General features: G+C 41.6%; 2 protein-coding genes and 1 long non-coding RNA gene across 3 annotated transcripts; 1 reads left to right on the top strand and 2 right to left on the bottom strand.

The window, feature by feature from the left end:
• Positions 1 to 48,215: 48,215 nt before the first annotated feature.
• On the bottom strand, positions 48,216 to 101,862 carry fmn2b (formin 2b). The gene is made up of 19 exons (XM_047376106.1): positions 100,044 to 101,862; positions 95,694 to 95,932; positions 91,870 to 92,048; positions 90,444 to 90,594; positions 87,859 to 87,911; positions 81,931 to 82,982; positions 76,412 to 76,556; positions 75,231 to 75,318; positions 65,240 to 65,301; positions 64,209 to 64,300; positions 63,825 to 63,954; positions 63,106 to 63,252; positions 58,756 to 58,815; positions 56,542 to 56,662; positions 56,088 to 56,180; positions 55,288 to 55,339; positions 54,924 to 55,073; positions 51,542 to 51,623; positions 48,216 to 48,474 (listed from the first exon to the last, which is right to left on the bottom strand). The coding sequence occupies exons 1-19, from the start codon at positions 101,624 to 101,626 to the stop codon at positions 48,448 to 48,450; spliced, it is 4,506 nt and encodes a 1,501-aa protein (XP_047232062.1). The 5' UTR covers positions 101,627 to 101,862; the 3' UTR covers positions 48,216 to 48,447.
• A 21,340-nt stretch (positions 101,863 to 123,202) lies between these two features.
• Positions 123,203 to 138,555, top strand: LOC124875445 (monocarboxylate transporter 12-B-like). Its single transcript, XM_047377615.1, has 7 exons — positions 123,203 to 123,428; positions 129,875 to 129,978; positions 130,059 to 130,202; positions 130,527 to 130,790; positions 132,838 to 133,222; positions 134,016 to 134,275; positions 138,216 to 138,555. Exons 1-7 carry the CDS (start codon positions 123,313 to 123,315, stop codon positions 138,467 to 138,469), a joined length of 1,527 nt encoding a protein of 508 aa, XP_047233571.1. The 5' UTR covers positions 123,203 to 123,312; the 3' UTR covers positions 138,470 to 138,555.
• On the bottom strand, positions 133,077 to 138,638 carry LOC124875446. Its single transcript, XR_007040034.1, has 3 exons — positions 138,545 to 138,638; positions 138,253 to 138,331; positions 133,077 to 133,208 (listed from the first exon to the last, which is right to left on the bottom strand). It is a non-coding gene; the product is annotated as an uncharacterized LOC124875446 (long non-coding RNA).
• Between the last annotated feature and the right edge of the window lie 5,541 nt (positions 138,639 to 144,179).

Here is a 144,179-nt window from a genome sequence, read left to right as displayed (position 1 = left end):
TATTGAGTGCATAACTGTACATGATTATTTGAAGGTTGACGTTTTTTTGTATTAAAAACACTTTTCTTTTATTGGTCGGATGAAATATGCTAATTTTGTGAGATAGGAATTTTGGGTTTTCATGAGCTGTATGCCAAAATCATCTGTATTAAGACAATAAAAGACCTGAAATATTTCAGTTAGTGTGCAATGAATCTAAAATATATGAATGTTAAATTTTCATCATTACATTATGGAAAATAATGAACTTTATCACAATATGCTAATATTTTGAGAAGGACCTGTATAGTGTAAAGGTGTGACTAACTACAAAATCTGCTGTAAACCTCACATTAATTATTTTCAGACTAAATTATTCAGAATAATCTCCGTTCTTAGTAAAGCAAAACATTTTGTCAATTATAAAGCACTACACTTTATCAACTGTTTATTGATTTTACCATGTCTAAATTACTGTGTAAAAGTTTGAAGTAACACCTACAGGACTTCACTCCAATCGTTATGCACACTCTAGAAAAGAGCCATTAGGTTGGTTATCATGATCACACTAATCAATTATTCACTAACTTTTGCCTGCTAAAATTGTCTGACCTAGTAGAATTTCAAACAGCGCATTTAATGTATAAAGACAGAAACAAACCGCTACCAGATAACTTATAAATATATTTTGTTAAGAGAGATGGGAGTATACAGGGAAAACCTTAATTTCAAAGCCTCATGTGCTCAAACAAACATGGAAAGAAGGTCTATTTTCAGTCAGTGGTGTGAAGGTCTGTGGTTGGCTTGTGTCTGGGTGGGCTGGGTGGTCGTCCCCAGGATACCTCAGGAGTCGCAGGTGGACTTTAGTTTAGGGGTAGAGGGGCCTGGTGGGGTGGATGGGATGCGCCTGAACTGGCTCTATGGTGTTGATGTAGGAGATCTAGGTGCCTGTTATGGTGTTTTGCTCTTTCCGTCCCGATTGGTTCGGTAGGGTCTTTGGGGTTCTGTTCTCCCCTGGCACTGGGAGGTGCATATGGGGATTGGTGGGGGGGCATGGTGGGACGGTAGTAGTGTTGTACTGCAGCGCAGGTGGGGAGGGTCTGAATGCTCTTTGGGTGCATGTTTTATATAGATGTGAATAGGTACCTATGTACAACCAACTCTCAAGGACATGTATAGTGGTTGGAATGTCATCTCGGTTTAGATAAGTATGGGCAGTTTTACTGGTCAGTTGCATAATTAGGTTTGAATATGTATCTCTTATGATTTGTGTATATGTATGCTAATATACTGTATAGAGAGAAAGATACTTTGAATGTTTTTGTGTGTGCGTGTTCTTGTACTTGTTGCTGAGTGAGAACCATTTTTGGTATGTTTGTGTGTGTGTGTGTGAATTTGTTATAATGTGAAATTACATTTGCCCATTAGTAGTGTGTAAAGAAAATTACTATGCAACTTCATATAGTATTGTAATACCTTGTAGATCTCAAATTGTAAATTTAGTCCTAAGTGTTGAGTATTTTATGAATGTAGTTCTACTTTCACACTTAAGTGTAAATGCAAGTTATCAAAATTCTTAAGGATAATGACTCTTACACTCTTATTCTCCTGGTTATTTAGGACAGCTTCAGAACTCTCTTAGCCGTTCAGGAGTTGCCACTAGGGGGCTGAGATGGCACAGGGAAGACATAGACTTGTGCAAATATTCCAGGAAGGATAAAATGATTTCAAAATGTTAATTACTGTAAAAATATTTACGTGAAAATAAATTGATGAAAAAACTTACATTTGAGATAAAGTTTATGTCTTCATTAATGCAAGATCCTGGGTCCCCTCTGTCAGAGTGTTTTTTGCTTTGTGTTTTTTGCCTGCTGCTTACTCTGTTTAGCCTCTAGATGCCGCCAAAGCTGCCGGTGCCAGAGGGTGACAGGTGCAACCTGTTAACCGCTCATCAGGAGGTGGTTAAAGAGGCTGGGCAGTCAGCACTCCAGTGCCTGAATGTTTTGCCAATGTGGTAACTCCTTGCCGGCCAAACTACTGACTTACTCTGTTTCCCGAATGTGTAGTTTCTGACTTCTCGTTGTGCTCCTTCCCAGGTTATTTCCAAGCCCTGGCTCCAGTTCCTGCGAATCTACCAGACCAAGTACTAGAAACCTGAAAGACCTTCTTGATCAAGAAATAGCTGACTGCCCCCGGGTTCTCAATCCCTGGACCAGTCTCTAACAAATCCTGCCAACCCTCCAACAATCCTCACTGGCACCTGCATCATTAGGCACGCTCAAGGTGAAGCATCTGAGTTGATTGAATTACTGGACCATCTCAAACTGACACAGTGTTCAGGCTGCTCACCTAGAAGTTCCACTCTGGACCAAGCAGCAGCTCCTAACCTTCCTCTCCAGGCTCCTCAAGCTGGACTCCTCTCCACTTCCTAGTGACAACCCCAGTTCCGGTTCCAGATCCATTAACCTTACCTTCAAAATAAACTTGTTAAATCTTTCTCTGTCTCCTGAGTGTTCCTCTGCATGTGGGTCAAAGCTGTTAATAAAACGATGACTGAACACTCAGGCCAATCTGACCCAGCAGAGGCTCTCAGGAGAACCCTCGCAGATCACTCTCACCAAATCCAGTCACAAGGAACCACCCTCCAGACGGTCGTAGAACAACAGAGACATACAAACCAGCAGTTGGAGAAAATGGCCTCTCTTTTCCAGCATGTTTCGAATACCCGGACCTTCCAGGCTCCAGAGGGCGCAACCGCAAACTCAGTCTCCACAGCTAGTCTGGTCTCACAAAAAGCTTCCACATTCTCGTGACATCAATTCCCCTAATCCGGAAAAATTATCCGGTGAGGTTAGTAATTGTAAAGGTTTCCTTTTACAATGCTCTTTAGTGTTTAATCGCTCCCCGCAGTCTTACCCTCATGATGATGTAAAGATTTAATTTATCTTAGGGTTACTTACAGGAAAAGCGCTTTGTTGGGCGGAGGCCAGATTTTCAGATTACAACCATTTTGGCTGCACTTATGATGAGTTTGTGCAGGAATTTACCCAGACTTTTGCTCAGGATACAGACCAGACTAGTGTGGCTCGTCGTCTTTGGGTCCTAAAACAGAAGAATAGGCCAGTTGCTGATTTCGCAATTGATTTTTAAACTTTAGCAGCAGCATCTAACTGGAACACTAGTGCCCTAAAAACTGCATTTTTTCAGACTTTAGACAAGCCGCTAAAAGATGAGCTCGTTTTAATCAATTAACCAAGTAACCTTAATGATCTAATTACCTTAGCAACCAGAATAGACAACCGCATGAGAGAATGAAGGAGATCACAAACCGGGTAAGCTGTTGTGAGATCACAAGTCCCCTTACAAGAGTCGCCTCCACCTTTCAAAATAAGTCAAGTCCAAACCAGAACCTGTATCTATGCAACTAGGGAGAACTCACCTGACCTCAGAAGAACAGCAGCATCGCGAGGAATCTAATCATTGTCTCTATTGTGGTTCACCAGGCCATTTTGTTGCCATCTGTCCCATCCGGCCAAAAGAGAGGGTCTGCCATCTGTACAGGGCAGATGGGTGTACCAATCACAACTCCATTAAACACCTCGACTTACCTTGCCTGCCACCCTGTTTTTTAATCAGGGCCATCTCAGTCTCTCGGTCCTCATAGAATCAGGATGTGAACAGGATCTGATTGATCAAAACTTAGTTGAACAGGCCTGAATTAAAACCGAGCCCCTCTACAGACCTCTCCAAGTACTAGCCCTTGATGGTAAAACCATTCAAAGAATCACCCACAGAACCAAACCTCTAAAATTAGTCATCTCAGGCAATCACTGTGAAAACATCGCCTTTAACGTTTTTCCCATCTCACAAAGTTCTCTAGTATTTGGTTTCCCATGGCTGCACCACCACAACCCCCATCTGAACTGGGCTGAGTGTAGAGTTAAATCTTACTAAATGCTTATTTTCTTCTCTCCAGTCTGCAGTTTTCCCACACCCACCTTTAGAAGGGGCTGAAGAAAATGAACCCCCGGATTTATCTCAAGTCCCTGAGGATTACCACAACTTAAGGCAAGTTTTCAGTAAGTCCAAAGCCCTGTCTCTTCCACCTCACCGTCCGTATGACTTTGCCATTGAGCTGCTTCCTGGAGCCCCACTTCCATCAAGCCGTCTGTATAACATATCCCGTCCAGAATGTCAATCCCTGGAGAAATACATCTCAGAGTCCATCGCCGGTGGAATAATCTGCCCATCATCATCTCCCTCAGGCACTGGGCTTTTCTTTGTGGGGAAGAAGGATGGCATGCTCCAACACTGCATTGATTATAGAAGTTTGAACCAGATCACTGTCAAAAACAAGTATCCTCCTTCATTGTTGACTTAAACTTTTGAACCAGTACAGGGCTCCACCATCTTTTCTAAACTTGACCTACGAAATGCCTACCATCTCATACGAATTCATCAAGAAGATGAGTGGAAGACTGCGTTCAAAACACTTCTTGGTCACTTCAAATATCTAGTCGTGCCTTTTGGTCTCTGTAACGCCCCAGCAATTTTCCAGGCCCTCGTGAATGATGTCCTGCGGAACTTCCTAAATGTTTTTGTCTTCGTCTACCTGGATGATATTCTGATTTATTCAAAGACCCTTTCAGAACACCGAAATCATGTCAAGTTAGTCCTCCAAAGACTGCTGGAGAACAGACTTTATGTTAAAGCAGAAAAGTTTCATCAGTCCTCTGTGACTTTCTTGGGCTACATTCTAGAGGGTGGGCAGGTTTGCTCGGAACCGGAGAAGATCAAAGCAGTACTTGACTGGCCAGTACCGGACTTCCGTAAACAACTCCAATGTTTTTTTAGGTTTTGCCAATTTTTACAGACGTATTATAAAGAACCTCAGTCAAGTAGCTGCAAGTAGCTACAAAATAAACTTGTTAAACATTTCTTCGTCTCCTGAGTGTTCCACTACATGTGGGTCAAAGCTGTTAATAAAATGATGACATCCTCTATTCTTAAGATTGTAGCACTGTCCTCCCCAGGAATGTGCTGCAGCACCTCGGAAACTGCGCTCAGAAACTTGCATTGTATTTCTGAGAAGTTTAGCAAATACAGGCCCTGGTGCTTGCACTGTGACCAACAACTGGTCTATGACACCACCACCTCATTGATGCTGAGCCATTACCATGCCAAGCATGATATTGTCCCATTACCATGCCAAGCATGATACTGTCCCATTACCATGCCAAGCATGATATTGTCCCATTTGGGGGTACATTGGCAAAAAAGCAGTTATGGTACAGCAACTCTCTGTCATTCAATTAAAACATTACTGTGTGCACAAAATGTCACTAATTGTATGATTTTTCCCAGAGATGGTGAGATCCTGAATCAGCACAATTTAATAATTATCATTAGGTTGTATTAGGAAAAGAAAACAAAAACAAATTATAACCAAAGGCCTATAAATTGTAAAATATGAAAAAAAAAAAAGCAGAAATAGAGAAAATAATAAAAGGGTTAATAATAAGGACTTCTCTAAATTTTAACTAAAAGGTTAAAACTAACAGTTTTCTAATGGGGACAAAGGAGATCTGGGATTTTTCCCGCCTTGGAACAGGAGCGAGGTGGCGCGGTTGATGCCATGCTGCGCACGGGTGAACAGTACTTCACCAGTGGGGGGTAGAGTCCCCTCCCTGTATGGTTGAGTGAGGCTCCCCTAACCAGTCAGTTAGGGAGAAGGCGATTTAGGGTGCCAGAAAGCTCTAAACTCTTGTGGAGACGTCTGCAGGTTTTAAAGGAATATCCCCCCCTCATTACCAGTAACTAAGGGATGTGGCAAGGCTGTCAGTATGGGACAGCAGTTCAGTTCTAAAGGATTACCTCCTCCTCCCCAGGGAGAAACATTCGATTTTATGGTAAAAAAAAATATGGTCCACAAAGCACTAAGTGCATAAATGAATGAGTTAAATAATTGAACTTTCCTGCAGGGGTTTCATACAGTCTTACAGTTTTACAGAGGGTTGAAGAAGCTATAACAGAAAAGGAGGGGAAATTAGAGGGACAAAAGAAAATGGATCCAAAAGATTACCAGGCTATGAAAAAATATAAGGCATGCTTAAAATGTTGGAAAGAGGCAGCTGAGCGACCCCAAAAGAAAAAAACCTCTAAATTGATGCCAGGGAATCAGGATGACAGTAAAGACATGGGTGGGCGACAAAATAAAAGCTCTATCTCTGTACCTGTTCTTACCAACTTAGGTCCTACTGATGCAAACATACACAAAATAACCCCACCCCCTTATAATCCAGCTGTAAAGTCTTACAATTCTGTTAATTCTTCTCTTGTTTCTCACGCTCTTTATCCTGATCTACGAGCTTTGACGACAACTGTGGTGGACCATGATCTAGACTCATATGTTTGATGAAGCAGGGGTCTGGGAGACCCTTGTTTGTGATGCGATCATAAAAGGAATGCTTCCACATTCAGCACAACATCTTAAGGGGGCATATGTTTGCTGGACTGATCATCCTCGCCTTGCCGATGTTTGCAAACATGCCAAACATGCTCAACTCATGTTTGAAAAACGGCAGCGGAGTAAAAAGGAAGCATCTGACAAAGAACTGCATCTAGCCACGATTATGATGTACCAAAATGTGGGAAGGAATAGGGATGGAGGATATCGACAAAAGTGAGGCGAGGTCCGGGAAGACGTTTTTGTGATCCCGACACATGTTTCAAGTGTGGCAGAAGGGGACATTGGAGGGAGCAATGTCCCTGCCCAGCTGAGGCTGCATCTTACCAGGCTGATTGACTCACCGAGGCAGAGGAGGGCAAGCGCAACCCACCACAGTGTCAGCCGTCTTGTCAAAGCGGTACCACATCACACCTCGTTGACACATATCCAACTGCTCCACACTCTTTTTCTAGCTATCCTATTTCTCAGTTAGACACACACACATATATATATATATAGACGTTCAATCCACTTTTCCTTCTCTTCCTATTTCACGCAACGAAGAGCTACTTTACAATGACTGTGATGACTTGACTAAAGTGCATCAAGCTATTGCTGTTTTGGAAAAGAAGTTTGAGATAAAATATATACCAACTTATGCTCATTTTACCTCAGAGGCATATAAAGCTTTCCCAATGTTTGATCTTATAGTCTCAGGAAAGAAAATATCATTTATGGTAGACTCAGGAGCAACTTCTTCTGTTGTTAAGGCAAAGGAATTATCAACACCCCCAAAAAGCAGTGGAAACTACGTTTTTTCTATGTCAGCATCAGGGCAGACGACAAGGGAACATGTTATAAAGGGAGTGGTGGCCTAGTGGTTAGAGCAGGAGGTTTGTGTTCTGGAGGGGACACAAGGGGCTGGGTTCGTATCCCACAGATTGCCACTCTGGGTTCCTGAGCAAGACCCTTAGCCCCATAATGCTCCCCGGGCGCTGCACAACAGCAGCCCACTGCTCCCTATAAGGGATGGATTAAATGCAGAGGGTCTAATTTCCCCTCGGGGATCAATAAAGTATCTATTATTATTATTAAAGCCCATCGCATGTGTAACTGAGGGGTTTACTTTCAAACATTGTTTCCTCTTATCATCATTGTGTCCTGTAAATTTGATGGGTAGAGATTTGATGTCCAAGCTAGGGATCATTCTAATGTACACCCCAGAGGGGGTAAGGGTCTCAGAGACTAAATGTACATCCTTCAATCAAACGAGGTGTGAAACCTTTGACAGGTGGGCGGGACTTCCGGTGGCTGGGACATCCTAGGGCGGGACTTCCGGTGGTGGGCCTTCCGGTGACGTAACCGGATATCGTCATTAATTGGATGTTGTCATTAACCGGATGTTGTCATTACAAGGAAGCGAATCTTTCTAATTGTATGTTTTTAGATGTTTTTTACATCTAAAAACAAAACATGTAGTTTATCCACTTTAAAAGATCACTCAGGTTAATGCAGGCACATCACACGAAATTCTGATAAAACGAGAGAACCTGACAGAATTGTAAATTCATTTTGTTTTAACACAGGGGTTATTTAGATGGATGTTTTTACATCTAAAAAACAAGGAGACAAAAAGTAGATACAGAACCTTTCTTCCTCTGCTCAAATGTTTGAGTAATCTAATCTGCACCAGTAACTTGTAGAGATGATCTAAAACAGAGAAATAAATGAACTGAAAAAATAAAAAATAAAGGTTATAAAATCCTCAGTCACTGTTTATTGAATTAAGGCATCGCAGCTGTTTCTTGTGTATTGTCTCAGACAGTCTTCACACCAACTGTAGTCAAAGTAATTAAGACGACCGTGCTCCTTCCTGGCCCAAAGTGTCGAGTATTGTCTGACAATTCCCATCCCCTGTTTATTGAATTAACACATCTGTGCTGTTGCTGAGGTGTGGCCAAGGGGCGTAACTATGCGCGCTGAAGGTAGCGTAGTCAGTCATCCTGGTTCTATTGAGAGATACAACGCAATCTTTACTGGGAGATTGGCTTCAAATCTGGTAGCTAAAAGTTTATTTTTAACCAGTCAGTCAGTCATTTTCTACCGCTTATTCCATAGTGGGTCACGGGGTAGCTGGTGCCTATCTCCAGCAGTCTATGGGCAAGAGACGGGGTACACCCTGGACAGGTCGCCAGTCCATCACAGGGCAACACACAAACAACCATGCACACACTCCTTCATACACCTAAGGGCAATTTAGAGCTACCAATTAACCTAACAGGCATGTCTTTGGACTGTGGGAGGAAGCCAGAGTACCCAGTGAGAACCCACACATGCACAGGGAGAACATGCAAACTCCATGCAGAAAGACCCCTGATTGGGAATTGAACCCAGGACCTTCTTGCTGCAAGGCAACAGTGCTACCAACTGCGCCACCGTGCAGCCCATTTTTAACCAATTACACTGAAATATTTTTAGAACACTTGTAAGCAGAAGCTGAAAAAAAAATGTCGGAACATATTTCAGGAAACAAAGAAGGTGAACATTCTGCTTCTATCGAAAGATACAACACAATCTTCAGTAGTAAGTATTCATCTTTAAGAATTCTTTAAGTGCTTGTGAATGCTCGTTGGATAATAATAATGTTTAACTTATATTCTTTAGAACCCACGAGTGATGAGCTGGATGGTATCGTTTTTACACAGTCTGACTATGGTAATTATTAACTGCAACAACATCTGGTTTAGTCAACTGGTGAATGCTATTTTGTGATTTAAAAAATAAATGAGATAAATTTTACTTACAGATTTAACAAGAGACGTATTCCTGAACGTTGGAGAGGTCAGCGTTTGTAACCGTCTGCCTCCAAAAAAATCAAAGTTGAGACGGAAACTTGTCTTTAAAAAAGACAATCCGATCCCAGCTAAACATGAAATAGAGGGTGAAGCCATTCATGCGCCACAGTCCCCTGACCGTGCGCCGGAAAAATTAACAACTCTGGAAGAGTAAGTCAAAAAAATAAATAAAATAAAATAAAATAAAATATATATATATATATATATAAATATATTTCTAAGCATATGTTTTCACAGGTCTATGTGATATTGCAGACTTGTTTTAACCCGTGATAAAATATTTTACAGATATATCGAATGATTTAATACAGAACCCAAGCCTGGATAACATTCAGCAGAACTGTAGCAGTTCAGTGCAGGAAGAGTTGGAACCGCCCGGAACCGTTCAAATACCCCATGTAAGTTATAGTTATATTCAAATCTTCACAGAAACAAGATTTTTTTTTTTTTTTCAAAAGACCTGCATTGTAAGGTAACTTTATTTTGTTTCACAGAATATCTTAAATTCAGGAAAAGACGGCGACTCTGTGCTCTTTATACCAGGGCAAGGCTTGTTAAAGGTTTATTGAATGGTAAGTTTAATTCTTCTTATACTCATTTACCTACTGAATTAATTCGCATATTTCATTAATTTATTTTTTTTCTTTATCTTTCCAGAGGCAACGTTGATGGTGGAGCAGATTTCATCAAGACCTGGACAGCAACAGCACAGACAGAGAGTTCCCCTATCCTTACGTGACCGTTGTAATAAAGCATCAAGCTTAACGCTTCTGGCTGCATGTCAGACATTGTTACTGAAACATTGCGCTGATATCAAGGTAATTTAAACTGATCCCTGGGTCTTCTTCTTCTGATACTCATGTTAATATGGAAAGCCAGATCACACATGCGCTGAATGAGATAAGGAATGTTGTTGCTCAACTTAGTGAAATTCCCGTTAATGCAGAAGTAGCAGATAACATCGGGTTAAATGCATCTCCTGCTAACAGTGAAAATGTAATAAATCAAAATCTGCACGGTGACTTTTAACGCTCATTAGAACAGGCTGTTGAAGATTTAAATAGAACACCGTCTCCATCCAGCATTCAGCAAAATGAATCAGCTGACTTACAAATTCCTTCAACGTCACATGCCGCTGATCATACTGGGCAGCATGGCGGCAATTTCAATCCAGAGGTTGCAGTCAACCCTGATCAGATTGAGGGAGATCATCCTGCGACTGTTGAACGTGAACGTTTTAATAACATTGAAATAAGGAGACCTTTTACCATCCCGCTTCCCTGCCCTGGTCATGTTCCTGATTTTGCTACAATCTATATAAACATCATGCATATTCTCACTGAATTAGCCGATACTGCAAGATCTTTAGCCAGACGTAATGATGTTGTGCAGCTAGAATTACTCGGGGAAAATCTGAACCGTAACGTCACGTTTACCATTAACGATGATGGGAATATGATTCTGCCTGCTTTTGAGGATTTTCTGGAAGAGTTAGTACCTGGAATTTGTTCTACAGGTAATTAATGACCCTGCAGGAGGGTTGAAACGTAAGGTTAAAGGAACGTTAGACTGTGAACTGATTAATAAGAAAAACGTCACCTGTATATTGTAGATAATACCGGTAATCAGTTATGCTTTGCCATCAGTCTTGCACACGTCTCTGACTCTAACCTTACTGATAATCAGGCTTTAGAGCTGGGGAGGGAGTGGCAACACAGGGCTGGTTTAGATGATCAGACAGCAGTAACTTTCAGCGACATTGGTAAATTTGAAAACATTCTAAAGAGAAAAATTGTAGTGTTTCACAGAACCGTTACAGACTCTGCAGCTGTGTAAATTTGAGACCAGTTTCCCTGATCGATCAAACCCTCTCTTTCTGCTGTTATTTCAAGGTCACTACTATGGGATAAAAAATCTCAAGGGTTTTATAGGATTGAGATACATCTGTGCATATTGTTACGGGAGCTATGAAAAGCCAGACATACACCATTGTGAAGGCTATTGTCCAGTGTGTCACTCATACCAGTGTATGCGTGAAATTAACGAACCTGTCGCCTGTGCAGGTTGTCACAGAATCTGTCGTAATTCTTCATGTTTCAGTAGACACAGGGAACCCCGCAAAAGACCTAGTGCTGACAGGCCCATGAGTGACTGAGTTGGTAAAACTGTGCAAGGTGTGCAAAAGGATATACGTTATTCCAATCAGCAAGCACGATAATGTAAAATGCCGTATTTGTGGTGAGAATATACCTCCTGATTTAGATGTGACGTGCGATGGTCATCTGTGTTACATTCAAACCGCCCAAGCCTGTAATCAGTTAGATGATAAACTGGTTTTTTATGATTTTGAATGCTTCATCGATGAGAACAGTGTGCACATCCCCTATCTGGTCTGTGTTAAAACGCTGAAAGGTGTGGAATGGCATGCTTATGGATTGAATTGCACCCAAAAACTTCTTCTCCATTTCAGGAGACCGATGTACAGAGGCTTTACCTTAATGGCACACAACGCACGTGGGTATGACAGCTACCTGATTCTCACAGCTATGCTGCAGTTAGGCATTAAACCTCATCTCATCATGCAGGAAAGTAAAGTTCTCTGTTTAACCGATCCTGATTACAGGTTAAAATACATTGATAGCCTGTCCTTCATGTGTATGAAGCTTAGTGCGATGCCGAAAGCATTAGGTTTTAGTGATAAGACCAAAGGTTTTTTCCCCCACCTATTCTCCTCTGAACAACGTCTCCAGTATGTGGGGTCTTTTCCTCCTCCATCCTCCTACGCTGTAGAACGCATGAGCCTTCAAGAACAACATGTGTTTAGCAGCTGGTACAGAGAAGCGAGCGAAGGGGTCTTAGACTTTGAGAAGAAAGCTCTTCGTTATTGTAAAAATGATGTGGACATTCTATTTCAAGGTTGTGTTAAATTCAGGGATGAGTTCTTTAAGGAGACAAGTGTGGATCCGCTTAAAAGCGTCACTATAGCCTCAGCCTGCGTGAAGGTTTTTGTAACCAATTTCCTTCCTCCTAAAACCATGGCCATCCCCTCACCTCTGGACTACAGGCGTAGCAGTAAGACGTTTTCCAGCACGTCCATTCAATGGCTTGGCTGGATTTCAGACAGCAGAAAAATTGACATCGAATATGCATTAAACATGGGGGAAAAGAAAATTGGTCCATATTCTGTGGATGGGTATGCAGAGATTAACGGTGTCAAAGTTGCGTTTGAATTTTACGGCTGTTTTTTCCACGGCTGTAAAAAGTGTTACATGCCTCATGACAAGTGTCCTTTGAGAGGGGTAGCATTTGAACAGTTTTATGCAGCCACCGTTGAGAGAAGCTAGGTACTCCAAACTGTGTACGATCTTCGTCTCGAGGTCATCTGGGAGCATGAGTGGACTGAAATTAAAAAAATCAATCAGACCCAGGGGTGATCAGATTTCTTGAGAAAATTAATGCACCCGGACCGCTATCACCCCGAGATGCTCTGTATGGTGGACGCACCTGCCCTATGAGGTTGAGGCACACAGCGGGGCCAGGTGAAACTGTACACTATGTGGATTACACATCTCTGTACCCCTATGTAAATGCTAGCTGCGTCTTTCCCCTTAGGCAACCCCACCATCATTTACAAAAAAATTTATGACCCCAGCAGCTACTTTGGCCTCATCAGAGCTGTGTTCTACCCCCCACGAGGTCTCTTTTTCCCTGTTTTGCCTTACAGAACATCCCAAGGTAAACTTGTGTTCACTCTCTGCCGCACATGTGCTGAAATAAATAACCAGTCAGGTCCCTGCAGGCATAATGATGAGGACAGAGCTCTGACAGGTGTGTGGGTGAGTGTAGAGTTTTGTAAAGCGTTGCAGTGTGGATATCGCCTTGCCAAAATCACTGAAGTTTGGCATTTTGAGAAGACCAGTGACACAATCTTTAAAGGTTACATTCATTGCTTTTTAAAGGGTAAGCAGGAGGCTTTAGGCTACCCTTCTGAAGCGGTGGATGAAGAGAGCAGGTCAAAGTATGTAGCAGACTACAAACCCCACCAGGGTATCCAATTAGACGCAGACAAAATCGAGGTGAATCCTGCCAAAAGACAGGTAGCACAACTGTGCTTAAACAGCTTTTGGGGAAAGTTTGCGCAGTGAAGTGATCTGTCTCAGACGACACTACCACCCGATGGATTACATTTTCACCATAAACCGTTATAAGAAAATGAAACATGTAGCCTATTTCTTTTATTCAATAAAATATTTATTGATTATATTTTCAAGTCTAGCTTAGTTCTCTACTTCACACACTAACATATGATATCATTACACAAATATTAAATCAAAAGAAAAAACAAACAATGAAAAAAAGAAATTACAATTTAAATTCCATAACAATCCAGAAACATCTCCAAAGAGCATGTTCCGTGAATATAAAATGTACAACTTTGATTAATGACACATTTCTGATATTTTTTTACAAAGTTAGATACCATTAAATCATTCTTAATTACATCTCCGGTGTATTTTGACAACACTTGCTGCATTGATAATCCGCACGCTCTATGACATAGATAAAAAATGCAATGGTGACCGCACACAGTGGACATAGTGTTTTGAAGCTGATTATTATGATACAATATTTTTGAGGATCTGTCTTCTAAAAATGTTACGATGCTTGACGGGTAGAACTCAAAATCCGGAGAGAATCCATAAGAGTCAAAAAAGCTGGATTGACCATTCTCATCCACAGTCAGAGCTAACCAGTGTTCTCCAGGCATGTGTGAAGGATGTGTGTTCACAATAAAGTAGGCCGGCCCTGGGAATGTGTCAGCGAGCAGCGGGAGCTGGTCGCACGGCCACACACCGCAAAACAAATCTCCCAGCAGATGATGCAGCAGGTTCTCAATTTCATGATTATTCATGTCTGATTGGATTAATAATAATCCACCAGCACACGCCTCTTTGAATCAATCTCTAAAATAGAGTCATAACAAGCGTAGATGATCAGCGTGGTGGTAAGAGTTAACGGGTTTCTGAAACGCATTTCCAATCTTAAATTCCCACTGGAAACTGGAGATAGAGCATCTGTGTCCTCACCCGGGTTAAGATTAAATGTGAATAGAGAGTATCCTTGATTAAATTCCTGACGTGTTATACTCAGCGGAAGATCTTTTAGATGTCGTCCTGTAGCCGTAAACAAGTTGTAATACTCTCTCACTGAATGACCTTGGTTAAAATTGGGCTGGAAGGCCTTAGCTGGAATTTGTCTACCATCCTTGCATAAGGCTAAATATTCCATATCAAAATGATTAAAGTCAAACGGATTGAGATCGCGTGTTCCTGTAAAAGTGTCATGATCCAGTAAAGCAATCACCACATACTTGGGAAAGATGCCTAAGAAAAGATTATCTTGGTTGCATACCCTTGAATTTTCAAGGATGGAATATGTTTTTATATTCACACATGAATGTAAAAACATATTCCATTGGTTACAAAAACCTTCATGTAAGCTGAGGCTATCGTGACGCATTTAAGCGGATCCACACTTGTCTCCTTAAAGAACTCATCCCTGAATTTAACACAACCTTGATAAAGAATGTCCACATCATTTTTACAATAACGAAGAGCTTCCTTCTCAAAGTCAAAGACCCCTTTGTGAAAACCCACAGAGGTTTTATTTCCAAGGAGACGAGTTTCCTCCTTGTCGATTCAGTTGACTAACGGTTGAGAAGTTTACCGTTTTTTTTCTTGAGTTGATCACGGACGCGTGATCCCCTTCCCTCGTTTTTCTTCAGACCTGACCCATCCTCGACCGGTGGAGAGAATAAATCAACGTCAAAGTAATTTCATTCTTTTTATATTAAATTGGATAGGTACATTTAGAAGTCTGGGCAGGCATAGTTAAGGTGATTTAGAATCACCAGTAGTTAATCCAAGGTATCAACTTATTGCATGTAATACTGATTGAGGTGTATTATGCTGAGCTGTGTTTTGATTTGCTGTGCAAGCGCTGCTGAATCGTGCGTGTTCATGTTTTTGTCCAGCTGATCCCAAATCAGCCAAGAGTTAGAAGTTGGACTTTTAAAAGTTTTTCATTCAAAGCAACTGCGGTCTGGGCCTCGCCTGACCATTCCTGTGTTCCAGTTTTATTACTGGAGTTTTTCCACTGAGTTCCCGCCTCAGAGGTTTATGACTCTTTATTCGAGATTTGGGGCGATCAGCTGATAGTGGCTAAAGGGGCGTGGTTAAGAAATTTTGTTTTTTCAAATTATGATTTTAAATTATAATTCTTGATAAATATTAATTAATCAATAATCATAATCCTTACATGTATGTATTTGAGAAGTTCATTGGGGAGGTTTGCACTGTTAAAATCTCCGAGTATTATGAAGAAAGAGTCCGTGTACTTTTTCTCCACGTCTGTAATCAGTTCAGCCCCATCTACGCCCTGTCAGGCTCAGCCCCATCGACGTCTTGTCAGGCTCAGCCCCATCGATGCCTGGTCAGGCACAGCCCCATCAGCCTCATCTACGCCTTGTCAAGCTCAGCCCCATCTACGCCTTGTCAGGCTCACCCCCATCTACGCCTCGTCAGGCACAGCCCCATCTACGCCTTGTCAGGCTCAGCCCCATCTACGTCTTATCAGGCACAGGCCCATCTACACCTTGTCAGGCACAGCCTCATCTACGCCTTGTCAGGCACAGCCTCATCTACGCCTTGTCAGGCTCAGCCCCAACTAAGCCTTGTCAGGCACAGCCCCATCTACGCCTTGTCAAGCTCAGCCCCATCTACGTCTTGTCAGGCTCAGCCCCATCTACGTCTTGTCATGTCTTATCAGGCACAGCCTCATCTACGTCTTGCCAGGCTCAGCCCCTTCTACGTCTTGTCAGGTCCTGTCAGGCACAGCCTCATCTATGTCTTGTCAAGCTCAGCCCCATCTACGTCTTGCCAGGCTCAGCCCCTTCTACGTCTTGTCAGGTCTTGTCAGGCACAGCCCCATCTACGCCTTGTCAAGCTCAGCCCCATCTACGTCTTGTCAGGCTCAGCCCCATCTACGTCTTGTCATGTCTTGTCAGGCACAGCCTCATCTACGTCTTGCCAGGCTCAGCCCCTTCTACGTCTTGTCAGGTCTTGTCAGGCACAGCCTCATCTATGTCTTGTCAGGCACAGCCCCATCAATGGTGGTCAGGCACACTAACCTATTCCTTCTCTCTAGGCTCAAATCATTCCTTCTTCACGCCCGTTATTCGAATCTTTATAAACCTCAATAATGTCCCTTCCTTGCTCATTTCCGTCTCTAAATCTAAGATGTTCATTCAAGCACCTGTCATTCTCAGCATTCTTCACGTCTTCCACTGGAGTTCGAGCGCCAAAGAAATAAACATTCACTAATAAACTGTTGGGATTATGAATCTGAGAATCTCGTCTCGTCTCGTCTTGTCGTCTTCCGCTTATCCGGGACCGGGTCGCGGGGGCAACAGACTCAGCAGAGACGCCCAGATGTCCCTCTCCCCAGACACCTCCTCCAGCTCCTCCGGGTGGAGCCCAAGGCGTTCCCAGGCCAGCCGAGAGACATAGTCCCTCCAGCATGTCCTGGGCCATTCCCTGGGCCTCCTCCCGGTGGGACGTGCCTGGAACACCTCCCGAGGAAGGCGTCCAGGAGGCATCCGGTATAGATGCCCGAGCCACCTCAACTGGCTCCTCTCGATGTGGGGGAGCAGTGGCTCTACTCGGAGCCCCTCCCGGATGGCTGAGCTCCTCACCCTATCTCTAAGGGAGTGCCCGGCCACCCTACGGAGGAAACTCATTTCAGCCGCTTGTATCCGGGATCTCATTCTTTCGGTCATGACCCAAAGTTCATGGCCATAGGTGAGGGTAGGAACGTAGACCGACCGGTAAATTGAGAGATTTGCTTTTCGGCTCAGCTCTCTCTTCACCACAACAGACCGGCACAGTGCCCCCATTACTGCGGCAGCCGTACCGATCCGTCTGTCAATCTCCCGCTCCATTTTTCCCCCACTCATGAACAAGACCCCGAGATACTTAAACTCCTCCACTTGAGGCAGGAACTCCCCTCCAACCTGAAGAGGACAAGCCACCCTTTTCCGGTCGAGTACCATGGCCTCGGACTTGGAGGAGTTTATCTTCATCCCAGCCCCTTCACACTCGGCTGCAAATCGCCCCAGCGCATGCTGTAGGTCTTGGCTAGAGGGGGCCAGCAGGACCACGTCATCTGCAAAAAGAAGAGACGAAATCCACTGGTCCCCAAACCAGACCCCCTCCGGCCCTTGGCTGCGCCTAGAAATCCTGTCCATAAAAGTTATGAACAGGACCGGTGACAAAGGGCAGCCCTGCCGGAGTCCAACATGCACCGGGAACAAGTCCGACTTAGTGACGGCAATGCGGACCAAACTCCTGCTCCGCTCGTACAGAGACCAGATGGCCCCCGATTCCATACTCCTGGAGCACCCCCCACAGGGCATCATGAGGGACACAGTCGAATGCCTTCTCCAGGTCCACAAAACACATGTGAACTGGTTGGGCAAACTCCCATGAACCCTCGAGCACCCTGTAGAGGGTATAGAGCTGGTCCAGTGTTCCACGTCCGGTACGAAAACCACACTTCTCCTCCTGAAGCCGAGGTTCGACTATCAGCCGGACTCTCCTCTCCAATACCCTGGCGTAGGCCTTACCAGGGAGGCTGAGGAGTGTGATCCCCCTGTAGTTGGAACACAAGAAGGGGGACCACCACCCCAGTCTGCCAGTCCAGAGGCACTGTCCCCGACCGCCACGCAATGTTGAAGAGGCGTGTCAACTATGACAGCCCAACAACATCCAGAGATCTGAGGTACTCAGGGCGGATCTCATCCACCTCCGAAGCCTTGCCACCACGGAGCTTTTTAACCACCTCGGTGACTTCAGCCTGGGTGATGAAAGAGTCCAACCCCGAGTCCCCAGCCTGTGTTTCCACCACAGATTGCGTGATGGCAGGATTGAGGAGATCCTCGAAGTACTCCTTCCACCGCCCGATAATGTCCTCAGCCGAGGTCAGCAGCTTCCCACCCCCATTATAAACAGTGTTGGCGAAGCACTACTCTTCCGCCTCCTGAGGCGCTGGATGGTTTGCCAGAATCGCTTCGAGGCCAACCGGTAGTCCTTCTCCATGGCCTCACCGAACTCCTCCCAGGCACGGGTTTTTGCCTCTGCCACAGCCCGGGCCGCAGCACACTTGGCTTCACGGTACCCTTCAGCCGCCTCAGGAGTCCCACAAGCCAACCACAGCCGATAGGACTCCTTCTTCAGCTCGACAGCATCCCTTACTGCCAGCGTCCACCACCGGGTTCTGGGATTGCCGCCGCGACAGGCACCGCAGACCTTACGGCCGCAGCTATGGGCAGCAGCATCGACAATAGATGCGGAGAACATGGTCCACTCGGACTCTGTGTCTCCAACATTCCCCGGGATCTGGTCAAAGCTCTCCCGGAGGTGGGAGTTGAATGCATCCCTGGCCGAGGGCTCCACCAGGCGTTCCCAGCAGAACCTCACTATGCGCTTGGGCCTGCCAAGTCTGTCCGGCTTTCTCCTCCTCCAGCGGATCCAACTCACCACCAGGTGGTGATCAGTGGACAGCTTAGCCCCTCTCTTCACCCGAGTGTCCAAAACACGTGGCCGAAGGTCTGATGATACGACAACAAAGTCGATCATCGACCTCCTGCCTAGGGTGTCCTGGTGCCAAGTGCACTGATGGACACCCTTATGTTTGAACATGGTGTTCATTATGGACAATCGGTGACTAGCACAGAAGTCCAATAACAAAACACCACTCGGATTCAGATCGTGGAGGCCATTCCTCCCGATCACGCCTCTCCAGGTGTCACTGTCCTTTCCCACATGGGCGTTTAAGTCCCCCAGCAGAATAATGGAGTCCCTGGGAGGGGCACTATCCAGCACCCCCGACAGGGACACCAAGAAGGCTGAGTATTCCGCACTACCGCTCGGCCCGTAGGCCGAGACGACAGTCAGAGACCTATCCCCAAACCGAAGGCGCAGGGATACGACCCTCTCATCCACTGGGGTAAACCCCAACACCAGACGGCTGAGCTAGGGGGCAACAAGCAAACCCACACCAGCCCGCCGCCTCTCCCCGTGGGCCACTCCAGAGTAGAAGAGTGTAATGGAAATTCTTTTATTATAGTGTTCCAAAGTGTATGACCTTTAGGTTACCTCACTCCTCAGAACATCTGTATTAGAGGAGGAAGCTGTAAAAGCCATTATCAGAAGTTTAATGGTTAAAACCCATCATTTAGGGTGATGCCTCAGGAAGAGCCGATGGTTTGTTCCTAGATAACTTTGTCACCTCTGAACCCGAGGAGGGTCTAGGCCATAAAACACAGACTCTTTGAAGTTGAGATAACACTGTCATGTTTGGTATAAATACTGTGTGTAAATGTTCGTGGCTCTGCTTCACTGACTAACCACAGTGACAGGGTCTTCAAACGCTTAATGCCTTTGAATAAAACTTATAAAGACAAAGTCTGGATTTTCTCTTGTTGTGAGTCAACTTCTCTCACACTTTGATAAGAAAATTCCACTACAATTTTAGCGTCACAAACACGATCTAACGTGCCAGAGGAAACCGCAGGAGGGGACACGGACGCCTGGCCAGCCTGGAGACGTTGTCCTCAGTCCACCTCCATTTTACGGAGGGGAGACCTCGTGCCCGCCTGCGGCTTCTGGCCGATTGGATCCGAACTATTTGTCTTCAAATATATCTGCTCCGTATGATATAATGTATTTTATTTTTATTATACATTAACCATCAGCTCCTAACTAATTAATTAGGTTCCGGAGTTGCGAGAGGGAGGACATCAGCTGAGGGCCAGGTCACTCTGTAAGGATACAGGAGGTTCTTATTGGTAACAATAAGATAAAGCAAAACACAGGGTTTTGCGGGTGGTTTTTTGCAATTTTCTACACCTCATAAAGGAGAAAAGCCAGACGGCAGACGTGCCGCTGAACGGGTAAAGGAAAAACAAATGGGTTCCGGAACCTCAAAGGCATCAGGGGTGCATCCTTCTCCAGACTCTGCGATTTATAAAATAATGAAAGAAAAAAGGTGGGGATGATTGTGTTAAATGTGCTTTAATTTGGGAGGATAAGTTTGGTTTTCCACAAGGTGGAAGTTTGAGTGTAAATCAGTTGAATAAAATAAAACAGTTGATGGATGTTGATTGGGAGAAAATAAAAAAAAATAAAAAAAAGGATTAAAAAAGAAGATTTAGATCAGAGAGAAATATGGGTAAAATGTTGGAATGAATGGATTACGGAGGCTATGCGTAGCGAAAGAAAGTCCGAATTGAAACAGATGGCAGGGGGAAAAGATTTGTCCGGGGACGTGGGAAACAGGTATGACAATGCTGGTCGTGCTGTTGATGACCCCACGTTTCCACCCCCACATAGACCTAGTGATGCTTCACCCTCCTGTCTATATCCATCTTTACAGACAGAGTTGCGGGCCCTCCAGATGGCAGACCTCGATCTAGACTCCCGTCCTCCTCCAGCAGCGGGCCAACCAGCAAATCTGCCCGCAAGTCAACCAAGACAACTCGCCAGTCCGCTTCAGCATCAGCCCGTGAGTCAACCCACACATCCACCTGCAATGCAGGCTGACCTCACCGAACACAGCGGCCCCAGCGGAGCGGAAGGTTGTGATCATGCACCAGCCTACAGATGAGCAGCGACCGGGATCATCAAAGGACCAGAAAAGGACCTTTCCTCTCCTCTCCTGTTAGCTTCATGAGTTTACATGGTTACGAAGTGGAAGACAACGAGGAGAAGATAAAAAAGAGGAAGAAGAGTAAGTTAAACAATGTCCTGATGAGACTGTCGCTGATTTTCTTTACCGGATGGAAGAAGCGTTCAATAAACATTCAGGTATGGAGCGCCCCGCTGACTTTACTGTTTTGCGACCCTGGGAAAAGATGCTGTGTGGATATATTATGGAAGGACTTCTCCCTGAGATCGCAGCACAAACTAAGATTCTTTATGTCGGTTGGAGAAATGGGATGCGTTTTGAGGAGCTGAAAAGACATGCTTTACACAGCGATGATGTCATCAACGACAGGAAGAAGAAAAAGTGGACAAAAGAGAGACTGATTTGCATAACGCTGCCTTCACCCTGTACTGCAGTACAAATCAACGTGGTTCTTTTCCTCGAGGACGAGGCCGGGGACGCCGGGGCAGAGGTCTGGGAAGGGGACAGTGGTCCCGCTCCGATGCTTGCCATAACTGTGGAAAGTTGGGACACTGGAGGAATGAATGGTCCAGAGAAACTGCAGCGGCCTGACAGCGGTAACTGACGGGGGGAGGACGGGACCCTGGATCTGGCTGTCACACGCATTGAGGAGGGGTCTCTTAAGGAGCGTGAGGTTTCACAAACACACACACAGTTGCATGATGATACTGATTCACATAGGTTGCTTACAGAGGCCATACTACACTTAGAAGGTGCCTCCGTAGTTTTACCAGGCACGTATCTCCATACACAGAACCCTGCTTTTAAAAGAATGCCTATGTTTTCTATGATGGTGATGGGTAAAGAAATTTATTTTGTTGTAGATTCAGGAGCGACACACTGTTTTATCAGCTAAATGTATCAAAGAGCAGCCAAAACTGAGTGGTTGATATGTTCATTCTGTCTCTGCTTCGGGTGAAACAGTTAGGGAAAGTTTTTCTGTTCATCTAAAGTGTTGCACTAATGGGTAGAGACTTCATTAAAACAGGCTTAGTTTTACTGCAGATGGTCCTCATACAGTCTCTGACAGTACTTACAGTGGGGTGCAGTTTTTGTCCGCAACTGCTAACTTATGCTTGTGGAAAGTACAAATTCATTGTTTTCACAGCAGCTGCTGGGAAGAGGTTATATTAGTTTTTTCCTTCCCTCTTCTGATTTATGCAGCGTGTTTATTTACACTGTACCTTATATCAGGTCCTGATAAATAAAAAAAACTATGAAAGGCTTGGTTCTGCAGTTTCTTTTTTCTCCCTTTGGGGAAGGAAAGGAAACCTAATCAGTTCTGTGCTGCACAGAAATATTAAAACACTTGTTGTTTTCTAAGATATCACCAGCTAAAACTTTTAAAACTTTTGAGAGTAATTGGTTTTGTTGAACACATTTTCCTTGGCAAAACAAACCTTTAATGAGAATAATTGGGTGATTTTTGAAGGTAAGAAAGATTCTGATTGGACAGTGGTACCACACAAAATTAAACTAATCTTATGTTCCCTAAAAGACTCTGCATAGAAAAGGCCTTCAGAACTGTGGAATTATTTTCCACCACAGTACCAAGTTTTTTAAGTATACTTTTTCTTTATTTTAAAACAGATCTGTGTTTTTGTGTTGTTCTTGTTTTTTTTTAGCATAATGTTTGAAGCTTCTTATGAACTGGGTTAGGAGCAAATATGATCTGAGGTAAATTAGAGGCGGTGAACTAGTGATTTTTAAATCTGATGATTGTCCAAGCAGAAATAATACACTAACAGGTCTGGGGATATTTAGCCAGTCCTCTCTTCAAAGTTAACATCATTGTTCAATGCAGCAATACTCAACCTGTGGTTCCTGGACTCCTGAAGCCTGTAAGCCATAGATTTTGGGTCCATAAAATTATAATACTTAATTAAAGGTAGACCGATTACCTATTAAAACAGATCTAAGCCAATGATGAGTTCCAGTCATTTGGTGGCTTTGAAATGCAATAATACTCAAAATTTCTACTCTGGGGAACACAGATTGGGGTTGAATATTATTGTTTTGGAACCAAGGTTAGGATTTTTATAACGGAATAAAGATAAGTAAAATCCTTCATTTTGGGAAAAAAAAAAAAAAGACAAAAGAAATAAAGGCCCTCTCAACACTAAAGAGGATGGTCGGCTCAAACTCCAGTCTCCTTGTTTGATTTCTTAGGGTTTAAAGATTAAAAGAATACCTAGGAGTATAAAGGTACATAGGGTAATTTCAGATTACTAAGAGATAAAATATTGGAACATTTATCAGCATTTGGATTGTAAAAGAGGGGTTCTAGTAATAAGTTTCTCCCCAACTCTCAAAATTTAAATACCGGTAGCCCAAATTAAAGAAAATGATGTTTGTTCTCCTTTTGAAACACTATGTGGGAAACAGTCCAGTTTGGAGTCAAGCTTTTTATCTTAATTTCTGATTAAGTCAAACACTGCAGTTTTGGTTTTGTTTGGGTATACCAAGGACAGCAGAACCGGTAGGGCGGGTAGGGCCAGGGCCCTACCTACTTTTGGTCATCAAAGATGTAAAATAATTAGAAAAAGTTACACAAATAAAATGGAACTCTTCAATAGATAGGCTTTTTGAACTACAGATCAGACAGCAGCATCATTCTCCAATGAGAGCGATAAATGATTCTATCTAAACATTTATTGGCTCTTTGTGTCATGTGATGTGAACAAAACTTTTCCCACACAAACGTTAGCCAGCTAGCATTGCTTCTGATTGGTATCAGTTTGATATCCTCGTTAGTGTCCATTTTTATTGTTTACGATGAAACGTAAAATAACAGATTTTTTTGGCACAATGCCACCGAAAGTGAAGGGAATTTCGGCTGCAGATATTCCACCTGTGGTTTACTGTAATTTAACCCATGGGGATGCTTCAGCAGATGGGTCTGCAATTTAATCTAGAGCACATGTTAATCTGTCTGCCTTTGTTAATTTGGTCACTATGTTCTGTTGCTGTGAAAGCCGCTCCTCCAGAAAAATATTTGCCCCCTTCCGGCCCGACTGTATAATCCTCCATTGCTCCAGAGCTCCCAGCTTCCACATCTTCTTCTTCTACAAGCCAGGCAGAAGTTCACTGCTTCAGCGACTGTTGCAGGGATCTGACAAAGTCTCACCAACCAGACGACCCAGCAATTCTCTCTGGAACAAGACGGGTACAAGGTGTAACACAGAAAAGCCGGTTTGTTCAACCACAGTGGTTTCAAGATTTCAAGTGGCTATCGCTGTCAAACGTGGGCAAAAATATTCTGCACTCAGTGTCGCCTTTGGACCATTAAAGGACTGGGTTCGGGATTAAGCAAACTAATGAAATTCCAAAACTGGAAAAATGCTCTGTGCTCTTTTCGAAAACATGAAAGCAGCAAATATAGAGAGGCTGTAGTTTATGACAACATGTATTCATCCCAAAAGCAGACTATTTGGTCCCAGCTTGATGCCCAGCTCAAAGTTAAACAACAGCACAGACATGTCATGCTAGTTAAGAAGATAACTTCCATCATGTATCCCATGGGTCAGGGCTTGGCACTAGATAGTAATAATCCAACAAACAGCAACCTTTACAAGATGTTGGAATTACACGCACCGGATTGTCCTGAAATGTACCAGTGGTTGGCAGACAGAAACTATATGAGCCATGACATAATAAATGAACTGATTAATTCAGTTTCTCATTCAATATTGTCCCAGATTATTTCACCTATTCGTGGGGAGTTTTATGCAATATTAGCAGATGAAACTAGAGACATTTCAAACAAAGAGCAGTTAGTGGTTCTTTTCCGCTGGGTTGAGGACAGTTATGTCCTTCACCAGGACTTTATTGGCCTATTCAACTTGCCGCAGGCTGACGTCTCCACCATCCTCACTGCACTAAACTATGTTCTTGTCCGCTGCAACATTTTGCCCAGTATGTGCCGTGGACAGGCATATGATGGGGCGGCAAGTACGTCTCTTTGAATGGAGTTGCAGCAAGCTTCAAACGGGACAATCCGGCAGCTGTTTATGTGCATTGTCTTAATTTATTTTTGCAAGAAACAGGGAAAAAATGTAAAGTTATGAGAGATGCGCTGGATTTTGTGCAAGAAGTTGCACATATTGTGAAACAATCTCCCAAACAGAGCCACAAGTTTCAAGTCTTAAAACATGAAATGGCCCCCGGTAATAGTAACCTGCGCACTCTTTGCCCAACGAGATGGACAGTGCGCACAGGTGCAGTGAAATCTGTCCTTGATAACTACGCTTTACTTTCCACACTGATGACTGAAATAAATGAAGAATCATACAGCGATGCTGGTAGGAAAGCTGGGGGAATTTTGGCTGCGCTGGACAAATTTAGCACATTTTTTGGTCTGCATCTGGCGCTCATGTGTTTTTCTCTGACTGAGCAGCTGTCTAGAACCTTACAAACTGTAAACATATCATTACAGGATGCACAAAAGGCTGTAGCTTTGACAAGGAACTTCATTCAGAGAAAGAGGTCAGATCACGTTTTTGAGGAGTTTTACAAAAACGTTTTGAAACACTCGCAAGGTCTCACAGACGCCCCAGTGTTGCCCCGGCAACAGAAACGCCATGCTAGACTAGGTTCAGGAAGAGAATCTGCACACACATCCCAGAACCCAGTGGATTATTATAGAAAAATATACTTTGAGGTCCTGAATCTACTTGATGGTGAATTGAAGCGCCGTTTTGAACAGAGAGACTTGCATGTCCCAGCTGCTCGGGAGTACATGATTATTTCCACCGCTAAAAAAGAGACTCCATCTTTCCCTTCTCCAATAATGGATCTCTACAAGAGTGATTTTGACGGTGACACTCTCCATGCGCAGCTGGGAATGTTGCCGGACGTGATTCAGACTTCTGGGATTGAGGGAGGCCCAACAATAGCCTCAGTAGCGTCGGCAATGAATGCCACTCCTGTGGCAAAAAATCTACTCCCAGAGGTGCACAAACTGTTATAATTATTCTACACCATCCCTGTGTCCACTACCAGTGCTGAGAGGTGTTTCTCATCCCTTCGTCGTATCAAGACGTATTTAAGATCAACAATGACCCAGAGAAGACTGAATAGCTTGATGTGCACCCACACACACAGCCAGAGACTTTATCCAGCATAATGACACTTCTTCGGAAATATTTAGAACTGGGGTGAGTTTGACTTTTTATTTTGATTTTTATTCTGAGTGTTAATACCCTTTTTGTTAGCTGTAGCCTAATATTACGATCACTGGTGAGAAAAAAACGGCGTGTTTGAACGTGGAACATAAAAATAAATATTCAGTGTCCGACTTTTTATTAATCAGTTGTACGATCAGGGGCAGTACAGCTGTAAGGCTGTGCGGACTGCGTACCTTGCTTTGATAAAAACAAAAATCAATTATTTTAATTATTTGACTTAATGTTCTTCTAAATTTGATCTAAATTATTAATGAAAGACAATAACAAACAGTCTTTTGTGTCAACATTGGCAGTAGCCAGTAGACACACAGTCCTGAACCGTAATTCACTTTTGTCTTCTGCCTACAATTTGATAAAATCCTGCAAGCGCCCCTAATCAGGGGAATGGTGGTGTTTTATGTGTCAGCGTGTGTGTTGGGTGGTGAGGTATACGATGGGCCCGACCAATTTCAAGTGCGTTCCGCGGTCTATGGGGTATACCATAAAAATGTCAACGCCGGCTTAAAATACTTCTTTGCATTTAACCTGAGCAGAGAAATTCTGGAATACAGCTGCGATCAAATTGAGCCAAACAAAAAGAGAATTATAACAATAACTCTCAGGATTGTAGTTATTATTATTACAGAGTTACAGTTCAAAGAATTGGCAAAAGGTTTCAGCATCAGTAAATTTGGATTCATTTAAGTGAAAACTGTTGCTGTGCTTCTAAATAGTTTGAGATCTCTTTGGACTATGTGCACTCATTTTTAAAAGGAACCTGAAGATTGTCATAACAAAATGGATCAATTACAGCATTAAAAGATATGGCTGAGAAAACATATTCTGAAAAGAGATTGTTAAAAATTTCTTTGAATTCTTGAAGCTTCAAATTTGGCCATTTGTCTGTCTTTGATGTTTTGTCTTTGTTTTGTTGGAATTAATGTTTGTTTATATGTTGCATGAAACAATAATCCATGTTTAGAATAATGTTTCTAAATCCCAGATTGATTAAAACTTTGAGTTTTCAGGAGAGTTAAGAAGCAGCTTGTTTCTGAGGTAGGTGCATGTTAACAGTTTTGTAGTTTAAGGTTCACTAAGATGGGTTGGAATGAAGAAACTGTGGGTCCGCCCATAGGCTGCCAATCAAAGGTTAGTTCTGCCTGACTCCGCCCACCTACCAGGTTGGTTCATGCCTTTGTTGTCATGGTAACGCTCAGCACCTCCCTTCCTGAGTTTTAATACTGTTTATGAGACAATAGAATCAAAATGTTTGTAGTGATTGTAGCCTTAAAAACATGTTTTTTTTGGATGTAGGATGACTTTTAGATTTATGTGTTTTACTATTAAAAGGTTAATGAAATAGTTTAAACTAGTTTGAAGAATTAGTTTTACATGCAGAATCATTGGTGATTTATTAGATTGGAAGTTTCCCTGGTGCCATTAAGCTAGCTGACAGTTCAAGATATGCCAAAAGTAAGGAATATATTTTTGATAAAGAATCTCAGTTATGACTTCATACTTGGTGGGAATTATTTATTAGAATTGAATTTGTAGGGTTTATGCATCTGAATTACATTAGATGTCCATTAATCTAATACTCATCTTCATACAAGACAAATTAGGATGATATGTGACTAATTTCTAAGTGAGACATTGATGAACTGAATAACTAAAGTTTGTGTTTTGTTGTTAATGGAACTGAATTGCAGTTAAAAACATCTGGATCTTCTTTATGTTGCTTTCGTTAAATTCATAGTGACACATAGTTATGTCAGAATTCATTTCTTTGGTTCTATGTAATGTGATCTTGGTTACTAGAACATTTTTGTTTAAACTTTTTGCTGGATTGTCGCATGGGTTGGACCCTGCGCCAGGAGAGGGGAATGTCAAAATAAAGTAACATGGGGTTCCAAAAGTTGTAGCACTCATGGGAAAAAGGGTAGCTCATGCCTCCAGTGAGGACTTAGTGACAATGCGAGAAAGACATTGTACTTTGTTTATATAAATGGTGCATAGCTCCCTAAGACCACATTCTGAAAACCTCTCTGAAATTATGGTGTTGGTTCTTTTGTGAAATTTTACATCTCCACAGATTAGACCATTTTTGAAATTATCTTTGGGTATTCTGAAACTATGAAATATTGACCTGTAATCAGACCTTCCTCATCATGTCACCCTTTTGATATTCAGAATATTTAGCTGATGGTCACTGCTAGAATACCAGGTGAAGTCTGAAGATCAATTCTTTGGATTTTGTTGGATGTTTTGATGAAGTTCATGTTGTTAAGCACCTAGGCTTGAGAATGGGACTTTGAATTGAAAATTAGCCAAGTGTTGTGAAGGCTCTGTTTTCACTTATATGAGATTGAGACAAAGGACAGAGGCAAATCTCAGTCTTTTTGAAGTGCTGTGTGGCAGGTCTCCTAATTTGGGCATGGGGATATTGCCAAGATCATTTTCTTCCACATCTTTGTGTGAAGATACGATGTTGTTTTACTGTCAAAACCTGTTCACTGTGTTTTCTCAAGTTTCACAGACGGTGAAGGCTGCATTACCAGAAACAGCCACTTCCACCCTCCAGTCCTTTATTCCTGGTGACTGGATTCTGCTCAGAGAATTTAGGAGAAAACACAGGAAGTCCAGGCGCTGGAAAGGCCCATATCAGATCCTACTAGACACCCAGGAAAGCTGCAGGAAAGCTCCAGCTCCTCCAGCTTCATCTGGCTTCCAGGACACAAGTCATCTTCCAACTGGATCATCCATGGCCTGAAAGGTGTGAGGACAGCGGACCACCACAAGACAAAGAACTGTAAGCTGATCACTGGCGAGTGATTGAAGAGGTGGTTGAAGAACACTGTTCTTACGAGGGCACAATCCCTTGAGCAGTGCAACGTTATTTCAGAATCTACTTAAGGCCATCGCATTGCCTGAAAGTTAGAAATCATAAGGTCATTTGCCTCACTGCACACACACACCACAGTGAGAGACACATAGGAAACATACAGGGAAGACCTCTACACATTTGCACATAACCTTTCTCTGGATGATGGACTGGCGACGTCTGCAACAGAGAGACAGTCTCCTTAATTTCTTAACATTTGGTGGCTACTAGGCGCTCCTTTGCCTGGACAGCAAGGGTCAGCCAAATTCTTTCCTCCCACTTTGACAGCGAAATTGACTCTGAGGAGGAAATCTTGGATGCTTTTATCTAACTTTTATGGTTATTGCTTGATATCTATCATTATGGTATTATTACAAATTTGAAATGTGTTCATTTCCCCCGTTGTTTAGTTGGACTATGGAAGCCTAACTTCCAGCAGGTTAGAGTTCCTGTTTCTAAACATATTTCTAGAGGAGCTTCCTACGACCGCCCACCTGTACCAGACTGGTAACAGGGCAGCTTGAAGCCACTCAGGAGAGGCAGCAGGATTTTTGAGTTTTGTTTATGATTTGTTTTCTTTGAAAAAAAAAACTGTTTACTTTCAGTACCAAAAGAAAGGACATACCACCTCAAGGTCACGATGCAGCTGTATGGAAGATGGTCTGTTCTGATGCTAGTGATTGGTATTGCAAGTATTTTATTACTCTTGTGTTCATTTGGGAAAAGGTACAGCAAAGATAATGTATGGCTAATCTGAGTAATTACGCCAATAATACTCATCAGCTGATTCAAAGAGAGATTCATCACTTTTCTGACTACCATGATCATGCTGATAATGTCTGGTGGCAACTGATGCATCAAACTGTGAGGAAGATAAGAAATGACAGTTGCTATGTTTGTTGTTTGATTTCACGTGCTATTAATGATCAAGCATTTTTAGTACCTGTTCCTATTGATACTACTTTCTTTCCAGATAGGCAACATAACCAGCTGGTGGAGGTTGTTTTTCCTATTGTAAGGCAAAGCAGAAATGTTAGTAGATTTTCTAATGAGACTAATTTAATATGTGCTACTACAGGAATTCTTTATACATTTTGGGGTAATAGGAATCAGTAACATATTCAGATATAGGTACAGATATTTGTATCGCACAGGAGGGAAACACCTTATTTCCTTGGGAAGACAGAAGGTTGCAAAACTATTATATCTGTTTCATGTGCTTTAATCAACAGACATAAATTTGAGTCATGTCCTATCAGAACTGCTGCTTATACTATTTCAGGATCTTTGGTCCCAGAGCCTTTTGTGTTAACTCTTAATCTGACAGCCGTACCGAATGGAAGTCAATTGTATGGCCAGGCAGGTAAATGAACCAGGGCTCTTGTTACTTTTCCTAGTAGAGATGGGTACTCATGTCCTAAGAACATGGTTTGGATGTGTGGACATAGATCATATCTGTATCTGCCTGCTAATTGGTCTGGAGTATGTTATCTAGCTCATTTACTACCTACAGTCACAACTTATAATTCAATCAGCCCATTATTAGAGAGGAAGGTTTCACTGTTCTGACCAAGGAGCAGCAAGCTCTTACAATGATGAGTTTGCAAAGTAGAATGACTTTGGATTATCTGTTAGCTGAGAGGGGTGATGGTTTTGAAGAATTTTCCTTTAGTTGTGATTATCTTGTAATCAGAAGAAAGGAGTTGTAATGGAAATTCTTTTATTAAGTGTTCCAAAGTGTATGACCTATAGGTTACCTCACTCCTCAGAACATCTGTGTTAGAGGAGGAAGCTGTAAAAGCCATTATCAGAAGTTTAATTGTTAAAACCCATCATTTAGGGTGATGTCTCAGGAAGAGCCGATGGTTTGTTCCTAGATAACTTTGTCACCTCTGAACCCGAGGAGGGTCTAGGCTATAAAACACAGACTCTTTAAAGTTGAGATAACACTGTCATGTTTGGTATAAATACTGTGTGTAAATGTGGTTCGTGGCTCTGCTTCACTGACTAACCTCAGTGACAGGGTCTTCAAATGCTTAATGCCTTTGAATAAAACTTATAAAGACAAAGTCCGGATTTTCTCTTGTTGTGAGTCAACTTCTCTCACCCTTTGATAAGAAAATTCTACAAGAGAGTCCAACCCCTCTTAAGGAGATGGGTTCCAGAGCCCACGCTGTGCGTGGAGGCGAGCCCGACTATTTCTAGTCCATATCTCTCGACCTCCCGCACAAGCTCAGGCTCCTTCCCCCCCAGCGAGGTGACATTCCACGTCCCTAGAGCCAGCCTAAGCATCCGGGGATCGGGCCGCTGAGGTCTCCACCTTCGTCCAACACCCAATCCTCTTTGCACTGGTCCATCATGGTTCTCCCTGCAGGTGGTGGTCCCACTGGGTCTCTTTTCGGGCTTGGCCCGGCCGGGTCCCGCGAGGAGCAACCCGGCCACCAGGCGCTCTCCAGCAAGTCCCGACCCCAGGCCTGGCTCCAGGGTGGGACCCCAGCTCCGCCGTACCGGGCGACGTCACATGTCTCGATGTTTTTGTCCTCATGAGGGATTCTTGAACCGCTCTTTGTCTGACCCATCACCTAGAGCCTGTTTGCCACGGGAGACCCTACCAGGGGCATTTAGGCCCCAGACAACATAGCCTCTAGGATCATTTGAGCACTCAAACCCCTCCACCACGTTAAGGTGGCGGTTCAAGGAGGAGTGAATCTGAGAATATTATTTAATATTTAATTTTAATATTTTATCAAATAATATTTTGGTCTGTTAAGGGTTGTCCTGTGAATACCAGCCCAGTAAGGCGATGGTATTAGGACAAAATAGAAAGGTGTGAGATGAGCTCTGACATTATTGAACAGCAAAACTCTGCACATATATGGAATGAATTCACACAATTTCTTAAAATACAAGAATTTATTAACAAAAATAAGTCAACTCAAAGTCAAACATATTTCAATCAACAAACCCTTTACTATGCTAAAACAATCCAACTATCTACCAAGTAAAATTAAAGAATAAGGAAGACTAATGGGCTATGTACAATATAAATAAGTTGATGAGAGATGATTGAGAACCATAACCAAAAGAGTGATGCAACATTACCATGTTATTTATGTTTGAGAACCAAGGATTATCTTGAAGAATCTGGAAATTAAGTTAAGTTAGTCTTGGAACAAACTTCAGCAGACGTTTAGACAACCACTCACAATTCAAGATCAGATAAAATATTATTTTAATAAAATAATGTTTTAAATAATGATCTACTGAATAAAACTAATTCTCAATGGTGTCTCATTAGCTGCCTTTATTTATTAAAATAATATTTAAAGAAATATTATTAAGGGAGTATTTTGGAAAAGAGCCAAATCTTTCTGGAGAAATGGGGCTTGTGGATATATAAATGCCTTATCATTAGTAGCTAAAGCTAAGATATATTTGGGATTTGCTGCTTATAGATTGATTATTATTAGGAGTTTTTAGTTATGCTTTTGAGAGTTAGAAAAATCCTTAAACAGTAGCTTCTAATGTGGTCACACAATGAGTGTTTATTATTCAAGGTTAAAGCTTGCAGGTGTTTTCTGTCTGTATCGTGAGAAGCTGGCAGTGGATTAGGGAGGCATGGTACTCCTCTCACTGAAGATTCCTGAAGACGTGTGGAAAACAATTCTTTAATTAAATGATGAAATGTATCTCTGTTTCTTTGATACTGTTGCTGGGGAGACATCCACAGACAGAATGATTGTGTATGTGTACTGCATAGCAGCGTGGGGTATAAAATGTAATGTGGCGCAACCCCAGTGAGACAACACACAGACGTTTCCAGGTACCAGTGTAAGTGTGTGTCTCCTCTCTGAATTCAGATTGGTTTTAATAAACTTGTGGAAACATACAACTGATCTCTGACTGAGGATTGTCCTTTGGGGTGTCAAATAAAAAGAGTCGGGGAGAGGTGAGGAGTAATGTAAGAGTTAACTGACGGCCAGTAAAGTTTTCCTACCTCAACAATTGGTGCCGTGACCCGGATTTGGCACTAACTAAAGGATAATTAATTGACTACGAGGCGGACGTCGTTCTACAACACCACAGGGTCGACCCAAAACAAAAGGTAAGGAGATCTATATTTATTCTCCATTTGCCTGCTAATACTGTAGGTGGTGTTGTGAAATAGATATCTGTTTTCTCTTAAATTTATAGTCTTGATCAGTTTTGGGTAAAATATTTGTTGGTTGAAATAATGGATTACGGTAAAGAAATGATATATTGCGTAAAAATATTTTTTGATTGACACAAGATAAATTTTAGTCGAGATACTTGAATGTTGAGGCTGTAACATACTTCTCACTGAAGATACTTAAATGTTGACGGTGTTGAAGCAAATAAGTTCCGGATTTGGCAATCCAAACTCAGTCCTGACGAGGACTGGGGTATTTAGGCTGGGGTTAATAAGAGCCTCCCCGAGGGACTGAGGACGCCTCAAAGTGGCCAGGGATAGGACCCAGAGACCCTGAACTGGCAGGTGAGGGAAGACAGTTGAGATACTTAAATGGTGAAACTGTAATAATAAGATTAAGTAAAAGGAATTCCAGGGAGTCAACGGAGGATTGATTCCTAGGTGTCAAAGCGGGTTTGGCATCACAGCGGTCGGACCAGGAGAGATTGAAAAAGTCCCGCTGAGTGGAAGGGTTTAAGGCTCTCTGCGATTGTGTTAAATATGCTTTAATTTGGGAAGATACGTTTGGTTTTTCATAGAGTGGAAGTTTTAGGGTAAATAAGTTAAATAGTTTCAAGAGTTTCAAGTAAAACAGTTGATGGATGGAGATGAGAAAAATAAAAAACATAAGAAAAATATTAAAAACCACAGAGTGCATCAATTAAGGTGTTAAAGAGTTAAAACTTTCCTGCAGGAAGTTTCGTTTGTCTTAAATATTGCGATCAGTCGGAAAAGAAAGGAGTATAGTGCATGTTATGGTGGACAACTGACTGACTGACTGATAATATTTCTGTGTGCAAAATCTGAACCTATACTAAACTTTTTCATCTGCCTCTCTCACACACACACACACACATACACACATGTATGGGATTTGAGTGCAACATCTGCGTTTTTGAGTCTGGACTTTAGAAACCTGCCGTTCTCATGGCTACTCGACCAGATACGGTTCTTCAACACGACCTGAAAGAGAGAGAGCCTGCCTGTCTGCCTGCCTGCTGTAAATCACAGTGTGAGTTTCCACGAGAACGAAACTCAGAAGAAGTCTGGCCCAAACCCACTGAGATGGACAACGATCCATGCTGCTGCAGAGCCAGAAGAGCGATCCACTGGATTTATATTGGAAGCACATCTTATGCGGGCAGAAGAGAAACAGGCCGGAGCAAAGTTCTTTCTCCCTCCTGGAGAAGTTAAAATGGACAAGAAGGATTGAATGTCTCACCAACAGACCTGAAGGGCCTGGGTTGTTTGTGTTTTGGACTGATAGAGGACTGTGTGCCATGACAGTGTGACTCTGGAGCGATTTAGAAACTGATGGGGGTAACGTACAAACACACACACATTTGCATAAATCTTTTCCTATTTTCTGCAATGAAGAACGCTTATTAACCGCTGCTCATGTGACACGCTGGCCTGACGTAGACAGATATAGCAGGTTAAAATATTATTTTAGGGTTAGAAAAGTATCTTCAAAAGGGTGATAATTTAGCTCATTTGATACTTTCCAGTTAATTCTTTTAGAGAAGCAAGTTCTCTTTCATTGTGGAATATTCAGGGTCAATTATTATAGTTATTAAAAGTTATTAAAAGCAGAGGAAGTTACAACATCTCCAAAACTCAGCAGTAACCAAGTGTTTCTATGTTATTCTCAGGACAGATCTCATGAAGGAGCATTTTTAAAACCCAGCACATGCGTAACACCTGATGGGTTTCTCCTTCAGGCATTTTTTTCTGTTGTCAGAGTTTGTATTCCATAAATCTAATGGGTAGAGGCCTCATTAAAACAGGCTTAGTTTTAGTGCAGATGGTCTTCATACAGTCTCTGACACAGTACTTACGGTGGGGTGCAGTTTTTGTCCGCAAGTGCTAACTGACGCTTATGGAAAGTACAAATTCATTGTTTTTCACAGCAGCTGCTGGGAAGAGGTTATAAAATTTTTTTTTTCTTTCCCTCTTCTGATTTTAACACTGTTTATGAGACAATAGATTCAAAATGCTTGTAGTGATTGTTGCCTTAAAAACATGTTTTTTTTGTATAATAATTAAGGATGTAGCATGACATTTAGATTTATGTGTTTTACTATTAAAATGTTAATGAAATAGTTTAAACTGGTTTGAAGAATTAGTTTTGCATACAGAATCATTGGTGATTTATTAGATTGAAAGTTTTCCTTGGTGCCATTAAGCTAACTGACAGTTCAAGACATGCCAAAAGTAAGGAATATATTTTTGATGAAGAATCAGAGTTATGCTTTCATACTTGACAGGAATTATTTATTCGATTAAATTTGTAGAGTGTATGCGTCAATATTACATTAGATTTCCATTAGTCTAATATTTATCTTCATACAAGACAAATCAGGATGATATGTGACTAATTTCTAAGTGAAATATTGATAAACTGTACAAGACTGAAGTTTGTGTTTTGTTGTTAATGGAACTGAGTTACAGTTAAAAACATCTGGATTTTATTTATGTGGCTTTCATTACATTCATAGTGACACATAGTTATGTCAGAATTCATTTCTTTGGTTCTATGTAATGTGATCTTGGTTACTAGAACATTCTTGTTGAAACCTTTTGCTGGATTGTCGCAAGGGTTGGACCCTGCGCCAGAAGGGGGAATGTCAGAATAAAGTAACATGGGGATATTGCCAAGATCAATTTTTTCCATATCTTTGTGTGAAGGTAGGATGGTGTTCCCTCCTGGACTTAAACAGGAACTTTTTTCTGAGGCACATGGAGTAGGATACGTTGGAATTAAACAGATGCTGGAGAATCTGAAGGAGTGGAGGCATCCTTTTATGACAGACATGGTGAAACACTTTGTGAAATGCTTTACAGTGTGTGGGCAATTCAACCCAAAGAAAACTTTGACACCGTTGCAGGGAACATTTCCTTCAATCACAAGGCCAGGAAAGGAAATAATTATTGACTATACAGACATGGTGCAGTCAGTAAGAGGTTTCTGATATCTGCTTGTGTGTGTGGATGCTTTCACAGGATGGCCAGAAGCATGACCAGCAAAAAGGAAGATAGCAAAACTGTGGTGAAATGTCTCATTAACCATTACATTCCCAGACATGTGTTTCCTGAAAAGATAAGGACTGACAATGGAACCCATTTTAAGAACCAGGAGCTGCAACAGGTGGAGTCCAGTTTGGGGCTGAAGCACAGGTGTTCAGTGAACTCAACCACAGGATACACTCCATATGAGCTGGAAACCGGAAAGAGTTTTGCGGGACAACGAGGAGCAGTTCTGACATCTACAGGTGATATACAGAATCTGTCACACAAAGTCTATTTTTCTCAGCTACAGACGGTGGTGGAACCCTACAACAAGGTTCTGGGATCTGAGAGATCTAAAGGAGAGCCAACAACACCCCAGGTCGAGTGGGTGTGGTTGAAGGTCATCAAGCAAAAGTGGGTGGAGCCAAGGTTCACAGGACCGTCCCAGGTGACAGAGAGGACATCCCACGCAGTGAGGCTGAAGGGCAAAGGAGACACGTGGTTTCATTGGAGCCAGTGCGCCAAGGCACCGGAACCAGGGAGACCCCTGGAGGAGATTGGAGAAAACACAGCTTCATCACAAGGGGCAGAATAATCCCCTCAACTGTGTCAGACAACTAGGCAGTCTACCTTAGTTGTTGAAGAAAGAAGACTAACAGACACCAGCGCACAAGATGTCACCTGTATAAGGGACCAACGAACAGCGAGACTGCGCCACCCGGAGGACGAAAGGATGAGAGAAAACAAAAAAATAAAATAAAATAACATTTTCAATTTATGGTTTTTACTTAACAAAAGTTATATTTTATATGTTTTTGCATTTTTACTCTTTTATTATATTCATCTATTGTTGTGCTTACTGTTCAGGGGCCATAAGGATTGTAATGATTGAACCCAGGCATTGTTTGTTTTTAATGAAGAAACGCAATTAATTAATAGGACTGAGAAGACATCCTCCACTTAGAAGGGGTCAAGACATCCCTGCTGAGGATCAGAAGGTTTTAAGCACCCTAGTCTCAGGGTGCTTAAAACCTTCAGAAGCAGGAAATGCAATAGTCCTCAGGCAAAAGGTGAGGCAGAGGCAGCAGGGCCTAAAGCATAGTTAATGTAAAAGAATCCTTTTGTCCCCTCTGGAGTAAGAGGTGTATATTGATATTGGTTTAATTCATTTTTATCTTCTCTCTGAAAGTCTTAATTAAAGTTCACAGGATGATTCAATTTCAGCGAGTTCCATTGCATTGTCGGTTCCAGGCATGCTTAATTACAGTAACTCTGAGTAAAACTATGCACGAGCATTCAGGGATTGACAATGCATTGGAGCAATGGTTCACTGATATGTTTGGAAAATGGAAAGGTTTAGTCATGTCATCAATGATTTCTATAGCTATTTTTGTTGCCATTATTGTTACCTGTGGTTGTTGTTGTGTATCATGCATCAAGGCTCTGATGGTTCGCTTCATCGCTGCCACAATTGAGAAGGGGAGTGCTGAATCTAAACCTCCTACTTATCAGATGTGTGCTTTGATGGACGGACTTCAGGGGCTGGAGCTGGCTGCACCCTATGTGGAGTGATCTCCTAGTGGAGATCAAAAGGGGGAATTGTGGAAATGTAAATGCCTTATCATTAGTAGCTAAAGCTAAGATATATTTGGGATTTGCTGCTTATAGATTGATTATTATTAGGAGTTTTTAGTTATGCTTTTGAGAGTTAGAAAAATCCTTAAACAGTAGCTTCTAATGTGGTCACACAATGAGTGTTTATTATTCAAGGTTAAAGCTTGCAGGTGTTTTCTGTCTGTATTGTGAGAAGCTGGCAGTGGATTAGGGAGGCATGGTACTCCTCTCAATGAAGATTCCTGAAGACGTGTGGGAAACAATTCTTTAATTAAATGATGAAATGTATCTCTGTTTCTTTGATACTGTTGCTGGGGAGACATCCACAGACAGAATGATTGTGTATGTGTACTGCATAGCAGCGTGGGGTATAAAATGTAATGTGGCGCACCCCCAGCGAGACAGCACACAGACGTTTCCAGGTACCAGTGTAAGTGTGTGTCCCCTCTCTGAATTCAGATTGGTTTTAATAAACTTGTGGAAACGTACAACTGATCTCTGACTGAGGATTGTCCTTTGGGGTGTCAAATAAAAAGAGTCGGGGAGAGGTGAGGAGTAATGTAAGAGTTAACTGACGGCCAGTAAAGTTTTCCTACCTCAACAGGCTTAATGGTGTTTCCTTAATTATCAAATTTAGTAAAATTATGTTTAGGGACTATTATTCACTAGCTTGAAAACTAACAACCTTTCTGTTAAATACTCTTTAGTAGCAAGCACGTGTTCTCACCAGTTAGCCGTTGTGCTAACAAAGAAGCTGATAGCTTAGCACCAGAATCAAACATATACCTTTAAAATACCAGGGTTAATAAAAGGGTTAAAAAGAGTGGATGGCGCGTTATGATCAACCTTCTGTTTAAAATCACCCTTCAAATAAAGTTTGTCTTAACTTTAAAAACACACAGACAAAGAACACAAAACTGAACATGTGTGCTGCAGATATTCTGCTAGCACCAAGATAACTGAGTTCAACACAAACAAAACCAAACTTCATAAAATGAAAAATGTTTTCAATCATTTCAATCTAAATCACTTCTATATTATTCTGCTCTGCCCAAACCTAACCTCGTATGAACTGTGCTGAGGAAAAGCTGTCCGGGCGACGATGAAATTTGAAGAGAGCTCTGTGAACAAAGGGTTAGCTTCCAGCTAACCACTGGAGCTGTGGATGAAAGACAGCTCGTTGTGCCCGCCAACCACACTGCACGTTACCGTAACCACGGTGATGCGGCTACTCGTTTGTCCTCCTCTCAGGCAAGGAAAACCTCTTCACTCGGCTTGTAGAGACAGCGTCTCTGCAGGGACTTCTCTGGGACACCGTTTGCTTCTGCAGGCCTCAGAGAGAGAAAGTCAAGCCAGACGTATACCTTAATTCCCATTTTATGAACGAATTCACGAACACTTATTCACTCATACTTAACTTGTGCATATGATCGCGTGATCTTATGACACTCTTGGATCCAGTTGAAGAGTTATGTCTTTTTGCCAGCAAAGAGACATTAGCGCGCTGTTCCCCTCCTATCCCGATGAACACCGGTGTGGAAGAGATCGGCTTGTTGGAGAGGGGGTGCTCTTATTCAGATAGTGGCATCATGGGAACTCCGCTGTTACAGTTTGCTTGGCTGTTGCCAGAAGTAGGTTAATGCAATTTATTTTGAAAGTTCCAGAAAAGTCCGTACCGGAGTTTAATATTGAAATCCATGGCTGGGTCCCAACAAAACTTTTCTAATTGCATCCCTATCTTCTCTTTGTGAGTCTTTCAAGGTTGAAATAAGATTTAAACCAGCCTAGTGCTAGTCTGAGGCTAGGAGAATATCATTAGTGACTTTCAGCCGAGCAGTTTCAGTGCTATGAATGAGCTCTGAAACCTGACTGAAACTCTTCAAACAGATCATTGTTGTGTAAACCTAAAGTTTGAGGTACATATCCATTTACTAAGGATAGATTAATCCTATCTAAAATGGGGCTGGTAATCAGAGGGAACACTTTCTTAAATAATGTGTTTTGATTCTGCCTCATCTGGAGTGAGTTTTTGTTAATTAAATCCTTTTCACTTACCATCATGCTGCCTGCTAGTCTGCATTCTGGGTTCCTACGCTGCACACAGCCTAACAGAATGTTTCCGCCAAACATGGACCTCACGGACTGTAGGCAGGTGAGCGCCAGGGATCGGTGAGTTCAACGTCAGATGGAGGAGGCAATGAGTCATCTGCCCACCGACCTGGAGGTTCTGCCGTCTCCTCTACTGCTGGAGCAGATGGAGCGTGAGGTGGTTCAGCTCCGTTCTCCACCTGGTTACCTGGTTGCTCACAAAGATACGGCAGCAAAGCCGACGTCCTCCTCCCGTCACAAGAAACGTCGGCACGGAGCGCCTGCCTGTGTTTCAGCCAGTAAGGAGGAGTCTCCCACAGCTGCTGCTGCCATGCCTGGAGCGAAAACTCCCAGGCTCGCTGCAGCAAGTAATCTGGCATCTTCGTCTGCCACAGCACAGTCCCCCAGGCTCGCTCGCCGTCTTCGCTTGCTCTGGCCCGGTGTTCTGAGGCAACACCTGACGAGCTGGAGCAGTGTTTAAGGTTTTATGCATGCCAGATATAGGGCTTCAGAAGGACTTCTCTCATGTATTCCTCTCCTGAGCTGATGGAGAAAATCATGCAGATGGAAAGGGATCATGAGACTGCAGTAAGGCAGTTTTACTGCAGTAAGGCAGTTTTACTGCAGTAAGGCAGTTTTACTGCAGTAAGGCAGTTTTACTGCCGTCCATCTTCACCCACACCAAGCCACAAGAGCGGTGCTGCAGGTCAGTCCACGTCATGTCTCCAGAACGGTGCTGCTGCTGCTGCAGAGCAGTCCATGCCAGTTCTACAGCTTGCTGCAGAGTTTCCAGGGGGTTCTGAGAGTGGACTACCTATGAGTCTGGCTTCTGGGCCCACTGACTGTGTTCCAGGCCGAATTGACTCACAGCCTGACTCCTCCTCAGGTCGCAAGAGGGACGCCTCGGCTCAAGCCAATGGGGGTCTCGGCGACGCTTCAGCTTCTGCGCACGCCACTGAGGGTCTCGGCGACGCCTCAGCTTCTGCGCACGCCACTGAGAGTCTCGGCGACGCCTCAGCTCCTGCCCACGCCACTGAGGGTCTCGGCGACGCCTCAGCGTCTGCGCACGCCACTGAAGGTCTCGGCGATGCTTCAGCTTCTGCGTACGCCACTGAGGGTCTTGGCGACGCCTCAGTTACTGCGCACGCCACTGAGGGTCTCGGCAACGCCTCAGCTTCTGCGCACGCCACTGAGGGTCTCGGCGACGCCTCAGCTCCTACCCACGCCACTGAGGGTCTCGGCGATGCCTCAGCTTCAGCTCACGTCACTGAGGGCCCCGCTCAGCTTCAGCTCCTAGTCTGCAGGGGTTCTCTGAGAGTCTGGTCCTTGTCTTGGTTCCTGAATCCTCTGATGAAGGGTTTGAGGATGAACCACCCCCGGACCCTGTTCACATCACCGAGGGCTTCAAGGAGCAGCTTGTCCACATTCTGGCCTCAGAACCCATAGACGAGAGTTTCAAGGAGGAAGCACCGGCAGATCCTGTCTCTGGGGAGTTCAAAGAGCAGCTTTTCCTCGTTCTGGTCTCCGAGGGTTCTCCAGTCTTTGTTCCTGTCTCCGGTGGCCTCGCAGGCTCTGCTTCAGCCTCTGAGGACTCGCCAGGCCATGTTCCGGAGGAGCACGTGGGCGAGCTGCCTCCACGACCAGGTCCTGAGCACCTTCTTGGTTTCCTCTGGGGGGTGCTCATGGAACTCATGCCGGACTCCAAGCCTGACACACCACAGCCTGACACACGATCCAGTTCCCCAGGGTTCCCGCCTGGGTCCAAGTCGGACGCCATGTCCAAGACTTTACGGTCCCTGCCTGGGTCCAAGCCAGACGCTCTGCTTTGTGGGTCTCTCTCGATTCGGCGCAGGCCTCCAGACTGGTTGTCCTCTACGCTGCTCGGTCGACCTCCTGACCAACCTGCAGGTTCCCGTTGCCGGCCGCCATGGTCTCTACGCCTCTGCTGGCCTCCACGTCTCAGTCGCCGGTCTCCACACCTTCGCCGCCAACCGCCCAGGACTCTGTGTTGCAGGTCCTGTTGCCCGCCTGAACTTTGTGCCTGCATGGGACAACCTCCTGGTCGCCCGCCTGAACCCTTGTCCCTGTGTCTGGCCCTCCTACCGAGGCCCCCACCGCGCGTCCTTTTTATACAACTGTAGACTATTTTTCCAGATTAAGTAGGAATCCTCTAGGTGTGTAGAGCGCCATTTTCTCTCCAATTTTCTAACATTGTGCTTTAAAGTACGCAGCTCTGAATTAAACCAGGGAGCCAGCCTCCTATGAATAATTACTTTCTTTTTCAAGGGGGCTGCATTGTCTAATGCACCACACAATGAGAAAGTAACACTATGAACAAGATAATCAATTTGTGAAGGGGAAGAAACTAAATTATTGTCCTCCACTGTGTTTTTCTGTGCAAAAGCTGTCAGTTCTGCACCTGGAAGAAGGACTGCAAGACAAAAGCTGTGTGCTGCACATGTGAGAAATACATCTACAAAGCCCATCTTTCCATTTGCACATACTGTCCTACATGTGCTAAATAGAGTTGATGTTGAAAATTATTCACAAAATTAAGCAACATTTTGTTGTGTTATGCAAGAAGTAATTTTATAATTGACTTCCTAAAAAAATATAAAAAAATAAACTGTTGACAAAAACATTCCAGATTAATGACAGTTTTTTCCCTTTCAATATAATTAATTCAGAAGTAATTACTTCACATTTATATGATAGCAATAATATACCCTTACTGTATAAAGAAAACTGTTATGACAGTTGGTTTGTGGTACGGTAAAAAAATTTTGGATTTAAAATTCAATTAAGCTGCTTTATTTTGGGGCTTTGGTAGGGATGGTCATTTTTGACCTGTAGGACAAGGGGAGTAAACGGAATGTTAAGATTGCACAAGGGTTAATTTGGCGTTAGTTGAAATGCCGAATAAAATATTTGTTTTGTTACATTTTTCAGTTTGGTTAAAAAACGTATGTCTAGAAATCACTTGTCCCATCGTTCAAGTAACTGCTGTTGCTTCAGATGCATTGCAGCAGAAACACATGGACCTGGCTGCAGCCTACAAAATGGATGGTGTTTTGCAGAGACTGGCCCACTGCAGGTCAGAAGAACTTGAGGAATTGCGTAGGAAAGCCACAGAGAAGGTTGCACCTGCGGGCCTGGAGTCCCCTCAAGAAATCCCTGGAAAGACGAGAGAGGAACGTTCTAGCAAAGTTTTAGGCTGATGAAGTTATCGATGACCACATTTTCTATGCCTTGTAGGAGTTCTACAGTGATAAAATCGATTATGTTTTTGTAGACTCCATGACACAAGAGCTCCAGAAAGGCGATAATGCCTAATTGTGCCAAGTAAGCTCTGCCATTTTTACAACATTGTTGACCAAGAAACGTTTCATAGCTGAAGGGTTCTACTGCTCATATTTGCTCTTTTGATCATTCAGTTTCTCATCAATGCTGATCTGATTTTTTCCAGCATGACTGGACTAATTAAAACATATGGTATCCTTCCAGTGTCTGCAACGATTGTGGAGGATTGCATTCTGGACTGTGGCTGAAACAACCTGATTCTCTCTTTAGCCATAGTCTTGAAGAGTTCCTGTTATGCTAAAAAAATATTGTCCTGTTCATGATCCAGTTTTGGCCCTACTTCATGTGGGACTTGGTTGATCCTCTTAGTGCAGTTACTTAAAGTCTATCATAAAAGCTATGTGAGGTAAGAAAGGGAAACTGCCAAAGAAGACGTTTGTTTTCAAATATTAGTTTACACCAACCCTCCTTTACTTCCAACCTGAACAGTGGTTTCATTAGAATATTACATATAAAGAAAATATTGAACACTTTCTTTCATTCCACTTATTCCAAAAACATGTTGGCACATCAACAATGATTGTGCTCTAACCCTCCTAACCTTAAATCAAATCGCTCTAGATGTGTCAGGTTTGAAAAGGCAAAAGAGGACATTTTGAAAGAAATACAACAACAATTTATTCCTTTACATGGTTTCTGCAGCAAAATTTTACAGATGTAATTTATAGACTGTACATATTCTACACCACATGGCTTACAACCACTGAGAGCTTATTAGATGATGAGAAAACAGCTGTATGCATGTTCCAGCATTCATCAACAAACCCATGCACACATCAAGAATAATCCGTGTTATTTAGCCAATTATTGAACATAAACACAAACGATACAGATTACAAGGAGATGTTCCTCCTGTCCATCAACACCGCTGATGGACAGGACTCATAAACTGTGGTTTTGTTTTTTGTCTTGGAGACTAAATCTGATTGGACAGAACAATGCATAATCTCATACAGATCGGTTTAACTCTGCTTTCACAATAAGTCTGACTGTTTTACACTTTGAAGAAATTATTTTTTGGTATAAAAACGCATGATAAAAATTATTTATTTAATGACTATGTTTGAACAGTATGATAACGACTGTTGCTTTTGATGTTTGAACTTTTTTACCACTGTTGGTTCTGAGAGGACATTTACATTTTTAAATATGATGGAACATGTTTAACAGCACAGCTGGAACTAATGAAGTTAAGTAGCCTGTTTGATGAGAGACAGGCTTTATTTTTAGAGCATTGTTTGTGTTAGCTGTGACTTTAATTAACATTGCACTAAAACTATGTCACTTTGAAATATCTGCTCATTGCCCTTAGTTGCTGCCAATCAATACCAGTGACTCTAGTTCTCTTAGATTGACTGGAAAAATGTATTATATTGATCAAAGTGGACCATTCAAAACTCATTTAAACACATTATAACAATGTGTTTAAATGTATTATTGCTCATTTTCCACACTAATCCTCCCACCATAGGTTCATTCAGAAATTCAAATTCTTTTGCAGGATTACAGAAATGATGTGTTCACCTTGTGGCTGTGATACACAAGTCAAAAGCCTGAGTTTGTCATCTTTACATCTATTGTTGAAAAGTAATTTTCACTGTTAGGGTGGTGCAGATTTTGAAAGGAGTTGGAATGCACATGGACCAGAACAGCTTGTGGTAGTTAGTTTGTTGGAAGGAGGTAAAATAAAATTTTCTTATTTGATGTATTATTACCAAAGAAACAAAAACTGAAACCTGTACTCTGAAAATTGTGTTTGTATGCAGCTAACAGTCACTTGGCAGGACTGATGGATTAACACCTACCTGAGCAGAAAAGCAGGTAGGCGACTTTTTCACAGATTCTGAGACTTCCGATTAATGAACAAAAAGGGAAGAAAACAACAAAAGATTCTGCAATAATAACTGGAAAACATTACCTGGGATTAGAATATGTTAGGTTGTGGTTGGGTTGGAAATGTCCACTTTCAATAATCTATAGAATACCTGGGGATGGAGTGGCTTCCTCAGCTGTTTATAGCCTGACTGCCAACTAACTTGTTTCTGTTCTTCTCCACAAGTAGAAGCTGGTACACATTGTTCACCACTAATCTGACTTTCACACCACAACATAAAATCTTCAATTTTACTTTGCTAACACAATTATACTAAGAACCTTTACATTATGTTGTGTCTCCTTTGTTCTTGTGATCTTTGGATCATCATTTGATCGTCACTGTTTGGGGCTCATCGTTTATTATATGGTTTAAACCTGGGAGCAAATCAGGGTCTGTACTACATAGCGAGATTAACTTCAGGTCCAGTTAGGAATTTTAATGATAATGAAGTTGGTTTACTTGTTCACTGGGTCTGTCGCCATTAAAGATCAAGATAATGAAAGCACCCCTTTCAATAATCAAATGGCTGAGAAAGTAAAACAACAAAAATTAATATCTGACATCCTGTCCTTCTATTAGCAGGAAATCTCTGAGATCTTTCAACAAATCTCATCTCAAATTACATAAAACAGCCACTAAGAACTCTTAGGTTGCTTCCTGTCAGAAACTGGAGATTAGAAACTAAATTTATTAAAAGAAATCGGAGTGTCTATGCACCGAGACTCACAAACTGACTGCATATTGTGTCTGCACATAAATGTTCATACCTTTCTTGGATCATTTATGTCTCTAAAACTAACCTCGACTGGTTTTTATGAAACATTTTCAAATCAAAGTAAAAAGAAAATGTATTTTCCTTAAAGGTCTTTCAGAAAAAAATATTAAATACAAATTAAGTAAAAATGAAGTTATGGTAAGAGATGATGTGCTTTAGTGGAGAATGTAGATGTAGGTGTAGTAAAGTGCAAACAAAACGAAATGAGCGTAAAACCAAAAGTGGCAGGAGAAGCAGAGAGAAGTCAGTCGGTCAGTAGTCAGGATTTAAACACCTGAGCAACTCTGAGGTGTTTGCAATAATCATGTCTCAGAACAAAGACCAGTCCATTCCCAACCCAACCACAAAGAGACCTGATTGGTTAAGATCCAGAAAAGTTTTCACCCCTTCCGCAAAAACAAACTGAAGACGTCTACAGATAGCTACAGTGCCTTGTGAAAGTACTCGGCCCACTAGAACTTTTCAACCTCTTGCCACATTTCAGGCTTTAAACATAAAGATATAAAATTCTAATTTTTTGTGAAGAATCAACAACAAGTGGGACACAGTCGTGAAGTGGAATGTAATTTATTGGATGTGTCAAACGTTTTTAACAAATAAAAAACTGAAAGTGGGGCGTCCAATATTATTCGGCCCCCTTGCGTTAATACCTTGTAGCGCCACCATTTGCTGCAATTACAGCTGCAAGTCTCTTGGGGTTTGTTTCTATCAGTTTTGCACATCAAGAGACTGAAATTCTTGCCCATTCTTCCTTGCAAAACAGCTGGAGCTCAGTGAGGTTGGATGGAGAGCGTTCGTGAACAGCAGTCCCACAGATTCTCGATTAGATTCAGGTCTGGACTTTGACTTGGCCATTCCAAAACCTGGATACATTTATTTGTGGACCATTCTATTGTAGATTTGGCTTTATGTTTTGGATTATTGTCTTGTTGGAAGATAAATCTCCATCCCAGTCTCAGGTCTCTTGCAGACTCCAACAGGCTTTCTTCCAGAATGGTCCTGTATTTGGCCCCATCCATCTTCCCATCAATTTTGACCATCGTCCCTGTCCCTGCTGACGAAAAGCAGGCCCAAACCATGATGCTGCCACCACCATGTTTGACAGTGGGGATGGTGTGTTCAGGGTGATGAGCTGTGTTGCTTTTACGTCAAACATATCATTTTGCATTGTGGCCAAACAGTTTGATTTTGGTTTCATCTGACCAGATCACCTTCTTCCACATATTTGGTGTGTCTCCCAGGTGGCTTGTGGCAAACTTTAAACAATACTTTTTATGGATATCTTTCAGAAATTGCTTTCTTCTTGCCACTTTTCCATAAAGGCCCGATTTGTGCAGTGTACGACTGATTGTTGTCCTATGGACAGACTCTCCCACCTCAGCTGTAGATCTCTGCAGTTCATCCAGAGTGATCATGGGCCTCTTGGCTGCATCTCTGATCAGTCTTCTCCTTGTTCGAGATGAAAGTTTAGAGGGACGGCCGGGTCTTGGTAGATTTGCAGTGGTCTGATACTCCTTCCATTTCAATATGATTGTTTGCACAGTTCTCCTTGGGATGTTTAAAGCTTGGGAAATCTTTTTGTATCCAAATCCAGCTTTAAACGTCTCCACAACAGTATCTTGGACCTGCCTGGTGTGTTCCTTGGTCTTCATGATGCTCTCTGCGCTTTGAACAGAACCCTGAGACTATCACAGAGCAGGTGCATTTATACGGAGACTTGATGACACACAGGTGGATTCTATTTATCATCATCAGTCATTTGGGACAACATTGGATCATTCAGAGATCCTCACTGAACTTCTGGAGTGAGTTTGCTGCACTGAAAGTAAAGGGGCCGAATAATATTGCACGCCCCACTTTTCAGTTTTTTATTTGTTAAAAAAGTTTGACACATCCAATAAATTTCATTCCACTTCACGATTGTGTCCCACTTGTTGTTGATTCTTCACAAAAAATTTGAATTTTATATCTTTATGTTTGAAGCCTGAAATGTGGCAAGAGGTTGACCAGTTCAAGGGGGCCGAGTACTTTCGCAAGACACTGTACAAATCTAGAACATAACACAGGTGGTCCTCACTGCCATTACACTGTATCTAATTAGAATAGTGTGTAGTAGTGACACATTATTAGACATACTGTAAAGATGAAAACTACAGACTCATAGGTTGGACTGTGTGTTTAAATCTGAACTGATTTATACTATAGATTGTGTTTGTTGAGCACATAAAAAAATCAGTCAAACACCATAAAACAACAGTGCTTGATGTGACAAAAGTGATTTAAATGCAGAAAAGATTCAAAGAACTTCAAACTCTACATCCAGAGCGGGTTCAGCTTTATATTCCACTGCTTTCCACATTATCTCCTCCTGTTCTATTTGCATGATCTGGCAGGTTATCCATGTTATATCTTCATGCCAAGCTTGGCTTTCTGTGGAAGACACATCGCAGTGATTAACTCAACATCAGTTCACAACTGAAATCATTGCAACAACAGGAACTAAAGAAGGCAAGACTTCCTTTCCTGGTTCTTGATTATCATATTTTGTGTGGTTGTGCTTTCCTAGTGATGAAAGTCTAGCCCTGGAAACAAACTAAACAGGTATGCAATGAGGAACGTAGGGGAGAACACAACATTTCACATAATATCATTGTCTTATTAAAATGGTTTGTCATAATGTCAAGTTATTTAAAAAAAAAAAAACAACCCAACTAAAAAGTATATGATATTTATTTCATACAAAAACAACAGGATGGAGATAGGTAACAGCTCTTTACTTCTTTGTTCTGGATCACATGTGGCAGAAAAAAACAATGAGGAGTTATGATGAGTAAACTTCAGAAATGATGAGAAGATTACACAAAAGGAGATTCTACGGGTTATAACTCCTGTTTCAAAAATTCAATTGCTGTAGATTAGATGTCTAACATGTAAACATCTATGATGAAGATATACAGGTCTTATTACTTAACTGCGTACATATCTTAATTATTTTTAACAAGTTAACTGAAATTTAGAAATTAACCATTGACCTCTATTGTCATGATTGTTAGGTTGTAGTCAGAACAATCATACTAATAAGGCTGTTAAGGTCACTGATCGTCACCTAACCATGCCATGTGAGCTGTTCTAGTCAAATGAGTCCAGGTGTGAATGGCTGTAAAACTGAGCAGCGAGACGGGTCACGCTGTGCTGTATGTGTTGGAAAGATTAAACCTGAGGCCTCCACTTTTGTTTAATGTTGGTTTTTCATGTTTAACAAAGGTGGCTTCTTTCACTCCTTTATAGAGACCGCCTGTCTTCCCTGTCTAAATGTGTCTTCATGGGAGTGTCCCTTGTCCTTGAGATATAAATGACCCGCTGAGACTTGACCCAATAAGCTGGGTGTTTTGTGTTGGGCCGTCCTTTTGTTTAGCTGCTCAGAAAAACAAAACGTAATATTTGGAACAGAAACCTTTGTTTGCAGTTCCAGATAGCAGATGTTTTCTGTAGTTCTTGACATGGTTTGCACACACTGCAGCAGTGATTTTAGACCACTCCTCTATACAGACCTTCTCCAGATCCTTCAGGTTTCGGGGTTGTCGCTGGGCAATAAGGACTTTCAGGTCCCTCCAAAGATTTTCGATTGGGTTCAGGTCTGGAGACTGGCTAGGCCATCCCAGGACCTTGAGATGCTTCTTATGGAGCCACTCCTTAGTTGCCCTGGCTGTGTGCTTCGGGTCATTGTCATGCTGGACGACCCAGCCACGACCCATCTTCAACGCCCTTACTGAGGGAAGGAGGTTGGTTAAGATCTCCTGATACATGGCCCCATCCATCCTCCCCTCATTACGGTGCAGTCGTCCTGTCCCCTTTGCAGAAAAGCATCGCCAAAGAATGATGTTTCCACCTCTATGCTTCATGGTAGGGATGGTGTTCTTGGGGTTGTACTCATCCTTCTTCTACCTCCAAACACGGCGTGTGGAGTTTAGCCCAAAAAGCTCTATTTTTGTCTCATCAGACCACATGAACTTCTCCCATTCCTCTTCTGGATCATCCAGATGGTCACTGGCAAACTTCAGACGGCCCTGGACATGCGCTGGCTTGAGCAGGGGGACCTTGCTTCCGCTGCAGGATTTTAATCCATGACAGCATAGTGTGTTACTAATGGTCTGCTTTGAGACTGTGGTCCCAGCTCTCTTCAGGTCATTCACTAGGCCCTGCTGTGTAGTTCTGGGCTGATCCCTCACCTTCCTCATGATCATTGATGCCCCACGAGGTGAGATCTTCCATGGAGCCCCAGACTGAGGGAGATTGACCGTCATCTTGAACTTTTCCATTTTCTTAGAATTGCACCAACAGTTGTTTTCTTCTCACCAAGCTGCTTGGCTATTTTCCTGTAGCCCATCCCAGCCTCCCAGCCAGGAGAGGTTGGAATTTGTTTGACTGAGTGTGTGGACAGGTGTCTTCTATACAGATAACGAGTTCAAACAGGTTCAGTCAACACAGGTAATGAGTAAAGAAGAGGAGGGCTTCTTAAAGAAGAACTAACAGTTCTGTGAGAGCCGAAATTCTTACTGGTTTGTAGGTGATCAAATACTTATGCAATACAATGATATTCAAAATGAATGTGATTTTCTGGATTTTTGTTTTGGATTCCATCACTCACAGTTGAAGAGTACCTATGATAAAAAAAAAATATATATATATATATATATATATATATATATATATATATATATATATATATATATAGACTTCTACATGCTTTGCAAGTGGGAAAACCTGCAAAAGTGTATCAAATACTTGCTCTCCAAAGTGTACCTGTGTCGGACAATTCGGTTGTGTGAGCGAGCATTTATACTGTAATAAGATGTTTGAAGAATTTTTGTCATGTTTCACAGATGATCATAACACTGAAACAGCTCTACGGAAGATCATTATTGAAAGAATTTGGCATGTAAGGCAAATCTTTCAGTCATCAGGTCCCTCTTTTCTGGACCCATCTCGCAGTTTTTGTCTGTGAGGCAGACATCCTGTACACTTATAAGACTAGGGTTTAAATGTTAATTTTTCAAAAAGTTAATAGTTAGAGTGTCTAAGGTTAGACTGAGCTATCTATGTCGTGGTTAATTGATGTTAAAGGCTTAGGCTGCTAGAGATTTTATTGACCACTTTTCCTCACCCTTCAACTTTTTTCCACTACTCTACATATATGCATTCATGTAATTTGTCTGGTTTGTGCTGAAAATTACTGGATGTCTCTGTTTTTTCCTACAGATGCTACATCAAGGGCCTCATGTACAAAGATTTGCATGAGTTTACTGCAAAAATATGGCACATTTTTAAATCAAGAAAACTGAACGCACAAAAAAATCTGATGCTGGAGGGTGGGTAAGTATGGATTCAAGCAAATTTCTTTTGTACATGTCAATTAATGTGAAACCGAGAGCACCACAGTGTGCTGTTAAATCTGTTGAAAATGTTCATAAACCAGAACATTTTCAAGGAAACTTACAATGCCTGAAGCATGTTTAGGTTTAACACTGTAGGAAGTCTTCTCCTTGGCTTGTCTGAAAGATTCTTCTGCTGCTTTTAACCTGCAAAACACAAATGTTAGAGTGAAAATAAGTACAGTGACTAGCAAAAACAATCCTACCCCTAAACATTTTCACGTTTTTACATTGCAACCATAAAATTTGTTTGTTGGTATTTTTTGTGACAGACCAACACAAAAAAATGCATGACAGTAAGGTGGAAAAATAGTAATACACGGTTTTTCACAAATAAAAAATAGAAAAGTTTGAGTGCATTTGGATTAAAGTTGCTCAATAACAGGAAAGCATGTAACTGCAATAAATAGAGAGAGAGAGAGAGAGAGAGAGAGAGATTTGGGTGGGACTTGAAAGAAATTAATCTATTTGATTAGGGGCTTTGTGATTAGTTAATCTTGCATTCAATTCAATTCAGTTTTATTTATATAGCGCCAATTCACGACACATGTCATCTCAAGGCTGTTCATAAAGGGTCTGGAATGGTGTAGGGTTGTTGGGGAGGTAAGAATAAACTACTGAGTGTTAGTTTGGCCATTTTAGAATGGGCTATGTGTAGGGGTACTAAGTAAAATAATACACTGATAAAGTTTGTCCATCTAGAGCCCACTGGTGGCCATTGTTATACAAAAAACCACAAGGATTGGGGGTACCTCTCTCTGTCAGACTGATTATAACCTTTGGAAAACAGAACGTGTCGCACAGGTAGCAGAAATGGAGGATGTGTTTGCACCTCAACCATAACTGAGCCGGTTTAGGCTAAACCTGACTCCCCCTTACTCCATCCAACATGGAGGGAAGAAGACGGAGGTAAAAATAATTGGAGAGTGTTGTTTCCTGTTGCATTGTGTGGAAGGTGGGTAACTTTAAAATGGGCTAAGTCAGTTCAATCAAATAATACAGATTTCAAGTCAGGTACATACTTTCCAGTTAATCCTAACCATTGAACAGTACAGTCATAGTTAGCTTTTTATTCAAATTGGATAAAAAGTTTTTCTATCTAAGGAAACCCAGCAGATTGCATCCAGTCAGTGACTTGCAGTATTCCCTCCTCCTGGATGAGCATGTAGAGAGAGTGGACAGTCACTGGCGTTGACTTTGTAGCAATCCCTCATACTGAGCATGCATGTAGTGACAGTGGAGAGGAAAACTCCCTTTTAACAGAAAGAAACCTCCAGCAGAACCAGAACCAGACTTTGTCGTGTTTTTGTGTTTGTTTAGTTTTCAGTTACGTGTTTGTATTTTTTGGGGTTTAGTAGTTATGTTTGTTTATTTCCTTCTGTTTCCTAATAGTTTTGTTCTCTCTTCTGTCTCCTAGTTTTAGTAGGTTCTTTCTCCCCTCGCCCATAGTTCCTTTGGTGGTTGCGTTCTCATTTATTTATTACTTAGAATGGTGTTCTCTTGATTATTATTATTATTATTACAGTTCTCTTGCTTCCTTGGGTTCTCTAGTTTAGTATCCCGTTTAGTGTCTCTGTGTTTGTTTATTGTTAGGTTATTTGTTATTGCTGCACTCTTCTAGTTTAATAGTTTATTTGCCCTGTTCTTCCTCCTGTTGTCATTTGTTCCCCTTCAATTATTATTTACTCAGTATTCGTTTCCCTTTTATGTTTGTAGGTCTTCCCAGCCTTATCCCTAGTTTAGTTGCCCGTACTGGTTTCTATTGTTTCAGTTCCTTCTATAGGTTAGCTTGTAGTTATTGTTTGCCACTATACTTAGTTCCACTTATTGTTTACGTTTTGATTTGCATTTATTCTAGTCTTCGCTTTTCTCTGCTCCCTTCCCAGTTAGTTTCAGTCAGTGTTTGTTTGGGTTTGTTTACTTTTTAGTTAGGGTTTCCTTTATGGTGTCTTTTGTTGATTCTTATTTGCCAGGTTCTTATATCTTAGGTTGTTTTAGTTTTCTTAGCTCTGTTTCTCTGAGTTTGTTAATTAGTCCCTGCTCCCGTGGTTTAGTTTTGTATTAGTTTCACCTGTCGTTCAGCCTCCCTGCTTGCCATGTCACACCTGTCCCTAGTTCCGTTGATTACCTGGCTTTGTTCCACATTCATTTTCCTCTGTATATTGGTTGGTTTGTTTTCCTTTGCTGGTTTGTTTGCGTCAACTTCCTTGCGTCACCTTCCCTTCGTCTACGTCAGACCTGGACTCCTGCAAGACTCCCTGTTACACCCTGTCTGCTTTCTGCCTTGCCAGAGATTGGATTTAAATAAATCATTGTTCTGCTCGCCATGCCGTCTCCTCGCCTGTCTCTGCATTTTGGTCCAAATAAACCCTCATCTATGACAGTGTGCCTCTATGTAATATGAAAAATATATAAACCACATTTCCCACCTACTTACATTTATTCACCAGTGAATTCCCACAGATGTTTCTATCATGGGGCACTGTTGAGTGCACATGAGTGCCCCAGCAGTGCAGCCGAATAGCCAGTTGTGTGCAGTAGCTAGGGCAAATAAATAAATACATGACCCATCAGTGTCGCAGAATATCATGGCTTTGGGGCACTGAAAATATCGCCCCTCGCAGGTAAAAAATTAAAAAAAACACTTGCGCGGCGCAATCAATCAGATAGGTGATGGCGAACTTAACAAGCAAGTCGCAGCTTCCACTGAAATCGGTGAGATCCTTAAAATCTACCCGTTGGCAAGAAAGACAGTGGAGGAGAAAATCTCGGTTAAGGAGATGGGACCCGACAAGCCCAACATTACCAGCAGACCATGCAGAAAAATAAGGTCTACAACCGGAGTTTTTGCAAGAGTTGGTTCAAGTGCAAGTCGTGGCTGACCAGTGTGAAATAGCCATTGTACTTTTCTGTTTTCCCAACATTCTTTTTAAAAGTGTCAAATGTGATTTAATGTGGACACAGTCAGGACAAACTGACTAGAAGCATCTCTCCAAACGCATTAAGAAGCACGAACAATCAAAAGTTCATATGGAAAACTGGTTCAAGCTAGCTCAACAGTTTTGACCAAATAAAACATTTTAATGTGGGCTTAAGAATAGTATGTTTAATACCTGCCTTAAGGTTATTTTCAAAAGGTTCTTCTGATCTGACAAACGGGCCTAATTGGAACCCAGATCCATTTATTTACTGTAAATACTGTGGCAATGTACAATGTTACAGTCATGATCCTGTTTGTCTTGGGTTTCAATACATTTTTACAATTTTTACCATCTGAGTAGTGAAAAACTTTCATATGATAAAAAATGGCAACAAAGAAAATAAAATACATAGAAAATTAAAATACATGAACAGGATAAGAGAGAACAAAGAAAGACAGGAATGGAGGTAAAGAATGAAGCACTGAAGAAACAAAGAGTTGTGGCTGTGGAGGAGCAGGTATCTCACCTTTCCTTGAGAATAGTTTTGTTCTCTTTTTTCCACTGGTCCTTGAAATCGGAGGAGAAATCATGCCAGACGGAAAATAAAGTGTTGGGAGAAACCTCCTTTTCTCCTGCTTTGGGCTTCACTGAAAAGAACATTGTGAGCTCCAGGAACCTAAAACAAAGCAAATGCACATTCACAATGTCATTAATTACAAATATAACTACAGTTCCAAGATACGTCTTTTTGACTAAATAAAGATTTTGTATAAAAATAAGATTTATTTTTTTAAATACAAAATACATTGTAACTACAGTAATATGTAGGAAACTAATCCATCAGTGAGTGTTAAACAAAGAAACAAGAAAACAGAAAAGACTGGTCTTACAGTTTGTGAGTGCTGCTGAGTTGAGCTTCTAGGGTCTCCAGTTCACTTTTAGCTAACAAAGGGGAGATAGTTTAATGAAATTAATTAAATTTCATTCAGTTTGTTTATATGTTGTGGTAACACAATAAAAGTCACCTAGGATCACACAAACACATTTGTACCGTCCTTTGAATGAACACAAGCGCGTACTGATCTGATTATGGTATATGCTACTATAATCTTGTATCATATAACTCACTAAGACAAGCCTTTATAGAAGATATGCAGCATCTTGCTGGATATACTGAAGGACCTAAGCTTTTTTCAGAAGTACAGTCTGTTCTGTTCCTTCTTGTAGACGGCTTCACAGTTGCATCTCTACTCCAGTCTGTTGTCCAGTTGAACATCAAGGTATTTATACTCCTCCACCACCTCCACCTCTTCTTCCATGAAATAGTGTTTGACTTATACCCGTTTCTCTTAAAATCTACAGTCATCTCCTTTGTTTTATTTACTTTGAAGATCAGATGATTGTTTCTACAAAATGTTGTTGCTGATGTGTAAAGAGCGCTGGTCCTTCTCACACCTCAGAGAATATACCATACAAACAGAACTTGGTTTCACTGTAAATGAAACATCCTCCCTCTTTATGTCCTTCTTTGCTATTCACCCTGTTATATATGCTTGTAGGAACCATTGAAAGCCTGGCTTCTGCTGAAAGGCTCTTGCAAAAGCACCAATCAGCTAAAAAATGAACAAAGGTCCCTCCTGATAGGACCTAATCCCGTCTGCTTCATAGAGTTACAGCTTTGGTCAATTACCTTGTGCAAGAAACTCCTCCATTTTCTCTTTGAAAGGCTGCAAGTAATTTTCATCTGACACCTTGCAGACCTTCTCCACTTCCGATGTACATGCTAAAAAAGGTCAAACATTAGGGTTATTCAAACAGCATTTATTATTAATAAAATTACATTTTCATGGTGTTCCTCTATTGATGATGTAACATGCTGATATGTTATGCATGTTTCTAACATATCCTGTGAGAACACTTATGCAGTCTAACCAGACATCTGGTTTCCATCACAGCTTCTGATGAGAGAACAGGAAGCCTTAAACACCGTTTCAGATCCTCTGATTATGACTGGACTCTAGCATCTGGATTTATTTGTCTCCTTCTTTATATTTATTATTCAGTATTAACTGAGCTTGGGTTTACTGTCTTATTACTTGTTTTCTTCCATTAAAAGCAATAGTAAGCGTGTGTGTGTGTGTTACCTCTGAGGTCCTTCCGGAGCCGAATCAACTCCTTCTGAAAATCTTCGAACTTCATCTGTGAAACCTGGAACAGGTCGTGAGGCTCAGGAAGAGGAAACACAGATGTCTCCTTCCCAGCATCCTGTTGATCAACACACATTTATACTAAACAGTATAAAAGATTAACAACAAGGAAGAAGAAATGTCAAATAATAATCCAGGATGCACAGATTATGTTACTATTTGATAACACTGTAAGAAATTTTATTTTTTTAACTTAGTTTATAAAGACAAAAATTTGATTAGGGACTGCCACCTTCCAATGTTTTGACAGGAACACAGTGGATGTTGTTTTACAGTCAGTAAGGTCAAAGGTCAGAAAACAAATGGAGTTGGTTTTAGTAAACATGTGATGTCCACAGCTTCATCAGTTTTAACAGGTGGTCTTTTAGTTAGATCAGGATGAGATAATTAATAAATTGGCGATAGAAGTAATAAATCCTGATTATAAAAAAACAGTGGCTATGTTTTTATTGTAAACAAAGTAAAGTTCAGTCTTTTTCCTGCTGCTTTTTGAGTTCAGCAGCTGTTCATCTTATGTTCCTTGCTAGATCAAGAGGAGGTCATCAAAAAATTGGGTTTTGAAGAAAAAAACACACAAAGGTTTTATAGATATTGTAGTGTGTTGAAATGCATCTGATGAGTTTTTCCAGACATTTGTTTTGGATTGGTTATGATCTATGAACTTCTAAAACGTCTTCAAGGTCAAACAGATTAATTATAACATGACCTCTGACCTATAAAGATTAAAGAACTCTCAGAATAGGGAAAAAGCGAACCATAATTAATTTAATAATTTCAGGTGTGACATCCTATTTTTAAACAAGCAAGTCAATTATTCATTTATACAAAACTCCTTTAGAGACAATAAAACCACATATTGTTTATGTCCATTAGTTGTTTCCTGTATTTGCATAAAAGGTGACTATGCTGTTAATCTTTCCAAAATATACAATTAAAGAGCTACAAAGGTAATTTTCTTAGATAAATGGAATCCTGAGTGGGAGAAGATTTTATATACTTATCAGTCTAATGTGTAAAAAAGGATAAAATTTGAAATGAAAGGACAAGGGCAGGGTTCCACATTTATCCAGTTTATCCATCAAGAGCTACAACTCCTATAGCAGCAACAAGAGTTGATGGTTGGAAACGTTGGTCAAAACTGAGAAAGTTAGAAGAAAATAAGGAAAATCTATAACAATGTCGAAACAAATCCAGCACAATCTTTCTTCACTAGACTTTGTCTCCAGATGCTTTTGAAGAAATACAGAATTTCTGTCACATTTTTAATTGAATCTATTTTTTGTTGTTTACATTCATCACTGGATGCATTTATCAACTGCCTAGCCTCTTTTTTCCAGTGCAGCTTTAACATAACATAACCAATGTGGTCATGACCTCCTGTTGATCTAATTAGGAACATCAGGTAAACAGCTGTTGATCTCAGAAAGCAGCAAGATAACGACTGGACTTAATTTAGTTTACTGCAAAAGAATAGCCATTGTTTTCCTAATCATGACCTTATGACCCCAAGTAGGGACACTGGGTGGAAAACATGAAACAACTAAGAAAATTTCCGTGGTATTTTCTTCTATACCCAATGTATCAATGGTCTCATCCTGATTTAACTAAAAGATCACCAGCTGAAACCACCTATGAAGCTGCAGAACAGAGACTTGCATTGCAGGCAGCAGTCATAAATTAATTTTCTTGACACATTGTTTCTATTAACTTTTCTGTTCGCAATGCAGCATCTGCCTGTACGGTATATTCTGTGCACATCCACAAAGCTCAATTAATTGTATTGGGATTTTATGTGTTAAACACAATGTAGTGCATAATTGTGAAGAGAAAATAAAGTACAAATATAAATCAAAGAAATGCGGCATCCATACAGATGCACTACACACCTTTTAAACCTTTTATTTGTAAAACATTTTAATCTGGCATCGTTCCATTTCCTTCCACTTAACAATTGTGTCCTACTTTGTGTTGATCTATCACATCAAATTCCAATAAAATATATTGTGGTGCAGATATGAAGGCTTTTGCAAAGCACTGTAGCCATTAGGTTGTATAAAAGCTTTAAACATTACAGTAACATTAATGCATAATGCATGAGAGAGAAGATGACAGAATAAGCTTAATGAGCTGAATACAAGGAAACAGGTTTACCTCATCAAAGTGTCTGAGGTAGTACGCTACAATGTATGACAGAAGACTTTTTGCACCATCCTACAAGTAGAAAAAACAAAAACAAAAATTAGTGACATTTAGACAAGAGTTGAGAAAACACTACAAATAATACATTTTAGAATATTTTTTAGCTGGCCAGTTCAGACTGACTCAAAACTGTTACTATTTTAAACATATGCGTTAACTGTCAGTTCAGATTTTGGCTTTCAGTGTGGATTGCATTTAGTTTTCCACATAATAAAAATATGCTACTTTAAATAACATTTCTATGTGCAACAACATTCTATAATGGGACTTAGAAACAAGCTGATGTTGAGTCTTTCTTGTGACTTTAGCTGAAAAAGAGGCCCCTGACCCTTTGGGGCCTCTTTTTTATACTACTTTTTCATAGTTTTCAAACTATGAAAGTTTAATCAGGTAAATTCTAAAGGTGGACTTTTTAACATAAAACGTATACCTGGATCAGTGCTTCTGTGTTTCTGTCTTCTCAAACCCTCAGTCAGTCATGCCAGTTATAGACTGTGCTGTCCTGGGACCTGGCAAACCTGTCACCAGGCCTGCCTGTATTTCTTGCCATTTTTGTTTTCAGTCAGGCTGCCATTTTCCTTTATTGAGTGTCCTTAGATTCCTGCTTTTCACAGCAGCACTGCATCAAGTCCTTTACAAAAGCATTTCAGTTTTTGACAACAACAGTTTCCCGCTCCCTATATACAGGTCCTTCTCAAAATATTAGCATATTGTGATGAAGTTCATTATTTTCCATAATGTCATGATGAAAATTTAACATTCATATATTTTAGATTCATTGCACACTAACTGAAATATTTCAGGTCTTTTATTGTCTTAATACGGATGATTTTGGCATACAGCTCATGAAAACCCAAAATTCCTATCTCACAAAATTAGCATATCATTAAAAGGGTCTCTAAACGAGCTATGAACCTAATCATCTGAATCAACGAGTTAACTCTAAACACCTGCAAAAGATTCCTGAGGCCTTTAAAACTCCCAGCCTGGTTCATCACTCAAAACCCCAATCATGGGTAAGACTGCCGACCTGACTGCTGTCCAGAAGGCCACTATTGACACCCTCAAGCAAGAGGGTAAGACACAGAAAGAAATTTCTAAAACGAATAGGCTGTTCCCAGAGTGCTGTATCAAGGCACCTCAGTGGGAAGTCTGTGGGAAGGAAAAAGTGTGGCAGAAAACGCTGCACAACGAGAAGAGGTGACCGGACCCTGAGAAAGATTGTGGAGAAGGGCCGATTCCAGACCTTGGGGGACCTGCGGAAACAGTGGACTGAGTCTGGAGTAGAAACATCCAGAGCCACTGTGCACAGGTGTGTGCAGGAAATGGGCTACAGGTGCCGCATTCCCCAGGTCAAGCCACTTTTGAACCAGAAACAGCGGCAGAAGCGCCTGACCTGGGCTACAGAGAAGCAGCACTGGACTGTTGCTCAGTGTTCCAAAGTACTTTTTTCGGATGAAAGCAAATTCTGCATGTCATTCGGAAATCAAGGTGCCAGAGTCTGGAGGAAGACTGGGGAGAAGGAAATGCCAAAATGCCAGAAGTCCAGTGTCAAGTACCCACAGTCAGTGATGGTCTGGGGTGCCGTGTCAGCTGCTGGTGTTGGTCCACTGTGTTTTATCAAGGGCAGGGTCAATGCAGCTAGCTATCAGGAGATTTTGGAGCACTTCATGCTTCCATCTGCTGAAAAGCTTTATGGAGATGAAGATTTCATTTTTCAGCACGACCTGGCACCTGCTCACAGTGCCAAAACCACTGGTAAATGGTTTACTGACCATGGTATCACTGTGCTCAATTGGCCTGCCAACTCTCCTGACCTGAACCCCATAGAGAATCTGTGGGATATTGTGAAGAGAACGTTGAGAGACTCAAGACCCAATACTCTGGATGAGCTAAAGGCCGCTATCGAAGCATCCTGGGCCTCCATAAGACCTCAGCAGTGCCACAGGCTGATTGCCTCCATGCCACGCCGCATTGAAGCAGTCATTTCTGCAAAAGGATTCCCGACCAAGTATTGAGTGCATAACTGTACATGATTATTTGAAGGTTGACGTTTTTTGTATTAAAAACACTTTTCTTTTATTGGTTGGATGAAATATGCTAATTTTGTGAGATAGGAATTTGGGGTTTTCATGAGCTGTATGCCAAAATCATCCGTATTAAGACAATAAAAGACCTGAAATATTTCAGTTAGTGTGCAATGAATCTAAAATATATGAATGTCAAATTTTCATCATGACATTATGGAAAATAATGAACTTTATCACAATATGCTAATATTTTGAGAAGGACCTGTATATTTCTTGTAATATGAATCCCAGGCCTGGGCCTTTGAGTTGAATGAAGAACTTTACACAATAGGGTGTGTTAATTAGTGTGTATAATCTGCAGTGCTGCCTGAGAGGTGATAATCAGTGCTTTGCACTATCCATATCACACTGTTTCTTTCTGCTCTCAGTGGAGGAGGACGCTTTTTCTCTGTCTCCCACCCCCTCCCATATCTGCCCTGCTTCAGCTCTGTGTCTTGTCTTTGGAGCTTCTTTTTGCATATCTTCCAAATTCTGAGTTATGGATTTGGTCAGCTGGTCTCTCAATGCAATTGATCAAATTTTCTTGAGGAGAAGACAGGGTGAAGGAGAGACCAACTTGTCCGGACTGGACGTTTTTCTCTGGATACACAATGGACTCCTGGAAGTGGAGGATTGTGTGTTTGTCGATAATGTCAGTCGAGGATGTGGAAGATGTGTATATAATTGGATGTTTGATATCAGGATTTCTGCTTTTTGGAGTCAGCGGTTACCTGGCATATCGAGAAATTCGGAGTGTCAGCAGCTGTTCTGGCTATTGTAAGGCTGCCTGGCACGTGTGATGGGATCTTCAGGGCGATCAGCACTCAGACTGAAATGTTACATGAGCTGAATCGCAGACTGGATGTGATCCTTAGGATCGCAGGCAGGTTGCGGTTCCTGGACTCAGGGGTGAAATGGGATAAATCTTGGAGAAAGTTGTTCGCTCGGATCTGGCAGAAAGACCAGGAATTTGTCTATTTGGATTTGCCTTTGAGAAGCACCAGCGAGACTCTCAAGGCTGACGGAAAATTAAGAGTCAGCCTAACCCAAATAATTATTGTTTTTCTGAATCTGGCTCCCCTGCACGGCCTTGATGGCTGGCTATCTTCAACTTCTCCTGGAAGTTATGTAAACATGACGCTGTGCTCCCTCTGCCCCCTCCCTTCCCTGAGGACACCTGTGGACCTCCTCAGAACTTTGTGGCTGGTTGATGAACATTCCAACGAACCATCAAGGACAATGGCCTCTGTGACAGTGCTTCACGGACTTACTTGCACACAATCACTTACGCACACACACATGCTCAAGATAAACATATGCACCCCCTCACACCACCTCCATCGTTCCCAGCATGATGTTGTTTTGTCAACTTGTTGCTTCTTTGTGCTGAGGTTTTTTGCAATCTCAAACTGTATCCTGCTAAGGATAAAGTGTGAAATATGATTTTTTTCCTCTACTTTCCTAATGTGGCCTCTTTTCTCATCTAACAAGGGCAGCGCCTGTGAGTGGGCAGCAAAGCCTCGGTGACCCGTCCCCCCTTGTCTTGTGTCATGATGTATGTTTGGATGGGTTGTACTGGAATTCTAATTTCCCCTCGGGGATCAATAAAGTATCTTTGAATTGAATTGAATTGAATTTACTCTTGTCTCTATTCGATCTTCCAGATTGCTTGCAGGGGTACCTTCAAATCCTTTAAAATTTGCAGTTATTGTTGATTTTTTTCTCTTTGCACTATCCATATCACACTGTTTCAGAATGGAGCATGGCTTATACTGATATATAAACATTTGCAGGTCTAATTATGTCAAATAAGACAGAAGAAAATACACAAAACAGTTAAATGAAAATATATTATTTTCCATCCACCCTCTTACATTCATATGCAGTTACGTCAATCACTGTAAACTAATGGGATTATTCTGAAAGTTTGTTATGCAAATAATAACATAATAGTAATGGTAAAAAATCTTTACTTTTACAAAAGATGAATCAGGATTTGTGACTTTTTGGGTTTTTGCTAAATTGTCCGCATTGTGTCAACAAAAGTTAAGCCATTTATTTACAATCAATATGCTGAAAAACTGGAAGAACTATTGATAAACCTCACTTAAAAACAAAAATAACCAATGTAACAATCGCAAGGTGTTTTAGGACTTTTGCACAAATCAAGAGGCCCAAATGTGATTTTAAATTGGAAGACACACTTTTAACAGAAAATAATTCCTTTACTCACATTGCTTTTGACATCTTTGAGTTTTGGCAAGATGTCAAGACTGAATCCATCAGCTTGACCTCTTGTTCGATTCCCACCATTCATGAAATTACCAAATGCCAGAACCAGGCCTAGAATCTTCTTTACCGAAGCATTGTCCTGCAGAACCTGTCAAAATCCAAAGACAAAAGACAATGAGGCAGTGGAGCAATCTCTTTTCCTGATGTTGTCTAGATGGAAAACCTTTACAATAAACAATATACAGAAACAGCAAGAAAGACAAAAATCACTTGAAAATTTAATTAGGTTATGTATACATTGAATGTAAAAAAGAAGCTAAAGAATTTAAAACTTTTTGTTTAATTTATTTCTGTTATCGTTTCTTTTAATGTTTTTTTAGTGGACTTTATCTTTCCTAATGTTTTCAACAATAAGTTGACAGGAAAGAGCTGGAGAGAGGGGAAAGACATGCAGCAAAGATCGCATGGGCATCGAACCCACAACAGCTGCCTCGTGGCTGGGTAGTGCCTTTTATCATTGCACCACCAGCGCATCCTATTTCTGTTATCTTGTAATTAACCTGATCAGTTACATCTGTTGTGTTTCCTGTTAGTATTTATGTAGTTTTTCATTCCTAAAGCCTATGTTCTTAATCACTCTTGAACAATTTTTATTCAAAGCTTTTGAAAAATAGAAACATGTAATGTGTAACGTGGTTGTTGATATGTGGGTTTACTCACTTTGCATACCCTTAACAGTGTGTTGATTTTCTTTGTGATTGAAGACATGCACTCTGAGAAGCTCGACTGAAAGAGGATGCAGAAGACTCTGCTGGAGAACTCTGGTATCAGAGATAGCTGGTAGAGGAATCTGCAACAAACCAAATATAAAGAAAACATGCATCTTAATAACAATAAAACCTCAGTCAGTCAGTTGTTTAAGGTTTAAAAGATTTTAATATCAGATTCCAGTTTCAGTAGACGTGATAACCAAACACAACCAGCAGCTATCAAGTGCCGGTGAGCCATAGTAAGATCACTTCTTCCTCACACATCTGAGCAGAGAACATGTCCATGGCTCATGTTCAAGGAACAACTAACTTAATAGGTGCGAGAATTACTCACTGTTCAGGTTTATCCAGATGCTTAGCATTCTGTTTGTCTTTAGAGGACTTTATGTGCTTTTCGATTTTGTCAAGTTCCTCCTGTTGCGCTCTCTGTTGGAGAAATACAGGAGAATGATTCTGTTCATAGCATGTAATAATCATTTTAACAGCCAAAACATTTATGTATTATTGTTGTGTTCGTGGATAAAAGCAGCAATAACTATGCAAGAAAATTGTACAGAACAACTAGAAGACCAGTCTCCCAACCTGAAGACCAAATTTTGCTTCATTGTTGATGCCTTTAGAAATGAGAGTACAGTATTATGAAAGCACACCCACATTAAATGTCCAGATGTAGGGTTTTTGGATTTGCTTGCTTTATATATAGAAACACATAGTGGAATCTTATGTGTGGCTTCATATTCTTAAGGTGTAATTTAAATAAATTTAGAACTTTGTAAATGCCTAATCAATTATATTGTTACCCCATAGAACTGAAAAATGTTTACTCTCCTTTTTCCAAGCGGGCATCAGGAAGGTTTGTGTAACCAATCAGCTTTCTGCCCTTTAGGAACGTTGGATGGCATTTATTTAGAGAAATGTTGTTTTGTGAGGAAAATTGCTGAAGGAAAAGCCTAAAGAATGTAAAGAATGTAATATTTCACTGTATCTCTGTACACTATATCAACAAGGGCTCCCACTGGATGTAACAGATGTAGTAAAAGTTAAATAGTCTAACATCAGCTTTATCCTTAGCAGTTGAGGTTTTTGGTCTGCACCAGTGGGACCTAAATTTTTCAAGGCTTTCAACATTTAACAAGTGACTAATACTTTTTCATGATTTTCATTGATTAAAAATCATGCCCAGGGCTGGAAATCCATCCCAGATGTTTTCAGACAAGGTTTACATAAGGAATAGAAAAACAGATCTGGAACTAAAATGCATAAACTGGTTTACAGATAGGATCAATAAGGCTTCAAGAGTTGATCAGTGGTTGACTGGACAAGCCATCATAACCTGAATGCAGGCATTGTCTGTCAGCAACTCACATTTTCATAAAGTGCTTGCAGGGTTTCCATGTCCACTACGTTGTTGTCCAAGTTCAAGACAGCTAGAAAAACAAACAGAAAGGTCAGTGCTCACAGGTCAACCCATTGTAAAAGCTTCATCAGTACAGAACATAAATTGGAAGTATCAGACTTATGAATTGTAATCAGAATAATCACACTAATAGGGCCATTAGGGTCACACACAGGGATATTAAGGCCACTGATGATACCACCATTTGTCAGTGGCTGTACTATAGGTGAAACCTGAGGCCTCCTTTGTAATGTTGGGTTTTGATGCATAATATAGATAGTTTCTTTCCCTTCTCTTCTCTTCATTTTTGAATATAGTTTAAACCGAGTAGCTTCCTGTTTTTGCTGATCAAACTAGTTTCTTTATTATTTTATTACACAGAGAAAAAAACATTAAACAGATTAATAATTATTAATAATTTGAATTTTCACCCTTCCCTCCCATCTGCACAACATAACATCCTTTTCAGCAACAAAGTAAACACATTTAAAAAAATAAAAGTATAAATAATGTTTTTTTTTAAATCAGAAATTACTTATACATGAAAGTACCTTATATTACATATATATATATATATATATATATATATATATATATATATATACATTTTATTTTATTTGAACCCATTTTTCTTATAGTTAGATTTGTGATTCCATTATTGAATGCACACTGTCAAAGCTTTTCATAAAAACCACAAAAGGATTCCATATTTCATAAACATCCATTTCATTTTTAAAATAATATGTTATTCTCTCCATCGCCATACATTGTGTTATTACAGTAATCCAAGCACTGATTGTGGGGAGTTCGATTCTTTTCCAGTTATGAGCTATCATCCTTTAGGCCTGCAGCACTGCAAAATCTATAAACTTAATTTGATGAGATCTCACCTGATAATTTTTAGGGTACAGGTGTAATAATATCATCATTGCATCGAAGCACATGTTTATAGACAAACTTCTTTTAATTTATTCAGCACTTTCTTCCAGAAATTCTTAATTGTATCACATTCCCAAGCACAGTGGAACAAGTTTTCCTCTATCAACTCTAAATTTGAAGTATCAGGTATTTTATTATTATATTTATTCAATCTTACCAGAGTTACATATGTTTGCATTGACCAATTGTCAGTCAGTCATTTTCTACCGCTTATTCCATAGTGGGTCACGGGGAAGCTGGTGCCTATCTCCAGCAGTCTATGGGCGAGAGGCAGGGTACACCCTGGACAGGTCGCCAGTCCATCGCAGGGCAACACACATACAACCATGCACACACTCATTCACACACCTAAGGGCAATTTAGAGTGACCAATTAACCTAACAGTCATGTCTTTGGACTGTGGGAGGAAGCCAGAGTACTCGGTGAGAACCCACGCATGCACGGGGAGAACATGCAAACTCCATGCAGAAAGACCCCTGGATGGGAATCAAACCCAGAACCTTCTTGCTGCAAGGCAACAGTGATACCAACTGTGCCACCGTGCAGCCCTTGACCAATTGTATTGAAGTAATTTTAAGCTGGTATTTATTTATTTATGTTTTTGCACTTTAAGACATACAATTTCCGACTCTTCTTCTGAAATATTAAATTCAGCTCCACTTTTCATAATTCAATTTTGGACACTGACATTTCCGAAGAGCCAGATAAGAGCCACTTATAATATTTTGAAATTAAGCCTCTTTTAAAGCAATTAGTTGTCATCCGTTCCTCTAAAGATGTAAGAGGTGGCAGTTGGACAGATTGTGTCATCGTATTGGGGATATTTCTGACCTACATGCAGAAAGACTCTCAGGAGAGAATAGATCAGTTAAAGAGGTTTATTGTTACAGTGAATTATGATGTACAGGAACTCAGGTCCGGAGGGAAACAGCAACGCGGGGAGACCGGGAGCTCTGCAACAGAAACAGAGGTGAATAGAAAAAGTTGGTGGATGTGGATAAACAATGAGAGGCTTACTTGGTGTTGGAGACTGATCCGCCGGGGGGCGGGGGGGATCGAGAGGTCCTTGGGGAATGAAGACAGTGAGAGATGTCTGGAGAGTGATTTGTGATATTCTTGCCTGCAGCAGAGGTGCAAACCAGAGGGCTCGGATGGTTGCGGTGCTGGGCGGACAGGTAGTGCAGTAAGGAAGAAGCCAGTTGTGGAAGTAGTAATCCAGAGGTCCACAGGAAACTTGGAACGGCAAAGGTGAGTCCACTAATGATCATTTGGAAACCGTGCTGATGTGAGGAAACCCTTGAAGAGGGGAGACACCGGAACGAAGTTTAGTGGAAGAGAGAACACAAAAATGCTCAGGAGAAAGCTCAGGCTTGGCTCAGAGATATCTAAACACTAGAACGAATGCTCAGAATAGCAAGAGGTGGCTTGTTGTTACCAGTGACGGTTAACACTCAGGCAAAGAGTGACTGGCTTCTAGCCTCTTTATCCTGCCAAGTTGATTGCACCTGATGTGCTGCACCTGTGAGGAGGTGCGGCAGGAGGAGGAGTGCTCAGCCAGCAGCCGACTGCAGGAGGCCCTCTGGTGGAGAAGTTGCAGGACAAAACAGACAGAACACAGAACCAACAATCACAGATTGGGGATCCCAATCTGTGACTGCTTTTATCTTAGCGGGGTCTGCACGTACCTGTCAGCCCTCGAAAATGAAGTCCAGAAAGGTAACTGTGGGTTGATGGAATTCAATTCAATTCAGTTTATTTATATAGCGCAAATTCACAACACACGTCGTCTCAAGGCACTTCACAAAAGTCAGGTTCATACATTCCAATTAATCGTAACCATTGAACAGTGCAGTCAGATTCAGTTATTTATTCAAATTGGTTAAAACGTTTTTCTATCTAAGGAAACCCAGCAGATTGCATTGAGTCAGAGACTTGTAGCATTCACTCCTCCTGGATGAGCAAGTAGAGACAGTGGACAGTCACTGGCGTTGACTTTGCAGCAATCCCTTTTACTGAGCATGCATGTAGCGACAGTGGAGAGGAAAAAATCCCTTTTAACAGGAAGAAACCTCCAGCAGAACCAGGCTCAGTGTGAGCGGCCATCTGCCACGACCGACTGGGGGTTAGAGAGAACAGAGCAGAGACACAAAGAGAACAAAGAAGCGCTGATCAAGGAGTACTTTCTATCTACTTTGTCTAACAGGTCACATTTGTCTACTTACTGACAGAACACAGAACCAACAAACCCCACATCCTGACAGATGGATTTTGTGATAAAATTAAATTTCTCAATTTCTTCTTAAAAATTTGAAAAAGTGTTTTCTTAGTATATCTAATTTCAAAACAATTTCTTCAAAAGACATTATTATCCCTAAACAGGGCTAAACTGAGAAATATTATAATTTATATTCGTCCACTTTTTTTTTTTTTTACCACAAATCAAATATCTATCAATATCTGTCATATTTCGAACTATAGGATAATTTGTCTCATATTGTAGTTTCTTTAAATTGGCAGGATACTTGTACAGGTTTAGTGGTAAGTTAGTTGAGCTTGATTCAATATCCATCCAAGATGGAATGTTTTTGAATGAAAAATAAAACATTTTTGTCCTCAGTTGTGTTGCTAAGTAGTACCAATAAAGTTTAGAACATTTCAAACCCCCAGGATCAAAAGGTAAGTATAATAAGGATAAACAAATCCGAGGTTGTCCCAAATAAATCTGCTAATCGTATTTGACATTTTAATAAACATTCCTGCAGGTGGCACCAAATGAATGTTTTAAAATATATACATAAATTTAGGTAATACATTCATCTTTATAAAATGTATTCTTCCAATAAGTGATATTGGGAGAGATGACAATCATTCCTGTCACGGTGTGACATTTTGGACTTTCTTTGAGGTTTTTGGTTTGTGTCTTTTTATTGTTAATTAATTCCTTCGCCTATGTTTAGTCTATGCATTAGTTTCACCTGTTCCTTCTGTCTCCCTGCCTCCTTGTCTCATCTGTTCCATCTTCCTTTGATTACCTGCCCTTTGTATTCCCTTAGTATATTAGTTAGTCTGGTTCATGTGTTGATTGCTGGTTCCTCGTCTCTCAACTCGGGCCTCTACCCTTGACTGCCATGTGTTCCATGTTCCTGCAGAGCTAGGAGATGTAAGTTTTGGACTTTGACTCTGGTTAACTCCTGCAGTGATTTCTGTTACGTTTTGGATACCTCTGAATAAAGCTGAAGATCATTCAACATGCGGCTGCCCAGCTCAGACCTGCACTTTGGTCCGACAACAAATATTAATGCGACAATTCCAGTTCTTTTGAGGTTGCTTCTACTAGTGTCTCATAGTTTGTTAATACAAAATTTTCTAATTGGAGTACTACTATTATTAATATCTAAATAAGTAATCCCAGAAGTAATTTTGAAAGTATTTAAACTTTGTCTTATACTTTAATTGTCCTCAACTTTAAGTAGTGATTGATGAGTGATGATTTCATAGTGTTTACTTTATAACCAAAAAGATGGCTGAATTGCTTTATTAAATCTAAGAAAGATGGAAAGGAGTTATTTGTTTAAGAAATAAGATAACATCATCTGCGATTAAAGCTATTCTATGTTTTTTACTACCAATTTTAATTCCTTGTATGAAAGTACTTGATCTTATTACAATTGCCAGAGGTTTAATTGCTAAAATGAATAAAATTGGCAACAGCGGTGAGCCTTGGGGGCATCCTTTCCTAATTTTCAAGGATTTAGAAATGGTTTCATTAGTTATAACCTCTGCTACAGGATTAGAATATAATTTTCATAGTTTTGTAACCGACTTGAACCACATGCAGGAAATGCTCAGGAGAAACAGGAAACTTTGTAATGAGTTTATTGAATACAGAAATACTGGGCACTCTGGTACATGGAGGGGTAGGCTGTAAAGAAGAAGCGAGCAGTAAGTAGGAGTAAAACTAAGAACGGATTAATGAATAAGCATTTCCTTACAAGGCTGGGTGAGTTCTCCACCAGGAGGAGAGGGATTCAGACTGACCAGAAAGAGCACACAGTGCAGTGAGTACGAAGGCTTCCAAACCAGGAGTGTGCTATAACGAGTGGTAGTACGGTGCCGGAGCTGGATCACTTGAGAGCGGTGGAGGGTGGACAGGTTCTGTGGAATCGGTGTGAGGCAGGAAGCACTTGGCGGCAGCCAGCAAGGTAGTCCTGTAGGACAATAATGACGTGGCTACTGTGAAGCAAAGGTACTCCAAAAATATGCTTTAACAAAGCAAGGCAGCAATCCAGCCTGGGTAGTATCCAAGTAGTCTCGATCACTGAGGACTAACACTCGAGCGGTGAGATGCTGGCTGCCTGCTGCTTAAATACACCGAAGCTCATCAGTGAAGATAGGGAACACCTGTCACCTCCACCAGTACTCCAGCACCTGCTAAAAACCAAGCACATACACACACACACACACTGCTGTGTGGCCACCACGACAATAATAGTTTAATCCAAATCCAAATCTACTACATACTTCAAAAAGACATGGCCATTCTATTCGATCAAACGCCTTTTCCGCATTAAGTTCAAGAATGCCCGCATCTTCCTCATCTTTTTGATTATGTAGGATATGGAGAACTCTTCTTACATTGTGAAATCCCTGTCTGCCTTTTATAAATCCATATTGATTGTCCCCTATAATAGCTGGTAGCACCTTTTCTAATCATTTTGACAAAATGTTACTCAAAATTTTAGAGTCCGTATTTATTAAGCTTAATGGTCACATGTTTTCACATTTTGTATTTGTTTTGCCAGGTTTAGGTAATAGAATAATCAAAGATTCTCTCATTAAGTTAGAAAGGTTCCCATTATAGAAACATTCAATATACAGGTCCTTCTCAAAATATTAGCATATTGTGATAAAGTTCATTATTTTCCATAATGTCATGATGAAAATTTAACATTCATATATTTTAGATTCATTGCACACTAACTGAAATATTTCAGGTCTTTTATTGTCTTAATATGATGATTTTGGCATACAGCTCATGAAAACCCAAAATTCCTATCTCACAAAATTAGCATATCATTAAAAGGGTCTCTAAACGAGCTATGAACCTAATCATCTGAATCAACAAGTTAACTCTAAACACCTGCAAAAGATTCCTGAGGCCTTTAAAACTCCCAGCCTGGTTCATCACTCAAAACCCCAATCATGGGTAAGACTGCCGACCTGACTGCTGTCCAGAAGGCCACTATTGACACCCTCAAGCAAGAGGGTAAGACACAGAAAGAAATTTCCGAACGAATAGGCTGTTCCCAGAGTGCTGTATCAAGGCACCTCAGTGGGAAGTCTGTGGGAAGGAAAAAGTGTGGCAGAAAACGCTGCACAACGAGAAGAGTTGACCGGACCCTGAGGAAGATTGTGGAGAAGGGCCGATTCCAGACCTTGGGGGACCTGCGGAAGCAGTGGACTGAGTCTGGAGTAGAAACATCCGGAGCCACCGTGCACAGGCGTGTGCAGGAAATGGGCTACACTTTTCTTTTATTGGTCGGATGAAATATGCTAATTTTGTGAGATAGGAATTTTGGGTTTTCATGAGCTGTATGCCACAATCATCCGTATTAAGACAATAAAAGACCTGAAATATTTCAGTGTGCAATGAATCTAAAATATATGAATGTTAAATTTTCATCATGACATTATGGAAAATAATGAACTTTATCACAATATGCTAATATTTTGAGAAGGACCTGTACATGTCTTGTGTTGTGTGGAGTTTTATATGCAGTATTATCAGCAGAAACATTTCTGCATTGAGGCGGTGTTCTGCAGGGCGGAGGTTTCACATGCTGAGTGGAGCAGCTTTGGTTTGGTTTGGTATTTACCTGATTGAAACATGACAACACAGACCTCTGCAAAATCATATATGCCCAGACAAGTCCAACTTTATTGTTTGCTTCATTTAACTCAGAAAAAAATCAAACTTCAGAACAGTCTATAGTCACAAAATTAAGCTGACATGCATGTTTACATTACAACCTTAAATTTAATGTATGTTATTCCGATTTTATAGATGAACAAGTATTGCAAACCTTACATCAAGGTGGCTGTCTTTAGACAACAATTACAAACATATCTTTTGGAATACATAGATGGATTACTAATGGATTCATCCAAGTGAACAGAATGGATTTGGTTTCTACTGTGCACCATCACTGACTGTGGGTACTTGACACTGGACTTCTGGCATTTTGGCATTTCCTTCTCCCCAGTCTTCCTCCAGACTCTGGCACCTTGATTTCCGAATGACATGCAGAATTTGCTTTTCATTCCGAAAAAAGTACTTTGGACCACTGAGCAACAGTCCAGTGCTGCTTCTCTGTAGCCCAGGTCAGGCGCTTCTGCCGCTGTTTCTGGTTCAAAAGTGGCTTGACCTGGGGAATGCGGCACCTGTAGCCCATTTCCTGCACACGCCTGTGCCTGGTGGCTCTGGATGTTTCTACTCCAGACTCAGTCCACTGCTTCCGCAGGTCCCCCAAGGTCTGGAATCGGCCCTTCTCCACAATCTTCCTCAGGGTCCGGTCACCTCTTCTCGTTGTGCAGCGTTTTCTGCCACACTTTTTCCTTCCCACAGACTTCCCACTGAGGTGCCTTGATACAGCACTCTGGAAAAAGCCTATTTGTTCAGAAATTTATTTCTGTGTCTTACCCTCTTGCTTGAGGGTGTCAATAGTAGCCTTCTGGACAGCAGTCAGGTCGGCAGTCTTACCCATGATTGGGGTTTTGAGTGATGAACCAGGCTGGGAGTTTTAAAGGCCTCAGGAATCTTTTGCAGGTGTTTAGAGTTAACTCGTTGATTCAGATGATTAGGTTTATAGCTCGTTTAGAGACCCTTTTAATGATATGCTAATTTTGTGAGATAGGAATTTTGAGTTTTCATGAGCTGTATGCCAAAATCATCCGTATTAAGACAATAAAAGACCTGAAATATTTCAGTTAGTTTGCAATGAATCTAAAATATATGAATGTTAAATTTTCATCATGACATTATGGAAAATAATTAACTTTATCACAATATGCTAATAGTTTGAGAAGGACCTGTACATATCTTACATACGCTTTACCAATTTATTTTTTAAATATTTATATATGTCAATAGGGAGACCATTCAGTCCTGCGGATTTACCTGCTTTTAAGGAGTTTATAGCTTCCAAGATTTCCGTAATATTCATTTGTGTATCCAAACTATCTCTGGCATTCTTTCAAATTTGTGGAAAATGTATTTTATCTAGGAATTTTGATTGTAGGTTTGGTAGGACATTATATTCGCTACTATACAATTTTTGAAAGAATTGTTTAAATGCAGCGTTTATCTCTGTTGGATCTACTGTAGTATTCACATTAAACGTCTCTAATTTGGTGATAGACCTTCAGGTTCCTGTTGTTTTATACGCCATGCAAGGAGTCTTCCGAGTTTTTTGCCTTGATCATAATATTGTTGCTTAACCTTTGTAAGTTAGCAGCAGCCTTTTCAGTTGTTATTTCATTATACCACGTTCTAAGTGGTAGTAGTTCTTTCAATATTTCACTTGTATTTTGACCTCCTTGTACGCCGCTCTCTATCGCCTGTATTCTTTTCTGAAGATGTTTTGTCATCTCATGCCTTTCTTTAGTTTTCCTACTTGTGTAACTAATAATTTGCCCTCTTATAAATGCCTTAAAGGCTTCCCGTTGTATTACTGCTGTTGTTTCAAATGTATTCTGGAAAAATCATCCTAAGGATTCTAGAAATCGTTTGTCTTGCATCCATTTTATTTGAAATCTCCATTTATTATAATTTCTATGGCATTATAATGCCCATGCACACACATATATTCACTCATTAACGCACCCATAAATAAATGTTCCAATGTGTCGAAGGTCATACAATCACAGTTTACCAACATATCAATGTGGCCTGTATACTTTAGATGCAGTCTGTATTTAATAAAGTCAATCACACAATTATAATTCCATCTTCAGATATAATTTTTGTAGAGCATATCTGCCCTGGCACATGTAGGCAACCATGTGCTCTATATGGTACTCCTGAAATGCAGATACATGCAACATTAACAAAAGGAACAATAAATTATACTTATACAGGACATTAATCTGACATAGTCAGACTTTTGGTCCACACTGTGGTATAAGAACTGAAGGTCTCCACTAATGTAATTGTGTTTCTCATTAGACCTTTATCCCCATGTACTCAAGAGTTTACTTAAAATGTACTTTTATAATTCAGTCCACTTCCCACTTGTAGTACAGCCACTATCTTAACTGTCCTTAACTTCCCCTTAACACTACCCACAATTCCTTTCTTAATATAATCTTATTTCCTTTTCTGACATACATGAGCATACTTCATTGCAAACTGTCTTCAGATCTTTTTACTACCAATTTGCCTCCCAGTTGTTGGATCATATTGATCTTGGTGATTACAAACAATCTTCATCTCTAGTCTATTTACCTTCCAAAGCTGTAGTACGTTTTAAAGTATTCAGCCAAATCTCCTCACTTTAAATTGCAGAGCAAACCTGACACAAACTTCTTGTTTACTACATCTATGTTTATAAAATTTGCCACCTGAGGCTCAAGTGCCACTTCCCATCTTACTTGTTTTGAGATTGCACCTTGGGAAATGGTGGATTTCCAGATCCCTTTACTGGCTTCCAGAGCAGCAGAAACAAAGACTAAAAGTCCACCCACTGATTAATGCCATATAAACATAAAAGTGTATAAACTTTTATTTATCATATTAAAATAGTAAAACTTGCCGCCTCAATATGGTTACCCTTTTCTTAAAGGTGTCACAACTGCATTAGAAAAAGGTTAGAGAAGACGCCTAAACTGAGCCTTGTCTGAGTAACATGTACCTAGACAATTATAGAGAAATCCTAATTTCATGTGGAGTTGTTGAACCTGATGACTTTGTAAAAATCACCCAAATAAATAAAAAAAGTACAATGCTGGTTGCACTGGACTCACCATGCTGGATGTCTTTCATGTCGAGGTGCAGGGAAGACATTAGGATTCCAACAGCCTGTGAGCGCTTGTTGTTCAGGAGCTTCGCAACCTAAAAACAGATCTATATGTTCATCCAACCAGTAACAATAATTGTCTCTCTCAAGTAAAAACACATGCACAGTTTGGGTAGCAGTATTGTGCATAACCATGTTGAAAAAAATGTGTCACTGACATTAACAACTTAAAAATGTTCCTTTTTAAAAAGACAAATCTGAACAGAACTGAAGGCTAATATAATATTATACTAATTGATCATGACCTAAGGTATATATTTTTCAATTTTATTAAATAGAGAGAAAGAGGTCATCTGGTCACTGTGAATTCAGATTGTTTTATTTATGAACATGAATTAGTTATTCTTTCTGTCATGATATCTGAGAAATTTGGTTTTGTGTTAAGCTTTATTTTGGAGCTATTTGGAGCTAAAATGATTTCTGTTGTTTCTTTTTACTTTTGGACAGCTGAGATGATGCATAAACATAGCTACAAAGCGTGCAACTGGAGGCAGCTAATCAGCATCTCTAAATTCAAATATAACTAAACTCCAACCCCAATCCCAGATTTGTTAAAGAGGCGATGTTGTGGATGCAGAGTAGGAATAAACCAGAGAGAAGGAGGAAGTTCAAATCATCTCTTCCAACGACAGCAAACAAAGTGGATTAATTTATATTGACAAAGGAGGATCAGGAAAGCAGTAAGGTGTTTTTTTTAGTGAGATAAAACTTCAGGATTACATCCAACATCTCTCGTTCTAAATATACAAGCATACAGAGGTTTGAAGAGGAGCTCCAAAAGTACCCTACAGTGAGCTGCCCATTAGAATTTCCACATGGTTCCTCATCCTGTCAGCAGCTGACATGCAGAGGGCTTGGGGGAGGTCTGAGCTATCTGAGTGCTTTTCTAGTTTTATTTGAATAAAATAACCTGACAGATATGTACAGATAAAAATGAGCCTGTATGCTAGATTCTGGAATATATACATTATGGTCAGAATTGATAATCAACATTGTCTTCGAAATATATAAATATGAGGGAAAACCTAATAATTAACTTAAGTGATTTTATTTTTCTGAAAACCTGAATGATTTATTTATTTATTCAATTATTACCAACATTGAAAGTACTTAAAGTGTCACACAGACCTGCTTTGCCTTGGATTTAGTTATGGTGTCAGAGAGTGGCTGCTTCTTTTCTTTTACTGCAGTTTTCGAGAACAGTGCCACAAACTCTTCAAAGTCTACGTCAGGTTCCTCAACCGTCTCCCACACGAGCGAAGAAGGAACGTCCCTGAAAAACACAGGTCTTAAACAGTTTCTAGTAACAAATCTAAACTTTGAGAACTCATTTTCTCAGTCGTTAATAGCTTGAATCATAACAATCCATACATAGACCAAAGGTTTTTCACATCCCTGGCAGACAGCCTTGTTCCTTTGGTTCTTGTAAATGGCAGTAATCTAAATTAAATTGAACAGACTTGAAATTCACACTCAAACTAAATTTCTTATTAATCTTTATTCAGAGAAAACCTATTTCACAGACATTGCATAACAGTTGAAAACTACAAGCATATTTCTAGGGCTGCACAATATTTGGCAAATGTTGTCATTATATCAGCGTGTGCAACATTACTATCACAAAACACTGTTTGGAATACATTAATGGTTGGTTCCCATGTAATATTTACCATGTTGGACAGACTTGTTAGGGAGGTCTTAGCATCCTGGGCATTTGTGCCTATGTGGACTCTAAGGCAGCAAGGAGAATAGAAGACTGCAGTAGATTCCTATACCTGACACAGATGATGGTGCCCCAGATGCTAAAGGTCACAGATGGAAGGTTGGAAGCCGAGAGGAAGGAAAATGGATTTATCACAACTGATATTGTCATCATATGATTTTCTAATACTGTGCAGCCCTGACAGAAGACATAGAAGATGATGTGTGTGGCCTGCTGTCTTGCTTTTGCAAACAGTTTGTAGGGATTTTCTGGAGTTTTGTGGATCCTGTTATCCCCTGCATGGTCTCTGAATTTAGCTCTGGAGTCTGCTGTGCTTCCCCACCATGGTTTTCCTGCTTTAGGAAACCCAGAGGTAAACTCCAGAAACCTGTGTGTGACTGTGACCTTGGGGTCACCAGGTCAATTTAGCATTGTGTAAAGGAGAGGGGTTATTGATTGTGTTTAGGAACCAGCATCACTGCAAACAGCAGCAGGGATTGGTTCCATGTTCCAGTTTGGATATGCTTCTGTTTGAACTGGTCGTTCCCAGCCTGTACTGACCACCCAGATACAAAAAAGATTTATCTTCATAGACTTTCTTGCCAAAACGTTGCCCATAGTATCTGAGGTTTTAATCTAGGGGAATTTTAACATGCGTGTGCATTGCCCTGATAAGTCACCGGCAAAGCATTTTTTTACTTTCATGCAGTTTATGGCAGGTTCCACACACCATCAGGGGCATACTCTCAATCTGGTTTGATCATATCATATTCAGTTTTTAATAGTAGCCTCAGGGATGCAGTTCTCTCTAATCATAAAACAGTTTTATTTAGCATTTCCTCAGTCTTCAGCCAAGCCTTGCTGGATGGTTAGCTCTTCTACTGCTGCTTTGTTTGCATCTGCTTTTACTTGTGAGACTCCCTAAGACTCTGAAACACCTTAAGGTTTTAGGAGCTCCTCTACCACTTGCAGGCCATCTGCATTAAAACTGTGGCTCTAACTATGGCACAGTGGCCCTAAAACTAGAAGTCCTAAAACTACTTCTCATCCCTGGTTAAATGACATCACCAGAGCGGCTCCACGAGGGTGCACAAGAGTGGAGAGGAAGTGGACATGATGCAGGTTTCATTAGGCATCCTAAGAGAAAGTCAAAAATATCATCAGAAAACATCTGAAATCATCTCCTGCTGATGTGATCCCTGCATCCCTCTTTAAATACGTTTCTCCCACAAAACCTGTTGCACTGACATCCCACATCATCAACGTCCTAGAGAGACTCCTGTTGGCCCACCTGAGTAGGCAAACAATAAACTATCAAGACCCCCTTCAGTTTGCTTATCGCTGTTGAAGTTTGTGCTTCAACAAACCCACTGTCATCTTGACAACCCAGCAACACTGTGAGGATCATGTTCTTTGATTTCTCCAGCGCATTTAACACAATCCAACCTGATTTGCTTTGTCAAAAACTCCAGAAGACTCAGGTGGAGGCCTCAACAATATCTTGGATCAAAGACTACCTGACAAACAGACCACAGTTTGTGAGACTGAAGGGTTGTGTGTCTAGCCAGGTAGTCACCAGAACAGGAGCACCACAGGGGACGGTACTCTCACCATTCCTTTTTACTCTGTACACCTCAGACTTCCAGTAAAAGTTCTTGCTCTGCTCTCGGTGGAGGACCCACGCGTTTTCTCTCCCTCCCTCTTGCCTGCTTCTGCATCTGCTTTTGTCTGTATTTTTCTCAGAGCCTCACTTTACGTATCCTCCAAACTTTTAAATTAAGGATTTGGTCAGCTGGTCTCTCAACGCGATTGATCAAATATTTTTCATGGGAAGACAGGGTAAAGGAGAACCCTCTTGCCCAGCCAGTAAATTTTTCTCTGGATACACAATGGATTCCTGGCAACAGTGGAAGATTGTGTGCTTGACTACAATGTCGGTTGAGGATGTAGAAGACATTTATATATTTGGATCTTTGATAACAGGATTTCTGCTTTTTGGAGCCGGCGGTTAACTGACTTATCGAGTGAGTAGCAAAATGTGGGCAGCTGTTCAATGCATCCCAAAGCTGCCTGCGATGCTGGATGGAATCTGCAGAGCGATCAATGCTCAGACTGAATTGTTCAGAGAGCTAAGCCGCAAGCTGGATACGGTTCTTGAACAGAATCGTAGCCTGGAAGAGGCTTTTGGACTCAGAGGTGAAAGGATTTAATGGAGAAGGTTGTTCGCTCCAGAACTGTGGGAAAGTCCCAGAAATTTGGAGATTTGGATTCGCAATTAAGAGATAACAGTAAAAACTCTTAAAGTGGTTGGAAATCCACACAACTGCTTGAACCAGAGCACTTACTGTTTTTTCTAAATCTGGCGCCCCAACGTGGCCTTGGTAACCTCTGCTAAGTGGCTATCGACAAAATATCTCCTGGATGTTATGTAAACATGGCGCTCTTTCCCAGCACCCCCGAACAGCTGTGACCCAGATAAGACTTTGCGGCCGATTGAGAAAACTTCCATCTCTCTCCTCAAGGACAATGGCGCTCTATCTGTGTTGACAGTGTAATTCTTGCAAACACACTCACAGTTATATGTATTCGCACCCTCAAGATTCCACCGCACCCTTGCAAAATCTTTTCTTCTTGTGTGTTGCTTAGCCCTGCACCTAATTGCGTGATTTCCTTACTTTTTCATAGATTTTTTGTTTTGTCAGAAGGATTACCAGCGAAAACGAAATATTATTAGTAATAGAAAATTTGGACTTACACCAATGACCCAGCTTTCTTAATTAGACTACAGTGGACTGTTATTACTTAGTTCAACTTCAGTACCAGTAAAAGCAATATATTATTAGCATCTGAAAATGTGGATTAAAGCTGTTTTGTACCAGTGACTCAGCTTTCCTAGTTAGAATTCAGTGGATTGATGAGACGATCAATATTATCATCTTCTTTTAGCATAAGATGCTTTATTATTAAGAGTGGCTTGGAACCAATTTCTACCAGTAAACTTGGAAGGATTATTTATTATTATTACTCCCAAGGATTATAAGTGTCATTTGATTTGTTTTTCTGTGATTGATTTTCTGTATCATTGTAATGTTTTTCCTCATGTACAGCGCTTTGAGTGCCTTGTTGCTGAAAAGCGCTATATAAATAAACTTGACTTAACTTGACTACAAGACAGACTCCTGTCATCTGCAGAAATACTCGGATGATTCTGCAGTCGTGGGGTGGATCAGAGATGGACAAGAAGCTGAGTACAGGGAGCTGGTGGGCCACTTTGTGGCATGGTGTGGAAACAATCATCTCATCTTGAACGTGAATAAGACAAAGGAGATGATTGTAGATTTTAAGAGAAACAAGAATAGATGAAACACTATTTCCATCATGGGAGAAGAAATGGAGGTGGTGGAGGAGTATAAATACCTCGGTGTTCACCTGGACAACAGACTAGAGTGGAGATGCAACTGTGAAGCTGTCTACAAGAAGGGACAGAGCAGACTGTACTTCTTGAGGAAGCTTAGGTCCTTTGGTGTTTGCAGCTAAATCCTGCATATCTTCTATAAGTCTGTTGTAGAGAGAGTGATCTCTTCTGCCGTCATCTGCTGGGGAAGCAGCATCAGAGCCAGGGAATTAAAAAGCTCAACAAGCTGATAAAGAAGGCTGGCTCTGTTCTGAGGACTTCTCTGGAACCTCTGGAGATCATTATGCAAAGAAGGATTCTTCATAAAATGAAGAACATTATGGAGAACCCTGAGCATCCTCTTCATGAGACTGTCCTACAACAACAGAGTGTCTTCAGTCAGAGGCTTCTTCAGATCTGCTGTAAGACAGACGCTACAGGAGATCCTTCTTGCCCACATCCATCAGCATCTACGACTTGAAGAAACCTGCATAAGATGACCTACAACAGCAATTAATTTCGCTTTGGAATTAATGACGTAATTTTGAATTGAATTGAATTCGGCCAACAGAAATTACCATCAAAAACTAACAAGCTAACACCCAGTGATACATCTACTTAAAACAAGCCTGGTCTTGACCCTTTGGTCTGTGGGAATTACAGACTGTCTCAAACTCCTTTTTCTCTTGAATATTGTGCAGAAATTGAATTGAGTTTTTCCAGTCTGGCTTTCAACATCTCCAGAGCACAGTTCCTTGAAATGTTTTAATGAGATCTTTTGAGCCCCTGATCCTCATGCTTCTTGGTTTGTCTACAGCATTTGATACTGTTGATCAAAGTGTTCTTATTTCTTGTCTTAAGCACTTGGTTGAGTTTATAAGAGTTGCATTGGTTTGGCTTTAGTCATATTTGAGTAACAGGGGTTTCTGTGTGAAAATTCATGCCGCTTCCTCTTTTATTTGGTGTTCCTCAAGAGATATCTTCTTTCTCTCTACCTGCTTCTATTGGGACCTAGTCTAAGGAAACTTGGTACAGCCTTCCATTGATTTACATGCCACCAATATAACCCAACTTTTAATGGGCCCCTCCTGCTGTATGTTGATGACATCAAGGTGTGGATGGCTCAAAAAGTTCTTAATCTCTGAAATATCCAGGATCTGTAGTCAATATGGGTGTTATCATGGACTCAGATTTTTAATTCTTACTGATTAACTCTGTTCTGCAAAACAAAAAAGCCTTTTGAAGATCGTCATATTGAAGTCTGTGTTGTCAGTGCATCATGATTACGTAATTCACCTTATAATGGATGAAGTCCTGTCACTATATCATGTCAACAACTAGTGCAAAATACAGCTGTTTGTCTTTTAACTGGAGCACTCAGATATGAGCTTTTAACACCTATTCTGTTCTCCCTTCACTACTTCCCGGTGCATCAGACAATAGATTTTAAAATACTCTCAACTACAATCAAGTCCAATTTGACCTGTTTACATTTTAACTAATGCTATTGTCCTGCCAATCATACCATGGTTCTCTGGTCAGCATCAATACCTCTTTGTGTTGAGCTGGATCCTGGTCCAATAAAGGGGCTTCATTGGCCTGGGGGGCTCCACTGCAGCTTTTCTGGCTGGTTTCTCCTGAATTAAAGCAAGAGAAAACAGACCCACTGGCAATAGGGGGGGTAGTGAACCCGTTGTTTCTGGAAGACTTGGGGGAACAGAAATTGCTCCTGGTGGAGGAGGGGGAGGAGGAGGAGGAGGCCCACAGCCTGGTGGAGGGGGGGGAGGAGGAGGCCCACAGCCTGGTGGAGGGGGTGGAGGGGGAGGCCCTGGAAGTCCTGGTAAAGGAGGAGGAGGAGGAGGGGGTGGAAGTGGACCAGGAGGGCCTGCAAGTCCTGGTAAAGGAGGAGGAGGGGGCGGAGGCGGAGGGGGAGGGGGCGGAGGGGTAGAGGGTGGTCCTGCAAGTCCTGGTAAAGGTGGGGGAGGGGGCGGAGGGGGAGGGGGTGGTCCTGCAAGTCCTGGTAGAGGTGGGGGAGGGGGTGGAGCCAGGCCACTGGGTAGAGGTGGAGTATGAGGAGCTTTTGAACCAGGTGGATGAAAGGGCAGAAGTGGAGGGGGTGGCACTGTATCTGAACCTTCAGGTAAGGGTGGAGGAGGAGGTGGGACCAAATTCAGGCCTGAGTGAAGTATTGCAGTTTCTCCTTGAGGCAGAAGAGGTGAAGCAGAAGGCTTCAGTTGACATGAACAATCATGATTGGATGGGGGATGTGGAAAGCCTCCATCCAGCCCTCTACAAGGCACTTTGAACCTAAAGCTGTCATCCATTGGCGAGGTCTGCACTGACTTGACCTCCTGGCATCCTAGTGAGGGTCCTGTCTCTGTTTGCAGATGAGCATCACAAAGAGACCTCATTAGGCCCTCTTCTCCTCCACATTCTCTGTCGATAGTAGTTGTGGTGGTTGTCATACACATCTCCTCCAGAAGAGGGGGCTGACGTTCCAGCTCCGCAATTTTAGTCCTGAGGTCTTCTATAGTTTGTTCAAGCTGCTGGATGACATTAACGTGTTTTTCCTTCAGTTTGGTTGAGGGCAACACACATTCCTCCTGCAGAAAGGGAACATCCATGTTTTAACCTAATTTTTCTGTTATTTTGTTCATGGGACAAAACCACAGATGTGATATTTTGAAACAATGTAAAGTAGTCAGTATAAAGCTTGTATAACAGTTTAAATCTGCTCTCCTCTCTTAAGAACTCAACAAACAGACATTAATGTCTTAACCGCTGGCAACAAAAGTAAGTACACCTCTAAGTGAAAATGTCGAAATTGTGCCCAATTAGCTGTTTTCCCTCCCCGGTGTCATGTGACTCGTTATTGTAACAAGGTCTCAGGTGTGAATGGGGAGCAGGTGTGTTCAATTTGATCTTATCATTCTCACACTCTCTGATGCTGGTCACTGGAAGTTCAACATGGAGCCTCATGGCCAAGAACTCTCAGAGGATCTGAAAAAAAGACTGTTGCTCTACAGAAAGATGGTCTAGGCTATAAGAAGATTGCCAACACCCTGAAACTGAGCTGGAGCATGGTGACCAGGACCATACAGCGGTTTAACCGGACAGGTTCCTCTCAGAACAAGCCTTGCCATGGTCCACCAGAGAAGTTGAGTGCACGTACTCAGTGTTATATGCAGGGGTTGTATTTTGAAAATAGACGTATAAGTGCACTGATGGATACCCTTATGTTTGAACATGGTGTTCATTATGGACAATCCGTGACTACCACAGAAGTCCAATAACAAAACACCGCTCGGATTCAGATTGGGAAGGCCATTCCTCCCAATCACGCCTCTCCGGGTGTCACTGTCGTTTCCCATGTGGGAAGACCCCCAGCAGAATAATGGAGTCCCCGGGAGGGGCACTATCCAGCACCCCAGACAGGGACGCCAAGAAGGCCGGGTACTCCGCACTACCACTCGGCCCGTAGGCTGAAATGACAGTCAGAGACCTCTCCCCAACCCGAAGGCGCAGGGATGCGACCCTCTTATCCACTGGGGTAAACCCCAACACTAGACGGCTGAGCTGGGGGCCGACAAGCAAACCCACCCGAGCTCGCCGCCTCTCCCCGTGGGCCACTCCAGAGTAGAAGAGAGTCCAGCCCCTCTCGAAGAGATGGGTTCCAGAGCCCACGCTGTGCGTGTAGGCGAGCCCGACTATTTCTAGTCGATATCTCTCAACCTCCGCAATAAGCTCAGGCTCCCTCCCCCCCATCGAGGTGACATTCCACGTCTCTAGAGCCAGCCTAAGCAACCGGGGATCGGGCCGCCGAGGTCTCCACCTTCGTCTGCTGCCCAATCCTCTTTACACCGGTCCCTCACGGTTCCCCCTGCAGGTGGTGGGCCCACTGGGAGATGGTCTCGCGTCTCTCGTTCGGGCTTGGCCCGGCTGGAGGAGGTGTCTGGGGAGAGGGACGTCTGGGCGTCTCTGTTGAGTCTGCTGCCCCCGCGACCCGGTACACTAAGTGTACCGAAGTCAAATTCCTTGTTTGTCTGTACAAACCATTGACTAAAGCTGATTCTAATTCTGATCCCCTCTCTTCAGAAACTGGGCCACAGGGCAGTACTCCACTATGATGATGACCCCAAACGCACCTCCAAGACAACCATGGTATTGTTAAAGAACCAGAGGGTTCACCAAAGGTGCTGGACTGGCCAAGCATGTCTCTACACCTAAATCCTATGGAAAACCCTCAAACGGAAGGTGGAGGAGTGCAAGCTCTTCAACCTACACCAGCTCCATGACGTTGTAATGAAGGAGTGGAAGAGGATTCCAGTAGCAACCTGTGTAGTTCTGGTAAACTCCATGTCCAAAGGAGTTATGACAGTGCAGGAAAATTAGGTGGCTTTATTTTGTCATTTTTCTTTAAAGGTAGGCGGACAGGAAACGGGATGAAGAGAGGGGGAAGACATGCAGCACAGGTCGCCGGAAGTCCAACCGGGGGACAGCCACATCGAGGACCGAAGCCTCTCTATACATGGGCTTCGTGTTCTACCATTGCGCCAGCGCCGTGCCCCAATGTATATACAGAGATACTCTACAGGTCCTTCTCAAAATATTAGCATATTGTGATAAAGTTCATTATTTTCCATAATGTCATGATGAAAATTTAACATTCATATATTTTAGATTCATTGCACACTAACTGAAATATTTCAGGTCTTTTATTGTCTTAATACGGATGATTTTGGCATACAGCTCATGAAAACCCAAAATTCCTATCTCACAAAATTAGCATATTTCATCCGACCAAAAAAAGAAAAGTGTTTTTAATACAAAAAACGTCAACCTTCAAATAATCATGTACAGTTATGCCAACTGGCATCCTTTTGCAGAAATGACTGCTTCAATGCGGCGTGGCATGGAGGCAATCAGCCTGTGGCACTGCTGGGGTGTTATGGAGGCCCAGGATGCTTCGATAGCGGCCTTTAGCTCATCCAGAGTGTTGGGTCTTGAGTCTCTCAACGTTCTCTTCACAATATCCCACAGATTCTCTATGGGGTTCAGGTCAGGAGAGTTGGCAGGCCAATTGAGCACAGTGATACCATGGTCAGTAAACCATTTACCAGTGGTTTTGGCACTGTGAGCAGGTGCCAGGTCGTGCTGAAAAATGAAATCTTCATCTCCATAAAGCTTTTCAGCAGATGGAAGCATGAAGTGCTCCAAAATCTCCTGATAGCTAGCTGCATTGACCTTGCCCTTGATAAAACACAGTGGACCAACACCAGCAGCTGACACGGCACCCCAGACCATCACTGACTGTAGGTACTTGACACTGGACTTCTGGCATTTTGGCATTTCCTTCTCCCCAGTCTTCCTCCAGACTCTGGCACCTTGATTTCCAAATGACATGCAGAATTTGCTTTCATCCGAAAAAAGTACTTTGGACCACTGAGCAACAGTCCAGTGCTGCTTCTCTGTAGCCCAGGTCAGGCGCTTCTGCCGCTGTTTCTGGTTCAAAAGTGGCTTGACCTGGGGAATGTGGCACCTGTAGCCCATTTCTTGCACACGCCTGTGCACGGTGGCTCTGGATGTTTCTACTCCAGACTCAGTCCACTGCTTCCGCAGGTCCCCCAAGGTCTGGAATCAGCCCTTCTCCACAATCTTCCGAAGGGTCCGGTCACCTCTTCTCGTTGTGCAGCGTTTTCTGCCACACTTTTTCCTTCCCACAGACTTCCCACTGAGGTGCCTTGATACAGCACTCTGGGAACAGCCTATGCGTTCAGAAATTTCTTTCTGTGTCTTACCCTCTTGCTTGAGGGTGTCAATAGTGGCCTTCTGGACAGCAGTCAGGTCGGCAGTCTTACCCATGATTGGGGTTTTGAGTGATGAACCAGGCTGGGAGTTTTAAAGGCCCCAGGAATCTTTTGCAGGTGTTTAGAGTTAACTCGTTGATTCAGATGATTAGGTTCATAGCTCGTTTAGAGACCCTTTTAATGATATGCTAATTTTGTGAGATAGGAATTTTGGGTTTTTATGAGCTGTATGCCAAAATCATCCGTATTAAGACACTAAAAGACCTGAAATATTTCAGTTAGTGTGCAATGAATCTAAAATATATGAATGTTAAATTTTCATCATTACATTATGGAAAATAATGAACTTTATCACAATATGCTAATATTTTGAGAAGGACCTGTATATATGTATTAAAGACACACACGACTGGCTACTTTATTAGTACACCTTAGGTAAATCTTTCTAGCACCTCCTTTGCCTTTGTGACAGCCTACTTCCATGGCAGAGATTCAGAAAGTGTTCAGAAGATTCTTCTGAGATTTTGGTCCACATTGTAACAGTGGAGCCCATTGAAGAACAACGAACTTCTCATGTTCAAGAGCGTTCTGTTTAGTTGTGACACCTTCATGGAGAGGGGCATCAACTGAGCTTCTGCTGCCAACTTAATCCTCTCCTTCTACAGATGATCCACTTGGCCCTTTCTTTCAGTGTATACCCCCAGCTCTCTCCTGGACATAGCTACTGGCCAAGCTATTCCTGTGGCTAACTGTAGGTGCTCTCTTTCATACTCTAGTCTCTTAGCTGCTCATCTGTGTTCTTCTCCAAGACGAAGCCACTAAAGGAGCTACTACCATTAACTTTTTTATGTTTTTTCACATGAAAAGTACTCCTGGATCAGTGCTTTTGTGTGTGAATGTTTTTTTTTTTGTATGCATTTTCTTTTCAAACCCCCAGTTGGTCGTGTCAGATGGCCACTCACACTGAACCACATTCTGGTTCTGCTGGAGGTTTCATCCTGTTAAAGGGGAGTTTTACTTTCCACTGTCGCTACATGCATGCTCAGTATGAGGGATTGCTGTTATTGAAACATGTGTCATGAACTGGTGCTATAAATAAACTAAATTGTATTGAACAGAATAAATAAACTGTAGCCTCAGTTTTCTAGTCTTTGCTGAAAGGAGTGACACCAGGTGTGGTCCTCTGCTGCTGTAGCCCATCTGCTACAAGGTTAAATATGTTTCTTTGTAGTAATGAATAATAATTTGAGCATCTGTTGCCGTTCTGTCACCTTTTACCAGTCTGCCCATTTCCCCTCTAACCTTTAACATTAACAAAGCATTTTTGTCCATCCAACGTTTGCTCAGTGGATATTTCTCTGTTCTGAATCATTCCCTGTAAGGTCGAGAAATGGTTGTGTTCAATCAGCAGGTTGTTAAATACTCAGACCAGTACCAACAAACATGCCCCATTCAAAATCCCTTTCCTTCTCATTGTGATGCTCGCTTCAAACCTCAGGTTTTTGTATTCACCACATTTAGATGCCTAAACTAAATTGCTCACCTTTAATTGGCTTATTTGCTATTTGTGTAAATAAGTAATTGAACAGGTGTAAGTAATAAAGTGACACACAGAACAACTGCAACTCTAGAAATCAATTCATAGCATGTAGAGAAAAGTGAAAGGACCGACCTCTGATCTTTCCTCGTTTTCCTGTTGTCTTGTTGTGACAGCTTCATAATGATCTACACAAAAAAATGATACAGTGCAACATGAATACTTAGGTCCAAACAGTGATAATTAAGAAATATAGGTTAAAAATGTTGCTGATAATATGCGGCCTGAGCCCCACAACTGTCACCCCACTGGATGGATGCGTTCTGGTTTCAATGAGGCAATATGGGGCTGATTTCAGCTCAAGCCAGTAAAAAAGTAAAGGCTGAAGTCGGGTTAAATTCTACAGGCCTTTCCTGTCAAGGTGTTGAGCATTTATATATTTATATAACATATTTTTATTTAATATGTTTGCCAAAGTTGTCACAGAGACAAGTGCTAGTCTAAACCTAGCGGCAATTACCAACATCCGGCTATTATAAATAGCAACTAATACATTAGTTTTGATTACATTTGTTGTGGTAATTTAAAACAATATGTTATTTTATGTGAAGGAATTGCAATTAATAATGTGGAAATGTCATAGGTGTTGCAAATTTTGCAGGCTTACAATCTTTTTACTTTGTGTTTTGTGTTTTTAAGGAGGAAACAGATTCCTACTTGGTCGTCTAATCAAGCTCACAGCTTGCTGATTGCAACATCAATTAGCTTTCTACAGTGACTTGCAAAAGTATTTACACCCCTTGGCATTTTTCATGTTTTGTTGCCTCACAGCTTGTCACATCTTCCCACTGGGATTTTTTTTGCCCATTCCTCAAGGCTAAACTGCTCCAGCTCCTTCATTTTGGGTGGCTTTGTCTTTTGAACAGCACCTTCAAATCTAACCACAGAGTCTCAATTCTAGGCCCTCCAACACATTTAAATGTTTCACCTTGAACCACTCTAGTGTTACTTCAGCAGGATGCTTCGTGTCATTGTTCTCATGGATAGAGACCCTCTGTCCCAGTTTCAGATCACGGGCAGACTGGCAGGTTTGCTCCAGAATATTCCTGTATTTAGCACCTTCCATCTTTTCCTGGACTTGGACCAGTTTCCCAGTCCTTGCTGTTGAAAAACATGCCCTCAGTATGATGCTGTCACCACCATGTTTCACTGACGGGGTGGTGTTCTTCAGGGTATGGGATATGTTTGGTTTGCACCAGACATAGCGTTTTCCTTGGTGGCCAGAAAGTTCAATTTTAGTCTCATCTGACCAGAGCTCCTTCCTCCATACATCTAGGGAGTTGCCCATATGCCTTTGGACAAACTCAAAACATGCCTTCTTATTGTTAACACTAAGTAAAGGTTTTTTTTTTTTCTGGCCACTCTTCCATAAAGCCCAGCTCAATGGAAGCTTGTTGTGGTCTTATGGACAGATACCCCAGTCTCTGCTGTGGAACTCTGCAGGTCCTCCAGGTTGACCTTTGGTCTCTTTGCTGCCTCTATAAGTAATGCCCTCCATGTCCGGTTGGTGAGTTCTGGAGGGCGGCCCTTTCTTGGCAGGTTTGTTGTGGTACAATGTGCTTTCCATCTGAAGGTGATGGATTTAATGGAGCTTCAAGGGAACATTAAAGATCTGGATATTTTTTATAACCCCACCCTGACTTTACTTCTCAACAACTTTGTCCCTGACTTGTTTGGTGTTATTTTGGACCTTCCCTCCATCCAGGACTTATACATGTCTAGGGTCAGGATAAGGGCAGCTAGCATCTATGCAGACCGCACACATCCTGGACACAAGCTGTTTAGACTATTACCTTCAGGTCGGCGCTACAGAGCCCTCTGATGAACACAATGAACACCTCACAGCCTGAGTAGTTGGACACTGCTGTGAAACAAAATAAGCACTTCCACAACCTGCCTTTTGTTTGTTCTTTTCTTTATATATTAAAAATATAGCTGTACACACATTCATGCACATACTGTTCCTTTATTTTCATTTTATTTCCTCTAAAGTATATATATTTATACTAAATGTCTGTACACTGTGAGCACCGAAGTTAGATTCTTTGTTCGTGCGCCCAGTGTTGGCCAATAAAGCTGTTTCTGATTCTGATGTGATAATATTCTCTTATACTCGCTGTCAAAGGAGAAGGACTTAGTTTTTTTCCTACAATTAACCCCGCGAACCACCACCAGCTGCCAACAGAATCAGGCTGCTAGAAAAGGGGAAGAACATAATTTTCCACTCCTAACATAATCAGAAGTCTATAAAGGAGAGTAACACCACACACTTGAAGTATACTATTACTTCATTTCACTAATTCATCATCCAATGGTTGTTAGCTGCTACTTTAACATTTAACATACTGTCGATGAATCTTGAAATAAACCTATACTTTATAGTACAGAATAAGTACTGCCAGAGTCCTTTCTCCAGCAGCATTTCTGTTAAAAGTGGGGAAATGTATTATATTAACATTAAATTAATTAATAAGTTGACCTACGCTAGTTACTTACTGATAGTGGAGATGTGAAGATTTTGAAAATGCTGTTCCATAGTATAAATCATTTATTGAATAAATACATTTGTTTCTTTGTCCTGGATCCAGATGTTCAGACTAAATTAATGGCTTTATGTGAAAAAGATCAGTTTATACAGAATATTTAAGTGTTTTTCTCACCTTCACCCACAGATTTAGGTCCTTTTCTGTTGTCTCCCCCTAACCTTAATGGAGACCACTGGCTCTTGATCTGACCTGCGAGTTTTCCTTCTAGAAGATCCAGCGAGTGTGGCGGCTGGTTTACCGCAGCCCACGTATACAGCTGGTCATGCTGTGGAAACAAAACTGTGTTAAAACACTTTCATGCCAGAAGTGTCAACTATGCTAGTTTTTAATTAATGGGTGTAAGGCAGTTCAAAACCAAAAAGTCTTTAAAATTCCATCTTTCTAATATGAAAACAACCCTTCTTCATCACATGTAACTGAAATAATGACCACAAATTAATTGTTATTTTAATATTTAGCTTTAAAGTGCTGTGACAATGGCGGTCAGTCAAATAAAACCAACTAATAATACCAAAGAACAAATTGTCCTTGTTGTGACATTTTACCAGAACTGTATTGCTACTGCTACATTCCTGTTACCTTTTGTGCCTTTAATTTCACAATCAGAATCAGCTTTATTGCCAGGTTTGTACAGACAAACAAGGGATTTGACTCCGGTGCACTTTGCTCTCAGTGAAGATTTTTTTTAATATATATATAATAATGGAAATAGAAAATGTATTTTTAAATATACATATATACACAGTTGAATTTACAATTGAATATAATGTTAGATCAGTCCAAGTTTGCATGGTGTTGTTCTGGAACTCTTGACTGTCATGAGTTCATCAGAGAAACAGCCTGTGGGAAGAAACTGTCTCTGTGGCGGCTGGTTTTAGCATAAAGCGATTTGTAGCACCACCTGAAGATAAAATCCTAAATAGCTTGTGTGCAGGGTGTGAGGAGTCTGCAGAGATTTTAGCAGCCCTTTTCCTGACCCTAGACCTGTAGAAGTCCTGGATGGAGGGAAGGTCAGCCCTGATGATTCTCTCTGCAGACCTGATTGTTCAGTGCAGTCTGGACCTGTCCTGTTATGTGGAAGAGCCAAAACACACTGAGATGGACGAAGACAGGACAGACTGAATGATGGTGGTGTAGAAGATGATCAATTAGTTTGTCTGGCAATGAAAGGCCCAACTAAGCCAGAGTAATATTCACTGTCTTGTTCTAAAACTTTATGCTTTTCCAGCATGCATGTCCAGCACTTGTCTTGTCCTCCAGTCACCTCGTGATTTCTATTGGGATGAGCTTGGATGTGTTTGGACAAGATGAATGTATCCATTCAGTGTCTGATGTAGCCCAGGTCCACTACTGCATATTGCTCTGGGTCCTGATGTTCAAATACCTCCCAGCAACCCTGTAGCTGCTTTCTGTCTGACTGGTTACAGGTGTATCTAAAGTCTTTTGTCTACACCATACTAATAAATTATTGTGGTCTAAAACCAGGTGTTTCAGTTTCATTGTCCAACCCCTGTAGCGTAAATAAGATGTAGGTACTTACGTCAAACTTTGCTGATGCAGTGGAGGGGATTTGAACCGTGCTGCCCCCTAACTGTTCTCTGAAGCAGTCTGTGAAAGGAAGCAGGAGACCCATGGCCAAGATCTTAGAGCAGAGCCTCTCAGCCTCCTCTGGCTCCTCCTGCTGCTGCTGCAGGAAAAGCCTCTCGAGAAGCGTGCGACCTGCACATCCGCAGGGGAAAACAAACATTTGGTGAAGACTTAAAACTACTCCCTTCTCTAAATAAGCTTCATTTTCTCATGTTCTGGATGCAGATCTAGCCCAAGATTGTCTGCGACCCTAAGCAGTCCACTAACGACTAGGACACGAATAGCATCTCTTTTGTTTTTGTCCATTCGGAATTCAGACATTCAATTGGCAGGAATTGTTTTATAATTTACTAGATGGTGTTTTGCTTGGCAGTCACATCAGCCATGTCACATTAACTACCAAACACCCCTTGGGATAAAGTGATTATTTTATATATTTTTATTCAACCAAAGAGAAAAACCATTGATATTTTCTCTCTACGTTCAATAAAACATAATTTGTGCTATATAAAAACTGGCAATATTTTCCTGCTTTTCACAGTTTTAAGTTTGCCATTACTCAAGCAAAATTAGCTGATATCTTCTATAACTGTTTCCAGAATGGGAAGCCCAATCTGCAAGTTATGTTATTGATATTATATTTATATTATTCATATTAGTATGTGCTGAGTAGCTAACGCATAATGCTAAATCAACTGTGATTAAACACAGTTTTTGAATGTCTAGTTTGTATTTTATTAGCTATCTCTAGGCCTAAATATTGCCAGTTATTCACATCCAACAGTACGCTAGGCTATGGGACTTAAGCGACAGAGCAATTAGCCAGAAATGAAGAAACATGGAGCAGTGGTGAACCTTCTCCGCAGTCAACGACTCATTCAGAGGTTCACTATAGAACCAAGACCAACATCTAAAGATGCTTCAGTTAAGGTCTCTGTTTGTGATTCAACAACAAGAAAGAGACTGGCAAAAATGGCATCCATGTGAAGAGAGTTCTGGAGCCGAAACCAGAACAATGATCCAAATCACACCAACATGTTCATCTCTTTTTTTTTTTAAGATATGTTTTTTGGCACTAGTGGCCTTTATACTTCTTTAACAATAGGCAGACAGGAAAGGGGTAGAGAGAGGGAGACACTTGGCAAACGGCGCCAGGTCCGGGACCCGAACCCGGGACAGCCGCCCCGAGGACTACAGCCCCTGCACACAGCCGCTCGCCCCGCCTCCACAACATCAGCGCCGCGCCACATGTTCATCTCTAAAGGGCTCCATGTTTGACAACCCTTAAATGTGGTCATATTAAAACAGTTTGGTAAAGAAGATTGGACCTAAATCGCAAACAATTAATAAGAGGTATCAGGTTTAGGGGCAATAATGTTTTTACATAAGGCCAGGTTGGTTTGATAGCTATTTCAGCTTATGAAGAAAATCAGCATTTAAAACCAGTTTTTTTTAATACTTTTTACTCAGGGTATCTTTCTCTAATATTATGATTAGTCAGAAATGAATTAGTTGATGAGCTAGCACATTTTGGTATGACAGAAAAAGCAAAAACAGGCAAATCTGTAAGGGTCTGAATACATTTACATGGCACTGCATGTATTCAGCACCTCTAAGTGAAATCCAGAGCAACCAACTGATTTCAGAAGTCACCTAATTAGTAAATAGAGTCCACCTTTGTGTAATATAATCTCAGTATGGTTACAGCTGTTCTATGAATGTCTCAAATGTTTGGTAGAAAATGTCAGTGAACAAATGGCATCAAGAAGACCAAGAAACGTATAAGACCTTTAAACCAAGGTTAGGTTTTAAAACAGTACCTCAAACCTTAACTATATTCCAGAGCTCCAATCAATCCAACATCTCAAATGGAGGAAGGAAAAGAGTATGGCACAACTGAAAACCTCCCAGGACACTGCCTTCTTCCAAAGCTGGGGGTGTCAAGGTATAGGTTTTACTAATTCAACAAGCCTGAATCAAATGGCAGACTTGGCTCCTCAGCCTGCAGTTACATTCTACAGAGCACTGCTACAACACATAAAGGTAACAGGACACCGGCCATAAACAGCTGTGACCTAAACTGACAGGACAGGCAAGGAGAGCATTGATTAGAGACACAGCCAAGAGGCTTATGGTAACTCTGGAGGAGCTCCAGACATCCACAGCTCAAATGAGAGAAATTCTAGATAGGAAAGCTATAAATTGCACACTTCACAAATCTGGCCTTCATTGAAGATTGGCTGTTACCTGCAGAGGTGCATGTTTGGTTTGGGTGTGTAAGATGGAGGTTGTTCTTTTGTTTTGACTAGTGATCTGACTCTGTTTTCTCTGCACCCTTGCTCTTTAATTTTAAACTAACCCATTGTTGTTTTTTTCAGGATTTTGCTTTGAATTGTTACCAATTTATCAGTGAAAGTTTGTCAGATGTTTTCTGACTGTCTCTTTAATCCCAGACACAATTTGTGTTTACTCCCTTTGTCCCGTAGTTATCTTAAGGGAACCTTACAGTGGTAAGAAGAAAGCCTTTGTAGATAGAAAGCCACAAGAGGCCCACTTTAAAGTCAAGAAGGGGACATAGCAAGCATGTAAAAGAAGATGCTATGATTAGATGAGAACAAAATTTACTTTTTTGGCAAATTGTGGTGGAAAACTAATGTTACACATGACCTTGTGAAAACCATCTCTACAGTAAAACATAGTGGTGGCAGTCTCATGCTACAGGCATGCTTTTCTTCAGCAGGGATGGGAAAAAGTATTATTATCCCTTTAATTGTTATAAAACACCCCAAAACATTTATTTACGTCTCCAACAAGCCCACAGCAATATGCCATCTTTCAACTACAGGTTGACTATTAGCATAAATACCTTCACAGAACCTCACTTTAAACAAATCGGACTTAACTCTTGAAGAAAGCGCCCTGAGGACCACATGAACCAACGTTACGCCTGGAGAACGACCTAATGCCCAAAGAATTTTCACTGGACACTGGACCAGCTGAACCAATATCAGCTGAGATCACCACTTACATAAAAACACATTTATGGTTGAGCTGGTGGACTTTAATGTGGCACAGGACACAATAATACTAGGCCGAGGCCAAAAGCCTAAAGCTCATTTATTTTCAATAGGTTACCAGTACCTTAATTAATTTAATTCCAACTTTACCTTAATTTCTCTATAATCTGAATAATTTTTCACCAAGTTTTCATTGGGTCTAGTGATTGACATGCAATTAATTCTGGTTTGTCAAAATATCAAAGAAAAGTTTTTATTGCAGCAGTTATTTATTACCTTTAATTAAGATAGTATTTTTATTTATTACTCTGGATAATACCCATAGGCCCTCACCTATCCTCAGGAATGTACTGGAGTTACTCACTTCTGTCTGTGTGACATGCAAAAACTATTTTCTAGTGAACCTTACCATGTTTATTTGTGTTAATGTTACCTCATGTATGCATTGCAAGCAAGCACACAACAGAGAGAAATTCAGAGCATTCAGAATAGGAGTCATTTATTACTTCGGTATAAAAACCTATAATCCGATCCTTAAAATATGTATAATAAATAAAAAATACCATGTTGAGGATGCCAAAACTCACATGAAGTCTACTATGAATTAATTTATGCTAAACTCACCCATAGTCATGTAAATAACCCTACTTTTAAACATTAAACTAGTCATTTAACATTAATGCTGATTCATCAACAAGAGAACATCGGGGATAACTTGCTGGTTCTCCCCCAATAAAAGAAGAATTTTCTGTGTTCTCACCTGTGAAGACATCCTGAAAAGCACAGAGGGAGACCTGTCCACATGAGGATCTCCTGGTTGCACAGATAGGTTGACTGCCTCCTCCTCTGTAGCCCAGATACTCTCCTAAACCTCCTCCCTCCGCCTCTCTGCCTCTAAGCCTTCTTTCAAGCTCCTCTGTCCAGTCAGCTGAGTGGCTCAGGGGCCCAGTAAGGCTCAGAGAACGTTGTCTGTGGGTTCCGTGTTCTCCAACCAATGTCCTGGCAACATTTACATAAGCCATTAATTTCCATGTAGGCTTCAATATAGTTCAACTATTTATGCTAGTATGTGGTGGAATTCATTTTGTTTTACCCCATTTATGGAAACATGTGTTTGCAGTGCTGTGCAAAGGTCCTAACACTATATTTTTTTCTATTATTGTTGAAACAAGAAATACGGGCAACAATCCACTTGTCTTATAAGAACATGAAGTGTTTATGACTCCTGAATCATAGAAGAAGCTCTTAGTTTTGTGTAACTATGGTAAAGACGAAAGCCATCTTTGTTCAGCGAGATTACTTTTTGGTATTGTTTACAATTTGGTTTCCAATTTCAAACAGAAACCACCAAGGCATCTAGTGTGTGCCAACCAACCAACAGAGCATTTCCTGCAGTGTCAGAGCTGATGGTACCTGGAGCAGAAACCCAAGTTGGTTCAGAGAGAGTAATCAGCCATCTGACCCAAATGTAGGCACTGTCTTCTCCTGCTCTGTGATTCTGGGCCTTTCTGCTGGGCCTAAACTGATTCTTTTTCCTCTCCAAACCATTTTTTTAAAGATAAGTTACATATTAAGAACTCGTAATTATACACAATACCTTTGCTGGAGTAAAATTTCAGGAAGAGACTGATAATATTTTTTTTTTAAGTTAGGCTTTTAATCAGCTAATAATACTCTGAACACTAAGTTCCCTTTGCAGTCACAACTGAAGTAGTTAGATGTAATGTCTGTTTATGCTCTGTTTCTTTACTTAATGAATCATTAAAATATATGTGATTTTACTAATTGGTTGAGTTCCATTATTCAACTTCAAATGAAGTGTCAAAATTGAAATTCATCTCATCTTATGGCTCCCAATGTTAGTAAAATAAATTACCCTTCAGGCTGATTACTGATATATTGGAGTCTGATAAGATAATAATATAATACTTCACCATGCTGATAATACTGATGTTGCAACATAAATACAGTTAAGTAGCCTTAACTGCCACTTTACTTTGCTACAAATGCTAGTCTTTATTATGTGTTTACCTGTGTTGGGGTCATCCATTTTGGTCAGACAGATATGAGCACCTTTGGTACAGAGCTGCACCCAGCCACCCTGAAAACTCCTCACCACAGTCATGCATCATTTCTTTGCTCTTTAAAAAACCCAGGTGTGAAAACCTACAACCCCAAAGTGGTGGAATGTGTGCACCTGGAAACCATGTTCATACCAGAAGCACTTCTAGCATTCTGACTGGAAAAATTGTCAACTAGTAGAGAGCTGTATGACCACTTGTGCCAGGAAGATCCCCTTTTAATTGAGGCACAACTTAGCCACAAACTCCTTCCAGCAGACTGGCTTCGCCATCTTCTTAAGGTAAATGGAGTATGCACCTTCAGTGTGCAGATTGGCATAAAACAGCTCTCCCATCCTTTCAGCATTGTTCAGACCAAAGGAGGGTCACATTAGCCTACACCCATTACTCTCCTGTAGGGGACCATAGGAGCTACAAAGCCACACTCCACACCCCCCAACAGATGGCGTACTGGCCTCCAACATCTTACAACACTCAGGTCTACATCCAAGGATGCTTAACCTGCTGCCAGTTCCAGCCATCCCAGCCACTCAGTCAACCTCCACCTTATGACTATGAATATTGTAGCTTGACACTGAAGGCATCAGAACTATGAATTAACACATGTGGAATTATATACTGAACAAAAAAGTGTGAAACAACTGAAAATATGTCTTATATTCTAGGTTCTTCAAAGTAGCCACCTTTTGCTTTGATTACTGCTCAGCACACTCTAGGTGTTCTGTTGATGAGCTTCAAGAGGTAGTCACCTGAAATGGTTTTCCAAAAGTCTTGAAGGAGTTCCCAGAGATGCTTAGCACTTGTTGGCCCTTTTGCCTTCACTCTGCGGTCCAGCTCACCCCAAACCATCTCGATTGGGTTCAGGTCCGGTGACTGTGGAGGCCAGGTCATCTGGCGCAGCACCCCATCACTCTCCTTCTTGGTCAAATAGCCCTTACACAGCCTGGAGGTGTGTTTGGGGTCATTGTCCTGTTGAAAAATAAATGATGGTCCAACTAAACGCAAACCGGATGGAATAGCATGCCGCTGCAAGATGCTGTGGTAGCCATGCTGGTTCAGTATGCCTTCAATTTTGAATAAATCCCCAACAGTGTCACTAGCAAAGCACCCCCACACCATCACACCTCCTCCTCCATGCTTCACGGTGGGAACCAGGCATGTAGAGTCCATCCGTTCACTTCTTCTGCGCCGCACAAAGACATGGTGGTTGGAACCAAAGATCTCAAACATGGACTCATCAGACCAAAGCACAGATTTCCACTGGTCTAATGTCCATTCCTTGTGTTCTTTAGCCCAAACAAGTCTCTTCTGCTTGTTGCCTTTCCTCAGCAGTGGTTTCTTAGCAGCTATTTTACCATGAAGGCCTGATTCACACAGTCTCCTCTTAACAGTTCTTCTAGAGATGTGTCAGCTGCTAGAACTCTGTGTGGCATTGACCTGTTCTCTAATCTGAGCTGCTGTTAACCTGCGATTTCTGAGGCTGGTGACTGATGAACTTATCGTCCGCAGCAGAGGTGACTCTTGGTCTTCCTTTCCTGGGGCGGTCCTCATGTGAGCCAGTTTCTTTGTAGCGCTTGATGGTTTTTGCGACTGCACTTGGGGACACGTTCAAAGTTTACTGCGTAGCAGTAATCAAAGCAAAAGGTGGCTACTTTTAAGAACCTAGAATATAAGACATATTTTCAGTTGTTTCACACTTTTTTGTTCAGTATATAATTCCACATGTTAATTCATAGTTTTGATGCCTTCAGTGTGAAGCTACAATATTCATAGTCATGAAAATAAAGACAACTCTTTGAATGAGGTGTGTCCAAACCTTTGGTCTGTACTGTATATATGGAGTGTGAACCAGGTGAAGCAAGACAGATTAACCAGGTGCAAGTGAACCGAATTAAGTTAATTAAAAGACAGGAGAGGACAAAACCTGGCTGGAGCAAAACAGACTCTTGAATACAAACTAACAGAAACTAGAAAAACATGAAACTAAAGCATAACTAGATCCAAAAACCAAACTTGACAAAATATGAACAAGACTAAAACATGATCAGAAAAATAACAAACATGATTCAAAACTTCAACTGTGAAATAAGACCAACAAAACCAAAAAACACCCTAAGCTGCCATCCTGTCCTCGATCCTCCATGGAAAGGACAGAGGGATGGGTCAGTGACTCGTGGGACTTCAATAACTCAGGTTTTTCCAAGGAATACACTATAAATAGAAAGACTGAAAGAAGGACTCAATTTCCATATCATTGGTCATAATATAACTGACCAGATTAGTAGTGAGTAGCTTAAAAAATTGTAAATATGACCCTGGAGAAAAACTGGACTGAAAATGTATCAAAAACAAGAACAATAAGAGAAGGTGTGATCAATTCCACTAGAACAAACTGCATGGAAGCTGGTTCCTTGGAAGTTCCTTAGTCAGAGAAACAATCGACATTAAATAAAGGCCCATTGCCATATTATCCCTCAGTCCCAAATCTAGCAGCTCTTTTAGTAAAGTGGTTTAATTGTACAGAAACTTGTCATCTTCTGTAAGTTTTTATTGTCGATCATACTTCACTGAATTTATTTGTTGGCACCTTAAATCATTTTAGTGCCAAAACCAAACACAACAGTGAGCTAAAATAAGAAATGTTAAGAAAGCGTACCTACCAGCCCAGTATTACAGAAAATAATGAAATAATTGATCATTATTCTTATATCTGTGAAACCAGCATGTTTACAGATAGTTTCCTTCTTCTTTATTCAGTTTAAGGTCATTTTTGTTGACAAAAATCCTATTAGGTCCATCCTGTGCAGTCAACATAATCAGAACTTCATGCATTTTGGGGTAGATTATTTCATTTCTGCACGACTGTTAGCAAAAAAGTAGTTTTGATGTTAAAAACTATATCGTATTTTATAATTGTATAATTGAATTGTATAATTGTTTTTGGGATAATTTCCTAAAAAAAATAGTAAATGGAATACAAATATGAAGGTAAATATTACATTTGACAAGCATGCAGCAGTAGCATGTACCTGCGGTTGTCAAGGTGGGCTCTGCGTGGAGACAGGGGGCTATGAGAGGGAGACAGAGCAGGGGAGTGTCCCGGGGTACTGAGCTGTCGCGTAGTGGTCTTGATGTAGGATGGAAAGACAGTGGGGTAGGATTTCACCACATGGCTGTAGAAGTTGGAGGAGTGGGTAGACTTGAGGAGCTGCTTTGCCAGCTTTGGGCTCCCCTGGGGCGGGAGTGTGATAAAGCAGATGCTGCCCCTGCTGCAGTGCTGGTCTGAGGGGTCAGCACTGGTACAGAAAGCAGAACATTGGTTGGATTTGGAACCATCCATCAGGCAGTCCTCAAGTGACTCTGCACTTGTACCTGAGCCTAACTGACCGTCACCTTCATCAAACACAGCCCTGGAGCTCAGTCCCTCTGCAGGTTCAGTACTTTTACTATTGCTCTCTGGAGGGGGACTGAGGTCTGCTTCCTCCAGCCTTCTGGGACATTTACCACCACTGTCAGAGACATTTGGAGAACCATCATCACAGGTTGCCATAGTGATTGGGCTCCCTGCTAAACCCCCAGTAGTCATGGAGATGTCCATATGCTGGTCTTTTGTGCCTGTAGCAATACAAAGAAAGGCTTCTCCCTCATTCTCCCCCTTCACATCTAACTCTGGATGCCCCACCCCTTCCTGGACCTTCCCCTGTCCCTTCAGCTCTGTGTGGACAGAGAGGCGTGTCACTCTACTTGACAGCAGAAGAGGCTGTTCTGTGGGACCCACAGAACAGGGAGTTTCTGTCTCTAGGAATGACAGAGCATCAGAGCCCACCTCTAATTCTGGGGTCATGTCAAGTACCTCCTGAGGAGTTAATTTTTCTAATCCATTACTTTTCTTGGTCCATTCTTCTGCTGCTCTCCAGTTCAGGTCCCCACCTCCGCCTGCATGTGCCTCTGAGATCTTGTTCTCCACATCATGTTGGTACTGATGCTGTAGCCTAATAGCAAGCTGGATGTCTGCGAGTAAATCCTCATGGTCAGCTGCTGAATGAAAGCTGTAGATATCGGTGTCCGATCCTGAGCTACCTCCCTTCTGCCCTCCTTCTTCTGTGGGTGATGTTGCTGCTGTTGAGGCTTTCCGTTGCACCCCTGACTTTTCCTCTCCTCTTCTATCTGTATTCCTGCTTTCCTGTTCTGGTTTCCTTCTGTTATCGGGAATTGCAACCTCAGTGTCTGAGTGTCCTAACTCATCTGCAGACAAGTCAGGTGTTTTTGAGCTGTCCAGCTCATCATGTTGAGATGCCAAATCATCTTCGTTTGAGCCTGGTATTGATGAGCATGTATCCCCATTCCCTTTCAGGTTTATTTTTCTCTTTCGGAGGGAAAAAACTGAGGACTTGGAATCGGATTTATTTCTTTTTTTGCCTGGTCCTGTGCCATGTGTCCCTCCTCCTCCATTGGTGTTTGTTCCTTTACCTCCCTGCTTGCCATAGAGTTTCTTGCCCCTCTTTTTTGTCAAGTCCCCTCCTCCCTCTTTCCATCCCTCATCCAGTGAAGGATAGCTTCCAGTACCCGATGCAGGTGCAGCTTTCTTTTGCTTTGCCTCCTGATTTCCCATGTTGACAGGATGAAGCGATGGCTGCCGTTCTCTCTTCTCAAGGCATGCCTAGGAGAGATGCACCAATCTCTTGGGGAGATTGGTGCTTCTGGCTAAGGATGGTGGGAACGCAGTGGCCTAATCTGTGAGTCCGTAGCTGTTGGAAATAGATGAGCTGCTGCTGCTAATTGTATTTTTGTCGCTTTAGGCTCTGCTATTCAGTAATCTTCCTTGTTTTCCGGTGACGAAGGCAGTGATGTTGGCGACGGAGAGACACACAGCACCCTCCTTCTCCTACCCTATCTCTGACTTACCCTCCCCCCTCCTTCTCTCTGGTTGCTGAAAAAGATGACGCAAGCACCATGTTCTCACTCTCTGACAGGGAGGCAGAATGAGAGGCTGTACAGAAACGGGAGTGGGAACAAAGCCTCTGCAGCTAATTTCACACTCTAACTACATGTCCCATGATTCTCAGACATGTTTCTACAAGTGCCATAAATATGTTACATCAGTTTATGGGACTGGAAAATTGAACCTCAACACAAAATTAACCTGTTTTTCAAAAACCCTGCAAGTCCCAAAGATATGTGCGAAAGCACAATACATCCAATAATAATTTAAACTAATTGTCCAAATTCTATTCAAATTGTTGTAAATCATTTGATTACAATCTAGTTCTAGATTCATGTTTAGAGCCAGTGCCCTAAAGGCCAGTTCACTCAAAGCTGTAATACAATGCAGGTAAATTCAGCTGATCATAGTATGCTAATTGGTGAAAAGTTATCTAAAGAAGCCCAGATGATTGCATCAAATTATAAATTTTGCAGCAATCAGTTTTAATGATGTGGTGACAATGGAAAGCAACAATTTCCTTCTATAATACGTTGTATATCAGAAAAAAAGAGAAAAAAGAGTACATACAGTACAGACCAAAGGTTTGGACACACCTTCTCATTCAAAGAGTTGTCTTTATTTTCATGACTATGAATATTGTAGCTTCACACTGAAGGCATCAAAACTATGAATTAACACATGTGGAATTATATACTGAACAAAAAGGTGTGAAACAACTGAAAATATGTCTTATATTCTAGGTTCTTCAAAGTAGCCACCTTTGGCTTTGATTACTGCTCCACACACTCTTGGCATTCTGTTGATGAGCTTCAAGAGGTAGTCATGTGAAATGGTTTTCCAACAGTCTTGAATGAGTTCCCAGAGATGCTTAGCACTTGTTGGCCCTTTAGTCTTCACTCTGCGGTCCAGCTATCCCCAAACCATCTCGATTGGGTTCAGTTCCGGTGACTGTGGAGGCCAGGTCATCTTCATGTTTCACACTTTTTTGTTAAGTATATAATTCCATATGTGTTAATTCATAGTTTTGATGCCTTCAGTGTGAAGCTACAACATTCATAGTTATGAAAATAAAGACAACTCTTTGAATGAGAAGGAACGTTTGGTCTGTACTGTATATGACAGCAACAGTGCCATTAATTGCTTTTTGAGGAGAGAGCATCAGGTAAAACGTTAAATACATCAGCCAGTATCATGGATTGAACATATGGAATTGTTTTGTTAAATCCATGAGTCATGTGGATGTTTTTAATGCTTCGCTGCAGATTATACACAAAAGATTCATCCCTCTAATTGTAGCTAAAAAAAACATGTTACATTAGAAAAATGTTTAATTTCATGAAATTATTTTGTTTAGTCTATTAAGATATCTGCTTTACTAATTTGTGAAAGGTCTTGTCACATGTGGACTGCTGTGGTGTTTTGTAATGAGGAGACATGTCCATGTGAAACTACCTTAATTAGACGAAGAGTTTAAGTATGTATGAAATGCTATATGTTGGAACATTCCACAATCATAAATTTAATAGAAAATTATTTCTGCCCCTCTGTCTGGGAATGTTTATGGACCTCTGATAGACGATTTCTTCCTGAAATGGAACTACTCCTTTTATAGGTTCTGTTGCTCATTAAATATTCAACATCACACAACTCCCACGTCTAAGCGTTTGTCTTTTTATTCCAAAATATCTTCAATATGTGCAAAGATCTGAGATTTGTTGCACAAAATTTAGTTAGTTGTATGTTTTTCATATTCTCATGGAGAGAATGTGCTTGAAGGGGAAAATGTTTTAACTGTGCCAGATAGAATTATTAACTTTTCTGACTAAAAAGAAACATAAATAGAAGTTAATTAACTCCAAATTGTAAATCACAGAATTTTTGTATGCTTTTATAGTACGATTAAACATTATTACTTGATAACACAAGTAGTACATAACTGTGAAGTAGTAGAAAAATACTATTAAAAATCTAACTAATAAAATTCTGAAAAGTGTGGTGTCTATTTGTATCTAGCCCCTTTTAACCTGATAGCACCAAATACATTTGTGTTCTTCCAACTGCCTCAGAAGGTTATAAAATAATATCCAAAGCTCTTAAAATTAACCAAAGCAACTGCAAAACTGAGACATCAAAAGAGCATTAATCAGAGAAGCCATCAAGAGGCCCTTGTTGACTCTGGAGGAGCTACGGAGATTCAAAGTTAAGGTAAGAGAAGCTGAGAACAAGACAAATTTCCAAATTTAGTTGCTTCTCGATCTGAAAATAGATTAGCATATAATTCAACCATCTCTGCAGGAGCAGCGCTCTCAGAGGGTTAAAAATTAACAACTTACAATCATTGTCAACACATTTGAAGGTTTGCCACAACTTAACTGTCTTAATAGAGCCATTAGCCTCCCCACCCTTTCATTATGTTGCACAGAGACCTGCAAACACGTAGATCACACTATTAAGAGTGGGGCTATACCTTATCCCATAATACATTTCTGACATCATCTATATTTTGTTATATTTATTTTTTTCTATATACAAACAACTCGTCTTTTACATTTTTATAAAAATGTTCAGATATAGCTGAATAAAAACTAGATATCCAAACATTTGAAAAGAATTGGTAGAAATATTATCAAACAATGTTGCAGGGGAACTAGTCAGTCAAGCAGATTTAGCGAATTCATCTGGATCTAACTAGGTTATTATTTTAAAAACAACAGCCTCTGCAGGGGCAGAGAATTGTTGTTGGAGCCCCTCTGTTACATTCCTTTTCTTTTTAAAGATTTTCATCCAAATTTTTCAGTTTTTTATCTGGGAAAAAATGTGAATGATATGCCTAGTTTAGTTTCTGGTATTACTGTTCATATCACTAAAAATAGGTACAGATGAAAACCAAATAAGAAATGTTTTCTTCCTGTCCTGTCTTGGCATTTCAGACATACCATGTAGAAAAGCTGGCTGCCTTCACAGGCCAGGGCATTTTGTGCTCTACAAAAAGGCAGGCCACATTGATGTAATAGTAATGTGTGTTTGTATGACCATCAACCATTTACATTATCTGTGTGTCAGTGCATGGGTGTGGCAGTGGGTGAGTGTATGTGTACAAATGAGTGTGTTTGTGTTGAGCGGGTGTATGTGAGCGTCACTGGGAGTTTCATAGTTGTTAGTGAAAAGAACGGTAGAATGCCACTAGGCACGACACTAGGCAGCCGGCAGCATTAACGCAGGAACCTTGGAGGCCAGCAGCGGGACACATAGAGAACCTATGAAGAACCTGGCCAGGATGTGGTCAGGGAGCTCTGAAGACATTCCATGGAGGAGCTTTGAAGACTGAAACCCAAAAAGGAGCTCAGGAACAGGAGCACATTGCGGGTCCACCTGGACACCCTTGTAGGTGAACTCAGGGACTGGAGCACGATGCTGCAGCAGCAGCTTGAAGGTTCTCCGGGGCTCTGAGGCAGCAAGGAGTAGAGAAGGCATCAGCCAGACACCCTGAAGGAGGAGTGGAGGTGTGCTGGCCATGACATCCAGGTCTGGAAAGAATGGGCTGCGTTCTACCGAGTGGAAATAGGAAGTACTTGACTCGTTCCTCCATGCACAGCGATTGGATGCACTGGACTAGAGCACAGCGATGGGGCACAACCGACTGGTGCACCAGTGGATGCCGAGACGCCAGTTGTACCCTCAGAGACTGAAGAGAGGCGAGGTGGCTGTGGCATGGAACCCCACTGACCCTGGTGGGGAAGGTGCGAGGTGTCAAACCAATGTTCTGACAGCAAGGTGGGCTTGAGACACCGGCATCCTTAACGGGGGGCAGATGGACCATGCCATGGAGGCAGAGTGCAGACATACCGCCACGAGCCGTACCCTGGCGGCGCAAGCACCAGCCTGGAAACCCCTTAAGGCCTGCTGCCTTTCCTCCAGCAGCAAAGGAGAAGGCAGGATCTCTACATCATCATATAAATGTTCAGCCTCCTCCAGCTGATACTAAATCCACCGCAGAACTTCATGCAGATTTCCTGTCTGCTTGGTCCAAATAGTGGCTGGATTCTTCTGTCATGATATGTGAAGTTGGGGCAACAGCATGGCACAGACTGGAAGGATGATGCTTCATAGTGAGGACTTATTAATAAATGAAACCACAAACTTACAGAGCTTGGGAAGGAACAACAGGATACTGAGCATTTGCAGAGAAGCAGAGGAATCCAGCGTCGAAGGAAGAGAAACAAGGAACTTAAATAAAACCAAGATGTGAAGACCTACATGGTAATCAGATAAGTACAATTAACAGAAACACAAACAGCTGTGGATCATGACACTTTCGTGTTGGATGGTTTTTACTTGTGAACAGTAATCTTTAGTCTAACCACAGATTCTCAATTGGATTGATGTCTGGACGTTGACTAGGCCATTCCAATACATTTCAATGGTTCCTCCTAAACCACTGGAGTGTTACTTTAGCAGTAAGCTTCAGGTCATTGTCCTGCTGGGAGGTGAACCTCCATCCCAGTCTCTGATCACAGGCAGACTGACACAGGTTTTGCGACAGAATATCCTTGTATTTATCACCATGTATTTCTCCCTCAACTCAGACCAGTTTCACAGTACCTGCTTCTGAAAAAACATCCCCACAGCATGATGCTGCCACCACCATGTTTCACTATGGGGGTGGTTTTGTTAAGGTGATGGATGTGTTAGGTACATGGCAGACATAGGATTTTCCTTTGTGGCCAAAAGTTCAGTTTTAGTCTCATCTGAACAGAGCTTCTTCCTTCATACATTTGGGGAACTCAAAACATGCATTCTTATATTTAACACCAAGTAATGACATTTTCTGGCCACTTTTCCATCAAGCCCAGCTCTATGGAGGCTTATTGTGGTCCTATGAACAGATACTCCAGTCTTTGCTGTTGAACTCTGCAGCTCCTCTAGGGTTACCTTTGATCTTTGTGTGCTGCCTCTCTGATCAATGTCCTCCATGCCTGGTCTAAGGGTTCTGGTGGGCAACCCTCTCTTGGCAGATTTGTTGTGGTACCTTGTGCTTTCTATTTGGAGATAATGGATTTGATGGAGCTCCAGGGAAAATAAGACCTGAATTGTTTTTTATAGCCTTATTATGACTTGTACTTCTCAACAACTTTGTCCCTGACTTGTTTGAATAGCTCCTTGATCTTCATGGTGTGATGCCTCCTGCTTAGTGGTGCTGCAACCTCTGGGGCCTTTCAGGCCAAAGGTCAAAAGGTGTGTTAACACTGGCAATTCATGTGACACTTAGATTGCACACAGGTGGACTTTTTTTGGAGGTAAATTAAGGTAAGGAGTTACTTTGAGGTGAGTGACTTTCCAAGTGGATTTGGGATTTGAGTGGAGCTGGCGGAGGCTTGAGATTGTTGTAGAAAACTTGTATTTTCCAAAGAAAGACAACGATGATAACCATTCAACCAGCTTTATTAATTTAACCTTAAAAGAGAGACAGATCTTTCAGCATCTGACGTGTTACTGAACAGAGCCGAGACCAAATCTGATGAGACAAGTGCTGACCCCTCCTTATATCATTCAGGTCCTGACACCCCCCCTTTAGGAGAAATAGAGGTGAGAAATCAACCTAACTTTCTCGCAGACATCTCGGCTCCTCTGCGACTGATTGTTTGTTGGACCAGCAGGGGTTTCAGGGACAGGAAGAGAGACAAAACACCTTTTGTGTTCAGACACATTTCCACTCCAGCTTGTAAATGCCTTGGGAAGACCACCCAGAGGGGGCAGAAAGGAAGGTGAAAGCTATTGTCATTTCAAACTTGGTCATCACCTCAGAAGCACAAAAGCAATTTAAATTTTTACATTACAATCCCACACTTTTTGATCATAAATGGAACGTGTTTCATGTGTGATCAACACCAAGTTAAAGGAAACAAAATAAAAATTAAAGGAAGAAATAAACAGAAAACAGTCATCCTCTGTGTGAGAGAAAAACCCGTCAGACGGAAATTAAGACACATTTGTGTATCAACAAACAATCAGGCAGGAAAATTCTCACACAACCCCCTCCGCCAAGGCAGTCACCGACATGAAAGGAAAGGAATGACCGGAAATAAAAGAAGAATAAAAATGCAATAAAAGAAACATGATACTCAAATCATCAACACTCTGTGTCTTCATTATTCTTACAGATGCATCATTAGAATCAAGAAACAACAGAAATGATGAATGTAATGTTCATTAAACAGGAACAAAATCATCGTTTGAATAAATGGAGATTAAACAGTGGTAAAATCCAAATCACCATCATGAGTTATAAGGAACCCCCTTCAGAAACATGTTTAGAAACAGAAACTCTAACCTGCTGAATGAACACATTTCAAATTTGTAATGAAACCAAAAAGATTGATATCAAGCAATATGCGTGAAAGTTAGACAAAAGCATCCGTGATTTCCTCCTCAGAGTCAGTTTCGCTGTCAAAGTGGGAGCCCATAAGTGGGAGCCCATAAGCAGCGGCATCTGGAAAGGTGGAGGATTGTGTTCTTTTGATAGAGCAGTTGTAATAAGTCTATTTGTCAGGGTTGTCAAGCAAGGAATGAGACAACAGCCACAACAGGTTAAAATTGCTGTAAACACGGCAAGGGAAGTCAGAGCTGCCAAAACTAAAGCCTTGTATTTGCCTAGCATATCTGTAAACCAATTGTCAAAAATATTCTCAATGCCAGAATGTTTAGTCATAGAATTTGATAGAGTTCGAAGGCCTACCTAAAGCACGGGTTATAGAACCGTAAGGGGTGTGTTGAGAATTAAAATCATGTACTTTCATGCTATTAGTTTAGTTTGCATGTGGGAACATTAAACTGAGATTTAACATGAGTGAGCCTTGAGGAGAGATCACAGATCACAGCAGGAGTCTGATGGAACAAGGGTGAAACAGAGGTTAGGAAGTTCTCAACAGCTGCAAGCAGTAAAAGCTGGCTGTAGGGACAATAAAGCAACAAACGTCGACTTTTGGGCATGGTATAGATACCACAAGGGAGCTTGGCTGATTTACAACACGAGATGGCAAAAGGGGGAGGCACAGTCAGTAAGCTTTGAAGTCAACGGTTTAAAGATGTTCTGGAACTTGTAATGACAGAGACATCGGGGTAAAGACAGCCATGCTTTGCTGAAATCTGCGATCTCTATCCGTAAGGGCCTTATGTAATTTTCTTTCTTTGTGTTATTTTGTATATTCATTTTGCATTAGAAATCATTGGACTTATTATCTTCCAAATTAAACTTGCGGTAATCTTAATTTCCTGCTCTTCATCTGTTCTTTCTGACGACATCCGGACTGGGTGAGGTTGAGGCCGCAAGAATATCAGTGACAGTATTATTTTACCTCAACAGGTGGTATTATTTGGAATGAACGTGCAACACATTGGGCCAAACATTGCACAAATACCACCCTTGTCTGCCAACAACATATCCAAAGCCATACGGTTTTGTACTGACATTAAAGAAGTGGAAGCCAGTTGTTCAGACAGCCCAGATATGGCATCGCGAGACAAGTTAGCCAGACGTTGTACATTATAGTGAACATAATTTATGCGGTCAACATTTTTATTAGGAGTAACCCACAATAAAATTGATTCAAATCCGTTAGCAATAGGACTGGCCAGTTTAAACTCATCTGGTACTCTATGAGGAATCCCTATTGCATCTATGTAAGTAGGAGTATTTTGAGTCAAATCAAAAACAGATGAGCGCTTTGAAAGATGATGAACCCTAGTGGAAGAAAGTTGATATGGTCCAAGCAAAGTGATGGGAATGACTAACCTCATTAACGTGAAAACTCCACTCCAGGAGGGTGGTAAGATATTTAACAAAGTTTTACTGCCACAGTCCCAAGTAGTAGTATTTTGAGTCAAATCAAAAACAGATGAGCACTTTGAAAGATGATGAACCCTAGTGGAAGAAAGTTGATATGGTCCAAGCAAAGTGATGGGAATGACTAACCTCACTAACGTGCAAACTCCACTCCAGAAGGGTGGTAAGATATTTAACAAAGTTTTACTTCCACAGTACCAAAATAAATCAGCCCTAGCTATGGACAGAGTGCTAGCATTAGTCCAAGAAGTCACATTTATAGTGAAGGTACACCATGAAGTGGGCATATGTCCAAGGTAAGTGGTATTATTCCTAAGGAGACAAGTATAATTACCTTTCCTAGGAGTAAAAACATGAGGAATTACATTTGGCTTAGCAACTGGAAAAAGGGCAGATAGAGTGTTACAATGTACAGGATTAGGAGTCATGTGTAAAGACATCATGCATTCGAAACCAGGCCTATCAGTGTAAAACAAAAGAGGTGCCGGGGAAGTATATAAACTTGGGCGGGCAGTTGAACATGCCACACAGTCAGTCATGTTACTGCTCTGAGCTGTAAACTTCAGCCAATCTAACGACGTGTTTCAATCAGCATAACCTGTTTCAATTTGGAGAGGTTGTTGTGGGTCTGATAAGTTTAGGTAAGTAACTAAATCCGCCTGTGAGGAAGGAAGAGTAGGAACAATACTAGGGGCTGGGATGGATGATTGCGCAATAGGAGGAGGGGGAATGAGCTGTACCTTTATGAGAGCTTGTGGTGGATCTGTTCCTGGTACATCAACACCTAGAGCCAACATAAACTCAGAGCCGCCCCGGGGGCTGGCACACATTGGTTTAAATGTAAGGATTAGAGGGTTCCGCTTAATACCTGTTAAAAGACTCACCGGTAAATCTCTGATGAGTGCCATCTGCTGCTTAAACTGTTGCCATTTAGTGGAACCAGGCTGAAAAGTGTACCCACTAGGATTAGAATTCCAATACACCATCGACCAGGAAGGACACCAATTAGAAAAAGAAGTAGGGTGACCCTGAAGAAAAACACAGACATAAACATCATATGTGGACACTCCTCTCGATGAAATACCACACTCCACAATATCACATAGATCAAATCTAGCCGAAACAGTTGTATTTTCCTGAACTATAATTGTCATTGCAGGGGTAAACATACTCCTGACATTTCATTGCAACCCCTGCTGTCCAGGCAAAGGAGAGCCTATTATCCACCAAATGAAAAAAAAAGAAATAAAAGAAAATAAGCATCGTGGCACATGCCTGACAGTCTCTCTGTTGCAAACGTCGCCAGTCCATCATCCGGAGAAAGTTTATGTGCAAATGTGTAGAGGTCTTCTCTGTATGTTTCCTATGTGTCTCTCACCATGGTGTGTGCGCAGTGAGGCAAATGGCTTTATGATTTCTAACTTTCAGGCAATGCGATGGCCTTAAATAGATTCTGAAATAACGTTGCACTGCCCAAGGAATTATTGTGCCCTTGTAAGAACAGTGTTCTTCAACCACCTCTTCAATCACTCGTCAGTAATCAGCTTACAGTCCTTTGTCTTGTGGTGGTCCGCTGTCCTCACACCTTTCAGGCCATGGATGATCCAATTGGAAGATGACTTGTGTCGTGGAAGCCAGATGAAGCTGGAGTAGCTGGAGCTTTCCTGCAGTGTGATGCATGTAACCAGGCAACACGCTCTGCTATCTTGACAGCGGTGTGGGTGACTAGTAGGATCTGATATGGGCCATTCCAGCACCTGGACGTCCAGTGTTTTCTCCTAAATTCTCTGACCAGGATCCAGTCACCAGGAACAAAGGAGTGGAGTTTGGAAGTGGCTGTTTCTGGTAATGCAGCCTTCACCATCTGTGAAACTTGAGAAAGCACAGTGGACAGGTTTTGACAGTAAAACAACATCCTATCTTCACACTAAGATGTGGAAGAAAATGATCTTGGCAATATCCCCATGCCCAAATTAGGAGACCTGCCACACAGCACTTCAAAAGGACTGAGGTTTGCTCGTGTCCTTTGTCTCAATCTCATATAAGTGAGGACAATAGGCAGAGCCTTCACAACGCTTGGCTAATTTTAATTTAAAAGTCCCATTCTCACGCTCCATGTCTCCATCACTCTGTGGGTGATATGCAGTGTGTTTGTAGCCTGAAAACTTATCTCCTCCATCTACAGAGGAATCACAACCATTCTATGGCCTTCAACAGCGCAAGAACCAAACAAAATGAAGCCTATGTAAATGCAATGGTTCATTATTACCCTAGGTGCTTAATTACATGGAACTTCATCAAAATATCCAGCAAAATCAAAGAGAATTAATCTTCACACTCCACCTAGTATACTAGCAGTGACCATCAGCTAAATATTCTGAATATTAAAAAATGTGACATGATGTTTGAGGAAGGTCTGATTACAGGTCATTATTTCCATAGTTTCAGAAAACCCAAAGAGAATTTCAAAAATGGTCTAATCTGTGGAGATGTAAAATTTCACAAAAGAATCAACACCATAATTTCAGAGAGGTTTTCAGAATGTGGTCTTAGGGAGCTATGCACCATTTATATAAACAAAGTACAACGTCTCTCTTGCATTGTTACTAAGTCCTCACTGGAGGTATGAGCTACCCTTTTTCCCATGAGTGCTAAAACGTTTGTAACCCAATGTTACTTTATTCTGACATTCCCCTCTCCTGGCACAGGGTCCAACCCCTGCGACAATCCAGCAAAAAGTTTGAACAAAAATGTTCTAGTAACCAAGATCACATCACATAGAACCAAAGAAATGAATTCTGACATAACTATGTGTCTCTATGAATTTAACGAAAGCAACATAAAGAAAATCCAGATGTTTTTAACTGCAATTCAGTTCCATTAACAACAAAACACAAACTTTAGTTATTCAGTTCATCAATGTCTCACTTAGAAATAAGTCACATATCATCCTGATTTGTCTTGTATAAAGATCAGTATTTGATTAAGGGAAATCTAATGTACTTTTGATGCATAAACCCTACAAATTGAATCTAATAAATATTTCCCACCAAGTATGAAGTCATGACTCTAATTCTTTATCAAAAATATATTCCTTACTTTTGGCATATCTTGAACTGTCAGCTAGCTTAATGGCACCAGGGAAACTTCCAATCTAATAAATCACCAATGATTCTGCATGTAAAACTAATTCTTCAAACTAGTTTAAACTATTTCATTAACCTTTTAATAGTAAAACACATAAATTGAAATGTCATGCTACATCCTTAATTATTATTAAAAAAAACATCTTTTTAAATGCAACAATCACTACAAACATTTTGATTCTATTGTCTCATAAACAGTATTAAAACTCAGGAAGGGAGGTGCTGAGCGTTACCATGACAACAAAGGCATGAACCAACCTGGTAGGTGGGCGGAGTCAGGCAGAACTAACCTTTGATTGGCAGCCTATGGGCGGACCCACAGTTTCTTCATTCCAACCCATCTTAGTGAACCTTAAACTGCAAAACTGTTAACATGCACCTACCTCAGAAACAAGCTGCTTCTTAACTCTCCTGAAAACTCAAAGTTTTAATCAATCTGGGATTTAGAAACATTATTCTAAACATGGATTATTGTTTCATGCAACATATAAACAAACATTAATTCCATCAAAACAAAGACAAAACATCAAAGACAGACAAATGGCCAAATTTGAAGCTTCAAGAATTCAAAGAAATTTTTAACAATCTCTTTTCAGAATATGTTTTCTCAGCCATATCTTTTAATGCTATAATTGATCAATTTTGTTATGACAATCTTCAGGTTCCTTTTTAAAAATGAGTGCACATAGTCCAAAGAGATCTCAATCTATTTAGAAGCACAGCAACAGTTTTCTCTTAAATGAATCCAAATTTACTGATGCTGAAACCTTTTGCTAATTCTTTGTACTGTAACTCTGTAATAATAATAACTACAATCCTGAGAGTTATTGTTATAATTCTCTTTTTGTTTGGCTCAATTTGATCGCAGTTGCATTCCAGAATTTCTCTGCTCAGGTTAAATGCAAAGAAGTATTTTAAGCCGACGTTTAAATTTTTATGGTATACCCAAAAAAAAAAAACTTCAGTGTTAGACTTAATCAGAAATTAAGATAAGAAGCTTCTGACAAACATTATGCTAAAAAGCCGAGAACAAAACAAAAACACAGATCTGTTTTAAAATAAAGAAAAAAGCATGCTTAAAGAATTTGGCACTGTTGTGGGAAATAATTCCACAGTTCTGGACAAAGGCCTTTAATATGCAGTCTTTTAGGGAACATGAGATTAGTTTAATTTTGTGTGGTACCACTGTCCAATCAGATTCTTTTTCACACTCTGACACAAAATAACCAACATCTATCCAGTCCTGCAATACAGGTTTTGCCAAAGGGATGTGTGGGACAGAGTCTCCTGTTTTGAAAAACTGCAGCTGGTGTGAGTTCAGACAAACAGCGAGCGCAGCTGTATTAGCAATCCAATACAGCATAGAAATGGTTAGTTTTTCACAAGAAATGTGGAACCAAGCTTTCTCATATTCTTTGTCAGGACCCAAAGACACATGAGCAATACAGTTTAAATCAACAGATTGCATAAAATCAGAGGAGGGATTAACAGCTGATCTAACCTCCTCCAGCAACTGCTGTGAAAACAATGAATTTTGAACTTTCCATACATAAGCATAATTTAATGCTTGTGTAGAAGACTGTATTGCAGTAAACACTGTTTCAGACTGAGTAGAGACCTTTACTCCCTCTGGAGTAGAGATTAATGTTATTCCAAGTTTGCACATGAGGTCTCTCCCCATCAGATTAATGGGACACAGTTCTGAGAACAGAAAACAATGTTTGAAGGAAAAACCCCTCAGGTGTTACGCATGCGATGGGTTTTGTAAAATGTTCCTTTGTAGTGTGCCCTGATGCTGACATAGAGAAAACATAGTTTCCACTGAGTTTAGGGGGTGTTGGAAACTCATCCACCTTAACAACAGAGGAAGTTGCTCCTGAGTCTACCATGAATGATATTTTCTTCCCTGAGACCTTAAGATCAAACATTGGAAAAGCTTTATATGCCTCTGAGGTAAACTGAGCATAGGTTGGAATGTAATTCTCAAACTTCTGTTCCAAAACTGAAATAGCATGTTGTAATTCAGTCAAGTCATGATTAAGTCAAGTCACTGCAAAGCAGATTTTCATTGCGAGAAACAGAAAAAGAAGGGGGGGTAGTTTGGATTTGTGTGTGGGTATATGTGTGTGGGAAATGGGAGGAGTAGAGAGAGTGTGTGGAGCAGATGTGTGTGTGTCAGAGAGGTGTGGTGCGGTACCGCTTTGACGAGATGGCTGTCACTGTGGTGGCCCAGCTTCCCCTGCTCTGACTAGTCAATCAGCCTTGTAAGGTGGAGCAGTGGTTGGATGGGGACAGTCATCTTGCCAGTGCCCCTTCTGGCCGCAATTGTAACAGGCCAAAGGGTCTCTGCCACGTCCACCACGTCTTTGTCCTTTACATTTTCTTCGTCTTCCTTGATCTCTCTCTTGTCCTCTCTTTGTGGCGTGCTGGTACATTGTAATTGCAGCAAGATGCAGTTCTTTTTCAGATTTGTCCTTTTTAATTTTCTTCTGTTCTTCGGCCATGAGTTGAGCATGTCTGGCATATCTGCGAACATCAGAGAGGCGAGGTTGTTCTGCCCAGCCCACATATGTAGCTTTGAAAGGCTGTGCCACATGTGAAAGCAGTCCTTTTATAACATCACAGACCAGAATCTCCCATACCCCAGATTCTTGGCCCACATTAGTGGGTTTTTGTACACCACTGTACTTTGTCACAACTTCAGTTACTCTCTCAATGAAAGCATCTGTATTTTCATCAGCTTTCTGCTTGCAAGTGTAGATGGTAGTCATGTTGATCTTCTTAGGAAATTTTTTCTTTATGGCATCTGTTAGATCAATAAAAGCATTCTTATAAGTGTCATTTGCAATGTTGTCCCAAGTTTCATGTCTCCGACGTATGTTTACATCAGGGAGCTTGTCATAGATCTTGGCAATGTCAGAAGCAGCCATTTTACGTGCCAAGATTCTGCGTATTTCAGCACCAGTGGGGCGGTATTCCCTGCAAAAGGCTGTGAATTCAGTGGAGAACGCTTCACCTGACTGAGCTATGTCAGGGAGAAGTTTGGCAAACTCATCAATGTCCTGGGAAGTGCATGATCGGAAAACCAGGTGAGGTCCATCAGGACCCATTACTTCAACCATAGGTGCAGTGATAGTGTGTCCATGAGTCTTCTGTCTGGTATGCATAGATGGGGGGCTGGAACTCGGTCCTGGCAGTGAAGCAGATGAGCCAGAGGTGCTGTCAAGTTCAGCAGATGTTGCTTCAGAGCTGTCTTCTTTCAGGGAGCGTTGTTGCTGTGGGTCTGCAGGCGTCGCTGATTTTGTAGAGGCTGTTGGTCTAGCAGAGGAGGTGCTGTCATGGTGTTGTCTGTTCTCTGTTGAATGTGCGAAGACACCAGTGTTCAGATCCTGATCCACCACAGCCGCCAGAGTCGCCAAAGCTCGCACATCAGGGTATAAAGAGTGAGAAACAGAGGAAGAATTAACAGGGGTGTTGGATGTTGCAAAAGTACTGTAAGGGGGTGGATTATGAACATGTATGCTTGCTTCAGATTTTTCAGTAGAATTTTCAAGAATAGGAGCAGAAATAGAGCAATTGTCCTGTCATCCACATATATCTTTGCTGTCATCCTGACTACCTGCCATTAGTTTAGAATAGTTCTTCCTCTGATGCCTCTCAGCTTCCTCTTTCCAACATTGTAAGCATGCCTTATGTTTTTTCAAAGTCTGCAAATCTTTTTGATAAACTCTCTTTTGTCCTTCAAATTTGATCTCTCTCTTGTTTATAGCCTCCTCAATTTTCTTTAGAATAGAAAGATTGAACAAGCCACCTGCAGAAAAATTTAATTTTTTAACCCATTCATTAATGCACTCTGTGCTTTTTTGGTCCTTATTTTTTTTACCATGTAGTTAAACATTTCTCCCTGAGGAGGAGGTGTCTCCTTAGAACTCGTCAGTGTCACAGTGGGGCTTTGGGGTGGGCCGAAGCGCAGACAAGAGCTCGGTCGCAGCATTAGGAAATCCAGAGCTTTATTCAAAGTATCAAAACGTAACAAAAACACACTGCAGGTACTGACCAGAGTCTGGATCCAAAAAACTTACAAAAATCTGTAACACTGCAGGAACATGGCATGAACGAGGGTAGCGAGCGTGAGCGAACAGGCAGAACAGAGTGTGAACAAACAGAGGAACCAGCAGGGAACAAAGAGCACAGACCAACTAATATACAGGGAGATGTGAGAGGAGAACAAAGGACAGATGATCAAAAAGACACAGAACAGGTGTGGCAAGGAGACAGGGAGGCTGAAGGGACAGGTGGAACTGATAAACCAATAAAGAGAAACATAGACCTAAGCAGAACAATAGACTAAGATAAAATAACCAAATTATAAGAAATCTAGAATAACCAAGAGGTAAAGGAAACAGAGGAACTGGAAGGAACTGGAAGGAACAGAAGAATAACTAGAACCTAAGGCCTAAGCAAAAGGAGACCCTAAAGAAATCCTGACTAGAAAAGTAAACACTGATAGAACAAACTGAGAATGAAGCAGAGGAAATGAGGACTAGAATAAAAGTAAACAGTAACTAAAGCTAACCTATAAAAGGAGGGACTGGAGAATAAAGATAAATTAGAGGAAACAGAGCTAAGAGGGACAATGAATGTAAAGGGGACAAAAACTGAGTAATTAACAACTAAAAGAGGAAAACTAATGACAAGAGGAGAACACACTGGGAGGCAAAAGGAAACCAGAACTGTCAGAACACAGAAAGCAATAAACATGAATACAAACCCTCAAACAAGAAACATCTAGCAAAACAAAACACAAAACCACAAACATAGTCCAAAATGTCACATCCTGACAGTCAGACCCATTACACTCCGGTTAATGGGGGAATATTCCTTAAAACCTGTAGACGTCTCCACAGGAGTTCAAGACTTTCTGGCAGCCTGATAGCCTTCCTTCCAGCCAAGTAGTCAGGAGAGCCTTATTCAATCACCTAAGGGCTCCTAATCAATTGGCCAGAAGAGCCTGACTCAACCACACAAAGGGAGGGGACTCTGCCAGCGAGCTACTGATCAGTCCACAGTCATAAACTCCAAGGGAGAGGACATGGACGGAACCGTTGCTCAACCACACACAGCTACGTCCTTTAAGCTGTATGTTCTAAGGTGGAACAATCCTATAACACTCACACCCTCGTCCTCAGTAGAAAAGTTTTATAAATTTAAGCTTTCAATTTAATTAGTAGGACCTTTTCAATTTGGTAGAAATTTTAAATGTTGAATCTGGATATTTTGTTCTAATTTGTTTTTAGGCTTTAAACCCAAGCTTGGTAAAACAAATAATGATAGTAATTATTAAATTATGCTGATTCAGGATCTCACCATCTCTGACAAAAAATAAATCAGGTTCTTTCTGGATTCCAGCGCTGAGTCTCCAAGAACCTCGACGCAGAACTCCTCCTTCCCTGTAACAGTAAATCGGAGTATGAGACGAGGAAACTCTTCCAAGGTTAGCCTAGCACTTCTCCATCGATGTCCTCAGAGAAATTCAGTCAAGGAATCCTGCCAGCAACGCCAAATTGTTGTAGAAAACTTGTATTTTCCAAAGAAAGACAACGATGATAACCATTCAACCTGCTTTATTAATTTAGCCTTATAAGGGAGACAGATCTTTCAGCATCCGACGTGTTACTGAACAGAGCCGAGACCAAATCTGATGAGACAAGTGCTGACCCCTCCTTATATCAGTCTGGTCCTGACACCCCCACTCTAGGAGAAATAGAGGTGAGAAATCAACCTAACTTTCTCGCAGACATCTTGGCTCCTCTGCGACTGATTGTTTGTTGGACCAGCAGGGGTTCCAGGGACAGGAAGAGAGACAAAACACCTTTTGTGTTCAGACACATTTCCACTCCAGCTTGTAAATGCCTTGGGAAGACCACCAAAAGGGGGCAGAAAGGAAGGTGAAAGCTATTGTCATTTCAAACTTGATCATCACCTCAGAAGCACAAAAGCAATTTAAATTTTTACATTACAAGATCCAGGTAAAGGTTGAACTGAAAAAGTCAACGAGCAGGCAGGCATGGACTGCTGCAGATGGGGAACCTGCAGTGGTTGACTGTGGATGGATTTCAAGAGGATTTCTGTAAAGAAGGGTTCTTGCACAGGAGAGCCAGGGGTTGGCGTGGAAGCCAATTACAGATCTTAAGCAGCAGGCACAGAGTACAGGAAATGAACTCAAAAAAGGAAAGGCACAAAATATGAATATGATGTCTGCTGAGAAATACTCAGAGAGATAAACGTGAATCTACCAGGAAGGTTGAGCATCAGGCAAAGACAGATTGTCTTACACCTCCTCAAGTCTTCTTCTTAGGTTTCCTTTAACAATTTGCAATCCACAATTTGGTGCATTACCACCATTAACTGATAAGGATTATGGATTGAAATGATGCTCCAAAAAAAACAAAAAACTCTCCAATCTCCAGCAGACAGATGAGAAAATTAATTAAAACAGGTAATCAGCTGGCAGCCACATTTGGTGCATTAATATTTACCAGATTTCAAACTTAACCTAATGGAACTCCTCAGTTTAATAGTGCCATCAGATTAGGGAGGTGCAGCTTTAAACTGCAGGTAACAGTAGGAGCAGGAGAGCAAACTAAAGTTTACCTGAGGCATTTTGCTCAGGTGACAGTTTCGGTTACTGAGAGGAGGAGGATGTTCTGTTTCTTTCATAAAGATGAGGCAGCGGCTACCCAGCCTTGAGCAGAGGGACAGGTTAGCACCTGTCAGTAAAACAAAGATCCTGCTCTTCAAAAAGGCTCAACCTGTCAAGAAAACTAGACTAGACTGCTAAAGGGAGGTTCAGCCCATACCATTTTGAGCTCAAATCTAAACATGTCACACCAGCAATTGCCTGAAATAAGTGCAATTCCATCCACCCGCCATATAGTGTATGGAAGACCGCCACGACAGTCACCAAGGACCTTACGGGCAGAGCTACAGGCAGCAGCATAGACAAAGGCAGAGAACATAGTCCACTTGGACTCCATGTCTTCAAACTTCCACGGAATCTGGTTAAAGCTCTCCAGGAGGTGGGAGTTGAATTTACCCCTGGCCGAGGGCTTGGCCAGACATGTGGCTCAAAGGTCCGAAGACACGACTGCAAAGTCAATCATCGACCTCTTGCCTAGGGTGTCCTGGTGACAAGTGCACTGATGAACACCCTTATGCTTAAACATGGTGTTTATTATGGACAATCCGTGACTGGCACAGAAGTCCAATAACAAAACACCACTTGGGTTCAGATCGGGGAGGCTATTCCTGCCAATCACACTCCTCTAAGGTGTCATTGTCATTTCCCACGTACGTGCGTTGAAGTCCCCCAGCACAATGACCTAATCCCCGAAAGGGACACTGTCCACCTTCCTCGACAGCAACGCCAAGAAGGCCGGGCACTCCGCACCACTACTCGGCCCGTAGGCCAAAACAACAGTCATGGACCTCTCGCCAACCCAAAGGTGCAGGGATGAGACCCTCTTATCCACCGGGGTAAACCCCAACATGAGACGGCTGAGCTGGTGGCAACAAGTAAATCCACCCCCACCTTCCACGCCACGGGCCACTCTCGAGTAGAAGAGAGTCCAACCTCTATCGAGAGGTTCTGGTTTCCAGAGCCCATGCTGTGTGAAGAGGTGAGTCTGACTATTTCTAGCTGATATCTTTTGACCTCCCACATATGCTCAGACTCCTTGCCCCCCAGCGAAGTAACATTCCACATTCCCTAGAGACAGTTTAAGCATCCAGAAATGGGGTCATCGAGGTCTCTGCCTTTGACTACTGACCGATCCTCTTAGCAACACTCCCCCATGGTTCCTACTGCAGGTGGTGGGCCCACTGGAGGGGAGGTGTCTCTCGTTCTAGCTTGGCCCGGCTGAGTCCAGTAAGAAGTAACCTGACCACCAGGCACTCACCGACGAATCCCAACCTCATGCCTGATTTTTGGGGGTTTTGAGGCTGCAAGGAGGGGTTAGGGTTAGAGTGCTTATTACTATAAATCCTTGGGAAAAATATAAAAATTTATGAGGCCATTAGAGAGGGTCTAGAAGGCCATGACAGTTCCCAGCTGCATTTCTGTAGTTTTAAGCTACTATCTAAGTTAAAATAATTTTTTATCTGTTTCTTATTCTATGTTTGAACATCAGGACCCGTATTCACAAAGAATCTTAAGACTAAAAGTAGCTCCTAGTGACGTCATTCTAGAATTTTCCCTCGGTAAGTTATTCCCGAAGCCTCTTAGGGCTTAAGATAGCTAATGTTAAAAGTAGTCAGGAGGACTTTTAGTGAGCCTAAGAATGTCTTAAATAGATATTCTCAGAGCAATGAATAACAGCGAATTATTAAATGCTACCGTCCAGACCGCACAGGGATCGCGTTTAGTAAATGAGCACATAAATTTCTATAACAATCATACAATTATTGATATACAGATATTGACCTTATTGCATTTTTTATTTAAACGGTCTCCATTTAGTGAAGTGACTCACAGCCAGGGGCAAACTGGCAATCAGGGCATATTTGCTCCTCTGAGATGCCGTTGTGTATTCACGTAAGCTGCTTCTATCGGTGAAGCATGTTATCTTTCAAAACCAATCACATACATATAGAATATCGATGATGTATTACAGATAATTCCAGTTCCCACGGTCCCTGAATGCCACAGCTGGGAACATGTTGTTCAGCCGCTCTGTTGAGCTGTCAGACATGATTCCGCACCCTCGTGATCTGAGGCCCCGGCCGCTCACGCCAAAACAGGGCCAAAAGTTTGCAGCCGAAAAAAAATTCTGCAAGTTCGAAAAAAAAACTTGAATCTGAGAAGTCGTTTTGAACCTTTTTTTTCCAGTTTCACATCTGTTTTTTTTTTTTTCAGTTTTCAAATTTTTTTGGGGGAGGTTCAAAATAATTTTTCAAGTTCAAGTGTTTTTCTTTTGAACAAACTTTTATTTTTCAGGTTTCATTTGTTTCGTTTGAACAAACTTAAATTTTTCAGGTTCAAATTTTTTTTGTTTGAACAAACTTTATGGCCCCGATCTAGCTCCACAGATGGTCACTACACAGAGTAAACCAACAGCAAGAGAAAAACGTGACGATGGAGGGGAGACTTGTAAATCCAAAGACAGCGTTCCAAAGTTGGAAGTATAGGCAATACTTTACGTTCGAAGTTAAAGGCAAAAATGTTCATGTGATTTTCAAGTTATGTCTGGGAGCAAAGAAATTATCCACATCTGTGACTAGCAACTCCAGCCGGATTAAGCACCTTGCATCGTCTTACCCTTCCACAACACTTGTAGCTAACAACCCGAACCCTGCTGGGGCCAGCGCGAGTCCCGACAATTCTACACCGAACAGAAAAGGCTTGATTTTTCTGGTCAGCAACATCATTTTAGAGTCTAAAACGTAACAGTTTCTGAAATACTCAGACCAGCCCGTCTGGCACCAACAACCATCCCACGTTCAAAGTCACTTAAATCACCTTTCTTCCCCATCCTGATGCTCGGTTTGAACTCCAGCAGATCATCTTGACCATGTCTACATGCCTAAATGCACTGAATTGCTGCCATGTGATTGGCTGATTAGAAATCTGTGTTAATGAGCAGTTGGACAGGTGTACCTAATTAAGTGGCCGGTGAGTGTATGTAGCGTTAATATGTATCTATTTATGTCTTTAGATTGAACCCTTTGCTATAGTCTGTAACATATTGTTTTAAGGCATTCCAGAGATGGAATGAAGACGCTCAATGGACCACGAGATGGGTATGATCAACAGTTATCAAGCAGAAGTTACCAGTTTGTTACAGTTCATCGCCTATGTATGACAGGAGAGTATTGAAGAGGAAGGCAGCAGATTTTTCACCTGAACCGTCTCAATAAGAGAATATCTTGTTTGATAAACATTTATAACCAGTTATGTGAGGTTAATGACTCAGGGTCACTGATGACTCAGTGACTGAAGAAGCTGAATGTCTTCATCAGGGATTCTCAGAGGATGCACAAGGCCTTCAGAACAATCAGGGTGTGGCTCTGTTTGCACGGAGGAAAAAAAGAAATTAACTTTTTTGCAGCTATTCTCCTTCACTCAACTTCACTTTCAAGCAAACAGATTTTTTTTTTCCTTTGTGTGTCAGCTCCACCCAGCCTGTCACACCTGTAAGAGAGAGGGAGGAGGAGCTTCACATTCTGTCCTCCTCTACCTCGGTCTGATATCCTGCAGCTGCTGGAAGAGTAAAAAAACTGTAACTCTCTTTTTTTCTTAGCTCAGAACCAACTTACTGTGAATCAGAACCAGGACTTAAGGGCACCTCACTGCGTCACCTGCAGAGATGTTTGCTGCTGGGAAGAGAAAGAATGTCGGGATGTCTCCTCCAGATGGAGGGTGGGGATGGGTGATCGTTGGTTGCTGTTTCATGGTGACAGTGTGCACACGTGCAGTGACCAGGTAACTAACACACACACACACACACACACACACACGCACACACACACACACACACACAAAAGTATTGCTTTTGATGTTGTTTCAGATCTGGAGAGTTAATGGATTTTGTTTGTGACATAACTGAGGTGTTAGGTGCGTTAACTTATAATGCCACAGTGTGTTTAAATGTATATATGTATGTATGTGTGTGTGTGTGTGTGTGTGTGTGTGTGTGTGTGTGTGTGTGTGTGTGTGTGTGTGTATAGAGGGTAAATGGGTCCCACATGTTGGAACAGTTTGGTTCACGTACACAGTAACAGAAACAGCCCAACACCATGAGCTCCCAGTGGAATGGAAAGATGCACCTCAGGGGAACAGGGTTCAGAGGGACCAGAGTGGTCCTCACTGAAGCAGAACAACATATGCACACATGTACATGGGTTGTTGGTACAGCTTGTTTACTTGTTCAGTGTTGCAGAGAAAGTTTTTGACTTTCAGAGTAGAAATGCTGCATTGGGGTTCTATTAGTCCAAAACCTGGAGCATCTTTTCACTGTTAAACCTCAGAAAAAAAACCTTTCCACCTTTGAAACTATGGGGTCCCACGTGTGCCAAAAATGTCTGTTCACGTTCATATCTCTGAAATTTGGGTGTTGTCTTTGACAGTTCTTTGTCTTTGGACAATCATTGTAAACTATTAGTTTGTAACTGTTTTTACCATTTAAGGAATATTTCAAAGCTGCAATCTATTTTATCACAGAAGGAACTAGAAATGATTGTCCATGCGTTTATTTCTTCTCGTTTAGACTACTGTCACAGCCTTTTAGCAGGTCTAAGTAAATCCTTCATGGCTCGCCTTGAGTCTGTGCAAAACGCTGCAGCCAGGCTTTTAACTAAGATCCACAGAACAGCTCACATAACTCCTGTTCTGGCCTCTGCATTAAAGATAACATTTTGGTTTTATCTTTTAAGGCACTTCATGGTGAGGCTCCCAAATATATACTGGTCCTTCTCAAAATATTAGCATATTGTGATAAAGTTCATTATTTTCCAGAATGTCATGATGAAAATTTAACATTCATATATTTTAGATTCATTGCACACTAACTGGAATATTTCAGGTCTTTTATTGTCTTAATACGGATGATTTTGGCATACAGCTCATGAAAACCCAAAATTCCTATCTCACAAAATTAGCATATCATTAAAAGGGTCTCTAAACGAGCTATGAACCTAATCATCTGAATCAACGAGTTAACTCTAAACACCTGCAAAAGATTCCTGAGGCCTTTAAAACTCCCAGCCTGGTTCATCACTCAAAACCCCAATCATGGGTAAGACTGCCGACCTGACTGCTGTCCAGAAGGCCACTATTGACACCCTCAAGCAAGAGGGTAAGACACAGAAAGAAATTTCTGTACGAATAGGCTGTTCCCAGAGTGCTGTATCAAGGCACCTCAGTGGGAAGTTTGTGGGAAGGAAAAAGTGTGGCAGAAAACGCTGCACAACGAGAAGAGGTGACCGGACCCTGAGGAAGATTGTGGAGAAGGGCCGATTCCAGACCTTGGGGGACCTGCGGAAGCAGTGGACTGAGTCTGGAGTAGAAACATCCAGAGCCACTGTGCACAGGCGTGTGCAGGAAATGGGCTACAGGTGCCGCATTCCCCAGACCTGGGCTACAGAGAAGCAGCACTGGACTGTTGCTCAGTGGTCCAAAGTACTTTTTTCGGATGAAAGCAAATTCTGCATGTCATTCAGAAATCAAGGTGCCAGAGTCTGGAGGAAGACTGGGGAGAAGGAAATGCCAAAATGCCAGAAGTCCAGTGTCAAGTACCCACAGTCAGTGATGGTCTGGGGTGCCGTGTCAGCTGCTGGTGTTGGTCCACTGTGTTTTATCAAGGGCAGGGTCAATGCAGCTAGCTATCAGGAGATTTTGGAGCACTTCATGCTTCCATCTGCTGAAAAGCTTTATGGAGATGAAGATTTCATTTTTCAGCACGACCTGGCACCTGCTCACAGTGCCAAAACCACTGGTAAATGGTTTACTGACCATGGTATCACTGTGCTCAATTGGCCTGCCAACTCTCCTGACCTGAACCCCATAGAGAATCTGTGGGATATTGTGAAGAGATCGTTGAGAGACTCAAGACCCAACACTCTGGATGAGCTAAAGGCCGCTATTGAAGCATCCTGGGCCTCCATAAGACCTCAGCAGTGCCACAGGCTGATTGCCTCCATGCCACGCCGCATTGAAGCAGTCATTTCTGCCAAAGGATTCCCGACCAAGTATTGAGTGCATAACTGTACATGATTATTTGAAGGTTGATGTTTTTTGTATTAAAAACACTTTTCTTTTATTGGTCGGATGAAATATGCTAATTTTGTGAGATAGGAATTTTGGGTTTTCATGAGCTGTATGCCAAAATCATCCGTATTAAGACAATAAAAGACCTGAAATATTTCAGTTAGTGTGCAATGAATCTAAAATATAGGAATGTTAAATTTTCACCATGACATTATGGAAAATAATGAACTTTATCACAATATGCTAATATTTTGAGAAGGACCTGTAGTGGATCTTTTGAAGCCTCTCTGTCTTTCTAGGACTTTGAGGTCTTCTAATCAGATGCTGCTGACGGTACCCAGAACTTATTTTAAAACCCGTGGTGATAGAGCATTTCAGGTGGTGGCCCCGAGGCTCTGGAATGTTCTCCCTCTGTCACTGCGCTGTCCAACTCCACTGAGTCTTTTTCTCAAGACATATTTATTCAGGCAGGCTTCTAGCTAAAATTTGTTTACTGATTTTATATTGTTTTTATTACTGTTATGTTCCTTTTTTGTAAAGCACTTTGTGACTTTCCATGTCTGTGAAAGGTGCTATATAAATAAAGTTTACTTACTTACTTACTTATATGTGTAATGTATATGTCCACTGAATTTGTGAGTTGACATTTGTGTATGTTTATATACATATACAGGTCCTTCTCAAAATATTAGCATATTGTGATAAAGTTCATTATTTTCCATAATGTCATGGTGAAAATTTAACATTCCTATATTTTAGATTCATTGCACACTAACTGAAATATTTCAGGTCTTTTATTGTCTTAATACGGATGATTTTGGCATACAGCTCATGAAAACCCAAAATTCCTATCTCACAAAATTAGCATATTTCATCCGACCAATAAAAGAAAAGTGTTTTTAATACAAAAAACATCAACCTTCAAATAATCATGTACAGTTATGCACTCAATACTTGGTCGGGAATCCTTTGGCAGAAATGACTGCTTCAATGCGGCGTGGCATGGAGGCAATCAGCCTGTGGCACTGCTGAGGTCTTATGGAGGCCCAGGATGCTTCAATAGCGGCCTTTAGCTCATCCAGAGTGTTGGGTCTTGAGTCTCTCAACGATCTCTTCACAATATCCCACAGATTCTCTATGGGGTTCAGGTCAGAAGAGTTGGCAGGCCAATTGAGCACAGTGATACCATGGTCAGTAAACCATTTACCAGTGGTTTTGGCACTGTGAGCAGGTGCCAGGTCGTGCTGAAAAATGAAATCTTCATCTCCATAAAGCTTTTCAGCAGATGGAAGCATGAAGTGCTCCAAAATCTCCTGATAGCTAGCTGCATTGACCCTGCCCTTGATAAAACACAGTGGACCAACACCAGCAGCTGACACGGCACCCCAGACCATCACTGACTGTGGGTACTTGACACTGGACTTCTGGCATTTTGGCATTTCCTTCTCCCCAGTCTTCCTCCAGACTCTGGCACCTTGATTTCTGAATGACATGCAGAATTTGCTTTCATCCGAAAAAAGTACTTTGGACCACTGAGCAACAGTCCAGTGCTGCTTCTCTGTAGCCCAGGTCTGGGGAATGCGGCACCTGTAGCCCATTTCCAGCACACGCCTGTGCACAGTGGCTCTGGATGTTTCTACTCCAGACTCAGTCCACTGCTTCCGCAGGTCCCCCAAGGTCTGGAATCGGCCCTTCTCCACAATCTTCCTCAGGGTCCGGTCACCTCTTCTCGTTGTGCAGCGTTTTCTGCCACACTTTTTCCTTCCCACAAACTTCCCACTGAGGTGCCTTGATACAGCACTCTGGGAACAGCCTATTCGTACAGAAATTTCTTTCTGTGTCTTACCCTCTTGCTTGAGGGTGTCAATAGTGGCCTTCTGGACAGCAGTCAGGTCGGCAGTCTTACCCATGATTGGGGTTTTGAGTGATGAACCAGGCTGGGAGTTTTAAAGGCCTCAGGAATCTTTTGCAGGTGTTTAGAGTTAACTCGTTGATTCAGATGATTAGGTTCATAGCTCGTTTAGAGACCCTTTTAATGATATGCTAATTTTGTGAGACAGGAATTTTGGGTTTTCATGAGCTGTATGCCAAAATCATCCGTATTAAGACAATAAAAGACCTGAAATATTCCAGTTAGTGTGCAATGAATCTAAAATATATGAATGTTAAATTTTCATCATGACATTCTGGAAAATAATGAACTTTATCACAATATGCTAATATTTTGAGAAGGACCAGTATATGTTTATGTAACTGTCAGCAGTGCTTCTGCAGTTACAAAACAATAAATGACAGCTATATCTTAGTCCATCCTGCTGTGGTGGTGTTCTTAAATCACCTTTCCTCCTCATCCTGATGCTCGGTTTGAACTGCAGCAGATCATCTTGACCATGTCAACATGCCTAAATGAATTGAGTTGCTGCCATGTGATTGGCTGATTAGAAATTTGCGTTAACAAGCAGTTGTACAGGTGTACCTAATAAAGTGGCCGGTGAGTGTATGTAGCGTTAATATGTATCTATGTATCGTGAAAGATTAGGCCTGTTGGGTTATAATCTGCTACTACACCTCCAAGTATCGTCTGCTACTACTCCTCCCAGCAAGAATTGCAGTTCACAGGAAGTGGGCGTCGCAGCTCTGATGTCACAGTGAGCAATATAAGAATACGTGAGATGCTCCACCATTGCTTTTTCTCCTGCTGGAAACCGGGACTTGGTTACCACGCAACGGAGGCACGCATCATTCTGGAGAAGAAACTCACACGTGAGTTTTTATTCATTGTCCTCACCGGCCAAACTCATGAGAAGCTCAACGAGCTAAAAGCTTACTGGGATAAGAAGACCAGTAGGTTAACCTTAGTGATCAAAGGCATGGACCTGACATGCAACTCCAGAAAAACCCACGGAGGATTTATGACGAAATTATCCTCTTTGGTTTTGCTCCAGTCGACTGCTGACGATCTGTCATATTTTTCCCCTTTTGCCAAAGAAGGAGAAGCCAACCTTCCTTTCCGTTTGTTACTGACGCATAAAAACTTTTTCCCCTCTTCCCTCTACTCGCTGCTCCAGAGAAGACAACACCAACTAATTTCTTTCTTGTTTTATTTCTGTTAGTACGATAGAAATAGCTGGGGCAGGATAGAGTAGGATTTTAGAGCAAATTAGAATTGCCACTTATTGTAGTCCAAGGTGTTTGAAGTTGTATGTGCACGCAATGTCTGATTAAAGTTTTGACTGCTGTTGGACCCTGAAAGCCGCCGTGCTTTGAAGCTGTGTGTGTTTCACTGTGCCTTGAACACCTGAGCCCAGAGGGTAGGGGTTCCATTACCATTTTTGGCCATAAACTGCTGGTTTGATCTTCATAGACACTCAATGTTGTTTTATCTTTAGTTGGTTAGTTGTTTTACCCCTTTTTGTAGAATTATGCATGCATGATTAGGGGAAGATTATTGAATCAGAATACCAAAGTGTATCAGGGCTGTTGATTTAATAAATGCTCATGTAGATAAAGCATTTGTGTTTATTTTTTGCAAGAGTGATTTATCTGTCAAGATAAGGTTAGAGTCGGTGGAGCAATTGATAAAACAGTGATATTTAGGTGGTTTTGGTTATTAATTATCAAATATTAATGATAATCAATTAACTGTAATTATTAAGTGCTTTGAGCACATAATCACCACACCAGAGTGCATCTCTGATTTCTATTCGTAAGGAATGATTTTTGGTTAAGAAAATTATTTTTCTGAATTATGATTTGGAATTTTAATTTTGTAAATATTAATTAATCATTAATCATAATTAATGCTTACAGGGGGGTTCTGAAGGCAAAAGGAGTCCAACTCAGTACTCGCAGGCTGTACCGGGTGATGAAGAAAAAAAATGGGGAGAAATAATTTATTCTATGAAAATTCTAGTATTTAAAGAAAAAGATAAACTAATGAATTAAAAAGCTCCCAGTCAGGTGCTTGCTGTGGCTCCCCTGTGTTCACGGATAAAAAAAACCATAACCAGTCAGGTTCTATATTCCTCTTTCAGAAGCTGCAGCTCGTCATGCACCATTTCCCACAGCTTCCATCAAAAATATTCAGAGGAACTTTTTGTTGGGACATAGAGTTGATCTGTGTTTCTGTTTTCTGACCTCCTGACCCTCCATTGTGTGTGCAGGTGCATCTCCATCTTCTTTGTGGAGTTCCAGACTCATTTTGAAGCAGATTACTCCTCCACTGCCTGGATCCACAGCCTAGTGGACTGCACCACAATGCTCTGTGGTCGGTATCCATCAGTCCACACTGACACCATGACCGATATGCTTGGCATGTGCAGCTGCTGAACGTGTTTCTGTATTCAGCTCCTGTTGGCAGTCTGTTGGGGAACCGCTGCTCTTGCAGGGTGGCAGTGATGTTGGGCGGACTCCTGTCGTCCTGTGGACTCCTGCTCAGCTCTTTTGCCACCAGCCTGGAGCTGCTCTTCTTCAGCATGGGAATCCTCACAGGTCAGATGTTACTGTTAGAACTAAAGCTGTACTGAAGCAAGAACGTGTTTGGAACCATTTTGTTCAAGTTTAAAGCTTTCAAAACAGCCAATCTGATAATTAGCCTGTGCATACCCCAGGTTAATTATTGGATAATAACCAAATTAAAACATCTGGCTCCGGGCCATAAAGGAATCCTGATACACTCAAGCAAAGACAGTAGAAATGCTCATCATCCTGACATATATGTACTTACTGTATTTTGCCCCGTAAGTGTAAATCTGATGAATATTTGAAGGTCTTCTCTAAACGAATGTAATGATTTAACCCGTCTACACTTCACAGGTCTAGGATTTGCTCTCTGTTACACTCCAGCCATCGCCCTGGTGGGCTGCTACTTCCAGCGTAGAAAGGCGCTGGCGTACGGCATTGCCATGTCCGGCAGCGGGATCGGCACCTTTGTCTTGGCTCCAGTTGTGCAGGTTCTCATTGACCTGTACTCATGGAGGGGGGCACTGCTTGTCCTTAGCGCCTTTGTGGCCAACCTGTGTGTCTGCGGAGCACTGCTGCGGCCAATCACGTTGCAGAAAGAGGAAGGGTCAGAGACAGGTAATGAGTAGCAGGAATATACAGGTCCTTCTCAAAAAATTAGCATATTGTGATAAAGTTCATTATTTTCCATAATGTCATGATGAAAATTTAACATTCATATATTTTAGATTCATTGCACACTAACTGAAATATTTCAGGTCTTTTATTGTCTTAATATGGATGATTTTGGCATACAGCTCATGAAAACCCAAAATTCCTATCTCACAAAATTAGCATATCATTAAAAGGGTCTCTAAACGAGCTATGAACCTAATCATCTGAATCAACGAGTTAACTCTAAACACCTGCAAAAGATTCCTGAGGCCTTTAAAACTCCCAGCCTGGTTCATCACTCAAAACCCCAATCATGGGTAAGACTGCCGACCTGACTGCTGTCCAGAAGGCCACTATTGACACCCTCAAGCAAGAGGGTAAGACACAGAAAGACATTTCTGAACGAATAGGCTGTTCCCAGAGTGCTGTATCAAGGCACCTTGGTGGGAAGTCTGTGGGAAGAAAAAAGTGTGGCAGAAAACGCTGCACAACGAGAAGAGGTGACCGGACCCTGAGGAAGATTGTGGAGAAGGGCCGATTCCAGACCTTGGGGGACCTGCGGAAGCAGTGGACTGAGTCTGGAGTAGAAACATCCAGAACCACCGTGCACAGGCGTGTGCAGGAAATGGGCTACAGGTGCCGCATTCCCCAGACCTGGGCTACAGAGAAGCAGCACTGGACTGTTGCTCAGTGGTCCAAAGTACTTTTTTCAGATGAAAGCAAATTCTGCATGTCATTCGGAAATCAAGGTGCCAGAGTCTGGAGGAAGACTGGGGAGAAGGAAATGCCAAAATGCCAGAAGTCCAGTGTCAAGTACCCACAGTCAGTGATGGTCTGGGGTGCCGTGTCAGCTGCTGGTGTTGGTCCACTGTGTTTTATCAAGGGCAGGGTCAATGCAGCTAGCTATCAGGAGATTTTGGAGCACTTCATGCTTCCATCTGCTGAAAAGCTTTATGGAGATGAAGATTTCATTTTTCAGCACGACCTGGCACCTGCTCACAGTGCCAAAACCACTGGTAAATGGTTTACTGACCATGGTATCACTGTGCTCAATTGGCCTGCCAACTCTCCTGACCTGAACCCCATAGAGAATCTGTGGGATATTGTGAAGAGAACGTTGAGAGACTCAAGACCCAACACTCTGGATGAGCTAAAGGCCGCTATCGAAGCATCCTGGGCCTCCATAAGACCTCAGCAGTGCCACAGGCTGATTGCCTCCATGCCACGCCGCATTGAAGCAGTCATTTCTGCAAAAGGATTCCCGACCAAGTATTGAGTGCATAACTGTACATGATTATTTGAAGGTTGACCTTTTTTGTATTAAAAACACTTTTCTTTTATTGGTCGGATGAAATATGCTAATTTTGTGAGATAGGAATTTTGGGTTTTCATGAGCTGTATGCCACAATCATCCGTATTAAGACAATAAAGGACCTGAAATATTTCAGTTAGTGTGCAATGAATCTAAAATATATGAATATTAAATTTTCATCATTACATTATAGAAAATAATGAACTTTATCACAATATGCTAATATTTTGAGAAGGACCTGTATCTACCTTGTGTGTCCTGGGACAGATTTCTAAAGCAAAAACATATCTAGTAGTATGCACATTTCCATTGCAGCCAATCCAATACTTCAGTTAGCTAGACCACTGCATCTCAGGGCCCACTGTACTCCATGGTTTATTTTTGTCTCTGCTCCACAACACCTGATGGAAATGATTGCAGTACCTGCTCACCATGCCATCAATTGATGCAGAAGCTTGCTAATTACCGATTCATTTAGGTCAGGTGTGTGGCAGTACGGAAACACCTATAACCTGCAGGACAAAGGGCCTGTAGAGCAGGAGAGAGAACCACTGAGCTAGACCAAATGTGATTCACATATATCAGGTATCACTGAGGACCTGGTTGTGGTATTTATCTATTCATTGCACATCACAAACAAACTAACGTTCTATATAAGCAGGTAACAAACCTGTGCACTTTTTCTTTAATCTGATGCAGGTGATGTCTCAGTAAAGGATGCTGAACTAAGTCTCACAAGAAAATCCCAAGATGCTTTTCAGTTATTAGACAACCAGTCAGTACCATCTTTACTCCCCCTGACCCTGCCCCATGGAAACCCTGCTCCTGGGCTGAAGGGGAGATACTGCTTCAGTTCCTGCTTCCTGTCCAAGTCTGAGTACCACTTCCTGCTTCTGCCAGACTTTCTGGGTTTGGCTTTGTCCTTCTTCTTTCTGGCCAGCGGCTGCAGTCTGCCCTTTGTCTATCTCGTGCCGTATGCTGTGAGCGTTGGTGTCAGCCAGCAGACAGCAGCTTTGCTAATGTCCATCCTGGGTGCCGTCGACATCGTGGGGAACATCACCTTTGGTTGGCTGACGGACAGAAGGTACAAGTCATTATATGTAAACCATTAAAATAAATTCTGATGTAAACTGGTCAAATACAGGCTGTTCTGATACATTTGTTCCAATCTTCATGGTTATTTAGACATACTCTGGAGAAGCTGCATATGTTGGACCTCTGTGTAAAATTGTGAAGAAATTCCTTAACAAATCTGCCTCCATAGCTAAAATAGCTTTCAGAGCAACAAGTCTGACTGACAGAGTCCAGTTCAGCAGGATGAAGTGGATGTCATTTTCGGTAGGTATCTCTGCTCTGAAAGGTTCTTCAGAGAACCAGTCTGCATTTAGATATGATTCTTTGTTTAATGTGTGATTTATGCAGGTTTGAGGTGCTTTATGTGTTTGTAAGCTCCATGAAACATAAAGAAAAAACGTTCAGCAGATGCAACACCTGCTGGTTCATGAGTTCAGCTGCAGCTGTCTGCATAGAGTGCAAATAATGCTGTAAGTTAGGTTTTACTGAATGATGAACAACTTCAGCTGAGCATGGTGATTATTTCTGCTGCATGTTGAAACAAGAGTTTAGACTTGCAGTCTCTGTAATGGTTCACAGTTAAACCTGTTTTCTCACTGCATCAACTTGGACAAACTGGAAGACAACAGCAATGTTTTTATGCACATTAATTCTCAGATAACTGCTAAGAACTTCAGTGCAGTTCATGGGCTTTAACCTTTTAAACAGATCAGATAAACCAGAATTCTTCAGCTGAGAGGTTAAACCTCAGGGGAACTCCACAGAATAAATTTGCTACGCACTCACTTCCAGTCTGTCTGCAGGTGTCTAAAGCCGCACCGCCTCACCTGTTACATAATTGCTGTAGTGATGGAGGGTCTCTGCTGCCTATTTGTGGTGCTGCTTAGTAACTTCGCTCACCTCGTCCCATTCGCCCTGATGTATGGTTATTTTGACGGCGCCTACGTTGCACTGATACCCGTGGTGACTTCAGATGTGGTGGGGGTTCCGTACCTATCCTCTGCACTGGGAGTGGTCTACTTTTTGCACGCCATCCCTTACCTGCTCAGCCCACCAATTGGAGGTAAGTGACCTAAATCCTGCCAGATATAAACAGGGTTGGACAAAGAAGGATGTGGGCGCCAGGGCTTAAAAAATACATAACTACAACTTGGTTCTTGGAGCTCCTCCGGGCTTCGCAGCGGACCAGACCAGAGCAGAAACAGTCCAAATCCAGGTTTACAGTAAATACGGCACTGAGTGAAACAACCGGAGGCAAAGTGAGCAGCATGGAGCAGTAGCAAACACGAGGGATGATTCAAGACCTGAAGACACTACCTGGTGTCTTTTTTTTAACTGTATATTAGAAGCTTTAGAAAAACATTTATTTATATGTATCGTATGTAATTTATCCTATTTTAATAACAATAATAATTTCAGATTAGTAATATAATAATAAAACTGATCATTTCATTATTTTTAATTATTAACAATAACTGCTGATATCAAAATGTACTTTTGCAACAAGGAAGTGTTCTTACTTGCGTAGTCTTGATCCATTTAGCAACAAACAAAGGACCAAAAATACAAATTCCTCGACTTTTTACTTCTCAAAGAAAGTTTAGACAGTGTAAAAGTCCTTGTACTAAACTTGCTGTGAGACCTTTACAACTTTCTAGTTGAACTTACAGTACAGACCAAAAGTTTGGACACACCTTCTCATTCAAAGAGTTGTCTTTATTTTCATGACTATGAAAATTGTAGATTCACACTGAAGGCATCAAAACTATGAATTAACACATGTGGAATTATATACTGAACAAAAAAGTGTGAAACAACTGAAAATATGTCTTATATTCTAGGTTCTTCAAAGTAGCCACCTTTGGCTTTGATTACTGCTCCGCACACTCTTGGCATTCTGTTTGATGAGCTTCAAGAGGTAGTCACCTGAAATGGTTTTCCAACAGTCTTGAAGGAGTTCCCAGAGATGCGTAGCACTTGTTGGCCCTTTTGCCTTCACTCTGCAGTCCAGCTCACCCCAAACCATATCGAATGGGTTCAGGTCCGGTGACTGTGGAGACCAGGTCATCTGGCACAGCACCCCATCACTCTCCTTCTTGGTCAAATAGCCCTTACACAGCCTGGAGGTGTGTTTGGGGTCATTGTCCTGTTGAAACATAAATGATGGTCCAACTAAACGCAAACCGGATGGAATAGCATGCTGCTGCAAGATGCTGTGGTAGCCATGCTGGTTCAGTATGCCTTCAATTTTGAATAAATCCCCAACAGTGTCACCAGCAAAGCACACCCACACCATCACACCTCCTCCTCCATGCTTCTCGGTGGGAACCAGGCATGTAGAGTCCATCCGTTCACCTCTTCTGCGTCGCACAAAGACACGGTGGTTGGAACCAAAGATCTCAAACTTGGACTCATCAGACCAAAGCACAGATTTCCACTGGTCTAATGTCCATTCCTTGTGTTCTTTAGCCCAAACAAGTCTCTTCTGCTTGTTGCCTGTCCTCAGCAGTGGTTTCCTAGCAGCTATTTTACCATGAAGGCCTGATTCACACAGTCTCCTCTTAACAGTTCTTCTAGAGATGTGTCTGCTGCTAGAACTCTGTGTGGCATTGTCCTGTTCTCTAATCTGAGTTGCTGTTAACCTGCGACTTCTGAGGCTGGTGATTCGGATGAACTTATCGTCTGCAGAAGAGGTGACTCTTGGTCTTCCTTTCCTGGGGCGGTCCTCATGTGAGCCAGTTTCTTTGTAATGCTTGATGGTTTTTGCGACTGCACTTGGGGACACTTTCAAAGTTTTCTCAATTGTTCGGACTGACTGACCTTCATTTCTTAATGATGGCCACTCGTTTTTCCTTACTGAACTGCTTTTTTCTTGCCATAATACAAATTCTAACAGTCTATTCAGTTGGACTATCAGCTGTGTACTGTATCCACCTCCTGCACAACACAACTGATGGTCCCAACCCCATTTATAAGGCTCTAAATCCCACTTATTAAACCTGACAGAGCACACCTGTGAAGTGAAAACCACTTCAGGTGACTACCTCTTGAAGCTCATCAACAGAATGCCAAGAGTGTGCGGAGCAGTAATAAAGCAAAAGGTGGCTACTTTGAAGAACCTAGAATATAAGACATATTTTCAGTTGTTTCACACTTTTTTGTTCAGTATATAATTCCACATGTGTTAATTCATAGTTTTGATGCCTTCAGTGTGAATCTACAATAATCATAGTCATGAAAATAAAGAAAACTCTATGAATGAGAAGGTGTGTCCAAACTTTTGTTCTGTACTGTACATTGGACATACTTTTAAAAGCTGGAGGATCCACAAGGGCTCAAAACCAATGAAGAATTGGCAACGTTTCTACTCGTTTACGAAAAGTCACAGACTACAACTTTAAGAAGTGTGCAGACCAGCTGGCTCAGGTTCTCACAGACATCTCCAACACCTTGCTGGATCAGGCCATCATTCCAGTGCCTAAATAAACTTCCATCAACTGCCTTAATAACTTCCACCGGGGAGCACTCAATTCCATTGTGATGAATTGTTTTTAGAAACTGGTGAAGAACCACATCACTTCCAAGCTTCCCCCTTTATTTGACCCCTTCCAGTTTGCCTACCACTCCAACCACTCTACAGAGGATGCCATATGCTCTGTTGTCCACCTGAGCCTGTCTCACTTTGAGATAAACTCCCACAAACTGAAGTAGACAAACACCCCAGATGCTGTTTGAGGACTTCAGTTAAGCAATCAATAAAATAATCCCTCAGCACCTGGTAAACAAACTGGCCCCCATTGGTTTCAGCACCCCCATGTGTAACTGGCTGCTGGATTGTTTCACCAACAGACCCCACTGGGTGTGGGCAGGGAATGACACGTTTCTCTATCCTCTCCTTGAGCATCGGTTCTCCTCAAGGCTGTGTTCTGAGCCCACTGTTGTTCACACTGATGACTCACAACTGTCAGGCCAGATCTAGTACCAACCACATCCTAAAATACACAGACGACACAACAGTAGTGGGTCTCATCAAGGATGAGGATGAGGGGTCCTACAGAGGGGAGGTGCAGTACCTGGTGGAGTGGTGTAGCTCAAACATCCTCACTCTCAGCAAAACAAAGCAAATGACTGTGGATTTCAGAAGAAATCAACACCAACACACCATTCCACATCAATAATACTGCAGTAGAGACCAGCACAAAGTCCAGTCCCAGTTCTTGGAGGTGCAGATAATCTTACCTGGTCTCAGAACACAACAGCTCCAATGAAATGGTAAAATGGCCTGCACTTGTATAGTGCCTCTATCAAGCTCCCAGAGATCCCAACGCACTTTACACTACAATCATTCATCCACACATTTACACACTAACAGTGGTAAGCTACATTGTAGTCACAGCTGCCTAATCGGCAACCCACTGGTTACTGGACGAACTTCTACCACCTGAGCCACAGTCGCCCCTGTAAAGAGAGGAGAGCAGTTCCTGCTTTTCCTGTGACAGCAAAGAAGGGCTCATCTCCCCCCTCCCATCCTCACCACATTCTACCAATAAACCATTGAAAGCTTGCTGACCAGTTGCATCTCCGTAGGATCTGTTAGCTGTTGCTGACTGGACAGTTCTCCAAACAGTGGCGAGGACAGTGAAAAACAATCATCGGTATTTCTCTCCCCTCTGTCCAGGAGATTTCATTAAAATGTTGTGTGACCTGGGCCCAGCGGGTTACCAAGCATCCAACACACCCTCTATGGACTGTTAACTCTACTGGCCTCTTTCAGGAGGTTCTGTAGCATCTGGTGCAGAACCACCAGGTTCTGCAACAGTTTGTGTGTGTGTGTGTGTGTGTGTGTGTGTCTCTCTCTCTCTGTCTGTCTGTCTGTCTGTCTGTCTGTGTGTGTCTGTGTGTGTGTGTGTGTGTGTGTGTGTGTGTGTGTGTGTGGGTGTGTGTGGTTGCTGCCCCATCATTATTCTGTTTATGTCACATCTGACTTTCTTCTTCTCCTACAGGATGGCTGGTTGACATCACAGGAAGCTACATCGCTACCTTCCTCCTCAGTGGTGCCACTCTGCTGATCAGCTCGCTCATCGTCTCGGCTGTTGCTTGGATTCGCTGCTGCCGCCGCCTGGACCCCAAACACAAGTCACTCACACTCATCCTGTCTAACCAGTCAGACTGTTGCCCTAACATATGCACAACCAGGCCAGAGCCTTGTATTTATGGAACAAGCAACCAATCTGATTCAGAGGCAGGACAGCTGTGATTGTCTGATTTATTCTGAGTAATACTTGAAAATACTTGAGTCAACAGTCTGCAGCAATGCTCGATGTGAACTCACCTGTGCTTAGTCCAATTAGTGTCACAATTACCTGACAGGGAAGGTTAAATGTTCCTGTAATAGTTCCCCAGGAAATGGTTTCAGTTAAGTTTCCATGGTAACAACAGAAATGTCAGCAGGACTGAGAAACTTTAGTTGTTAAACAGAATTTTTAACACAGAACCTGACAGAACATTGGTTATGTACAGGTCCTTCTCAAAATATTAGCATATTGTGATAAAGTTCATTATTTTCCATAATGCAATTATGTAAATTTAACATTCATATATTTTAGATTCATTGCACACTAACTGAAATATTTCAGGTCTTTTATTGTCTTAATACGGATGATTTTGGCATACAGCTCATGAAAACCCAAAATTCCTATCTCACAAAATTAGCATATTTCATCCGACCAATAAAAGAAAAGTGTTTTTAATACAAAAAACGTCAACCTTCAAATAATCATGTACAGTTATGCACTCAATACTTGGTCGGGAATCCTTTTGCAGAAATGACTGCTTCAATGCGGCGTGGCATGGAGGCAATCAGCCTGTGGCACTGCTGAGGTCTTATGGAGGCCCAGGATGCTTCGATAGCGGCCTTTAGCTCATCCAGAGTGTTGGGTCTTGAGTCTCTCAACGTTCTCTTCACAATATCCCACAGATTCTCTATGGGGTTCAGGTCAGGAGAGTTGGCAGGCCAATTGAGCACAGTGATACCATGGTCAGTAAACCATTTACCAGTGGTTTTGGCAATGTGAGCAGGTGCCAGGTCGTGCTGAAAAATGAAATCTTCATCTCCATAAAGCTTTTCAGCAGATGGAAGCATGAAGTGCTCCAAAATCTCCTGATAGCTAGCTGCATTGACCCTGCCCTTGATAAAACACAGTGGACCAACACCAGCAGCTGACACGGCACCCCAGACCATCACTGACTGTGGGTACTTGACACTGGACTTCTGGCATTTTGGCATTTCCTTCTCCCCAGTCTTCCTCCAGACTCTGGCACCTTGATTTCCGAATGACATGCAGAATTTGCTTTCATCCGAAAAAAGTACTTTGGACCACTGAGCAACAGTCCAGTGCTGCTTCTCTGTAGCCCAGGTCAGGCGCTTCTGCCGCTGTTTCTGGTTCAAAAGTGGCTTGACCTGGGGAATGCGGCACCTGTAGCCCATTTCCTGCACACGCCTGTGCACGGTGGCTCTGGATGTTTCTACTCCAGACTCAGTCCACTGCTTCAGCAGGTCCCCCAAGGTCTGGAATCGGCCCTTCTCCACAATCTTCCTCAGGGTCCGGTCACCTCTTCTCGTTGTGCAGCGTTTTCTGCCACACTTTTTCCTTCCCACAGACTTCCCACTGAGGTGCCTTGATACAGCACTCTGGGAACAGCCTATTCGTTCAGAAATGTCTTTCTGTGTCTTACCCTCTTGCTTGAGGGTGTCAATAGTGGCCTTCTGGACAGCAGTCAGGTCGGCAGTCTTACCCATGATTGGGGTTTTGAGTGATGAACCAGGCTGGGGGTTTTAAAGACCTCAGGAATCTTTTGCAGGTGTTTAGAGTTAACTCGTTGATTCAGATGATTAGGTTCATAGCTCGTTTAGAGACCCTTTTAATGATATGCTAATTTTGTGAGATAGGAATTTTGGGTTTTCATGAGCTGTATGCCAAAATCATCCATATTAAGACAATAAAAGACCTGAAATATATCAGTTAGTGTGCAATGAATCTAAAATATATGAATGTTAAATTTTCATCGTTACATTATGGAAAATAATGAACTTTATCACAATATGCTAATATTTTGAGAAGGACCTGTACTGTAAACCTCATTTCTATGAATATAGGAGCAGGTCCTTAAGGCTACCGCTAGTGGGTTTACCCATTGTGCACAGCACTGAAAACTTTAGTCCATGCCCATCTGTTGGGTAGGCCTCACCCCAGTCCGTATAAATTGTGCTGAGACTGGGCATTCAACTCCCAATAGCATTTGTACATTTGTACAAATGTTCTGGTGGAGTGAGCTCTGAGTCTGTCTGGGACTTATGATGAAATATACACCTGTGAGATGGCTCCACAAAGCCAGGTTGACAAGCACAGAGAGGACAGAGGAAGCCCTTGTGAATGCTTTGTGAAATGCACAGCATAGCCCGTGCATTCTGGAACCATTAGGATAATCATTAAATCATTAAATCTGCGTCTTTGGCCATGGACTGTGCGCAAACGTGTCTACTCCCAGAAGAGGTTCATGCTGTTAACTCAGTGATCACATCAGTGTTGATAGAATCTACAATGTAATGATCGCCATTACAATAAACACAACTGGACCAAAAACATTGCACTGCTGAGTCTTGATTTGTGGGTATAGACTCTGCTTCAATATCCTCCTACGTCTGTCAGATATCCTGACCTCTGACATCATTTCTCTTGTGAATTCAGAGGTTTCTTGTTTGAAGCAGTGTGCTTGGTGGGACCAGGCCATCTGTTCTACAGTTTTCCAGCTCTGATCCTCTTCACTTCAGGATAGTAGTGCAGACTAACGGCTGCTGTTGTAGTGTTGCTGCCACCACCAGCAATGCAATTTTTCACCATATCAATGCTGCTAACAGTTTATCATTGACACTTACACAATGAATGACCAAGACTTCCCCTTTGACGTCATTTCCATGTGACTTTGGACGTCCAAAATTTAACATCAAAATATGCCTATTTTCTGTCACAGTTGTCTTTTATCACATCTTTAATTCTTATATCATGTTGCCTAATATTATATATTGCCTTCAAAATTAAGATGTTTTCTTTCCATTTCTGCATTTGTGGGAAAAGCATATCACAGGCACTTTAACGTAGCTTTCAATTGATTCAGGTTTATTTCCATCATAGATTCACATTTTACTTAGGTTTATATTGTGGATCATCATTAATTGTTCTGATCCAGTTCCTATTGGTAATTCTTACTTTCCTGTGATCAGGGTTTTTCTCTGATCTATGACATTGCTCTCCAGACTTTATTAAAGTCACTATAAATGTGAAGTAAAGATAAAATAAAAAGTGTAATTTAATCAATAGAAATTTGTGACATACGAGTTTGGAGTTTTTAAACCTTACCCTCTTTACTCTAGAATTGTACTGTACAAAAAGCAGCAGCTTGTAGGAGTAGCTCTGTTACATTCCTTGAAATGTATTCTTTTTAAAAGATTTCCTAAGAAGTTCTGTGTTGGATATATTGATTTTTTTGGTGTGTAGCAAGAAGGATTTCTGCTGTTAAGAGGAGATGCTGATCAAAGAACCTGGATAAGCAGTGCTTGTCAACAACAGATGGTGTAATCCAGCCAACCATGCTACTGTGGAATACTGTGGAATTACAATACTGTGGAATACTGTGGAATTATAATACTGAACAATATAAGCCACAACAACATTTAATTTCCCTTTGGGTTGAATAAAGTATTTTTGAATTGATTTGTCTCTGCAAGATAAATATTGAACAGTTAGCTGTAATTTGTGTCTATATTATTTACCAAGAGAATACAGTGACATCAGCTGCTTTACCAGAGAAACAAAATGTTGTATTTTGTCAAGAATTCATACATCTCTATAGCAAGACTTCCTCCTGGCATGTGGAACTAATGTAGTTGCTCTGCATGTATGCACACGGCTACAGCTTACACACTTATAACCGTTGTAAATCAGTTAAGACTAGTTTTGGTCACACATAGACACACAGATACACACAGGGGAACACCCCCTAGAGGGACTGTAGCTTAGTAAATATATACTAACTGCTGCAGTTCATCGCGGCCTCCTTAAATACATCTCTTAAAGGTGAACTAAGCTGAGGTCCAGCGCCGTGGATGGTAACTGACTCTTTGCATTTATTTGTGTTGATCTGATGTTTTGCTTAAAATTGTGTTTTCATTTATTAAAAGAGCTGAATTTCATTCCAAATTATTTTATTTGTCTGAGGTCTGGTCTCACCTGAATAAAGAACTCGGTGTTGCACTGCCAGCCAAAAGGGGTGTGACAGGCTCTTGTTCTGATGCAACTTGTAATGAAGAGAACTGTGGGAAGATGATTGCAGGTAGCTGTGCAGACTTGTTTTGAGGCTACAGACCGAGCTACACTGTCAGCCACATGATAATGTCATCAATGCAGGATTGAGTGTATGACATGATATATAAACGTCCATGTGGACAACAAGATCACCAAAGCAATAAGATGCTGCCCAAATGACAAACACTGGTCTTCAGTGACCTGAAGGAACTGCTAAAAGCCAACAATACAAAGAAACCGTTTTCCTTGATCACTCCAAAACTGCAGCTTCAAATGCAGGTCAAGCCTCCCACATCTGGGGAGCAAGACTGGTTTATAACGATATTTCAGCTAAAATGCAGAAATAGGAATAGACAGCACTCAAACCTGCTTAGGATCATTAAATGTGCAAGCGTATCCCCTAAAAGCAAAACAAATTTAAATTAATCACATGCAAAACATAAGTCAATATGATCACCACTTGTGTCTGACCAGGTGGTCAGCATGTTATGAACACCACAGTGTACTGTACTCTCACCATCCCTGTTCATTCTGTCCACCTCAGACTTCCAGTTAAACTCCAGAGTCCTGTCATCTGCAGAAAGCCTCAGACTACCCTGCAGTGGTTGGGCGTGTCAGAGAGGGACAAGATATTGAGTACAGAGCTGGTTTTGTGGCATGGAGGGAACAATCATCAATCGAGGAGGTTATTTTAGATTTCAAGAAAAACAGCTACATGTGAATCACTATTGTCAACATGGGAGATGAAGGGCAGGTGGTGAAGGAACATAAATACCTAGGCATTAATCTAGATAGACTGGACAAGAGACACAACACTAAGAAGACTGTGCTTCTTAAGGAAGCTTAGGTCCTTCAGTGTTTACAGGTCCTTCTCAAAATATTAGCATATTGTGATAAAGTTCATTATTTTCCATAATGTCATGATGAAAATTTAACATTCATATATTTTAGATTCATTGCACACTAACTGAAATATTTCAGGTCTTTTATTGTCTTAATACGGATGATTTTGGCATACAGCTCATAAAAACCCAAAATTCCTATCTCACAAAACCTAATCATCTGAATCAACGAGTTAACTCTAAACACCTGCAAAAGATTCCTGGGGCCTTTAAAACTCCCAGCCTGGTTCATCACTCAAAACCCCAATCATGGGTAAGACTGCCGACCTGACTGCTGTCCAGAAGGCCACTATTGACACCCTCAAGCAAGAGGGTAAGACACAGAAAGACATTTCTGAACGAATAGGCTGTTCCCAGAGTGCTGTATCAAGGCACCTCAGTGGGAGGTTTGTGGGAAGGAAAACGTGTGGCAGAAAACGCTGCACAACGAGAAGAGGTGACCGGACCCTGAGGAAGATTGTGGAGAAGGGCCGATTCCAGACCTTGGGGGACCTGTGGAAGCAGTGGACTGAGTCTGGAGTAGAAACATCCAGAGCCACCGTGCACAGGCGTGTGCAGGAAATGGTCAAGCCACTTTTGAACCAGAAACAGCGGCAGAAGCGCCTGGCCTGGGCTACAGAGAAGCAGCACTGGACTGTTGCTCAGTGGTCCAAAGTACTTTTTTTGGATGAAAGCAAATTCTGCATGTCATTCGGAAATCAAG

Source organism: Girardinichthys multiradiatus, chromosome 10 (genome assembly GCF_021462225.1).
Source record: "Girardinichthys multiradiatus isolate DD_20200921_A chromosome 10, DD_fGirMul_XY1, whole genome shotgun sequence".
NCBI classification, from domain to species: domain Eukaryota; kingdom Metazoa; phylum Chordata; class Actinopteri; order Cyprinodontiformes; family Goodeidae; genus Girardinichthys; species Girardinichthys multiradiatus.
The sequence above is the reverse complement of the archived record's forward strand: the minus strand, read 5'-3'. Positions and strand labels throughout refer to the sequence as shown.

Excerpts from the sequence above, each read along its gene's own strand:
- fmn2b (XM_047376106.1), bottom strand. The coding sequence starts at position 101,626 with ATGGGAAATCAGGAGGCAAAGCAAAAGAAAGCTGCACCTGCATCGGGT. Across the intron at positions 90,595-91,869 it reads CTGCATCAGCAAAGTTTGAC|CATGACCAGCTGTATACGTG; the intron begins GTAAGTACCTAC and ends TTGTTTCCACAG. Across the intron at positions 76,557-81,930 it reads ATCCAGCTCAACACAAAGAG|GGACGTTCCTTCTTCGCTCG; the intron begins GTATTGATGCTG and ends TGTGTTTTTCAG.
- LOC124875445 (XM_047377615.1), top strand. The coding sequence starts at position 123,313 with ATGTTTGCTGCTGGGAAGAGAAAGAATGTCGGGATGTCTCCTCCAGAT. Across the intron at positions 123,429-129,874 it reads TGCACACGTGCAGTGACCAG|GTGCATCTCCATCTTCTTTG; the intron begins GTAACTAACACA and ends TTGTGTGTGCAG. Across the intron at positions 134,276-138,215 it reads GCTCAGCCCACCAATTGGAG|GATGGCTGGTTGACATCACA; the intron begins GTAAGTGACCTA and ends CTTCTCCTACAG.